The 144,179-nt window shown below is 43.5% G+C and overlaps 1 protein-coding gene across 1 annotated transcript; it reads right to left on the bottom strand.

Moving 5' to 3' along the window:
- Window positions 1-43,877: 43,877 nt before the first annotated feature.
- Window positions 43,878-110,380, bottom strand: TRAF4 (TNF receptor associated factor 4). Its single transcript, XM_033922499.1, has 7 exons — window positions 110,060-110,380; window positions 57,474-57,525; window positions 52,565-52,669; window positions 52,294-52,455; window positions 50,009-50,170; window positions 49,707-49,862; window positions 43,878-46,660 (listed from the first exon to the last, which is right to left on the bottom strand). The coding sequence occupies exons 1-7, from the start codon at window positions 110,200-110,202 to the stop codon at window positions 46,028-46,030; spliced, it is 1,413 nt and encodes a 470-aa protein (XP_033778390.1). The 5' UTR covers window positions 110,203-110,380; the 3' UTR covers window positions 43,878-46,027.
- Between the last annotated feature and the right edge of the window lie 33,799 nt (window positions 110,381-144,179).

Here is a 144,179-nt window from a genome sequence, read left to right as displayed (position 1 = left end):
AGGTTTTTTTTTTTGGGGGGGGGGGTTGCCAGTAGCCACGATTGGGAGCAAGGGAAGGACGGAACAAGGGAAGGGGGCTGGTGGACTCACAATAAGGAGGGAGGGAAGGGGGGGGAACAGATATTGTTCTGAGTGACAAGAGGCTACTTTTGGGCTTCCCCAAATCGGCTCTGCGCATGTGTGAGAGCCAGTTTCTAAGCAAGCAATTGGATGGGGTTACGACTGCCTTCCACAAAACTCATGGGCAGCCATTTGAACATTGATCACAGTTTAGAAATCGGGCCAAAAATTGACCCACAGCGACCCGCACAGTCTTAGCAACCATGTTTTGTGCATCTAGCCCCTAGAAACACACACAGAGGAGTAAGGAAGCTCTCTTTGGTATGATGCAAGTACTACAGTGAGTTCTAGTAGTAAATTTGAAATCGAGATCATACTCCACATACCATGACAATAGTGAACTTCACTCCTAAGCCAAGGGATGGCCTCCGTAACACACTGGTTCCAGGTCTTCTGGCCATTTGCCTTTTCTCTCATCCTGTATTCTTCCTGCCCTTTCCTAAATCAGTTTCTGAAGTCAAGATAGCTTGGATTTCTCTCTGGGGCAAAAAAAAGGGCTGCTTCTCCCTGCATGCAGTAGAACAAAAATAGGAATGTGTAGCGCAGTGGTTTGAGCTACAGCCTCAGCACCCTGAGGTTATGGGCTCAAATCCTGCACTGCTCCTTGTGACCCTGGGCAAGTCATTTAATACCCCAATGCCCCAGGTACATTAGGTAGAGTGTGCCCACCAGGACAGATAGGGAAAATGCTTGAGTACCTGAATGTAAACCACTTTAGACTATGTAAGTGGTATATAAATACTAAAAAAAAAAAAAAAAAAAATACTGATCATTCACTTTTAGCTTTCTTCCTCTCCATCACGCTCATCTGGTCCTAATTTATCCCTCTTTTTATAGCTTTTACCTGTGGCATCCCATCTCTCTCTCTAATCTCTTATCCCCAGTCTTTCATGAAACTTCCCCACCCCCCATTTCTAGCATCTCCCCCTCAACCACCACCATCCAGTATCTTCTCTCTTCCTTGTTTCTACCACAGCTATCTGTCGTGGTGCATCTTCCCAGGCCTACTGCCATATTAAATAAAAAATCAGTGCAGGGTCTTTGGAACCAGCATGCATGCTTAAGGCCTACCCATCCTAGGGTTGCCAGATTTTCCATTCGGAAAATCTGGACTCCCCCCTAGACCCGCCCAGTTCCCCCTATCCCCACCCTGTAATGCCCTAATCCCCCCCCCCCCCCGCCTGTTCTTGTCAGGCAAGAAGTCTACGCATGTACGGATGCCACGCGATGATGCCACGTGCACTTGACATCATTGCCTGGTGTCCATGCATGCACGGACTTCCTCCCTGCGCGATGCGATTTGAGGCGACTTTTCAAAACCCAAAGTGCCAGGTTTTGAAAAGCCATCCAGACCCCCAGACATGTCCGGGGAAATCCGGACATCTGGTAACCTTAACCCATCCCCCATCCCTCTAACATAAACTTCTTTGTTTCAGCCTCAGGTAGAGAGTCAGTACAGGACACTTGAGCCTATTCTAGTGCCGCCATATTTTTTGCAATGCTCGCACTCTTCCAGCAGCTACACCCTAATGCCAACCAGCAAAGGGTGGTGATCGTCATGGAGGGGAGGGCAGGAGGGGTAATTTTGGAAGTACTTGTTTCTGCTTTCAAAAATTGCTGCCTAAGGGGCAACTGCGTATTGCTTCATTCTGCATAATAAGAACCACCCTGTCCACCCACACAGTACAGGAGGAGACACACAAGTACAGACAGTTAGGGAGAGATGTAGAGATAGAGGCAGACAGAAAGACATAGGTGCCGGCACTGTGACTACTTGATTGCCCCCCAATTTTATGCAAAGTCCTTCAGTAGGGCCTGGGAACGGTAATTTGGGGGGTTGTGTTTAGCACCCCCAAGTGTTTTCAAAAATTTTGTTCATTAGGTATGAGCAACACTTAATTGAGCCAGCTTTGCAACTAGCAGGGACCGTCTATTGAATGTGACACGTACAAGCGCTGTGTACACCTTTCAGCGCTATAGAAATGGTAAATAGTAGTAGTGGCAACTGAGCAAAAGACTGTTTCCATCACCATTCTCCTTCTCTCTTCCTCCCTCTCTGTAATGAGCTCCTAGACCCAAGACTGCAAGAGACCTAGTTGCTAATTAGAAAATTCTGTTTAAATAAATCAAATTTCAAATGAGGTGTTAGGGATTTGAGGGCTTGATTCAGATCGTGTGCGATCAGATTTCCCTCCTGCACTATTCACTAACCTTTCCTGCGATCCGCTTCGAATCCGCTTCAATCCGCTTCAAATTTGCACCCAAGAATGCTCAGAGAATTGAGCGATGTCCTGGCGAAACCGTTGGCTGAGCTATTCAATCTCTCCCTAAGTAAGGGGAAAGTTCCCCTGGACTGGAAATTAGCTAATGTCGTTCCTCTGCATAAAAAGGGTTGCAGGGCAGAGGCTGCGAATTATAGACCGGTGAGTCTCACATCAATAGTGTGCAAACTCATGGAAACACTAATTAAAAGCAAATTGGACACGATCTTGAATGAAGGGAATCTTCGGGATCCCAGTCAGCATGGATTCACCAAGGGTAGGTCCTGCCAATCCAATCTCATCAGCTTCTTTGACTGGGTAACAAGAAAGTTGGACTTGGGAGAGTCTTTGGACGTCGTGTACCTGGACTTCAGGAAAGCTTTTGACTGTCCCACACCGCAGGCTGCTAAGCAAGATGGAATCGATGGGGTTAGGAGAGACACTAACTGCATGGGTCAATGATTGGCTGAGTGGCAGACTTCAGAGGGTGGTGGTTAATGGTACCCTCTCTAAAACATCGGAGGTGACCAGTGGAGTGCCGCAGGGCTCGGTCCTGGGTCCACTCCTTTTCAACATATTCATAGGGGATCTGACTCAAGGGCTTCAAGGTAAAATAACACTATTCGCCGATGACGCCAAACTATGTAATATAGTAAGTGAATGCAGTTTACAGAATTATATGGCGCAAGACCTGCTTACATTGGAAAGTTGGTCCTCAACCTGGCAGCTAGGCTTCAATGCTAAGAAATGTAAGGTCATGCACCTCGGAAGCGGAAATCCATGCAGGACGTACTTCTTGAACGGAGAAACTTTAACTAGGACTTCAGCAGAACGAGATTTAGGAGTAATCATCAGTGCAGACATGAAAACTGCCAATCAAGTGGAGAAGGCTTCATCTAAGGCAAGGCAGATATTGGGTTGTATCAATAGAAGTTTCGTCAGCCGAAAGCCTGAAGTCATAATGCCGTTGTATAGGGCCATGGTGAGACCTCATCTGGAGTACTGTGTGCAATTCTGGAGGCCACATTACAGTAAAGATGTGCGCAGAATTGAATCGGTTCAACGGACGGCCACCAGGATGATCTCGGGGCTCAAGGGTCTCTCGTACGAAGAGAGACTGAACAAATTGCAGCTCTACACTCTTGAGGAACGTAGGAAGAGGGGAGACATGATCGAAACATTTAAGTACCTCACGGGACGTGTCGAAGTGGAAGATGATATTTTCTTTCTCAAGGGACCCTCGGCCACAAGAGGGCACCCGCTCAAACTCAGGGGCGGAAAATTTCATGGCGACACCAGAAAGTATTTCTTCACAGAGAGAGTGGTTGATCATTGGAACAAGCTTCCAGTGCAGGTGATCGAGGCAGACAGCGTGCCAGACTTTAAGAATAAATGGGATACCCATGTGGGATCCCTACGAGGGTCAAAATAAGGAAATTGGGTCATTAGGGCATAGACAGGGGGTGGGTAAGCAGAGTGGGCAGACTTGATGGGCTGTAGCCCTTTTCTGCCGTCATCTTCTATGTTTCTATGTTTCTATGAATCTGTGCATGCAAATGAGGAGAAACGCAGGGACGCGATTCACCAACCAAATTTTTAAAACCGACTGGGCTGGCCGATCAACCCAAGAAGCGACTGCTGGGGACCAGTTGAAAACATCTTTCCGACTCTCCAGCTCCATAGAAGCCCTGCTCTCTGCACGCCCTGCTTTCTGCTGCCCTGCATCTCTCCTGCCTGCCGCCCCGATGCTCTTCCCCAGATCTCTCCTGCCTGCTCTGCCCTGAATCACCACATCGCTGCCCTGCCCCGAATCACTGGCCTGCTCTGCCCCGTATCACCGCTCTGCCTGCTCGCTCCGAATCACCGCCCTGCTCTGCCCCAGTCTCTCCTGCCTGCTCTGCCCCGAATCGCTGCCCTTCTCTGCCCCGATCTCTCCTGCCCACTAGCCCCGAATTGCTGCCCTACTCGTACCTGGGTTTTTCCTGCCTGCCGCCCCGAATCTCTCCTGCCCTTCCCCGTACTGCGAGCCCGTGGTTTTAACCCGTAGGTTTAAGCGGGTTAAAACTACGGGCTCGCTGGGCTAAAAAGTAAAAATAAAAGGTGAAAAAAAAGTCATGGCTCGGACAGGTCTAGATACAGACAGATGGTCTGCGCATGCATCGGGATCGCACATCAGCGTTCCTCCGATCGCTTCCATCTGCATATTAGGCTTTGAGGAATCCATCAGACCTGCCCGGGTCGGTCCCAATCAGGTAGGTTCATAAATCTAGCCCTAAGTCCCAGCTGCAAAGTGGTTTGCACTCTAAACTGGATAAGATCAACCAGATAAAGAAAGGGCAGTTTGATGCAGTCCAGTATGTCTGCTTAACTAGCTAAGTACCAACTCCACCTCTGGACCGCCCACTATATAGCTGGTTTAGGCTTAGGTGGTTAGAGGGGATATTCAAGGGCAGTGAAGCGTAGCAGAATATTGCCTGATAGCCTGCTTTAATGACTTTGAATATTAATCCCATTATCAGTCGCAAAGCCAGACCTCAGTTTCTGGATGGGCACAGCCCACAAATTTCCTTTTTACCCACTTCTCCTCTCTCAAGCTGTAAAAATTAATATGCTGGCAGGGGTCCTTAAGCAGTTGAATAGTCTTCTCTGGAGCAGCAGGGCTCTCTCAACCCTGACGCAGTTGGCTGCACATTTCCCCGTGCATGCTCAGTTCAACAGGCAGCCCCCATGCATGAATGCACAGGAGTGCTAGCTGAAATGAGCACGGAGTGGGGAGTGCCAACATTGGCAGCTGTGAAACCAGCCACCAACTGGTCAGGGGGGTTGAGGCAGCTTGGGAGAGGGCTCTATAGAGAACTCCTCCGCCCCTGGCGGTATTCATATCCAGACTAAGGGGCTGATCCTATAAACGGCGCCTAAATCAACCGGCCGCATGCCAATCACACTGAGGCGTCCTGTACAGAATCGTCGCTAGTAGTGCTTATGTAAAAACTTAGGCGCCTCAAACGTAGATTTAAAGGCCTACATGTCAGGCGCCTAAGTTTTGGGAGAATCGCGCTTAGGGGCACCTAAGTCACACTCCGCCCATACAAACACTCACGTAGGCATTAGGCGCTGCTAAGCAGCATGTGATAGGCGCCTATCTTTTATTTTTAAAAAATCGGATCAGTGCCTATCGCCCAATTAATTTTTTTTTGTTGTTGTTCTTATTGCAATTGAGGCTATTAAGGGTATTTTGCCAATTAAGTCAGATGCGGAAGAGGCACCCTTTATAAAATCAGCCCCTAATAGCCCATCTTTTCAAGACTGCTTTTAATGCCTAACCTTACCCATTTGTAAAGTATATAGACTCCAAGATATATTCACCCGAAGTGGTTCAAAACACACTATACAAAAATAATAACAAATACCACTTCCAGAGAGAATGCATCCAAAATATATTCACTTATAATTCTAGCTACTCAGGAAAAGGCCTCAGAATAGGAGCCTACGCGCAGTCCTATCACAGACTTAGGAACTTCAGCGTAGCTGCTCCTTGCTCCAATCATTGGCCAAAAAACCTGAGGATTTATTCAGTTCACTTTAAATATTTTTTAATAAATATATATAATTTTTTTTATAAACTTTTTTTCCAATTATTTATAAACTCATGCGAGCTTTTGGCAGCTAACAACGGAGAAATGCCTGAATGTCTCTGCCTCTGGCCCTGAAGCAGTGGACCGAGTGTTATGTCCACAAAACGCTGGCCACGTCAGCAACTTATTGGCAGTAAATAGGCAATACATGAATTAGCAATGACAACGCTGAGATAAGTATTCAGTTGTCAAATTCTTTCTCAAACCATTAGAGAGATGTACCCATGAGTTTATAAATAATTTGAAAAAAAGTTTATAAAAAAAATTATATATATTTATTAAAAAATATTTAAAGTGAACTGAATAAATCCTCAGGTTTTATGGCCTATGATTGGAGCAAGGAGCAGCTACGCTGAAGTTCCTAAGTCTGTGATAGGACTGCGCGTAGGCTCCTATTCTGAGGCCTTTTCCTGAGTAGCTAGAATTATAAGTGAATATATTTTGGATGCATTCTCTCTGGAAGTGGTATTTGTTACCACTTGTAAAGTAACCATGTCTAAGAAACTTCCTAACCCCCTACTTGCCCCGTTTGTCTGCTGATTAGAGAATAAGCTCTACTAAGCAGGGACCTTTCTCTTGAACGTTTTCAATGTACAGTGCTGCATATGTCTAACAGTGCTTTAGAAATGTTAAGTAGTAGAAGCAGGGAAGATGCCCTCATTTACTATATACACACAATCCACACAGTCCTACATTAACACTCACACTCATACCCGCCTACCTGCTTTCACCCTGCTCTTCCCTCTCACGTCTGGCATGCTGCAATGAACCAGACTTGCTATTTTAAGGTCATGATGCTATTTACAGTTTTCATGTGTGTGGTTAGATATACCCACAAAATGTATGTTCACTAAGCTTTCCCCTAGAAAAAACAGAAACCTCTGAGACTGAGCCACGTTGGCTACCCTGTCAGTCAGGATATTTTGCTTTTCAAATATTTCACATGTAGGCCAATTGGGCTTATACTCCCCTTCAAAGATAGCCCAAAGTATTTATGCTACCTTTAGTCCATACACGTCAGAAGAAGCTGCTCTTTTTTTTTGGAAGGGGGGGGGTTTGTTATGACAATGGGAACCTAACAGGTCATCCATAGGTCCCCCTAAAGGCAGATGTACACTTCTCCCTCTGTATTCGCTGTGCAAATACAGAAAAACTGTGAATAACTTTTTCATATGTTATTCGCTGTTTTCTATTAAAAACCATCGTGAATATGGTGAAACCGCAAGTAACATGGTGGGAGACCTGGCCTGCTCCTGAAGGAGAGGCAAAACACGGTGAAGAAAGTGCTGGGAATCGGCGATTTTCTCTGTAAACGCTTGGAATCAGCTGATGTCATTTGGGGGGAGGAGCCAGCAAGCTAAAAACCGTGAATAATCGAAACCGCGATTGCTGAAACCGTGAATACAGAGGGAAAAGTGAAATATATACAGCATAAATCACCAAATCAAAAATAGAGGAACTGGAGTAAATATAACTCCTACAAATCTAAAAAAAACCCTCCATTTAAGCATATGCTGGGTAATTTACCAATTGTTTCCCTAACCTTAAATGCCAGTGAAATAACTTGAGGTATTTTTTTTTTAACCAATTATAGAAGCATGGGGGAGAGTCATTGAGTACGCCTAGCTCTCTCTCTCATAGCTCTGGTGCATAAGTTTGCCCCATGGCTTCTGAGACTTTTTCTCTTTCTCTTTCTATAAAAGTTCTGAAAAAAAACCCCACCAACAAAACCCCCTCAAGTTATTGCACTGGCATTTAAGGTTATGGAAACACATAGAGGGGCATAATCGAAAGGGACGTCTAAGTTCGTTTACATCCATCTCGCAAGTCGTCCAAAGTTAAAAAGAGCTTAAGACACATTTTCGAAAGATACGTCCAACTTTTTTTTCGTTTCAAAAATCATCTAATTATACATCCTGCTGATCTGATCGTCCAAGCCACTAAATCGTCCATCTTTATACCACATTTCCGTCCAAGTCCAAAACGCCTAGAACAAGCCCTGTTGGACATGGGAGGGGTCTGCAAAGTGATGGACTGCACACCCAGACATGCCACCTAAACAGTGGGGTACCTTACAGGGCACTGCTGTGAACTTCACTAAAAGGGTGCCATGGCTTCTCCTCACTACAGCTCCCTTATAGGTTACGGTGAGCCCCCAAACCACTTCCAGAATCCCCCTAGACCCACTTATCTACCACCACAATAGCCCTTTTGGCTACAGGAGCCACTTATATGCCAGTACAAAAGGGTTTTGGGGGTGTATAGGGAAGTGCACATGTTTCAATATCAATGCAGTGATTACAGGGGCTTATGGGCATGGGGCATCCTCTCTATGGGTCTCTAACCCACCCCCAAGTCGACTTAAGCTGCCTCTGTCCTGGACAACTCGGCTTTCCTATGCCAAGCGGCCAGGTGATGATGGTCTGGAGGCTGAAATTTAAAGTTGTGAATAAAATTTTTAGGGGTTGGTGATCACTGGGGTAGTGTGTGGGGGGTCTGTGTTATGTGTTTGCAGTGCTTATCTGGTGAGTTTAGGTGGGTTTTTTGTGACTTAGACCAGTGTTTCCCAACCCAGTCCTGGAGGATCACCAAGCCAATCGGGTTTTCAGGCTAGCCCTAATGAATATGCATGAGAGAGATTTGCATATCATGGAAGTGACAGGCATGCAAATCTGTCCCATGCATATTCATTAGGGCTATCCAGAAAACCCAATTGGCCTGGTGGTCCTCCAGGACAGGGTTGGGGACCAGTGACTTAGACCTTGTTTTACATGGTCTAAGTCACAACGTCCAAGTTCCGTCTAGGCTCTGTTGTTAAACTTTCGGTTATACATGCTGTACGACTAAGTCTAAGCCGGCCCACGTCCCGCCCAACTCCCGCCCTCGACATGCCTCCTGAAATGCCACGTTTAGCTTTGGATGTTGAGCGGCACTATGAAGGCCTAGGTCATTTTTAAATACGTCCAAAACCCAGTTTTATTATCGGCGCTTGGATGTTTTTGAGAAATGTTCATCCAAGTGCCTACTTAGGCCGGTTTTTGGACGTTTTTCTCTTTTGATTATGAGCTCCATAGTATATTACCCAGCATATGCTTAACTGGAGTTTTTTTTTAGATTTGTAGATGTATACAGCATAATGCATGGTTGTAAGCAAGAGGCGGCACTCAAATGCTCAAGCACAGGTCTTGTGCTTATGCCCAGGTAAACCTGAAAGTGAAGCACACATCAGTGATGCGCTTCTACGCTTTTTAAAACTTTTCAAATTGCTTTCACTTAAAAGTTTTTTTTAAGCAAAGCAAACAGGCACCCAGTGTAGCCCCCAATTCTATAAATGGCAGCTAAAACATAGGCTCCTAAGACCATTTAGGTGCCTACCCACCCACGATCCTCCCTTAACTATGGCCCACTTTCTGGTAGTCAACTTGGACTAGGTGTCTAGCTGAAAGTGGTAGGCACCTACCAAGTTAGGTGCTCGGAAAACAATTCATTGTAATTTAAGGCAATTATGAGTTGCTAATTACTTGTTATTGGTAACTATTAAGCTTTTTAAATAATTAAGTTAGGCACCTAGATTGGCTAGGCATCTTTTATAGAATCCATAGGTTCTAGAATGTTGCCTGAGTAAGACCTGGGCATCAGTGTCTCTCTCATATTTTTATGTTTTTAGTTCTATTTAGTTTTATTTTGTTGGTTTCTACTTTATTTTGTTCCTTTCATCTACCTTATTCAATATTTGGTCTGGCTCCCACTTACCTGGTTTCCCACTTCAATCTGGCAAATTATCTTAGGCCCACCCGAAGAATTCATCTGCTCACCTATCCGACAATGAAAGCCTGCCACTACAAAAGATTCTTGGACAGAACTCTTGCATTCCAGGCAGGCAAATGGAATGACTGGCTTAGTAACATTTTCACGCACTCTTCATCCTACTTCAATTTTAAAAAACTATTAAAAACAAGTCTGTTCAATCGATTTGTTAACTAAGAATCTACTCACCACTTCTTATTCAATCCTGTAACCCTATGAACCTTTTAGCTTTCATATTCTTTATTATGTAAGATTGTATTGCTGACTTTGATTGTAACCTCTTCGCTGATTGTCCAACGCCTCTTGCTGTAAACCGCCTCGAACTTATATGGCTTTGGCGGTATATAAGAATAAAAAAATTATTATTATTATTCATAGTTTTACAGGGTTCTGTACTTTTTTTTCTTTTAATTTTCACTCGGGCGAGTCGGAAAACATCTTGGATAGGAGGAGTTTGACAGTTATAGGATCACAGCCTAACTGTCTACTAACCTAAAGGCCTGGAACGGTTCATTTTCAGCAGAGGCCATTCCTACCTCCGTGTGGTGACTAGAGATCGCTGCGGGGAGATCGTTGCTGGAGGCGGGACCAGTGGAGGCATGGTGGATCGCGGCTGGTGGTTGCCCAGGATGGGGCGGTGTCTGCTCTCTCATTGGGGAGGGGCTGATGGTGTCTCCGGATCCGTGAAGTGGGACTGTGCAGTGGACTCCTCCTCCCAGTTGTCCGATGGAGGCAGAGTGCTGTATTCTTCAGGAGCTGCCCATGAGCATCTGCCGCCCACCGAGAGCAGTGCGGTCCGGCGCTGAATTGTTCTATCTCTGTGCTTCTTCTGCCTGGAAGCAATGAGTCAGGGCTGCAGCAGCTGGAAAGCCCAAGCTGATATCTGTCCCATCTGGACTTTTGCTGTTGAGATTATTTAAAATATGCTGAGGCAGCAGCGCTGCTTCAGGAAATTTGACTTCTGCCAGACTTATTTGATTTTGTTTTAAAATTTTTTCTTCCAGTTTATAAATTATTTTACATTTTATTCCATTGTTTGTACCCCTATTCTTTTTATTTTATTAACTGAATTCTATTGTTTAACGGTTCCTCCCTTCTATTCCTTTTTACATATTCCTTTAATTCATTTAGATATCATTTACATAGAATGTGCTCCTAATGTAAAGTTAGGAAGTTCTATGAAATATTCTATATACTTCTCTTCTCTCCACTCCTTCCTGCCCTCCATAGTCCTCCCTACCCTCTTCTAACTCCTCTGTAATGTCGCCTAGCGCTTGTATAGATAGGTATGAGCAACGCACAAATGGAATAAATAAATAAATAAATCTGGGCCTTGGTGCTTTCACGTTTTGGTTTTGCTCAAACTCTCACACATTTATTACTACCATTGCTTAGAGGCTTGGACTTCCTTCCACTTCCAAAGAAAATTAAAACTGGAAGTTTAAAGTGAAAAATACAGAATAAATCCTCTCTTCTAACCCCACACTACCTCCAAGCTGGTGGTAAGTTTCCAGTGTTAAGGACACCGTTTGTTTGTGTGCCGTTCTCTGAGCATTTGGAGGAATATCAAATGACCACATTAAAATCCGATGACTACATTTAAATACAATTTGCAGCCATACAATTTTCGGACATTGTTGCTTGTGCTCATATGCCCTCTGAACATTCTGCCCATATTAATTAATTAATTAATTCCATTTTCTATACCGTTCTCCCAGGAGAGCTCAGTACGGTTTATATGAATTTATTCAGGTACTCAAGCATTTTTCCCTGTCTGTCTCGGTGGGCTCACAATCTATCGAATGTGCCTGGGGCAATGGGGGGATTAAGTGACTTGCCCAGGGTCACAAGGAGCAACGTGGGTTTGAACCCACAATCCCAGGGGGCTGAGGCTGTAGCTTTAACCATTGTGCCACACTCTAGCGCCAGTGTTAAATTCTGAGCATCGGGACCTCGATGCAAAAATAATTTTGCAAGCAAAAAAAAAACCCAACAACTAAAACTGTGCACACTTTAAGCACAGTCTCTTACTTTTATAATCATGGCAATTTAACTCTTGGTCCGAGGTGGAATTAAAACTAGCCTTAGCCTCAGTTAGAATGAATTTACTGGTGATGATGATTCTTACTCTTTAAGTCTAGAATTAGACAAGAGGAGGATCAGGCTAGAGAATAACACAGTGACAGAATTCATCACCATTCCTGTCCCCGCGAATAACCTCGGGAAACTATCTCCATTTCATTCTTTAACCCTTTCAGAACCATAAGGATCGTAGGCCAATTTTTGTGGTTTTGACGACATTTTTATGGTAAAAAGGGCTTGCAGATGCCAAAAAATTGATTTTTTTTAATGAAATATCATTATTTTTATTTAAAAAATCAAACTTCTGGCTTATGGACAGTGTGGCAAGTGAATCTTCTCGTCAATCTGGCAATGACGCTAATGAATGAATGTCGGAACCAGTTTGTTTACATAAAGGCAGTATCATATGGAATCCGTACATATCAAATTTAGAACTGTAGACTATCCCAATCAAAATTTATAGGATTTTAAAGTTATGGGACAAATATGTCCCTTGGTCCTGAAAGGGTTAAGGAGAGAGCGAAGAATCAGAGTATGAATGGGCACAACCACTGACCCTCAAAAGTCTTGCATTGAAGAATGCTGGTGTAGAAGGACTAAAGAATGACACAGGATGGTTAGAACATAAGACCATAAGCGTTGCCATACTGGGACAGACTAAAGGTCCATCAAGCCCAGTATCCTGTTTCCAGCAGTGGCCAACCCAGGTCATAAGTAACTGGCAGAAACCCAAAGAGTAGCAACATTCCAGAGCTGAGACTGTGATGTCATAATGTCTCATTCTACCAATGCTTAAAAGCCAACCTCATCAGTGATGTCACAATGGCTTCATTATACTATACTTGGCTCGCATAAGAATCAGAGTATGAATGGGCATGACCACTGACATTGAAGAATGCTGGTGTAGAAGGACTGCGGTTGAAATAAACACTAAAGAATGACACGGGATGGTTTCCCGCAGTTATTCGCAGGTACGGGAATGGTGATGAATTGTCACCGTGTCATTCTCTAAATCAGGCATCCTTTGCTGCAGCTATCAGGAGGCATATACAGTATGTTTAGTGCCATAGAATATTTATAGCAATAAGTATACACAGTGTAAAGTCATGCAAATAAATGGAAGGTTTGCATAGCAGCAAATGTTTTATGCACATAAAAATCTATAGTTGTGAACACAAATCTATGATTTTATACTCATTAAACATTTTGCAATGCTATAAGAAAGAGTGATATATCAAATGAAGGAAATGGAACAATTAAGTTTTGCACACAAAAAATAAAAATTTGGACTTTTTGCACCCACATCACAATACTACACACATGCACTCTGGGGCAAATTCTGTACATGATGTCTAACTTTAGGCGTCCACAATGTGGAAGTCCATCGACTTAGGTGTCCAAATAAAGTAGATAAGTCATCCAACTAATGACTTTAACAAGCATTAATTGGAACTCAGACTCCAAACGCTGGACGCAATTCTCAAAATAGACGTTCACAATTTTGTGGACACCCATCGGAAAAAGTCGCACCTAACGGGATAGGTGTGGGCGTGGCTTCAAAATAGATGTCCATTTACAGAATCACATGCAGCTGAGCATGCTAACACGTCTACCTAACGCCTACAATGTTGGCGCTGCAAAACCAGATCTACTTTTGAGCGTCAGTTAGACACGAGTTAGGTGGACATGACTTAGGTGTCAGGCATCCACATATAGGTGGACAGGGCTTTATTTATTGGGCCAAAGAGGTCTCCAGTTTGATATAAAGGTCAAAATATGTTTAATAATGCATTACTTAAACAAAGCACAAATATACAGTATATTGCATACTAAACCTCATTTCTAAAAGGTTAAGAAAAGAAAAAGAGATACATTACTCACAATGGCTGTGCTTCAGAGCAAGTGGACATATCTGATGCACAATCTTTACATCAGTGTGACATCATCAATATGCACCTAGATGGCAGAATGTCACTAAAAAAATAATAGGAACCCCTGCCTAAACAAAAGCACCTGTGGCTCAGTGGTTAAAGATACCGCTTCCATCTTCAAATCCCCACAACCTCCCCCCTTAGATCAGTGTTCTTCAACCTTTTGACACCTATGGACCGGCAGAAATAAAATAATTATTTTGTGGACCGGCACCAGTCCGCGGACCGGCAGTTGAAGAACACTGATCTAAGGTGTCATCTCATAAGAATCCTTGCCTAAAAGAAAGTGCCTATAGCTCAGTTAAAGGCACTGCTTCCATCTTCCAAAGGTCTTGGGTTCAACCAGCACATATTCCTATTTTTTTAGTGGCATTCTACCATCTAGATGCATATTGATGATGTCAAGATTGTGCATCAGACACGTCCACTTGCTCTGAACTACAGCCATTATGAGTAGGGTCTCTCTTTTTCTATTCTTAACCTTTTAGAAATGAGGTTTAGTATGCAATATATATATATTTTTATGTTCTTTGCTCGAATAATGTATTATTAAACATCTTTTTCTATCATTATCAAGTAGGAGTTCTCTTTACCCTAAAAATAGAAGTTTAGTATGCAATATACTGTATATATATTTTTGATGGACTTTGCTTAAGTAATGTATTATTACACATAAAAAAATAGAAGCCATGTTCACCTATATGCGGATGCTTCCAGCATGCCTAGGAGATGCCTAAGTCGAGTCCACCTAACTGAAGCCTATCTAGTGCCCAACTCATGCTCAAAAGTAGATCTGCTTTTGCAAGCAGTCCTCTTACCAAAAATAGAGGATTATATATATTTTTTTATTTTATTTTTTTCATGTACTTTGAGGAACATAGAGGCCAAAGAAGAATTGACCAAGTGTTAAAGGTACACGTTTGATATTTATCCTAGAGAAATGACTGCTTGTAAATCAAGAGGATTATAAGCTTGGCTTTAGAACTGACATGTGGTTTACCATCTGAGTCTGTGTGGTACAGTGGTTAGAGCAACAGTCTTAACACCCTGATGTTGTTGGTTCAAATCCCCACTGCTCCTTTTGACTCGGGGCAACCAGAACAGAAGATAAAGGAGCCAAATGTAAACACCACATAGGATATAAGTGGTATATAAATAATTAAAAGATAAATAAATAAGAATATAATAGTAGTGCCAGCCTTTTACTGCATACAATTTTAATGTTAAAAAAGCATAAAATCGCCATTTTAATGATGTCATAACGCTGCCTAATCACTTACGAATGGAATCGTCGATAAAGCAATTTAAAGCAAAACTCAAAACATTTTTATTTGAGGATGCTTTTGGATAAAACTCTCCTTTTCAGGACTAAATCAACTATTGTCTCTACCCTTACCTATTGTTTTACCCTTAAGTGTGCTTTCTTCAAATATTGTAGTTCAGTCCTTTTTCCCTAATTGTGTGCAGTTACTATATGTGTTTTGTTAATGTCTACTAATCCAACATTGGTTTGTATAATATTTTAACTCTAATTTGTCTTGTTTCTTTTAAAGATATCTTTTTATTATTGCTGTACACCGCCTAGAAATTGGAATAAGCGGTATAAAAAATGTTTTAATAAACTTGAAACTTTGCAACGCCTAAAAGGCGATTCTGTAAAGGACCTCTAAAAATATAGACGCACTTACATTCGCTCAGCGCTTCTGAATGCAATTCTCTATACTGTGTCTATATATTATAGAATTGCGCTCAGCATTCTGCTGCTGGACGTCAAAACGCCTAATTTTTAGACATCCTTTACAGAATCTGGCTCTGTGCGCACAATTTCTTGTGCATGCTCTTTTTATCACCGCTGTAATTCGTATGCTATAGGTTTACTGCATCAAAAGTAAAAAGGTTTTTTTGGGGTTTTTTTTGCATGTATTAAGAAACTGCTGGTTTATAGCACACATTGTTAAACATACAGCTTATTAGATTGCTAGGAAGGGAAAAAGCAACACTTGTGCCCCCCTCCTCCCCCTCCCCTTTCTATCCATTTGTATGCAGCTGGATTGCATTTACTCCTGAATGAATTCACTTACCTCATACTGGGCTTAAAGTAGGACTATTCAGGGATGGGATGATCTAGCCCCAGTGGGGGGGGGGGGGGGGAGGGGGAAGAGTGTGAGCATATATTGCCTTCTAACTCTCAAACACATAAGAAAGCCCTTATTTGTTCTGTTTGTCTGTTTTGATTAGATCGACTCGTAAGCTCTGTTGAGCAGGGATAGCCTCTTATGTATTTAATGTACAGCAATGTGTACATCTAGCAGCACTATAGAAATGATAGCATTAATGAAGATGTCCTTGAACCCAAGACTTGTTGAGACTAGCAAAATGACTTTCTGCTGTGCAGGGGTTAAGCTATGGAACTCCTTGGAGGGGCAAATACGTAAATGGTGTGAAAAGGGCAGCTTTAGAAAATTACTAAAGACGCAGCTATTTGTTGATGCCTTTTTTTTTTTAGGTACTTTTGACAAAGTTGATGAATTAACCATGATCTTTTTACTCACATTATGGTACCTTTTGAAGACTGATTTTATGTTTATTTTATCTTATGTTTTTAACTACCCATTTGTTTTTACTATGTGTTCATCTTAAATATTGTGTATGTAAACTTTGTAAACCGTTTAGCTTTAAACAGTATATAAAATTTTTAAATAAAAAATAAATAAATAGTGGTAATACAGGCTCAAAGTGGGAAAGCAGCATCATGTCCACCATGTTGCGTACCGGGTACCTGCTGGTTCACTGGGTTCCACTGGTGCAGTGCAACAGTGCTCAGGTTTAGGTGCCAGAACAAAATGCTTGCTAAACATTATTACACTTCTTCCTCCATATTCGCGGTTTCAGCATTCACGGTTTCGATTATTCACGTTTTTTAGCTTGCTGGCTGCTCCCCCCAAATTACATCAGCTTACATAGAGAAATCGCTGATTCCAAGCATTTACAGAGAAAATCGCTGATTCTCAGCACTTTTTTCACCGTGTTTTGCCTCTCCTTCAGGAACAGGCCAGGTCTCCCACCATGTTATTTGTGGTTTTCACCATATTCACGATGGTTTTTAATAGAAAACAGTGAATAACATATGAAAAAGTTATTCACGGTTTTTCTGTATTTGTGGTTCTGTTAATCCCCTATCACAGCGAATACGGAGGGAGAAGTGTATATAAAGAACAGTCCAGGCCAAGTGCTTTTTGTAAAACAGCACTTAAGAGCAGATTCCTGTACCTAACTAAGAAACGCATTTGGACTGCAAAACCCCGAGGGAACAGTACAGTTTGGGGGGGGGGGGGGGGGAAAGAACTTTTGTGCATGAAAGAGGAGCAGGACTTGGGAGTGATAGTATGTGATGATCTTAAGATGGCCAAATAGGTTGAAAAAGGTGACGGTGAAAGCTAGAAGGATGCTAGGGTGCAAAGAGAGAGGTATGGCTTACTTGGAATAAGGAGGCATTGATGCCCCTATACTGTATAAGACTCTAGTGAGACTTCATTTAGAATATTTTGTACAATTCTGGAGACCACACCTTCAAAAAGATATAAAAAGGATGGAGTTGGTCCAGAGGAAGGCTACTAAAAATGGTTGATGGTTTTTACGTCCTAAGGTGTATGGGACAGACTTAAAGATCTCAATATACAGTCAAACCTTGGTTTGAAAGTAATACAGTTTGAATACGAGTAATGCGGTTTGCGAGTGTTCTGCAAGACGAGCAAAACACTTTCGCAAATCTTGCCTCGCAAACCGAGCGTTGACTCGATTTGCGAGTAACGCGCCTTAAGAATCTGTACAAGCTCAAGGCCTTCTGGCTCCCACGCTCTCTGAGATTCTAATGAGATTCTCGGGTTTCTCCGAGAATCTCATTAGAATCTCAGAGAGAGCGGGAGCCAGAAGGCCTTGAGCATGTGCAGATGCTTAAGGCCCAGAAGAGATCACCGGCAGGCTTCTTCAGGATGTGGAACGACTCGTCTGAGCTTCCATTGTTTTCTATGGGGACATGTGCTTTGATATACGAGTACTTTGGTTTAGGATCATGCTTCTGGAACTAATTATGCTCGCAAACCAAGGTTCCATTGTATATACTTTGGAGGAAAGGAGGGAGTGGGGAGATGTGATACAAATGTTTAAATACCTATATGAGATAAATGCATATCTGACCACATCTCTCTTTACTATCTTAAACTTCATTGGCTGAAAACAGAAAACCAAGTTCTTTTAAAATTTGGCCGTCTCTTTTACAAAGCACTCAACAGATTACTACCCTCCTACCTTACTAACCAATTTTGCTTCTCCAGACCAGTTCAAACCACAAGACCTCACTCATTTTTTTTCCTTTCCACCAGTTAAAAGTATTACCCACCAAAGATTCGAGTCCAAACTCATTGCCTATCAAGCTGCTTCAAGAGACCCAGATTGAAGCCATTTAGTTTTCCTCAACCTCATATATGCATTTTAGAAAATCCTTAAAAACATCTTTCTCAAAATAAACAATCCTAATTGAAAATAACTTTTCTTGTTACTAAAAATTCTTCCATTCTTTACTCCTTATGTTACTAATTTTATTTGCTATATCCTTGTAAACCACTTAGAACTGTAAGGCTTATACAGTATATAAATAATTATGTTATGTTAAGTTATGAGATGAGTCTCATTTGAAAGGAAGCTCCGGAATGAGAGGGCATAGGATGAAGTTAAGAGGTGATAGGCTCAGGAGTAATCTAAGCAAATACTTTTTTTTAAAGAAAGGGTGGTAGATGTGTGGAATAGTCTCCCAGTAGAGGGTGATGGAGACAGGCATGAGACAGGCACATGAGCTCTCTCAGGGAGAGGAGGAGATAGTGGATGCTGCAGATGGGCAGACTGGATGGACCATTTGGCCTTTAATTGCTGCCATGTTTCTAATTTTGGGCACTAAGACTTATGCCAGCTGAAACCTGGTGTAAAGCCTGGGGCATATGTTGGGTACATAACCCCAGTATTCTGTTAACACTTTGCCTAAATATTTGGAACACCCCTGACCTGTTCATGCTCCTCCAATGGCCCTTTTGGGTTGCACCAAGACACTTTGAGCACACAGCATTACAGAATAGCGTGTAAACATGTGTGCATATGCTCAAATTAGTACCAAGTGCCAATCAACTCCAATAATTGGTTGCTAGCACCCGATTGACTAATTAGTTTATGCACACATCTGGGCTCCACGCCCAAATTCTACCTATATAGAACCCAAGGTCAGTGTCTATTTAAGTACAAGATTACTGAAGAATTAATCTGTAATCTATTCACCTGCCATCCATCCAGAAATAGGCACTTAAGCAAATTCCAATCTCAAATATGTGTGCATTGGATCCTGTGTAAGAAATGACATATCCTACCCCCACTCCCATCGAAGATACCCAATAGAAGGTTTAACACCTAGGCTACTTCTACCTCATCTCTGCATTAATGGGTTGTTTTTCAATTACCTTGGCTCTTAAGATGTCAATTTTAGGCAGAGAGAGGAGAAACAACTGCGTCATATCTGAGTAAGACTAGAAAGGGGGAATGGGATGATAGAGCAGTTTTCCATCCATCCCCTCTTCTGAAGGCACACCTGGCCAGTTGGATTTTCAGATTTACAATGAATAGATACGAGATGGATTTGCATACCCAGGGTCTTCAATGTATGCTAATCTCTCTCGTTCATACTCATAATCGTAATTCTGAAAACCTGACTATCCAGATGTGCCTCTAAGAGAGGATCTGGAAAATGGAAACAAAGGAAACAGTGGGGGAGTCTTTCTGCCTAGGGTTATTATTGATGCAGAATAGAGAATGACACGGGGACAAAATTTTCCCTGTCCCCACAGCTCATTTTCCCATCCCCACAAGTTCTTTTCCTGTCCTCATCTGCACAAGCCTCAAACACTTAAAATCATGTCATTCTCTAATGCAGAATTCAGAAGCAGATAAAAGGCAGAAAAGTCCAGAACCATCATCCTCTCATCATTCTAGAGAGAAGATAAAGACACCAGAGGTAACAGTGCTAGTATGGGCCAATAGAGGCATTAACCACAGGATATGATGGTGATGGTCTAAGGCAGGGGTAGGCAATTCCGGTCCTCAAGAGCCAGAGCCAGGTCAGCTTTTCAGGATATCCACAATAAATATGTATGAGATAGATTTGCATCTCAAGGAGGCAGTGCATGCAAATCCATCTCATACATATTCATTGTGGATATCCTGAAAACCTGATCTGGACCGGAATTGCCTACCCCTGGTCTAAGGCTAGCCATCCTGGCTGCTTCATGAGATGGAGTGTACAAGATTAGCCTGCCCTGGTTTCACCCAATCAAAGCTATGGGCTCATACTTCCTGTTTTAGATTTGCAGTAATGAAAAGTATAAATGAAAGTAGATTACAAAACAGGGCCGGCTCAGCTTAGCCAGGTGATGTGCAAGGAACATGGTTGACGCCCCAGCTAGCTCTGCAACATGATCTTTTTTTCTTTCCCTAAGGCACAGGTGGTGTCTTGACAGTAAATTCTGATCTCTAATCTCATCACTCTTCTCTCCCTACCTTAAACTGAGTCAGTCATCCTCAAGGGCAGTTTCGCTGCACTTCTATTGAGATGCATAACCCTGGACCAAGAGACACTTCATAGCTGCCCTAGAATTCCTCATCCTGAACTCATGTTCTGCACCAAGTAACTCAGCTATCGTAAAAACAACTCATTCCACCAATTAATCCTGATCCTTGCTGCCAAGTTATTAACCAGAAGCACAGTGGAAGAAGTGAACAGGAGAGCAATTCTAGTTATTAGATCTGCCTCCCTTTATCCTCTCTGACCTCTACAGCCAGCACTGAATAATCTTGGATCAGGCCAGCTAGGACCTGAAGTGTTGCCTCCCAGTTGTTGCGGAAGGAAACCTGGCTGCTGCCACTGCAGCCACCAGGACCACAAGAGATGTTTGAGACCTGGTCCTATGTTTGTAGCCTTTTGTATTATGACAGTTACTGATCCACGAGCTAAGGGAGACTGAGCCCCTCCTTTGCCACAGGAATTCTGGCACTAGATCTCTTGTTGCAGATGCACTGGGAGTAGTTACTTCAGGTGAGACATTCAATGAGGTGGGGGGAGGGGTTTAATAGTCCACATTTATGCCAACTTAATTGGGAGCCAGATCTGGAGGGTGTGTATTTCTTTTTAGCATGTAGCATCCCACTGCATTCACCCTGCGGCAATGCTGGCTTTCAACAGGAAGAGAGGAATTACAAGGACCCAGATGGAGGAATAAGTCAGTGACACTGGATGAACACAGGGGTTGATGCAGAAAGCCTTAGCTGCAATGCAAAATTATCATAGCAAAATGACCAACCGTGAAGTACTATAATGCAAATTACTGCCATGTTACCAATCAGGGTAGTAATCCATAGCTCATTGTAAAATGTTACCCTTTCTCTTGGTCCCTGAGCAATGATTGGCTCAGGTATTGACAGGCAGGATGACCTTTTAAAAACAAATGGGTACAAAGCCACCAACAGCTGCACCAGCTCCCACTTTGATCCCCGTCTTTTCCTGACTTAAAAAAAAATCATCATCATCCCTGGGGTCTAGTGGCACCCCCTTACTCATTGACCCATCCTGCAACATACCTCCAACTCCCCCAACTCAAAATAACCCCCATGCCCCAGTATCTAGTAACACCCTCCATTCCCTTCCTCCCCACTAAAAAAAATCCCTGGCATCTAGTGACAGCCCCCCCCCCCACTCCCTAGTGTCTAGCAACACCCTCTTTCGTTCTCCCCCAAATCAAAAAAATTCCGTGTCTAGTGATAACCTGCTCTCTCCCTGGGTCAGTCTGCCATTTAAGGGAAAAATTCCCTTATATGGCAAATTGGCCCCCACCAAGTGCATCCCAGGATGCATCGCACAAGATTGGGGGCTGCCATTTTTCAATATGGCAGGCTCCAAAGCTGTTAGGCCAGAACTTTTCTGGGCTGTTGTTGTTTTTTTATATATATATATTTTTAATTTTTGCATGCTGTGAATGGCTCAACACTACATTTGCATTACTTTTATGTAGTGTGCGATTAGGGTTTCCATGTTAAGTTAAACACCTTCGCTGAAACTCTTTCTGCATTGCTATTCTACAGTAAAACAGTGTTCAACCCACAGGAAGTGATCGGCGTTTGTCTTACAGAAAGCTGAAGCAATGTAGGACAGGACAGAGTAGAGCTTACAGTAAATACATAGAAACTAGGGCTGAGTCAGGATTAGAACCTATGAGATCTAATTCCCAGAGTCTGAAAATAATTCATTTACTTTTGATTGTAAACCACTTAGCAGCTATCAGTGGTATATCAAATATTGTTAAAGAAATCTAACCAGACTTGGGACAAATTGTGGAAGAAACCAACCAGCTTTCTGTTCTTGAGTGAAGTAACTCCACCCGAGTGCAAAGCATAAGAAAGCAGCATACACCAAAGTTCCTGCTCATTCCTGGATTGGTCCATCACTGCTGTTTCAGAGTTACAAGCAGAAATGAACGTGTTATAATTAGAGCTACACAGGAGAAACCATTCACAGGTTTAACCATGAAAATCCCTCGTTTGGAGGGAAAGCATTTTAATTAACCTGCAACCCGTTCTGAGCTCTTTGGGGAGCACGGTTAGAAAACAAACAAATAAATAAATCTAATCCAGCCAGGGCTGGTTTATAACCATTGGGCAGAGTAGATGGCCTCCTAGGCGGCAGCTTCTGGGGGCTCTACAGAGCAGCTGCAGTCGAAGCAAAACCATGAGTTCTGGCAGCCAGGCCAACTTAGACTATTGGAAAAGGTATTTGCTGATGGCCCTGTTTACCTGGGTAAATGGCTAGTGGAAATTGCTCTTACTATGTACATACAAAATAGTTCAAGTAAACACCAAAACCTACGGGTATAAAACAGTACAAAAGAAGTAGGAATGGACAATGAACACTCCACTGCAGATCACTGATGTAAAACCAACTTGCAGGGACTTTAGATCATTTATTATTCTATTGTCCATTTATTATGAATTTTTGGAAATCAATTTGGGACCAAATTAATTGTTTATTGGACAACCCAGTGGCATTGTCATACGATACTGTGCTATTTGGTATGGCAATGAGAGCAAAAAGCCAAATTTCTACAAATAACAACAAATTATTACTCATAATGACTGGTGTTGCCATTCAACAAATTACATATAATTGGAAAAACTGGAGTAAATTAAATTATAATTTCTGGTGGAATTCCTTATGTCATGTTTATAAAATGGAGAGTTATTGCAATACAGCAGGGATGTTTCAGGAAATCATGTGTGGGAGCCATTAACAAAGTATTGTACTGAATAGATGACATTGTTTCCCTTAAATTTACGAGTTCAATGGGGAGGGGGGTAGTTTTATAATCACATATTGTACATGATATTTGATTATATAATAGGAATGGGTGGGAGGGATGGGTGATAAGGATATATTATTTGTATCATTGATGATTATTAAGTGATATATTTATTGTTAATGTGTTTGGACATATTGTCACACTTATTGTAAGTCTGCAACTGAATAAAGAATATTAAGAAAAAACCAACTTGCTTTTTGAAAATGCTTTCATAGCTTTTCAGTGATTTTGGTTACTCTGGCATGTTAGTTGGACTGAGCTTTGTTTTATCCCAGACCTGTCAGCTGTGAACTTATATGCTACAGGTTTGGTTTCATTTTTAGTGACCCCTGATGCAGGCGTTCCTCAGATCCCGAAACACAGTGCTATGTCGGGTCCACAGCTTCTGCTTGTGTCCGCTTATGACATAAACAAGTTGGTTTTACATCAGTGATCTTCAGTAGGGTGTTCATTGTCCGTTCCCACTTCCTTTTGTACTATACAAAATAGTTCAACGTTTAAAAACTTGATGTCCAATTGTTACTTTTTAGAAGTTTGTTCTGAGAGGGGTGGTGTTACACGGGGTTTCAAGATGCATCTAGCCGTCAGGTTTTCAAGATATCCACAATGAATGTGAATGAGAGAATTTGCATGCATCAACTCCATTCTATGCAAATTTCTTTTTAAAAAAAAACAAAAAACAACTTTATTTAGTTTTTAATGCCAACAAAAAGTGCAATACAATTTACATACAAATAATAATAATCAAATAAGCACTTATAAACAATAAGAATTTATACAAATTTCTCTCATTGTGGATATTCTGAAACCTGACTAGCTGTTACAGTCATCATGATGGTTCAGTTTAATATTAGATTCTAGGGAGGGAAGCTAGGGTCTTGAAAGTTAATTGGAGGCACACAACTGAAAGCTTCCTAAGACACCGGATAGCCCTGGACTAGGTACAGCAGGATTCTGAACGAAAACCACACCATCAGAGCCATAAAAAAATCCAGGTGTTCAAGCAAGCTCAAAATAAAAAAAGTTTCAACTGCCTCCATTACTGAATCCTTTGCTAAATGAACTAATGTGCAGGACCAGCATTAAGAAAGCAGATGCAAATGGAAGAAAAAATAGCTGAAACGGTAAAATGGGGAGACAAGACTTTTTTTTTTAAAAAAAAGATATATTAGTGATAGGAAGAAGTGCAAAGTGGCATTGTGAGACTCGGAGGTGAAGGGGAGAAATATGTTGAAGCTGATAAAGAAAAGGCTAAATTGCTTAACAAATATTTATGTTCTGTGTTCACGGCTGAAGAACCAGAAGCAGGACCACAGAAGACAAACATGAATAGGGATGGAGGAGTGGTAGACCCTGATCGATTTTCAGAGGTAGACAAAGCGATGGGGCCGGATGGTGTACATCAGAGGGTGCTGAAGGAACTTAGGGATGTTGTGGAGCCTCCGCTGACTGACCTCTTCAATGAGTCCCTAGAGTCAGGAATGGTACCGGAGGACTGGAGAAGGGTGGATGTGGTCTCTCTCCACAAAAGTGGAAGGAAGAAGTCGGGAATGGAAACACTTTTAAAACAGAGAATGGTCAAGTTTCTGGAATTTCAAGAGGGAAAGTTTGGAGGGTGTGGGGGGAGTTCAGGGGGCATCCAGTGGCAGCAGGTAGTGGGCATCCCTCCTGCCATTTGTTTTATTTTTTTTTTAATGAAGTGGAGTTGGGAAAGGAAAGAAAGGGGAGGATTTGGTTGGGGGGGGGGCCTGGTGGTGGTGGGGTTTCAATGCAGCAGGAGGGAGTGGGTATCCCTTCTGCCTCTTTTGGTACCGAGGTCATCAGGGGTGAGGATGTGGGTGGGGGCGGCACAGCAGACCATTTTTTTTTATAGGCACAACATCTACAACCAGGCAGACCCGTCAGCTTTTCAGGGTTGACTTTTCCAATCTGATTTTGGCATGCAAAGTTAGGGCATGGTTTTAATATTAACCTTTTCCTATCGTAATAAATTTTACGTTACACTGGTTCCAATTGTAATTATTTTAGCAAAGTTTTGTATTATTCACCGTTATTTACGGCTATTGGGACATACGGATGACAACGACATTTTTTGGAATGTCCTGTCATCCGGGAAACATGATAGGAAAAGGTTAATGCCCTCATTTGCATGCCAGAATCAGAGAATGAGCGATCGTACAGAAAACCACGTGGTGAGCCAATTTGTGCGTCAGGTTGGTAAATGCAATCAGTCGCTAAACCAGTCAAACCGGTTTAGCGACAATTATTAGCTGATTGGAGACTTTAGTGCATCTAGCCCTCAGACCCCTTTTGCAGTACCTGCATTGTCTAACAACTATACGAGTTTCGGTGAAAACTAGAGTTTCTGTACACATGAGATTTTTACACAATAGGAATTTTCAAACATTGTGTGCCAGCTGCCAGGCTTACAGACCTCCATCTTTTGCTCCAATATCTGTGTGTTTGCACAATATACATTGAATTAGGCCTATTCAAATCCATAGAGAAAGTATTTACTAAACAGGGAGTCCCGTACAGGCAAAAACATGGGTGTAGCTGTCACCTTTCTAGAACAAAGGGACATGAACTCTGCTGATTGCAAAGTGTTGTGAAGGAGAGGATAAGTAGCAAGGAGACTTAGATGCACTAAAGTCAGTGATTGTTGCTAAACCTATTTTCACAGATTTAGTGACGATTGCTTTTACCAACCCGAGTCACAAAACAGCTCACCACATGTTTTTCGCCTTGATCGCCCATTTTCCGATCCTGCCATACAAACTAGTTAAAACCCCATGCAAATAAGCCACGCGAATAATGCACTATCATCACTTGGCTATGCAAAAAAAACAGGGATTTTAGCGATCGGAAAAAATACCGACAGGTCTAATGCCAGTTTTTTTTTTTCAATGGCACAGATATTTTGCATCTGTTACACACGCAAAATATCTGTCCCATTAAAAAATATATATATATATGAAAAAAGTCCCCCACTGCCAATGACAGCGACACCAGGAATCCCCCCTCCCCCGAAAGAAATTTGGCAGGAGGGATGCCCACTTCCTCCTGCCAACGGAGGCCCCCTGAACCATCCCCTCCCCTCTTCCTCCTGAAATAAAAAAGGCAAGAGGGATGCCCACTCCCTCTTGCCACTAGATGCTCCCCTGAACCCCACTCCTTGAACACCCCCTCCTGTACCTTTGGTTGATGTTGGAAGCTGGTGGGAAGCATGGTTCCTCCAGCTCCGAGGCCCACCCATCGAAAATGATGGGCCATCCCCTCCCTGATATATCATGTGATGCACAGGGAGGAGCCTAAGGCCCTGATTGGCTCAGATGCCTAAGGTCCTTCCCCTTAAGCTCCTCCCCATGCATCACATGGTGCACTGGGGAGGGGAAGGCCCGTCATTTTTGACAGGTGGGCCTCGGAGCTGGAGGTACCATGCTTCCCTCCAGCTCCCAATATCTGCCAAAGGTACGGGGGGGGGGGGACACCCTCCTGCTTTTTTTTTTTTCAGGAGGAAGGGGGGAGGATAGGGGATGGTTCAGGGAGGGGGCTCCGTTGCCAGAAGAGAGTGGGCATCCCGCCTGCTGTTTTCACTGTTGCTGGGGGAGGGGGGCATTGGTTGGTTCCCGGTGCTGGGATGTCAAGGAGGGTTTTTTTATGGGGCAGATATTGTGCGACTCACAACTGTCCATTCAAAAAAAGGAAAAAAAAGGTTCCTTGGCCCAAACAGCTGAATGGCAGGAGGCTGCTTTCGGGGCTTCCCCTGCCTCTCAGCTGCTCAGGCTTCCTTTTGCCAGCTTTGCATATGTGTAAGAGTAGCTCACACACTGATCAATTGGACGAGAGAGACAGATTATGACGAACCTCTAGGTCAGTGTTCTTCAACCTTTTTACACCTATGGACTGGCAGAAATAAAAGAATTACTTTGTGGACCGGCATCAGTCCGCAGACCGGCAATTGAACACTGGGCTAAGTTGTGGGCCAGACCCGCCCATCTCTATCCAATCTCCATCCCATACCCCGCCTCCATAATGAAAGGAAAGGATAGGTTTTCTGTCTCTGTCTATGAAAGGACACATTTTAATGGATAAGTTTTCTGTCTCTGTCCATGCTGGAAGTAATCAAATGTAGAATGTTTTTGTTTACTCTCTTAATGGTTTGAGAAGAGGTCATTTAATTTATGTTAACGAAGTTAGTTCTCAGACAATGAAGGCTCGACACCCCCCCCCCCCCCCCCACTGCTATGTACCGGTTGAGATAGATAAAAGAAGCTTTTTACACCTTTTAGCTTTAAACAATGAAGTACATATCCTGCTCCTTTTTGATTACTTCTTTCAAGCCTATGTATCCTGCCACTAGATATGGTCTGTACTTACATCATCTGCTAATACCACTGAAGATATATAATGAATGCAGACTAATAAAAAAACAGGCTATCCCTTTAGAACTCTGTCTGGTATCTTTCTTTCTAAGGGGAATTGCCTCCGGACGTCTGTAATAGATGATAGAATGTTTGCAGGACAATTTTGGGACCAAGAAATGGATCCTGCTCATTTCAATTTGGGGGCTACGTCCGTGATGGACTTGACATTACCAATATTTTGTGAGTATTTCTGAATTTTGAATTCTGTTCTTTAATACTCACAGGTATTGGAGTCATGTTCCAACCCTTTATTTATTGTAGGGTTTTTGGTAAACCCACCGCGGTTACTGTTCTTTTGGCAAGGACAAATATTAATGTGGAGTTTTCGGTAAATTCCTGCCGCGAAAATAAGCAGCTGCCATTCTTTCGGGAAGAATGAAATTAAGTGAAGACTTTTGGAAAGTCTCTATTGTGGATTTACGTCTGCTCATTCTATCATCTGTACCATTCTTTGCATGCGCTTTTCTCTTCTATCGCTTAGATAAGATTTTATAGAGTATAAGATTATATTGTATATTATTAATGTACCTCGCTTATAAGGTAAGGTAAGCGAAAATTTCTGCATTGTTATATTGTTTTTGTTATTGAAAAAATTCCTGCATTGTGATATTGTTTTCTAATGGGTCATAAAGGCACTTAGGATTCTCCACCTCCTAGACAGATGAGACTTTGTTCGCTTCAGTAATAATAATAATGGTAATAACTTTATTCTTCTATACTGCCACAATCTTGCGACTTCTAGGCGGTTTACATTTAAGAGAGCTGAACATTCAGCGATTTACAATATGTGGAGGGAGTACAGAGTACAGAGACTATTAGGACAGAGTACAGAGACCATTAGGAATCAAACTTACAAAATATAATGTTTGCTAAGAATTTCGGAGCTGACCTGTAAAGAAAAATCGCAGCTTTCCTGAAAAAAGGGAAAAAATTACAATGTAATTTGTTTAGAGATTCAGAAACAGCAAGAATTAGGATTTCAGAGAGCATTGTGAAAAGAAAGAGTACTTGGTGAGGTTCTTTTAGGTGATGTATCTGTCGAATAGGGTAGTTTTTATGAGTTTTCTATCTAAAGGCATTGTAGGTCAGTTCGGCTTTATTAATGTGACTGTCTAGCCAATGTTGTTGTTTATCTGCTTGGAGCATGAAAGTTCTGTCCAGAAAGGTTTTGTATTTACAATTGGTTATGCTTGGGTATGCAAAAAAAAGATAGCTGTTTCTGGTTTGTCTTGTTGGGTTGTGGAGTGCAAAGTGGGTTTGTAGATACATAGGTGCTAGTCCCCAAACTAGCTTGAAACATATGCAGGAGAACTTGAATAATATTCTTGCCTCGACTGACAGCCAGTGCAGTGGTTTGTGGTGGGGGTGACATGGTCATTCTTTTTTAATCCATATATCAAGCGGACAGCTGAGTTCTGAATGATACCCAAATAAACGATATTACAATAGTCCAGGGTAGAAAGCACTAGTGACTGCACTAGTAATCTAATCGATAGTGGGTCGAAGTATTTTTTGATGGTTTTTAATCTCCATAACATCGTGAAACATTTTGTTGCCACTATATTCGTGTGTTCAATCATAGTGAGGTGTGTGTGTCCAATGTGACTCCCAATATTTTTATTGTGTTGGTAATTGGGTAATCATGGTCTTTTATATGTAGCGTTGAATTGGCAATTTTATCCGTTGGGCTTGCAAGGAAGATTTTTGTTTTTTTCTGTGTTAAGTTTCAGTTTGAAGTTGCTTGTCCAATGTTCTATTTCGGTCATTATATGAGTAATGTATTTTGAGGTTTCATTTGTTATGCTATTCACTGGGATTAGGATGGAGATGTCGTCTGCATATATGTAATAGATCAGGTTTGGTTTTTGCAGTGGGTGTCCTAGAGAGGATATGTAAATGTTGAATAGGGTAGGGCTTAATATGAATTGAATGTGAGTGAACCAGGTTGTGGATGTGTGGTATGGGTGAAGTGGTTGAGTTGGAGTCGGAGATCTGATTCTGATTCTGTGGCAGTCTTTGGCGGGAAGAGGGGGAGGGCAGCCCCTCCTTCTCCTTTGTTGTAGTGACAAGCAGGCTGACTAATTTTCAGCACTGTTTGTAGGCCGGCTGAGAACTTTTCAGCAGCTTGTTTGATACATAGATAAATTGTCTGAAATAAGTTTTTAAGAATGATAAAAGAATATTGGAAATGTTATAAAATGTTAATGTATATTCAGTGGAAAGAACAAATATGGTTTCTAAAACTTTTAAACGTAGAAGAGCTCCCTGTAAGTAGGTTTCAGGTTTGTTTGGGGAACTTACCGAAACAAAATGAAAAAGGGTAGAAATACATTTGTGTAATTATTAAAACAGACAGTCAGAAAGGCATATATTTAAAAAACTAATTATAATGAAAAAGAAAGAGAGAAGGATCAAAACAAAAGGGAGGAAACAAAAAAAATAATAATAATAATCTAGCACTTTGTAGAAAAGATTAAAATGAATAAGAAAAGCAAGGAGCAAAGTCCCATTACAGTCCTTAAAAGGACTATTATACTTCAAATGCGTCTTTAAAAAGAAAGGCCTTCAAGCTAGTTTTAAATTTATCAAGTGATGAACTTTCTCTTATATAGTTTGGTGCTGAGTTCCAGATGGTATCACATAAAAGATATTAGTATGCATGGTGCCAATGTGTCTTAAAGAGGGAATGGATAACAGGTTTTTGATAAGAACGTAATGTGCGATGGAGGTTGTGGGGGATTAATAACCTGTTGATGAAATCAGGTAGACCGGAAGCTATGGTTTTATGTATCAGTAACATTATTTTATAAGTAAATCGATGATCTATGGGAAAGCCAATGGGAGTTAATCAAAAGTGGTGTGACATGATCAAATTTTCGAGCTTTTAAGTTGAAATGATTTTAATGGCAGTATTTTGAATAATTTGGAGGCATTATCTTTCTTTCTTACTGATGCCTTTATATAATGCATTGCAACAGGATCGAGATACAATGCAGATAGAATTGGAAAGAGTAAAAAGTGATTTGACAGCCAGGAAAAAACAAAACAAAACAGTGTTAGTGCATAGGGATGTCCTGACTTTCTGTATCTAAATACCAAGGTCACTCAAACCTTCACAGCCCTGCAGGACTCCTATCACTTTCCTGTGGACTCATTTTTGGAGACGCAGGATAAGGGAAAGAAGTCAGACTCTGAATTCAGCTTGAGGTATGTGGCACCTTTGATTTTGGGCACTTGCGGCCGCCCCAATGTTAATACTACCAAAGAAGGTCAGGATAAATTAACTTTAATTAATACAGGGGCCAGAATCAGTTTCACAGATAGAGTAAAAAAAAAAAAAATGGAAATTTGTGAGATTCAAGTTCAAGTTTATTTTTAACTTATTGAATAGCTTAATTTAATTTGCTAAGCGATTTACAAATAAAAAACAAAAGGTAATGTAATTTATTTCTTATATACCGCTATATCCTTTAGGTTCTAAGCGGTTTGAAGAAAATATACATTAAGATTATAAATGAGAAGTAAGAAGGTACTTAAAAAATTCCCTTACTGTCCCAAAGGCTCACAATCTAACTAAAGTACCTGGAAATTAATAAAGAAGAGAAAATAAAGATGGTTGAAAAAAGAAAAATTCTATGTGAACTTATAGGATGGAAATTAAACTGACAGTGAAGAACTGTATGAAAAATACATATGGAATGCAGTTAGAGAGGGTAGGTTACAATCTATTTATGGTATTTGTTTAATTGGAAGGTGTTAAGGTGGGTAATTTGGGGGAAGGTTATCTGAAGGTAGGTGAATCTTCTGGAGGTAAAAGAGGAGGGGTTAAGATATTTGGATGAATTTTTTGAAAAGCAGGGTTTTGATTTCTTTTCTGAATGTTTTGAGGTTGTCTGATATTGTCATAAGATTGGAGATGGAATGGTTGATTTTTGCTGCTTGTGTTGCCAGAAGGTTGTCAAACATTTTCTTGCGTTGTGTGCCTTTGAGTGGGGGGAAGGCGAAAGGGTTCGAGGTTCTTCTGTGTCTTGAGGTGGAGATTTGGTTTAAGCGGTTATTTAGATAGGAGGGGGAACAGCTGTGTAATGCTTTGAATATCAGGCAGTAGAATTTGAATTGGATTCGTGCTTGTATGGGTAGCCAGTGAGAGTCTAAGAAGGCAGTTGTTATGTGATCATATTTTTTGAGTGAGTAGATCAATCTGAGGGCGGTGTTTTGTATGGTCTGGAGTTGTTTTATCATAGTGGCTGGACAAGGAAGATATAGAGAGTTGCAATAATCCAGCAGACCTAAGACTAGGGATTGGACGATTAGTCTAAATTGTGCTTGGTCAAAGAATTTTCTGATTTTGCGGAGATTTCTCATGGTTAAAAAAGCTTTCTGGGTTGTTTTGTTGATCTGGGGCTGCATTGTGCAACATCTGTCTATCGTAACTCCTAGGAGTTTTAATTCGGGTTGTATTGGGTATTTGGTATTTTTGATTTTCAGTTCAGTGATGGTAGGAGTTTGGGCTTTTTCGAGCAAAAGGAATTTTGTTTTTTCAGAATTTAGTTTTAGTTTGTGATCCATCATCCATTTTTCTACTGTGTCTAAGGTTGTTTCTAGCTTTGTTGTGGTGGTGGTCTCTGATGGGTCGAATGGGAGGATTATGGTGATGTCATCAGCATAGCTGAAAGATGTGACATCTAGGGTATCTAAAGTGGCTCCTAGGGAGTAGATAAAGAGGTTGAAGAGCGTAGGTGAGAGAGGTGATCCTTGTGGAACTCCGCAGGGATTTGTCCATGGTTCTGATTTGATATCATTGTATTTTACCCTGTAGGTTCTAGATTTGAGAAACCCCTGAAACCATTTGTAGACCTTGCCTGAGATTCCTATGGCATCGAGAATTTGTAGTAATAAGGTGTGGTCAACTAGGTCAAATGCTGCGGAGAGGTCTAATTGTATTAATATCATTTTTTTTCCTTTACTGATGTGTTGTCGGGCTGTATCTAGTAATGTGATAAGTAGTGTTTCTGTACTATGGTTAGTTCGGAATCCTGATTGTGAGGGGTGGAGTAGGTTATGTTTTTCCAGATATTCGGTGAGGTATTGTGCCACTAGGCCTTCTATTATTTTAACGTACAATGGTATTGAAGCGATAGGTCTGTAGTTGGAGGGGCTATCTATTGGGCCTTTGTGATCCTTTATGATTGGAGTGATTAAGATCTCTCCTAGGTCCTGTGGGAATTGGCCTTCTGTCAATGTGGTTTGAATCCATAGCATGAAGTTGGTTTTGAATGTGGTGGAGGCGTTTGATAATATGTAGGTGGGGCAATTATTTAGGTCACTGAAAGCATGGCTGTATTTATTGTAGAGTCGGTTCATATCCGACCAGACTAGAATTGGGAAATCGGACCAGCTTCTGTCTGCTACGATGGCTTCGCTAGTTGATGGGTTTGTTGTTATCTTTTCTAGATGGGTGTGTGTGTTGATGAATGTAGATCTGATATTGGTGATCTTGTTTTTAAGAACATAAGAACATAAGCAGTGCCTCCGCCGGGTCAGACCATAGGTCCATCCTGCCCAGCAGTCCGCTCCCGCGGCGGCCCAAACAGGTCACGACCTGTCTGAATTACCAGAAGGGGCTCCCTTGCCACCTTGGTTCCTCATTGAAGTCCTATCTTCCCATCGGAGTCCTAACCCTCCGGTCTTGCACATGCACGACCTGATTTGGTTTCTATACTTATTTCCTGGTTAGCTTTCTATACTTGTGTTACATCCCAGCACCTCTCTCAGTATCCCACGATCCCTTTATCCCTCAGAAATCCGTCCAATCCCTGTTTGAATCCCTGTACCATACTCTGCCTGATCACTTCCTCCGGTAGCGCATTCCAAGTGTCCACGACCCTTTGTGTGAAAAAAAACTTCCTTGCATTTGTTTTGAACCTATCTCCCTTCAGTTTCTCCGAATGCCCCCTCGTACCTGTTGTCCCCTTCAGCCTGAAGAATCTGTCCCTATCCACCCTCTCTATGCCCCTCATGATCTTGAAGGTCTCTATCATATCTCCCCTGAGCCTCCTTTTTTCCAGAGAGAAGAGTCCCAGCCTATCCAACCTCTCAGCGTATGGGCAGTGTTCCAGTCCTCTTACCAGTTTCGTTGCTCTCCTTTGGACTCTCTCAAGTACTGCCATGTCCTTCTTGAGGTACGGCGACCAATATTGAACGCAGTATTCCAGATGTGGACGCACCATCGCTCGATACAATGGCATGAAGACTTCCCGCGTCCTGGTTGTTATGCCCCTCTTTACGATGCCCAGCATCCTGTTGGCTTTTTTCGAGGCTGCTGCGCACTGTGCAGATGGTTTCAGTGATGCATCCACCAGCACACCCAAGTCTCTCTCAAGACTGCTGTCTCCCAACAATGCCCCCCCCAATTTGTAGTTGAACAACGGGTTCTTTTTCCCTATATGCATGACCTTGCATTTTTCCACGTTAAAGCGCATTTGCCATTTGTTTGCCCAGTCTTCCAGTTTGTCCAGGTCCCTTTGTAGGTCCTCACACTCCTCCCTGGACCTAACTCTGCCGCACAGTTTGGTATCGTCTGCAAATTTTATAACCTCGCACTTTGCCTCCTTTTCCAGGTCATTGATAAATATGTTGAAGAGTAACGGCCCCAGCACTGATCCCTGTGGCACACCGCTCGTGACTCCCCGCCAGTCAGAGTATTGTCCCTTTACTCCGACCCTCTGCAGTCTACCCGACAACCAGTGCTCGATCCATCTGTGCACATCCCCTCCCACCCCGTGGTTCCACAGCTTCCTAAGCAGCCTTTCATGTGGCACCTTGTCGAAAGCCTTTTGAAAATCGAGGTAGATGATGTCTATAGGTTCCCCATTGTCCACCCGACTGCTTATTCCCTCAAAGAAGTACAGAAGGTTCGTTAAGCATGAAATGTTTTTGAAATGGTCTGCTAGGTGGATGGCTGTTGGTGGGTGGATACCTTGGGTGGAGAGGTACGGTTTGGTATCTGTGAGGTTCTTTACTAGATTAAATAGCTTTTTTGTGTCTGGGGTTTTTTTGCCTATCATATTGGAGTAGTAGGCTTTTCGTTTTTCCTTGAGTTTGGTTTTGTATTGATTAATTTGGTATCTCCATGCAGTTTTAGTGTGTTCTAAACTCTTGTTTTTTTTCCAGACTCTTTCTAGTTGTCTGCAGAGCTTTTTAGATTGGAGAAGTTCGGCGTCGAACCATTTATCAGAAGGTCTGCATATTTTGAATTTTAGTTTTTCTGGGGCTAGCTCATTTAGAATGGTTTCGCTTATGGATCTCCATTGGGATATAAATTCGTTGGGAACTATGTTGGTGGTGGCGTGGTCTGCTTTATCCCAGAATATGGAGGGTTCGATTTTTTGGCGTGTTTTGAAGGAGGTTTTTATTGGAGGTTGTTTGTTAATGCTTTGAGGCCAGTTGATGTCAAAGGTGTATTTATAGTGATCTGACCAAAGGGAGGGGTGCCATGCCCCATTAGAGATATTGATTTTGGGTTTGTGAAGATGTTGGGTCATATAAGCAGCAAGATCTAATTGGTGTCCTTTTTCGTGTGTGGATTGGGGATTGAGGATCTAGTAGTTTAGTGCATTGAGGTATGAGAGTAAATTTATTACTTGTTTTGAGGTGTGATCTTCTAGATGGAGGTTTATGTCTCCTAGGAGAAGGTTATGAGGTGATGTTAGGGAGTTCTGGTAAATAAATTCTTCAAGCGCTTGTTTGTTGTCATTCCATTTTCTTGGTGTTGAGTAACAGAGGATGCATGTTAGAGTTTCTATGAGAGAATCATCGGATAGTTGACAGGCTAGGAGATCTAGGTGGGGAGTGGAGTGTTTGTCTAGGGTCTTTATATTGATACTGTTTTTGAGTATGATGGCTACGCCTCCACCACGTTTTTTTTTTCTGCAGATTAATTCAATTTTATAACCCATTGGGCAGTTCTGTGATGGAGGGATCGGATTCTGAGGTTAACCAGGTTTCGGATAGGAATAAGCAGCTTAGTTGTTTTTTAATTATCCAGTCCTTAATAAGGTCTGCTTTTGTGCTTATTGATCTGATGTTCATATATGCACAGGATAATGTAGTGTTAAGTGTTTGGGGAGTGGGTGAGCAGTTTGGGTGGAGGAGATTTTCTTTGGTTAGTGGGTGATAGTTGTGGTTTACCGATTTTGGTTTTAGGGTTGGTCTATTTCTCCAGTTGGTTGGTATGCTGATATGGTTGAGTGAGGAGCAGTCTATCAAGTTTCTGGGCGAGTATAGTTTTCTGGTAGGTGGAGGGAATCTATGGGATTTTGTTAAGGTTGGGATAGAGGATGTATGATATCCTTCTGCTTTTCTGTTGGTTAGGAGTAGGAAGAATATTAAATGTAGGAGTGTGATTGTAGATAAATTGGGAGGCATAGTGATTTTTGTTTAGGGAGTCAGAGAGTCTGGAGTTAGGTACTTGGTGTGCGGCTATCAATATTATATAGGGTACTGCTGGTTCATGGGGAGCTAACAGTGTTAAGTAGGATTAAGGAGATCTATCAGTGGGATATAAGAGTATCGGCAGTAGCAATTTGTCTATGCTTGTCAGGTAGTTTTGGAGATAAACAGTACTATCAATTTAACAGGATCTATGAGGTAATGCAGAAATACAGTACTATCAGCTTGACAGGCTATATAAAGATATATGGTTATTTAGAGGATATCTAGTATTAATAGCTATCAGACTCTAAGAGTGTATGTAGGTTCTTTTGGAGGTAAATAGTATTATCATTTATCAATCTATATGTAGAATTATAGGTTATTAAACAGTATTATCACTTATCAATCTATATGTAGAAATACAAGTTAGTTAAGTAATACTATCACTTATCTAGTTATATGAAGAAATACATCTAGTAATTGTATGTCTCTAATGGAAATATATGCTTAACAGTTATTTATGCAGGTAGGCAGTTTTATTTTCAAGTCTATGGGCTCCTGGTAGTAGCGGCTGGACCCGCTGCTGCTTAGGTGTATAAGCAATTGATTTCCCACTGCTGCTGATGTTTAAAGGCAGGCAGATTGATCTCTCCAACGGATTGCATGGGGAGGAGCTCACATGCCTAGCTGTATCGTGGTAAAGGGCTCCCGGTAGTGGCGGCTGGTCTTGCTGCTGCTTAGGTGTAAAAGCAGTTGATCTTCTTAGCGGATTGCAGGGGGGGAAGAGTTCACACTCTTGGTAGGATCGGGTCTGTGGGCTCTCGGTGGTTGTGGCTGGTCCCGTTGCTGCTTAGGTGTAAAAGTAGTTGATCTCCACTGCTGCTGATATTTAAAAGCAGGTAGATTGATCTATCCAATGGACTGCTGGGGGAAGATCTTATATGTCTGGCTGGATCGTGGCTAAGGGTTCCCGGTAGTGGCGGCTGGTCCTATTGCTGCTTAGGTATAAAAACAGTTGATCTTCTTATCGGATTGTAGGGGGGGCGGATCTCACATTCCTGGCAGGTTCGGGTCTGTGGGTTCTTGGTGGTTGCGGATGGACCCGCTGCTGATATTTAAAAGCAGGCAGATTGATCTCTCCAACGAATTGTATGGTGAAGAGCACACACGTCTGGCTGGATTGGGACAAAAGCTCTCGATAATGGGGGCTGGTCTTGGTGCTGCTTAGGTGTAAAAGCAGTTGATCTCCTATTTCTGATGATATTTAAAAGCAAGCATATTGATTTTTCCAACGGAATGCTGGGGGAAGAGCTTACTTGTCTGGCTGGATCAGGGCAAAGGGCTCTCGGTAGTGGTGGCTGGTCCTGTTGCTGCTTAGGTGTAAAAAACAGTTGATCTTCCTAGTGGACTGCAGGGGGAGGTGGAGCTCACACTCTTGGCTGGATCGGGTCTGTGGGCTCTTAGTAGTTGCGGATAGTTCCGCTGCTGCTGAGGTGTAAAAGCAGTTGATTTCCCACTGTTGCTGATATTTAAAAGCAGGTAGATTGATCTCTTCAATGGATTGCAGAGGGAGGAGCTCACATGCCTGGCTGGATCGGGGCAAAGGGCTCTCGGTAGTGGTGGCTGGTCCTGCTGCTGCTTAGGTGTAAAAGCAGTTGATTTTCCTAGCGGACTGCAGGGAGGGTGGAGCTCATATTTTTGCAGGATCGGGACTGTGGGTTTTTGGTGGGTTGGTCCCGTTGCTGCTTAGGTGTAAAAGCAATTGATCTCCCACTGCTGCTGATATTTAAAAGCAGGCAGATTGTCCAGGGAGAGGAGCTCTGCACTCAAACTGCCATCCTCCTCGCCTCCAAGTTCCAAGGTGTACACATATGCTTATTTATAGTAAATTACATGAGTTTGACATATTGACATACAAACTAACAGATACATAAGGAAAAAAGGGCAGAACTACAATTGTATTAATAAAGCACAAAAGAAGACATGAATGGTGAAAACAATAGGAATAGGGAATAAATAAATTAAAGGCGTCTTTAAAAAGGAAGCTCTTCAGATTGCTTTTAAAATGGTTTAGGCCATTTTCTTCTCTTACATGCTGAGTTAAGGTGTTCCATAATTGTGGGGCCATTACAGAGAAGATATCATGATGATGAGTTCCGATAACTTTCAGTGATGGAATTGTTAAGAGTTTTTGATTAATGGATCTTAAATAATGTGATATACTATGGGGAATAAATAGTTATTAATGAATTGGGGTTCGTTCAAAGACAGTGTTTTAAAAAACTAAAAGTAGGATTTTAAAGGTAATGCGATAAGTAACAGGAATCCAATGTGATTTGATCAGGATTGCAGACAGAGCTTGATAGGTGTTGAAGAGGTTTAATGAAACCTGGACCCAAGAGGCAGGTCTTAGTGCCCATGCAAATATGGATTCCCTACTTATTCAGACTTTCCTTTCTAACCTCCATTCTCCTTTGCATCTGGTCAAACAAATGATTTCAGAATGGCCCACTAGTTCTCATGCATAATTTCAGATTGGAAAAAGGAGCAGTGCGGGGTTTGAACCCCCAAGCCTCAGGTTCCTTAGGCTGTAGCGCTAACCACTACACAACACTCTCCTACGCTTTGAGATCTCTAAGCCTCGGGAAATCCTGCATTATCAGGGCCAGCTACCTACCTGGGGACCGCGCCTGTCCGCTCCTCGCGGAAGAGGGGGTCATGGGTTTCGTAGGGGGTGGGCCCCTGTCTCCGATTGAGATGGTAATAATCCATCTAGAAGTACTGGATGTTTTAATTGCGGAGACCCTGGTCACTGGCTTAATCAATGCCCATCTGGCCGGTGCCCAAAGCCGCCCTTCGGACGGACTTTGGTGCAAAGAGGGGAAACCCTGTATACCAGCTGCCCTTGTTATTGTTGACTTGTTCTCCCGATAACCTGAAGTTTTTTCCCACTACAAATGAAACTGCTCAGACTATGGTGAACATTTTACTTCGCGAAATCATCCCTAGGTGGGGATGTCCCACACACATCAACTCAGATAATGGTCCTGCTTTCACTGCCAGAGTATGCAAAGATTTAGCTATCGCACTCCGCATTGAGTGGAAATTTCATCTCCCATATCACCCACAGAGTTCCGGTATTGTTGAACGCATGAACAGGACTATTAAAGATAAAATCTGGAAAGCCACAGCTGGCACATTTGTGATTTGGAAAAAAATTCCTTCCTATTGTTTTAGCTGAAATTAGGATGTTGCAAAATTAAAATGTGTTTTTCTTTTCTTTTTCTTAGCAGCGGTTCGGATATATGCATGCCCATCCCAGTTTTGGCACTAGGATATTTCTGGTGTTTTCCAGGGATCCTCTTTGTCACTGCAGAGATAAAGACAATCCAAAGAGACATTAGCTTTTCTAAATATGAGATGGTTATGCTATGCATTATTTGTCCATATACTTTACTCATGTGTTCATCTCTGTTTTGTTTTTCTATAACAATGTGTTTATTTCCAGAGATAAGTTCAGCTCTGAACACTTGACTGATGGAAGAATAGTTTGAAGCCTAGAGCTATGTGTTTTGTCTGTGCCATGTGGTCTGTGTTTTGTCTACTTGTTTTGGTTTGAGGGGTACCCCAGGATACATAATATTGGCCATTTCTAGAGCTAGCTGTTTTCCCACTTTTTACTAGCCCAAATGCGCAATGTTCTTTTTTCCCTATAATTTGCATATGCTAAATGTAGCTTAGTTAGGGGTTATATTTTTAAGAAAAGGTTTTATTCTATATCTATACATGTTTATTCTATGGTGCTCACTAGATATGAACCATTCAGTACACATTTCTGACATAATTTTTTAAATACATTCAGTACAGAATTATGGTCTCTCTGAATTGCCATAATAGTTATATGCAGCACACAAAAACATATCTTTTTGGAATGTCTGATTAAGAACCTTAAGTACTTGAATATTGTCTCTCTTTTGCCATAACTATAACAAGTAAATGTATTAATATTGTCACATGTTGCCACATTCAGTACAGGCAACCTGGTCTCTCTCGCTCTCTCCATTCAGTACAGGCAACATGGTTTCTCTCCCGTTTTCTATCTCTTATTTGGATCACACTGAAGTACAGCTGCTGAATGATATCGGGACTCTTTTCAAATCCCTCCCTGTATGCACAGACATCATTTCATCTCAAGGGTGAACACAGATCCTGTGCACATTTCATCCCAAGCGTGCATCTCACCAGTTTAAAGAGACTGTAATTCATCTTCCTGTACCCTGACTGCAAAGAATTTTACACAATGTTTCCTGTTCATCAGATATAGCCACCTTCCTAAGAACGTTTTGCTGTACAATTCCACCTATTTAACATTCCAGACTTTATTTCATATGCCGTACATCTACTACCTCTTGGTATGGGCAATGAGACATTTCATAAGCTGCTGAACTTTATTGAACAACTTAAGAAAACCTCCAAAAAAGTGAATCATACTATCACTTTTGAAAATGAACAGATTGCACAAAATTTGCTCCGAGATGCTCATGTCTCAAGTTTGGGAACTTTTCTTTGAGTATTCGCCCACTGCAGACCATGTATTTAATGTTTTAATTCACCCTATCTTAACTATTCTACAAATTTTGCTATGATTCTCCTTTGCTGTAGAGTGAAACACGTGTACATTTCTTTTCTCACAAGGTTCCTTCTAATTTTAAGGCAGTTATACATGAATTTCCAGTATCTTCTCTGACACTTGCTAATTTGGTTCTAATTTGGTTTTAATTTGGCATGGCCTATTGCATTACCATTACCAGGGTCAGAGATAATATTATTCCATATCCCATACTTACATACTCTCTTATGACATCTTTGTATCTTTTTGCCTGGGCCTCCTGAAAAAGTTTCCTGCATCCCTTATGCACCGTTCATTCGCTCAACGACAGGTAAGATATAGATACGACCTATGCAACCTAAGACAGAGGTTTGAACTCATAATGGGAACTGTTCATCTTCATAGCTTGGAGGACAGCTATGATATACTGTTAGAGATTGGCAAGGCATAAGCGAGGCAAGCTGGCTAAGGGTACCACAAGTTTGCTTTCATTTCAAAGAATATGGAAGATGTAAGCATAGCTGTTGCAGGCGTTCAGCATTTTGGTTGGCATAGCTGGTATCACTCAAGGCCTATGGGAAATTGTATCAATCTGACACTGACATGGGGATGCAGATAGACCCTGAGGGCAGGAAGACGGTTTCAAGTAGTCCTGATTAAATCATGATTAGCTAAAATGTGTTAATGTATTAATCAGAAACTATTGTCCGAGGCATACTGGAAATTTAACTACAGCCTAGTATTCTTTTTTGGAAATTATAGGTATGCTTCACTGTTGCCGCATTAGATTTTGCTTTAGGCGATATTTACTGGCTCTGTGGAGACCTCCGGCTCCGTGTTAAACTACTCAGCCAGTAGATAGGCCAGTGCGCTTTAGCTATACATAGATGAGATAACGGTCCCAAGAGGGGTCCCAGATGAATTCAAGGCCCGAGACCAGGTTAAGGCTAGGTTTGAGTCCCTTATTATTATCAATAAGAATGTTGATTGGATTAATTACATTTATTATAATCAGCAACGCTTTGTTGGGTGTCAAAAATACTTTATCCTGTTGCACCTTTATTCCTGACAATGCAGGTCCCACGGGTAAGGTTACTATGGCCATTAAAAAAATTAGAAGACCTCTCTGCTGAACTTAAACGTAATTCTGGTTTATCTAATCCTTGGAATCTGTATTTTATTTGGATGCAGGGGTGGGTGAAAGACCTTCTTATTGTTATAATCTTTATTATTATCTGCACTCTTGTTGCTTATGTAATTTTAGACTGTTCCTGCGCTGTTTGACTCATATTACAGCCCCTAAAACCCCTCCTCAAGAGACATCTCTCCCTCCACGCTCATGCTGTGCATTTATGACGTCATTTTCATGACGTAAGAGGGGATTGAAAGGAAAGGATAGGTTTTCTGTCTCTGTCTATGAAAGGACACATTTTAATGGATAAGTTTTCTGTCTCTGTCCATGCTGGAAGTAATCAAATGTAGAATGTTTTTGTTTACTCTCTTAATGGTTTGAGAAGAGGTCATTTAATTTATGTTAACGAAGTTAGCTCTCAGACAATGAAGGCTCGACCCCCCCACTGCCATGTACCAGTTGAGATAGATAAAGGAAGCTTTTTACACCTTTTGTGTTTACACCTTTAAACAATGAAGTACATATCCTGCTCCTTTTTGATTACTTCTTTCAAGCCTATGTATCCTGTCACTAGATATGGTCTGTACTTACGTCATCTGCTAATACCACTGAAGATATATAATGAATGCAGACTAATAAAAAAACAGGCTATCCCTTTAGAACTCTGTCTGGTATCTTTCTTTCTAAGGGGAATTGCCTCCGGACGTCTGTAATAGATGATAGAATGTTTGCAGGACGATTTTGGGACCAAGAAATGGATCCTGTTCGTTTCAATTAATAGTACTAATTGTAAACTATTTTTTCATTCAATTTTCATAGATACACACAATATAATCTTATTAACAACACATAATGGTTAACCACAAAATTAAACTACACAATGCACACTAACACTGACTGACAGCAGATGTAAATTCTCAAAATTGATATAATTCAATCACTAAATTTTAAAATAAAATCATTCCCCCCCTATCTTTGTTGTCTCCTTCCCTCCATGCTATGCCTTACCTTCTGGCCTGCTCCAGCCTGGCCATTTTATGCCGCCCCTGATGTTATCTTCAAGCCGGCTCCCTCTTCCTCACTGATGCAGTGCACAAAGCTGTGGGCAGTGGCTCCTTGCGCGTCCCGCGCCTCATCTGGAAACCAAGGCTTCCGGTCCAGGTGCAGGACGCGTGTAGGAGCCACTGCCCGTGGCTTTGTGCACTGAATCAGTGAAGAGGGAGCTGGCTCGAAGATAACGCCACATCGATCACACCGTGGACCGGCAGTTGAAGAACACTGTTTTGGGCCTGATGCACGTACCGGCCCTGTGGACCGGCACTGGTCCATGGACCGGTGGTTGAAGAACACTGCTCTAGGTGACTCATTTGCATGAAATCTTTTTGGTACATCGATCGCTCTTCCACAATTGGCCAGAGAATCGGTCAACAGCGATCCAGTTGGTATTAGCAATTATGTTTAGTGTATCTAGGCCTTAACATGAAGACAAAGAACAGAACTACAGTGCTGCCTAGTGACCTTGGTTCAGGAAAGAAACTTCAGGCCATGTCTGCTTTTCTTGACCAGCACCCTAATAGATCTGCAAGCTATGCTGTTATGATTTGAACTCAGTAGTATCGATTTATTTATAGATGCCAGTATGCACTGATGGGGTTTAAAAACCAGGACTGGCCTCAAATCTCCCATCTGGGAATGGAGTGACTGGATCGAATGCAATGATTCAAATCGTAATGAAGGTCAGCATTTCTCAAGGCAGTCCTGACTATTTTTTTCAGGATTTCCACAATGAATATGCATGATAGATATGTATAGAATGATTTGTATATAAAGAAGGATATTCATTGTGGCCATCGTGAAAACCAGACTGGCTAAGGCTTTGGTTTTCTCTCAGCTTTGGATAAAGGCAGATTACAAACGATAAACTTTAAGGGGTGCTTGAGAAATACTGGCATAGCTCGATTTCTGTCTATACACAAGGCAAACAGTGAAGGACAGCAAGGCTGGAGTTATTTAATAAATATAAGGAATGTTTTATTTTATATAAAAATGAAAAGACAAAATCACCTGATTTGATCCCAAAAGTCCAGCTGTACATTGTTTCATCCAACAGAAAATTCAATAAATAAAAACTATGGAAGATTGCAAAGAAATTTGTTTTCTGAATAAGAAGTATGCTTTGCAGACAAAGTGGAATGCAGGCCACGGGGGAGCCTACTTCATTGCATTTGAATACATGATAAACCATCAATTGGAAAATCTCTACCTAGAAAAGCTAACATATAACCTTTTCGAGATATGGCTGTATCCCAAGGCAGGTGTGGACCCTGCCCCAACTCTGTAGGGAGATTCTATGACCCCTCCCTGAGATTCCCAAAAGGCAGCAGATCCTGAAGGCCAGCTTTGGCTCACAGTGTTCCCACATGTGGGCTCCCCTAACGCAAAATCAGAGAACTCTAATCAATCAAGTCTAAGATTAGGCCAAGGTGTTTTCTAACTGCAGTCTCCCTCATCGCTAGGGACTGAGAGAAGGGGTCCTGTGCTGCTGCCCCTTCCTCCCCTCATAGTCAAAAGTCACACGAATCCTTATCGTTCTTTACATTTAGTCTTTCTCTTTGCATAACCTCTTCTTTCACCACACTGCTCTGTTGTTTCACTCCTCCCCTTCCCCTTTACATTCTCCTTGTGTCCATATTTCTCTCTTAATATGCTGTCTCTTCCATCTCCATCTTTCTATACCATCTCTTAGCCTCTTCCTAGACTGCTTGGGTTGTTTTTTGTTATAAATGAAATTTGTTTTAAAAAGTCTGTCAGGGTGTTAGCACCTGAAATCTATTGCTATAGATTTCTACCCTGAAAGAGGGTAACATACACCCCGAGAAAGATTATGATCCCTGGAGTTGGAGGAGAATGCAGACCATGCACTTGGTTTTAGGGATAGTCTGGATCTAGTTTTTGTGGCTAACGTGAACATTTTTAGGTTTGCAGGTCCATGTAGGAGTCCAACCCTAGTGTTTCCAATCACTGCTCCTTTAACCGTTCCCCACTGCATCCTGGAACCTGTAGTTTGCATCTTAGTAAAAAAAAACCCTGAATCTTCAAGAAGCAGAATGCACTGAGATAAGAGTACAAGAAGGCGCCCAAGTCATAAAATATATGGATTGACTGTCACTGCTGAAACTCTCCTCTCTACCCACCATTGGCCGTGATGCAGCCAGTCAAACAGAAGGGCCATATTTCTTTTCCCCACCCTGCACCATTCTCATGCATTGAAGACCCAATAGAAAGAGCACTTGTTTGATTTCAGCACCTAGTTTTTGTGATTCTTGTCAGCTATTCAAAATTTTTGTTTGTTCTGGCACATACATGGCCAGACCTGAGGAGTGAGTTATTGGGTCCTTTACCATCTGTTCACATTTATGTCAGTAGCAGTATGGCTCTTTGCAGTCAGTGTCTCTTTATACCAACATCCTTCATAATACCCCGGAACTCCTTTACTATTTAAAATAAGCAAAGAATTATAGGTTTAACAGTTTCTTTCCTTTGATTAGACAGATTCAGACAAGTATTAAAAAACCAAGAGTTCAAAAAGCAGTTGTATAAGGCTCCAGACTGAGGTTAGCAGTACAGTCGAAGCTCTGTTGTAGCACTCCTTCATAGGCAGAAAGATCCCAAAGTCCTGAGGAACAAGGAAGCCCATCTGTCCCATTCATTCAGGCACCGTGAACGCTGTTCCCTCTGTAAGACAATTAAGACCAGTGTTCCCAGAATGCATTAGGATAAATGCACCCTCAGACTGCTTCAATCATTCTTTGCTAGCAAAAGGAAACAGGACAAGTTTGTGTGTTAAGTCTGTTGAGGCTCTCAGGCCCTACTAGCTTCTTTCTTCCACTGGGCTAATCTTTGTATGTGGCTGGTTACATCTTGGCTCCAAACTATTACTGCAAAATGAGATCTATGCAAATTCCTATGGAAGGTGCAACTCCATGGAAATGTCTTCCTGGTTTCAGGCTGAAGCTTCTGAGAGACTCCATTAGAACAGAATCATAAGCATGTGATAAATGATCCCGATATGGGCCACACAGGAAACAGGCCCCAAAAAGACAATAAAAGCCCTTCACTAACAGAACACATCTTATTTCAATGTTCATGCAATTATTTTCTGTGGGACCTCCACGGAAGCTTTCAGGAAGACTGTATTGTCCTTAATGTAATTCCTCCTCTTGATGTCCTCATGAGAGATGAATTTGGGGTAGCCAAACCCCAGGCTGCTCTCATCCAGAGAGTTGCGGGAACTGCCAGGTTTCTGGAAGTTCTTCCAGTTGGGGTCAGGGCTGAAAGTTTCAGTGATATGCTGAGGTTTGGACAGTGATGGGTCGCTCTGATCCAACAGAGAAAAGGTAACATGATAGGAAAAAGGCCACTCAAGCAGGTTGTCAAACTCACCAGGCAGGACGCGGATATAGACAGAGAGGTGGCTCCCTTCACCACTGCCATTGCCGTTGAGAAACACTGACACCTGCAACTTATAGCCATACTTGTGCGTATAAAAGGCTGGACTAAAGAACTCGTGATTACTGCGGGTCTTGGCCTCTTGTAGTTTGCGGGAATAGTCAGAAATCTTCCAAATGAGGATCCCATCATTGCTGATCGACAGCTCCTCCACCGCTCGGTGCAGCTCCAGGATTTCCTGCCGCTGACGGCTCACCAGTGCACACATCATGCTCAGGTGTATTTTTACACTCTCATCCAGATGTCTGCTCATTCCAATTTTGGGACACTAAGTTAAGAACACAAACAGCCGTTAAAAAAATGAGCCTGCTAGGTGACATCTGATACTGCACCAGACAACAACAGGCAGCCAATCAGCAGATTTCTAATATTTCACACTGTACATAAATGCATTATGGTGACTTGTTAGCTACTGTGTTTCCCCGAAAATAAGACAGTGTCTTATATTAATTTTAGGCCCAAAAAAGGCACTAGGTCTTATTTTTGGGGTATGTACATGATCATCTCTCCCTTCCTTCTCCTTCACCCCAATTCTTCCTCTTTCCTTTCTCTCCCCCACATGTGCAGGATCTTTCCTCCCTCCCCTCCCATCCCTTCTGCAGCAGGACCCTTGCCCAGCTTCAATCCTCCCCTCCTTCCCATCCCTCGTGTAGCAAGACCCTTTGCCCAGCTTCCCTTCCCTCCTTCCCATCCCTTGTGCAGCAGGACTCTTGAGCGAGAACCCCCCTCCTCCTCTGAGCACCTGCACCCGCCACGCAGCAGAATTCCCATCCTTCCTTCCCTCCCATCAGAACCCTGCCGTGAACCCTACTTAGTTCCCTAAGCAGCATCGGGCCAGCAGCATTCTAACAGGTTGCGTCGGCACTTGCCCGCCTGTGAACTCTGCCGCATTACTGATGACATCATCGCAGCAGGGTTCACGGGTGGACAAGGTCGAAGCAGCCTGTTAAGAGTGCTGCCCGATGCTGCTTATGGAGCTAAGTAGGGCTCGTGTCCGGGTTCCAATGGGAGGAAGGGAAGGATGGGGATTCGGCTGCGTGGCGGGTGCTGGGAGGGGAGGGGGTACTCTCTCAAGGGTTCTGCTGCACAAGGGATGGGAGGGCGGGAAGAGAAACTGCCTGCGAACCCCGGAACTAGGACTTATTTTGGGGGTAAGGCTTATATTAAGACCTACCCCAAAATCATGCTAGGGCTTATTTTCAGGGTAGGTCTTATTTTGAGGGAAATATGGTAGATTTTGTAGCAGAATTCACCGAAGCCTGAAAACAGCACTAGCTAGTGGCACTAAAGATAACCGTTTCTAATGTGTCTCTAGTCTCAGAATTACAGCTGGACAGAGGAGAAACCTCAGCCACAAAGCTGGACATGTCAAACAGTCATTACAAGAGCCAAGAATTACCTCCCTTCAACAGCAGAAGGATAATAAACTGCAAGGTAACCCCCTTATAATTTCCAAAAGCTTGAAGATCATCACTCCAATAGGAGCATCAAACAGATAATGCCACAAAAGTCTGGGAAATTGAGAAAGAGGTTCAATACACCAGATAAGAGCTAGCTTTCAGAACGGGTGACAGAACTAAAAAGACTGTAGCTCCCCTCCTTTCTACTTCATTTTCTTTTTGCACTGGAGACAGTAGCAGATGGCAGTTTCCATCTCACAAAAAAATGAACACAACCTGTCATCTAAATTAAGAGTGAATTTCAAAAATTATATTAACAATCTAAATGCAATAGAGCAAAAAGATCTCCAAGAAGATCCAGACATGCATAATTTGAATGGCTTGCTGGCTTTTCCATCATGGGTCTAAGTTTCTTTAGAATATCAGTGTCAGGTTATAATGCCATTAGACACTCATCTTCAGCATGAGAGTGGCATATTACTGTATTTTCAAGGATTTACTTTTAATGTTGAAACTATTATGGCAATTAGTTTGTTTCTTTGTGAGATTACAGGTGTTATTACCCCTGAAGCAACTAGACATGAGGCCTCTCTCAAGTGTTCCACTTATTTTACCATAACAGCATCAAAATTTAATAAAATTAATAAAAAAAGGATACATTTCTAATTGAAATATTTTTGAAAAATTGTTAAAAACAATACCAAATCAAAATTGTGCCAACAAAATATTGGAGAGTTGGGTTTTTTTTTTTAACAACATGTGGTAGAGAAATCAGCCATATTTTATGTTTCAGTTTGTAATTATGTTTGTCTGCACTTGTATTCTTAAACCCTTGATATATGCAATTTGCTAAAACCCGGCCAGTTGGGACTTCTTTATGATAAAGTACTTTTGATGGTGATGGGACTAAATCGCGCGAGACAACGGCGCGCAGACAACTGAGCGCAAGGTTGACGGCGCGCCGAAGAAAAGCACTATTTTAAAGGGCTCCGACGGGGGGTGTGGGGGGGAACCCCCCCACTTTACTTAACAGACATTGCGCTGGCGTTGTGGTGGGTTTGGGGGGTTGTAACCCCCCACATTATACTTAAAACTGAACTTTTTCCCTAAAAAACAGGCAAAAAGTTCGGTTTCAAGTATAATGAGGAAACCCCCCCACAACGCTAGCGCGATGTCTGTTAAGTAAAATAGGGGGGTTCCCCACCAACACCCCCTGTCGGAACCCTTTAAAATAGTGCTTTTCTTCGGCGCGCCGTCAACCTTGTGCTCAGTTGTCGGCACGCCGTTGTCTCGCGCAATTTTGTCTATGAATCCTTTTGATGATCTACTTGGCTGCTGTTCCACTATTCCCTTAGCTACCTCTATTTTGTTGTTCTACTTGGGATTCGTCAACAACAGAGGCTCCTTCTTGCTGGTTTTCCTGGGGAAGTCAGCCAGCCATTCAACAGTTATTCATGGTTAGACAGTTTGTGAGTTTTCCTCTCATATATTTTACTTGTCAGTATATTTTTGAAATTCACTCTTAATTTTATATTCTGCTGTATTCTTCTTGGTCTTGTTATTGATAAAGTTTCCGTCTCAAAACAGCTTCTCTAATTTTGGTCCCCTTTTATTGCCGGCCGCTGCGGTAAAAGCTCAAACGCTCACAGAATTCCTATGAGCTTCAGAGCTTTTAGCACAAAAGGGGCCTTTCCGTTTTCTAAAATTGATTAGAACATCATTGCAGGTAGACTATTGTTTTCAAACAGCGCGATCACTGCTTCCTTCCAGTCTCAGTTTTGTTTCCAAAATGGGTCTGTATCTTAGTAAAAGACACATCACTTTATTTTACTGACAATATTTCCATTAGAAATTATCAATTCTAATTTTCAACTGCAACAGGTCAGAGGGCAAAGGTCATGCAGTAGCACTTACTCTGTGTTTGCAGCCAGCTTCCTTGAAGGGGCACAGGACCAGGGCTGTGCTGCAGTTCTCCTTCAGATGACCCGTGAGATCTTCCCTGGCAACGCCGGCAGTCCCGCACTGGTTAGGGCATGTGACAGGATAACGTGGGCACTGGTACTGGTGATTCTGCAAAATTACCATTCACAGCAAGTGAGTCTCTTGCAGCTGCCTTGTGGCACACCAGAGAGGAACCGGTGCAGATACGAGACACAAGTGGGGGCAGCACAGTCTGGTGAGGGAAGAGGGTCAGATAGACTAGGACAGCATCTCACCTGGATGGTGTCGTACACAAACTCCTTCCCACAGTAGCTGCATGGTTGGGTGCGCTTGGGACACTCAGTCAGGGAATGCGAAGATAGGAGGCGCCGCATCATTCGAGCGCCACATTTGTTTTCACAGTACACACTCTCCTGAGGACAGATTCCCTGGTGATTCTAACAGGGAGAGAGAAAAACGATGAATTAGATGGGGGCCAGAGCGATAGGGCTGAACTGCGCCCTATCCCCTCTGGAGAAAGCTGGGGAGGGAATGAGGATAGAAAAAGCTCCAGCATGCCCTTCCTTATGAAAGAACTGAGGAGGAGGAGGAGGAGAGGAGGGAGGGTCCTGTATCAGGTTTCCTCCCTATGGGTGAAAGCTGGAGAGAGGGTGTGAAAGGGGCTCCATGTTGTCAAGTTAGAAGGAATTACATCAAGCCCTCCTGACCCAAATTTCCCCCATGGGGAAGAGTACTCCATAGGATAGGCTGAAGGTCTCTATACCACAGGTGGGCAAACCTTTATACAGAGAGGGCCGCCTGAATGTCAGTATTAACCCTAGTGGGCTGCAACATTATATAATACAGGAACCAGAAATGCTCAGAATTCCACAGACCACCTGTGATAAATAATTCAACTTTTAACTAAAATTAACTGAAACAAACTGCTACAGTGGCTATTCTGAAAATATTTACCAAAACTCTGGTTAATGATAGTTTTCTATGTATACCTCCTATGGTCTCATAGGCCTCAAAATTCAATGTTGGGTTGCAGGTTGCCCATCCTTGGTCTATACTTTGCTTCTTCCCTAAGGAGGGGAGGGAGAATGAAACATACAAATATGAAGGCAGAAAAAGGCCAAATGGCCCATCCACTATCTCCTCCTCTCCCTAAGGAGATCCCACGCTTTTTTGAACTTTTCTCCACCACCTCTACCAGGAGATTATTTCACGCATCTTTCTGGGTAAAAAAAAAAAAAATTCCTTAGATTACTCCTGAGCTTATCACCTCTTAACTTCATCCTATGCCCTTTCATTCTGGAGCTTTCTTCCAACTGAAAGAGATTTGCCTCATGAGCATTTATGCCACATAGATATTGAAACATCTCTATCATATCTCCCCCTCTCCTGCCTTTCCTCCAAAGTATTCAGATTAATATCTTTAAGTCTTCCCCATACATCTTACGATGAAGACCACTGGCCATTTTAGTAGCCTTCCTCTGGACCAACTCCATCCTGTTTATATATTTTTGAAGGTACGGTCTCCAGAATTGTATACAATATTCTAAATGAGGTCTCACTAAAGTTTTATACAAGGACATCAATACCTCCTTTTTCCTACTGGCTATACCTTTCCCTATGCACCCTAACATCCTTCTAGCTTTTGCCATTACCTTTTCAACCTGCTTGGCCACCTTAAGATCATCATATACTATCACACCCAAGTCCCGCTCCTCCTTCATCTCCTAAACTGTACCATTCCCTCAGGTTTTTGCAGCCCAAATGCATGACCTTGCATTTCTTAGAATTAAATCTTAGCTGCCAAAATTCAGACCATTCTGCAAGCTTCGCTAGGTCCTTCCTCATATTATTCACACCATCAGGGGTGTCTACTCTATTGCTGATTTTGGTATCTTCCACAATGAGGCAAATCTTAAAAAGAACATGCCTAAAAACCAAACCTTGTGGCACACCACTGAAAACATCTCTTTCCTCACAGCGAACTTCATTGACCACTACCCTCTGTCGCCTTCAACTCAACCAGTTCTTAACCCAGTCCGTCACTTTGAGGTCCATCCTGAGAGCACTCAGTTTATTTATTAGACGCTTATGTGGACCACTGTCAAAGGGTTTGCTAAAATCTAAATACACCACATCTAGCACACTTCCCTAGTATATGCACACTGAACCCCTTGACCATGCAGGCAGATATCAGTTCTGACTTGCTGACTTTTCCTCTTGGGTTTTCTAAAGCTATTTATTTATTTACACAAATGAATCCAGTACAAATAAGACAGTTTCTTTTAAATGCCTTAAACTGTAAATAATCTCAATTTTTTTTTTTCCAAAGACCATTCAAAAACTTTGTTTTTCTCCACATTTTAATTAAATTCTCTGCATGTGCTAGAGCTTCATTGGTATTGGCAGGACATCAGAAGCTAAGTTTGGACCAAAAATGTCAACAGTAGTTCACAGCAATGCAACCCCGCACTGTATCCCACCATCCAGCACCCTTCCATAACCCTGTGCATCCCAGCTTTCAAACCCCACCAGCATCTTTAAACATCGCTACTCAAGTCACCTCATAGGCCTCGCCGCTGAAGTCACTCCCGCAGAATTCACATTTTACCCGACGTTTGGGGCAGTCATGCTGGAGGTGTTCAGGCAGGTCTCGTCGGCTCAGTTTCACACTGCAGCGATTGGGGCAAGGGACCACATTGAAGCCGCAGGTATTGAGATGAACCTAGGAATTGGAAAGTAGCAGCAAATTGTAAGGAAGCACCTGTATTTTCTTTTTTGTGTTCCTGTCCAGCTGTTTCTCCTGCCTGTCCTGTGTTGGTTCATGTTCTTACCTGCAGCTGTTTCACTTGCCCATTCCAACGACAGCCCTCCTCACTGTGGATGCAGCGAATGTTCAGACTCAGCACCTGAGACTCCAAGTCTGGGTCAGGGTAGATCTGGTGAAAAGAAGAAATTATTGGACTGGAAAGATCTGCAACCATTTGCTCTCCGACTGAGGGAAGAGGAGCATCTAGAAGTCACACAAAGCTCTTTTTGGCAAAGTGAAAGGCAAGAACCGCACAGTCTCCTATAACCCTTTCCTGTCACATTCAGGAGTAAGGAAGTGAGAGGCAGGAAATGTACAGTCTCCTGTAAACTTTTCCTGGGCCATTCAGGACCAGGGAAATGAAAGGCAGGAGCTGCACAGCTTCCTGTACCTTTTTCCTGTCATCTTCAAGAGGAGGGAGGTTAGAGGGAACCTTACTTCCTGGAAATGGCACAGAAAAAAGGAAAAAATTGATCTGATCACTTCTAATAGTTCGCTTGTTGTCTGCTACAAGTCCAAGTGCCGATAATCAAACTTATTTTTTTGGATGTATCCAGGGACTTTTTAGGCCTCTGAATGCTGCTGTATGCCCAGAGCTAAAAGGGGCATATCTGGAAGAGTGGTTAGGGCGGGATGTGGGCCGACCTAGACTTAGTCATCCTGCAAGGATAATTGAAGGTTTACAAGTGACTTAAGACAATATAAAAACAGGTATAAGTGCCCAAAAGGTATCCAATGTGACCAGATAACCACTGCAGAGACAAAGTAATGACCCCCCCCCCCAGTGTTCACTGAACCCTCAACACCCCACAAAGATCGGAATAAAAACATACGTCTCAAGAACATCAGCACCTAGTACAGGAAAGCCTAGTAGAGCTGCACATAGGTCTCTTAAAAAGCCTAGGGAGTGGGCTAGTGAACCATAGAGATGAGGACCCAAGCCCATAAGCCACTTTAACTACTACATTTATGGAGGAACATCTGCGCGCCCCCAACCCTACTGCACTGCTATATAGGTGCCACCTGCAGCAATAAGAGCTATTTGGGTTGTAGACAGGTGGGTATAGTGGGTTTTGGGGGGGTGTTCTGAATAACTTACAAGGGAGTTCTGGTAAGATGTTTAACTGGCACCTTTTTGTGAAGTTCACAGCAGTGCCCTATAATATAAATTATTAATAAAAAATTTTTTTTAAAAAGGTGTCCCACTACTCTGTTGCCATGTCTGGGTGGCCAGTCCATCATAATGCTGGCCCCTCCCACGACCAAGTAGTCTTACTCTGGGCTTATGCAACTTGGACAAAATTTTAGTTGAGAATGTAGTATAAAGATAGACGTACTAGCGGTCTGGACGAATAGCCTGGATGTCTATATAAATCTGCGCATGCTCAAGGCCTGCGAGTTCACGCTCTCTCAGAGATTCTCGGAGAGAACGTGAACTCGCAGGCCTTGAGCATGCGCAGATGCTCAAGGTCCAGCAAGAAGAGGAGGCTGATCTTCGGGCACCGGCACCAATGCACAGGACATGCCAGTGCCGATGCCCAGATGACAGTAAGAAGCGGCAGGGGGGTGCCCAATTGCGGGGAAGGGTGCCAGATCGTGGAGGGGGGGGCCTTCAGGAGGAGCAATGCCGGTTCTCGTGGGGGGGAGGGGATAGAGTAGCGCCGCTGGCCTCGGGGGTGGGAACGTATCGTAATCTAAGGTACCACTGTGTGTGTGTGTGTGTGTGTGTATATATATATATATATATATATATTTTTTTTTTAATCATTTATATATATATATATATATATATATACATACATACACACACACACACACAGTGGTACCTTAGATTACGATACGTTCCCACCCCCGAGGCCAGCGGCGCTACTCTATCCCCTCCCCCCCACGAGAACCGGCATTGCTCCTCCTGAAGGCCCCCCCCCCCCCCCCGATCCGGCACCCTTTCCCGCAATTGGGCACCCCCCCTGCCGCTTCTTACTGTCATCTGGGTATATATATATATATATATATTTTTTTTTTTTAAATCATTTATTTTAGACATGTTTTTCAAGAATGGGCATTTTCCCATTGTCAAGTTTGGGTGTCTAGCGCTATACGGCCCAATCGGACTTAGACGTATGTTTTGATTATCCCCCTCCACGTATATTGATATTAGATCCCTAGTATGTGTCAAGTTAGGATAAAAACTTGTATTTAAAAAAAACCAAAAAAAAAACCTTGTATTAAACCCCCCCCCCACAAAAACATGTACTGTAACTATGACAAATTGTAACCCGTTAACTGTATATTATGTATGTTAACCTGTAACCAGTTCTGAGCTCGCTGGGGAGATGAGGATAGAAAACTAAATAAATTAAAATCCAACATATGAACCCAAAGAAAAAGGCTTGAAAATGAACCTGTGCATAGTGAATCTCCCTCACATCCAGTATGAAATTCTAGTTCTGATCAGCAAACGACAGGGCTCTCTATCAAGCACACACACACATGCAAGTGCAAGTAATAATAATAATAATAATAATAACAACTTTATTTTTCTATACCGCCATAGTCAAACTGACTTCTAGGCGGTTCACATAGAAAGAAGGCTGGACAATCAGCAAAATATACAATGTAATAAGAAGGAAGTTACATAATAATTAGGGAAGCATAGGGAAGGAATACATGAGAGAAAGAAATTACATAATACATTGGTGTTATAAGGGGAAAGAATATCTGAGAGAGGTCATCTGATTAGGCAAGGAATTTGTCAAATAAAGCGGTTTTAATTGATTTTCGGAATGTGTTATAGGTCTGTCTGGCTTTATTTATGTGGTTTCCCAGCCAGGATTGCTGTCTGTTTGCTTGGAACATGAAGGTTCTGTCTAGGAAGGATTTGTATTTGCAGCCTGTGATTTTTGGGTATGCAAAGATGTTTTTGTTTCTGGTTGTACGTGTGGGGTTGCGCAGAGTGAAGTGTGTTTGCAGGTAGGAAGGTGCAAGGCCCCAGACTTGTTTGTAACAGATGCATTAAATTTGAACAGTATTCACGCCTCCATTGGTAGCCAGTGTAATTTTAGATCGGAGAGGGTCATAATGCCCTTTATAGAGCAATGGTCAGACCCCACTTGGAATACTGCGTCCAACATTGGTCTCCCAACATCAAGGATATAAACTTCTGGAGAGGGTGCAGAGACGAGCAACGAAACTGGTAAAAGGTATGGAGAAATTGGAATACGAGGATCGACTTAAGAGGCTGGGATTGTTCTCCCTTGAGAAAAGGAGACTGCGAGGGGATATGATCGAGACTTTCAAAATACTGAAAGGAATCGACAAAATAGAGCAGGAAAAAATATTTACATTGTCCAATTTGACACGGACAAGAGGACATGGAATGAAGCTAAGGGGGGGGGGACAAGTCCAGGACAAATATCAGGAAGTTCTGCTTCACGCAGAGAGTGGTTGACACCTGAAATGCTCTCCCAGAGGAGGTTATTGCGGAATTGACCGTCCTAGGATTCAAAAGCAAACTAGATGCACATCTCCTTACGAGAGGCATAGAAAGATATGGGTGACTAAAAATTACGCCAGGTGTACACCTGGCAGGGCCTCCGCGTGTGCGGATCGCCAGACTTGATGGACCGAAGGACTGATCCGGAGATGGCACTTCTTATGTCCTTTCTCTACTGTTATTTATTTTATTTTTAGTATTTATATATCACTTATAGCCTAAGTGGATTACATTCAGGTTATCAAGCATTTTTCCCAGTGGACTCACACTATATCTAATGTACCTTAGGCAATGTTTTTTTTAAAAATATATTCGTAACAGTTTGAAGGCTCATTTTTTTTTTTTTTAGAAATGCTTTTCAGGATTTGGGAGTGTTTTAGTTTATATATGGTTTTGCTTTATGGAGTTGCATCATGAATGTTATAAGTTGCAAGAATTATGTTGTCTGTTAATGTGGTACTGAATAATTGTACTGCTCTAATTTATAATGTTGGATGATGGCAGTGGTCTAAGTTTAGTGCTATAAGCAGTAAGGGATTATCGCCTTGAAAAAAACGTTTCAGGTGAAACATGTTGGCTTAAACATCCCGGTCACAATCCACTATCACAGCTCTAGAAAGTTTAAATTAGTCAATAGATAAATAAATAATGATAACTGTGTAAAGTGCTCAGACCCTACAGCCAACTTTGTTCAGTGTTTTCACTCAACTATGGTTGCCAGAGGGACCATCATCGCTTATTTTACAGTCTCTTGCCTCCCTAAGTTAACGATCATTAACCACATACAGCATCGTATACTAGTAACTTATTTGAAATTGTTGATAGGAGGCCCTTGTTGGATGACTCGGCAGCCATAGACTGAAACCATAAAAGTGCTTGTGTTTAAAACCAACTAAGTGCCATGCTGAGAAACCGAGCCCCTCGACTCGAGTTTCGTGTCCTTCAGGAGGGGTCTCTTTTCTGGGCTAATACAAACCCGGAGTGAAACCAGCCCGGGCCATGAGTGAGTCTTAAACATCCCTACATCTCGACCACAAAGCTAAGTACTTTTAAAGTATATATTAAAAATTACAATGGAGAGTTGACACATAAAGCCTTGGACTATGAAAGTTTACAGAGTCCCTGGTGGTGCCGCTGAGAACCAAAGCAATAATATGTTGACAGGTTTAATGAGGAACTTCAGAGTTGGCAACCGATCTCATACGATTGTTGATTAGTGAGTTATTGAAGATATACGTGCCTTGAAGAAATTGATTGTAAATGTTGTAACCAGCATAGATTTTGAATATGCGGGATATAAATGTTTAAATAAATGATTTACCCAGGGTCACAAGGAGCAGCATGGAATTTGAACCCACAACCTGTAGCTCTAACCACTGTGCCACACAGGCAAGAACCTCAGAGAAGTCCCTTAAAGAAAAGTTAAAAGAAAGCCTCTTACCTTTGCATAGTCAAGTGGAAGCTGATCCTCTGGGCACTTAAAGACACCTTCACTGCAAGAGAGACAATGACGTATGAGCTCCTGAACAGCAACAAGCACTCTGTATTCTCCAGACATCTATCCTTACCAGACTTAAAGGGTCTTCCTTTTACAAAGCTACAGTAGAAAGTGGCTTTAGTGTGCCCTTATGCAGGTCTTTCCTGTGAACTAAGGCCATTTCTACTGCAGCTGGAAAATGGCTAATTTTCCATTTCCCAAAATAATGACCACGTGCAAATTGTCAATAGCGCGCAACCATCAATATAAATTAGTAGGCGAGCCCTTTCTGCCTCTTATTTTGTAGGCGGTAAGCGCTCACACACTAATCTGCTGATTAACAAAGAAACTCTCACTCACTATCCTCCCCAGACAACCCCCCCCCCCCAGAACATTCAACATCCTGAAGAACTCATAATGGTAAAAACAGTGGCCATTGTGGGTGATGGTGAAGATTAAAGGTGCAGTCATTAATACGGAAAATATATTAAGATAAGTCTGATAATTTCGATTTTAAAAATTATAAAAAGCATAGAAAAAATATAAAATTTAGAATGAGATACTCTAACTTCTAGGGTCTTTTTTCCTCCCGACTAATCTTTGACTTCAAAGAATCAATACAGTAATTTTGGTTTGATAACTAGTTTGATTCTTAATTTCTGACTGCAAGTCTAAGAAGATACCCAGAAATCTTTATGCAATTACTGCATTTCAATCTACTGGGTACAGCTGGAGCTAGAGTTCTCTCTCAGGAGAGAAGCTGCTATTTCCTAGATATGTTTTACACAGAAACATATGATGATGCAAGACAAGGATCATTAAGCCCATCTAGTCTCTGCCCTTTCAGGTGCAATGCCACAGACTGCGGCTCATCTCTGGTTCTCCCGTCACACATCCACAGCCAGCAGATCATTGTGCTCATCTCTGACCCCAGCACTACAGAATGACACGGGGACAAATTTTCCCCCGTCCCATCCTGTCCCTGCCCCATTCCTGCAAGCTCTGTCCTCATCTGTACAAGCCTCAAACGCTTTAAAATCATAGTGTTCGAGATTTGTGTGGTTAAGGCTGAGCTTACAGGAATAGGGCAAGGACAGGGACAGCGACAAAACTCGCAGGGACAGGACGTGGAAAAATTTGTCTCCGTGTCATTCTCTACCCAGCACTTCCACTAGGAAAGCTATTCCCCATGTCCACTACCCTTTCTGTGCAGAAACATTTCCTAATGTTACCCAAATCTACCCCTTCTAGGTCCTACCATAATCCTTCCCACTAAAGCAAGGTTGCCCAATATCGGTCCTCGAGGGCTGCAATTCAGTCTAGTTTTCAGGATTTCCCCAATGAATCTGCAAAAGATCTATTTGCATGCACTGCTTCCATGGTATGCAGAAATATCTCATGCATAGTCATTTTGGAAATCCCGAAAACATGACCTGGAGAGGGCAGAGGTTGGACACCCCTGCATTAAAGTCTCCTTTCCACTCAAGGAAGCATTTTGAGGTACAGTGGTGCCTCGCCTAACGAATGCCTCGCACAGCGAACGCTGCGCACAACGAACTTCTTGTCTTGATTCGTACAACGGACTTCGTTTCACACAATGAAGTCGCCCGAGCTGCATCCTTCCGCGCAGGCACTGCGCTTAACTGCCCTCTCTCACTTGTTTCCCCCGATTATCCAGCATCTAGCCCTCCCCCCCAAACACTTCCTGTTTCCAGCGAGGCGGCCGCGTCAGAGGGGACGGGGTATCGAAGCGCGAGCGAGCTGCGGAAGTGGTGTTGGTGGTGGACGGCCTCAGGTATGAGTTAGGATGGTGGGGTGGGGAGGGGAGGCCTGAGAGCGAGCATGCGCGCACAGGGAGGAGACGGGGAGAGACGCGCTGGATTGGCAACGGTTGCTCTCTGTCGCCTCCCGGCTCCAGCGGCGTGACAGTTTTAAACAGGCGCGTGGTTCTTTCTAAGCAGAACCACCAGCTTTAACGGCGCTGACTCCCGACTACAGCCTCCAACAGATGACTGCTTCCCATTGCATCCGGCCGCTGGCAGGTCTCGCGCGCAGCAGCCAATGGGTGCCAGCCACGAGTCGGCCAGCACCAGAGGGGGGAATCAGGAGAGACGAGCATCAGAGGGTGGAGGAGAGGCAAGGTAGAAGAAGAAAATCAGAGAGGAGGAGAGAAGCAGAGAGAGAGAGATTGGACAAAGAGGAGGGGATGGTGAAGGAGGAAGAGAACAGAAAAGGAAAGCATAGGAGGAGCATTAGAGAGGGAGAGGAGAAGACAGTTTGCCAGCCTGAGAAACTCCCTAACCCCTTATGCTGCTGCACAGGGAAATGGGGAAAAATGACAGCATATTTTATGCTACAGAACGAATTATTTTTTTTTACATGTATTGTTATGGGAAAACACGTTTCACATAACGAACTTTTCGCATAACAAACTTGCTCCTGGAACCAATTAAGTTCGTTGTGTGAGGCACCACTGTACTTGTTAGTATTACTCTTTAAATAAAGTCCTGTTACAGCAGTGGTCTCAAACCCGCGGCCCATGGGTCGCATGTGGCCTGCCAGGTACTATTTTGAGGCCCTCAGTATATTACCATTGTTCTGGAATGTTGCCTGCCTCACTGCTGTAACCTCACCCAAGCGCTTTCCTGCATCTGTACGCGATTGTGAGGTGGAGTGGAGAGGACAATTGTGTGAAGTTACAGCAGCGAGGCAGGCAACCTTCCAGAACGTAAGGTAACCATTGGACACAGTGCAGCTTGTGCGTGTCTACGTAATCTCATGAAGTCTCGCAAAATTCGGCACCTCTCCTGGCGGCGACTGCTTGATGTAAGATGGCGGTTGTGTCCAGTGCTGGAGGAGGTGAGAGCTGATGGTGGTTGCGAACGCAACTGCCAGACACTTAAGGCACAAGTTTTCCAGGCACATATCAGATATTGATTCTACCCTCTACAAAAAAGCCTAGAGGACTGCACCAAAATTTTGTCTCTTACAGTTGAGACTTTAGAATCAAAATCACAATTTTGAATGAGGTAAAACTCTTTATAGTTTATAAATCTTACCTTAATTGCTTCTGATTTCAGCTATACACAGCTGAAAGCAGTACAACATGCAGAAAGTGAAAAACTATCTAAACTTCACTTTCTGCATGTTGCACTACTTTCAGCTGCGTATAGCTGAAATTATCAGAAGCAATTCAGGAAAGATTTATAAACTATAACGAGTTTTACCTCATGCAAAGTTGTCATTTCTTTAAAAAGACATTAACTATTTTTTTTCTGCAGCCCTCCATGTACCTACAAATTCAAAATGTGGCCCTGCAAAGTGTTTGAGACCGCTGTGTTACAGGATCAAAAACAATAAAACAATAAAACAATGTGGAAAAATGCAAGGTCATGCATATAGGGAAAAAGAACCCGTTGTTCAACTACAAAATGGGGGGGGGGGGGGGCATTGTTGGGAGACAGCAGACTTGAGAGAGACTTGGGTGTGCTGGTGGATGCATCACTGAAGCCATCTGCACAGTGCGCAGCAGCCTCGAAAAAAGCCAACAGGATGCTGGGCATCATAAAGAGGGGCATCACAACCAGGACGCGGGAAGTCATCATGCCATTGTATCGAGCGATGGTGCGTCCGCATCTGGAATACTGCGTTCAGTATTGGTCGCCATACCTCAAGAAGGACATGGCGGTGCTTGAGAGAGTCCAAAGGAGAGCGACGAAACTGGTAAGAGGGCTGGAACACTGCCCATACGCCGAGAGGTTGGATAGGCTGGGGCTCTTCTCCCTGGAAAAGAGGAGGCTCAGGGGAGATATGATAGAGACCTTCGAGATCATGAGGGGCATAGAGAGGGTGGATAGGGACAGATTCTTCAGACTGAAGGGGACAACAGGTATGAGGGGGCACTCGGAGAAACTGAAGGGAGATAGGTTCAAAACAAATGCAAGGAAGTTTTTTTTCACCCAGAGGGTCGTGGACACTTGGAATGCACTGCCGGAGGAAGTGGTCGGGCAGAGTACGGTACAGGGATTCAAACAGGGATTGGACGGATTCCTGAGGGATAAAGGGATCGTGGGATACTGAGAGAAGTATCCAGGAAATAAGTATAGAATCCCGACCAGGTCGTGCATGTGCAAAACCGGAAGGTTAGGACTTCGATGGGAAGATAGGACTTCAATGGGAAACCAGGGTGGCAAGGGGGCCCCTTCTGGTGATTCAGACAGGTGACCTGTTTGGGCCGCCGCGGGAGCGGACTGCTGGGCATGATGGACCTATGGTCTGACCCGGCGGAGGCACTGCTTATGTTCTTAAGACTCAGAAAGCCCCTATGAATAAACACACACAGGTAATTAAAAACACAGAACAACAATTTATTACAAGGCAGAAGAGCTGGAATATGACTTCCGCATTCAGCTGTCTGCACTTTACAATACTGTGAAATCTCCATATGCAAACAATATGATCTGATTATCAAACAGATACAGGAAAGAGTATTGAGATGCAAGCAGAGCTGGGTGCACTTGGGTGTAACAATTCCTCAGGGCAGCTGTAACTGGTGTACAACAAACACCACACACACATACAGAGCTTCCAGCTGTCTCGGAACAGGCTGAAAGGGACGTGCTGAAACTCGAGAGGTGAGAAATTACCACCTGCACTGGGCTTCCATCCCTCAAACAAAGTCCATCTTTTCAATACAGTACTACTACTATTAATAATTTCTATAGTGCTATTAGGCATACACAGCACTATACACATTATATGCAGGTACTATCTCTGTCCCTAGTGGGCTTACAATCTAAGTTTTGTACCTGGGGCAAAGGAGTGCAAGTGACCTTCCCAGGGTCACAAGGCAGTTACTGTGGGTGTTTTAGGACGAGGGGGTTAAGAGTTAAAAGCAACCTAAAAAAAAACCAACATAGGCTTTTAGTCTGGACTTGAATACTGCTGGGGATGGAGCTTGACGTATGACTCGGACAGTTCCAGGCATATGGCGCAGTAAGAAAGAAGGGATATAGTCTGGAGTCAGCAGTGGAAGAGTAAGGCACAGACAAGAGAGACTTGGCCGATGATCGGAGTTTCCAGGGAGGAGTACAGTGTTCCCCTGATCATTCACTGTATTCTCCGACCGGGACTTCCTGTGCTAAAGTCAGGCTTCACCAATCAGGAGCTGTATGTCAAAGCTACACTGTCCCCAAAATCTTGCTGGATACAGAGTTGCAATTATAGTGTTTTGTATGGTTGAATGCATAGAAAGCCAATTATATAACATAACATAAAACTCACTTGTATACCGCAAATACCATTAAGTTCTAAGACTAGTAATACAAATGAATAAACCTCCAATATCTAACTTCCGAAAGATTCCCTAAAAAGATGCATCTTTAAGGCACTTTGAAATTGTTGATACGAATTTGGGAATATGAATACGAGTTAAATCCCTAGTCCATAAGGCTGCCTGAAAAGAGAGCAATCGTTCCTGAAATTTCTTATATTTACATCCTTTTACAGAAGGAAATGAAAACAATGAATGAGATTTTCTAGAATGTTTAGAATTTGTAATAATGAAAGATTCCATAAGATACTCTGGAATTAAACCTGTTAGTGCCTTAAAACAAATACAGCCGAACTTAAATTTAACCCGTGCCTCAACCACAAAATACCACAGATTTGTCCCTGTTTCATGGGTCAGAGATATCTCAGTCTTAATTGGCTCCTTCAAGCCAATAAAAAAAAAAGTAGACCCCTAAAATCATCTCCAGGGAGATTTGCTTCTTTAACATTTCCAGGACATATCTACTACAGTGCAAAGAAATGACTGCAGATAAAGCCCATACCAACTGTTAATCTCTACCATACCTTCCTCTCCCTTAGAGATGCTATATACGCTTGCCTCATGCTTTCTTGAACTCAGATACAGTCCTTGTCTTCACCATCTCCACTGGGAGGCCATTCTATGCATCCACCACCCTTTTTGTACAAAAATATTTCCTTGGATTACTCCTGAACTTATCACTTTCATCCTATGCCTTCTTATTTCAGTACTTCACATTTATGTCATGGAGTTACTTAAATCTCTCTTTCCTATTTCCCTTCTTCCGCTTTAATTCCCAAAATATACATACTGAGATCTTTAAGTCAGTGTGTCTGATCATTTTAGTAGCCACTCTGGACTGACTCCATCCTGTTTATATATTTTTGAAGGTCTCCAGAACTATACACAGTATTCCAAATGAGATCTAGCCAGAGACTAAGAGGCCATCCTGTTGGCCATTCTTCTCCCTAGCATCCTTCTGGCTCTTGCTGTCACCTTTTCTACCTCTTTGGCTACCTTAAGTTCATTACCTTCAGGTCCCGCTCTTTTGTATGCAGTACTGCTTTCTTGGAGTTTTTAAAGCCCAAATGCATGACAGTACATTTTTTGGCATTAAATCTTAGATGTCAAATTCTAGACCATTCTGCAAGTTTCACTAGATCCCTATGTTATCCACACCTCCAGGATGTCTACCCTCTTGTGGATTTTGGTATCATCCACAAACAAGCAACCCTTATCAGACAGACAATAAAGGCATTTTTCAAAAATGGCATATAAGTCAATCTTGGACATTTCCCATGAACCATCCAAATTCGGAAGCACAGAAACGCCCATTTTCAAACAGGACGTCCATTAAAAAAAAAAAAAAAATCTCACCTACTTGGACGCCAAAACATTTGGACCGCCAGAACATCCAACTTAATTTGCCATTTTCAATCACAAAAATGTCCAAGTTAGAAACATCCAAATCAGTACCATTTAGACATAGGAGGGGCCACCATTCTAGTGGACTGGCCTTAGGAGACATGCCAACAGTAGTGGAGCACGTTAAGAGGGCCAGATATACATCTCACCATATACTCCCTTATAATTTATGGTAAGCCCTCAAAAACACCTCCCAAAAGTTGTAGTTAAGAGTGCTCCTCCTCTCTATGGTTCACTAGCCCATCCATCTAGCTACTTAAGACACCTGTGTGATGCTGTTCCAGACAGAGATATGTACTGTTTTATTCAGATTTTTGGGGAGTGGGTTAATAACCACTGGGGGAGTGTTGGAGAATCATTACTTAATCATTGGGTACCTTTTTGACACTTAAGACGTTTTGGGCTAGACCTTTTTGGAAGCATCTAAGTTCCACCCAGGACTTCTTGGGAAAGGTTTGGTTTATCTCTGCAAAGCGTCCAAGTCTGGCACACCCAAAGCACGCCCCCTTTAACTCTGGACGTACAGCGGATGAAACATCTCACTAGATGTCCAGGAAAATGGTTTCAATTATCAGTACTTTGATGTCCTGGTGATTAGAACATCCAAGTGCCAACTTTAGGCATTTTTTTTGGGACGTTTTAGTTTTTGATTATACCTGTGACTATCACTTCCAAAAATATTAAGAACCAGATCAAAGACCGATTCCTGTGGCACACTACTGGTAATAATTCCTATCCTTATATTGAACCCCATTTATCACTAACTGGTCGCCAAACTGTTTTTTGTCTTATGTTTGTTAAGTATTAATTTTTATTATTATTTTTTTTAATACTGTGTATGTATTTGCTGTGACCTGCTTTGTATAAAGCGGGATACAAATGAATAAACTCAAACTCATAAACTACCCTTTATCACCTCTCACTCATCCTGTTTCTAAAGTTATTCACTTATGGCCCATACTATGGGTACTCAATTTATTTGTAAGTTGCCTATGGGGAACCACATAAAGGTTTTGCTGAAATACAATATAAAATATATCTTATATAATGCTCTCCCTCAATCTGATTCTCTGGGCACCCAGTCAATAGAAAAAAAAAAACCAACAAAAAAAACAAAACATACTTGCCTGGCAAAACCTACCTACCTCTAATAAAATCATATTTCCACAGATCTTGCATCCACTGGATTCTAGAAACTATACTGTCATCTTTTAGCAACATTTTCATAAAGTTTACTCCTCACAGAGGTCAGACTACCAACCTGTAATACCCAACCTCCTCTATACGTCTGCTTTTTGTGGAGAGGTAAATCATATATTTTTATCTGTTCTTCTCCAGTCTTTGTACCCCTTGTACGACATACAATCCAGAGCTGTAAAAATTATAAAAACCCTAAAGTCACTTCTCCTAGAAGAAATAGTCCCTGCTCCACCAGCATTAATTTCCCAAAAACCTAATCTGAAGCAAAAATCTAGTAAAAAAGCAAGTTTCTGACAGAAGGGCAATATACCTTCTGTAAACTGTACCAGCACATATCACAGGACTCCATAGCCATCCACAAGGAAGTACTTCCTCTAAAGGTGTATAGCTTACTCAGGGGCCAATGCAGAAAAGCTTACGTTAAGAGCCCTGTGCTGATGGCCACAGACAAAGTTTTGCTCACTGACGCAGTAAACTAATCCTATGCAAATCTGATGTGTGAACTTGTGCACTAATCAGGAAGTATACAGTTACACATGCACACAAGGTTCTATGCTCAGAGTAGAGAATGACAGGGGGACAAATTTTTCCCCATCCCCGCGGGAACTCAGCTTCCCGTCCTGGCGAGTTCTTTTCCTGTCCCATTCCTGCAAGCTCTGTCCTCATCTGCAAAAGGTTCAAACACTTTAAAATAATTGTTTGATAAGGCTTGTGCGGTTAAGGCAGAGCTTACAGGGATGGGGCAGAGAGACGGGGACAGTGACAAAACTCATGGGGACGGGACAGAGAAATTGAGTTCCTGTGGGGACAGGGAAAAATTTGTCCCCCGTGTTATTCTCTAGCTCAGAGTAGCTAGTACTGTGCATGTCTGAGAAAAAAAAAAAAAAATCAGCATAGATACTGTAAAGTTATTCTGTACATAAATATTTGCATTATAAAAATGTGCCATGATATTTGCGATGTCAATATTTATACACAGATAGGGGTGGGTTTTCCCCCCCTGCTTTGACCTTTATGCAGAACCATCATCTGGTTTTACAAATGCTATTATTCTCTAAGTCAGGGCTAATCAATTCTGGTCCTCAAGGTCCAGTGCCTCCTTGGTATGCAAAGCTCTCTCACTCATATTCGTTGTGGATATCCTATAAACCTGGGCTGCCTGTGGACCTTGAGGACCAGAATTGAGTAGCCCTGCTCTAAGCAAAGAGAAAAACAGCAGGCACTAAACCCTCACAGACACTTTATTGCAAAAGAACAAGGAAACCCTTCTACACCTCCTCAGACCCGGCATTCAACTTCCTGCATTGAGTTTGCCTTAAAGCCTTCTGCGCACGTCTTTGCATAAGGACGGAATAACTAAGAGCCTCCCTTGATTTTAATAATGCTATACACTGGTGTCTAAACACAAGGTTTTGAGCTGGGTTAGTTTCTGCACAAACTCCACTTTGCACCATGCGCAAATGTCGTGCTAACAGTGCACTTCCATCTCCACTGGCTTTCTGCTTTGGTTCCTCAATGTAGAAAATGTAACAGATGCCACATCAAAAAAGACAAGTCAGACGTTAAAGCCAAGAATCAACTCGCATAGACTCAAGATCACAAATCAGGCCAGGGAGATAACTCCACTCTGTGGAACCAGACCACTAGATCAATAGCCTTATCAGGACACTTAAAGGAAAATTTAACACAATCCCTGAACATAAGCCCTTTGAAGTTAGGCCGATCAGACATTTTGGAACTGATAAGAAAGGACTGAACAGAGATCTAGGCCTTTAAACTTATTACAAGCCATAAAATTCTGCCTTTCACTTTTATATCATCAATCAATCTTCCATCCTCTTTCCTCCCAGCTTTATTCCTTTGGTTTATCTTTGGAATGCTTTTTATGATTACACTTACATATTTGTCTGATAAAATGTTATATTTTGCTCATATTGTTCTAAAGAAGGCCTTAGGTCCCAAAAGCTAATCAAGCATTATGTATAAAAAAAAAATAAGGCATGTAAGAATCAATATAAAATAATCACCTAAACTCATTGTTTGTATTTTTAACCTTTAAGAATGACTGATTGTGGCACACTCAGTCAGGAGCTGCACCTCAGACAACCTTACCACAGTCCTGTTCAGAAGCTTGGCTACCCTCTTTTGACCCTCAGTGTGGATTCCGCTCCATGGCCACTGACGACCCCTATCCCTCACCACGTGTTACTTACACCATGAACCACCCCTGAGCACATGGATCCTCATCCCCCAACCCTCACAAAAACTATGGATCCCCTTCCATTCTACTTCTCATAGCTCCAATGCTGGTCTCCATCCTTCCCCTCAACAGCAACAACAGATGCCCCTCTTCCACAAATGCTCCTGGCCAAACTCCATACGACACACACTAGAGAATGACACGGGGACCGTTTATCGTGGTAAACTGTGGTCACTGCAGTAAATCCGCAGTAATGGGGACATTTGCAACTGGTTTACTGCAGGAATGGGGACAAGACCTTTCACTCCCTTTGGAAGCGGTGAAAAGTCTTGCTCCTGTGGTAAAAAAAAAATTGTGCCCGTGTCAGCCTCGGCATCTCCTCCCCAGTTCCTCTTGCGCCTATTTTACCTTCAGGAGCCAGCCATGCCACGATAAAGACAGAAGGAACCCAAAACCAAAGCCTGAGACCAATGTGATTTGAAGAATAAAATTTCCAGACAACAAAAGGTAGAAAAACCCCCCACAAATTTATTTTATATTTTGTGATTAGAATATTTCAGATTTGAAATATGTATCCTGCTAGAGCTGGTATTAGGCATAACTGGGGACCGCAAAGCCTAGGCTGTGCTTCTTTAGCTTCCAGCTGGCTTAGGGCTCTCTCTCTGACCAGGGGGCAGTTGCCCTAGTTGTTCTCCCCTAACACTATTCCTGCCATGTGTGACTGAAATATTCTGTTAGCTTAATAGCTGTTAGCTATGTAGCATTCTGTAGAAATTTGGTTTGTTCAGTTTTCACAATAGTGGAGGGGATATTTGTGAAAGGGAGGGGAGACAGGAGTTTTGTTGATCCTTACTCGGTATTATTTGTGATTATAAAATGACAATTGTACAGAATAGTCTCTTTTTAGAGTTTAATAAAATAAATTCAGTATAAAATCATAACTATTCGAGGCTTTTGCGGATGGGATCTGACAGTTTGCAAGGGGACAGGGACTGAGCTTGCAGGACAGGGACTAGGCAGGGACTAAGCTCGCGGGGATGAAACGGTGATAAATATTTTCCCCGTGTCATTCTCTAATACACACAGCACAGGCCTTTTGCTTCTTTCTCCATACATAACACAAGCAGCATGGGTCTCCTCCTCCCCTCTCCTTCCCACCCACCCCCATTGCACACCTACACCACTGTGCATCCCTCATTAATAAAACCACAAAAACCCTTCCCTACTGTACTTGCACACTAGCTGGCAATTATGCCCCCTCCCCCCTAGTTATGTTTGGATTTATTAATTAAGTATCATTTGGCATACTGCTGTCCATAGTCATCATGGTAGTTTACAAAATTCAGAAGGTTGACCAAAACACTGCACAACAATTTTTTGGTTAAGTCTTGATTCCTGAAAAGTTTTTGGTGATTATGACAGGTACCAACTTGGTATGCTCAAATATGGTTTTGGTTTTACTGCATCACGTAAGAACTATGAGAAATAGACATTTTTATGTTTACTGACAATAAAATATATAGTCAAGTTTACGTTTCGCACAAGCGACTAAATGAAACAGAATTAAAAGTGTTTTGCTCCCGAGTTTCTTTTATATTCAGTGTCTGGTGCATCACGTTGTAGCATCCAACAATAGTCGGCAAGCATTGACGGATTCCAATTGCCCTGGTATCGTTTCTCCATCGTAGCTATGTCTTGATGAAACCTTTCACCGTGCTCGTCACTCACAGCACCGAGATTTGCGGGGAAGAAGTCCAAGTGTGAATGGAGGAAATGAATCTTGAGTGACATATTGCACTTCATTCTCTTGTATGCTTTGAGAAGTTTGTCTACCAGCTGAATGTAGTTTGGGGCTCTGTAATTGCCCAGAAAATTGTCAACAACGTCTTTCAAGGCTTTCCAGCCAATTTTTTCCGGCCCAACTAACAGATCTTCAAATCGCTTGTCACTCATAACATGTCTGATCTGGGGGCCAACAAAAATACCCTCTTTGATCTTGGCATCAGTTATTCTTGGGAACATCTGTCTTAAATAACGAAAACCTTCCCCTTCCTTGTTCATTGCTTTCACAAAATTCTTCATGAGTCCCAGTTTAATGTGAAGAGGAGGCAAAAATATCTTTGTCGGGTCAACAAGCGATTCATGTGCTACATTTTTCTGTCCTGGAACTAACTTTTTACGGAGTGGCCAGTTCTTTCTAGAATAGTGCGACTCTCTGTCTCGGCTGTCCCATTCGCAGATGAAACAGCAGTACTTTGTATAGCCAAGCTGCAGTCCTAGTAACAGAGCAACGACTTTGAGGTCTCCACAGATATTCCAGTTATACCTGGTATACTGGACATACTTTAGTAACATTTCCATATTCTCATATGTTTCTTTCATATGTGCTGCATAGCCAACAGGTACTGAAGGATAAACGTTGCCATTGTGCAACAGAACAGCTTTCAGGCTTAACATTGACGAATCAATGAAAAGACGCCATTCTTCCGGGTTGTGATCACAACCAAAGACCGAGAACAATCCTTCAATGTCACAACAGAAACAGAGACTGTCGACTTGTGCAAAAAATTTGGTTATATCATGATGCCGGTCTCGAAACACAGAAATTTTCGTACCTGGTGATAGCAAACACCATTCCTGCAGTCTCGAACCTAGCAGCTCAGCTTTTGCTTTTGACAGACCCAAATCTCTGACCAAATCGTTCAATTCGGACTGTGTTATCAGATGTGGATCGCCTGATGAGGATGGTTCAAAATCCGGGTCAATGTCACTGTTAGAACCCTGCACTGCAGTTTCTTCATCTGGTTCGTCTAAGGTCCAATCCTCTGGTGGTTTCGGAACTGGAAGACTGTCATCATGTGGCATGGGTCTCATTGCTGAAGGCAGATTAGGATATTCAATTGACTTCTTGTTTTTGGCAGAGAAACCAGACACATTAGTCAAACAGAAATAACAGTCCGTCACATGGTCTTTCTGTTCTCGCCATATCATCGGAACAGCAAATGGCATCGTCTTTCGAGTACCTCTGAGCCAGGCTCTCAGACTAACAGCACATGTCGCACAGCAAATGTGAGGCGCCCATTGCTTGTCTTGATCACCTATTTTGCAGCCAAAATACAGATGATAGGCTTTCTTTACAAGGGCAGTCATCGAACGTCTCTGAGGCGTAAGTGTATATTCCCCACAGATATAGCAGAATGTGTCGCGGCTGTTACGACACCGACGAGACATATTGCCCAACACCAAAACGTCTATAGCATCAAGCTTACTTACTGTTATATTGCTACAGCTACTATACTACTATACTTTACTATACTGATACTATATACACACACGGACTATCTATATTAACCAAATGAGCAGGATCGGTGTATGGAAGCCACCATTATAGCATGGTGAGACAGCGCAAGCTCGTTCAGACCTGCCCAGACATGCCCAGGATGTCATCTTCCATAAAACAGCTTCCAACCTGGCTAGATTTTATGCATGGACATACCCAGGCGGCACAAACCGTTGTTGATAAGACACTTATGGGAGAAAAAAATTGTTTGCATCCAAATATAAGAAAAAATCACGACAAAATTGAAGATTTCTCTGAAATGGTACGTGATGGGTAATTTTTGATGTAATATTCATGATCAGCACCCAAAATTCTATAAGAAACACCCAGCAGTGTTCAGGAAGCAAAAACTTTGTTGTGCAGTGAAATTAATGGTAGTACACGTAGGCAAATGTTAAATTTAAGACAAAGACAGAGACAAGAGGGAGGAGAAGTGAATAGGACAATCCTACCAATTATAAAACCTTCTAAAGCTGGAGACACAAGAAGGGGAGGAGAGCCGAGACACCAGAACAAACAAAGGAAACAGAATTAGAAAAAAAAAAAGGCTTTGGTGAAAAAACAGGTTTAAGGCAATCCTGAATTTCTTCTCAAAAGGCTCAAGTGGGAACTGAAGGGGCAAAATGTTCAAGAGAGTAAGCACAATGCAAGAAAAGGTGGATACTGCGATAGGAATCAAATCTCAATCTGGAGACTGATGGAATGATCAAAAGGTTAGCATTTGTGAAGCATAACATACTAGTCGATGTACATGGAAGGAGCAGAGAAAAGAGAGAGGATGGTTGGCCTAAGTAAAGAGTGTGAGAAGAATCTTGAAGCAAATTATATAGCTAATGGGAAGTCAGTGTTGCATGGAGAGCAGAGGAGTTATAGAATGGGATCCAAATGGATTACAGGCTGTGGGGGATTACAGGTTTCTTAAAGTCTCCGACTGTAGCTCCAACTTTGCGGTCTCAACCTATTCAACTCCTGAATACTATGAAGTACTTAGGCGTTTCCACTCAATTCCACTCACAATATTGCTTTTATTCTTTATGCAAGATCTGTTCAATATGTTCATATATTGATGCGCCCTGCTTTGAATCTTTTTTTTTTTTTTTTAATTCTTTATTGATTTTCCAAACTTCAATAGTGCAATATATAGATATAACATATGATAAGTCAATAAAAGTACATTCAACTTACAAATATACATAACCAACCATTTTCTCCCAACCATCCACCGATTATTCAATAAAACACAGAAACATAGATTTTCCCAATAATCTTACCCTTTTCGAATTAATAATACCCTCCCATCCTCCCACCCACCCTAAGTGTAAATACTCAAAGGTCAAATTAGGACAGAAATAGCCCCCCCCTCACCCTTCCCTAGATGTGTATGAAAATAAATAAACAAACAAAAACTGACTCATAATCAAAGACTTACTATAGTGAAGTAATATAAGATGTCAATGGGCCCCAAACCAATTTAAAATACATTACTGTGCCCCAAACTATCGGCATTCATTTTTTCATATCTATGGTTGGAGCACAGATTTGCCCACCAGAAAGGGAATCTCTTATATATGCATTGGTTACTTCAAAATTGGATTATTGCAACATCATGTATTCTGGACTTCCTCAGGTATCTCTTAAGAAATTACAGACTGTTCAAAATACTGCTATTAGAATTCTTACTAATGCCCAAAGATATGATCACATCTCTCTGATATTTAAAAAATATCATTGACTATCTATTAAATATCATTTAATGCATAAAGCTTTAAATTTTAGCATTGAAAGTATTACACAAAGGGCAACCTGACTATCTAGCAAAATTACTTGTTTTTATATAACGCTCATCAATCTTAAACCAATTAACCCTACCTTCAATTCATCTGGTTAGGCTAACGTCAACTCGTAACTCTGCCTTTTTTGCTTCTGTTCCAAATTTATGGAACTCTTCTTAATGGGTTTCATTGTGAGCTCTCATATTAAATTTAGGTCTTCATTGAAGACATCTTTTTAAATTGGCATTCCCTTAATTTTATTTTTATATTCAGTTTTTGGGAAATAGGTCCTGCAGCAACTGATAAACTAATAAACTTACAACCATCGTTTCTGTCTAACTTGGTGTTATTTTATGCCCCAAGGCATTTATTATGATCTTTGAATGACAATAGGGTAGTCGTTCTCCATATCTCAAAAGGCACACCTTGCTTCAACAAGAGACTGTGCGTTGTTCTATTTAGTTCCATGGCTATGGAATAATTTGCCTATAGAATTGAGAAAGGAAGAATCATATATAAATTTTTAAAGACATCTAAAGGCATATTTTTTCCAATTGGCCTTTCCAAATTGAAGAAATGAGTTTGGGACTGCAACCTGTATTTATGTAGTTATTGATTTTTTTTGTTAAGAAAATTTTCAGTTTGTATTAATTTCTTAATTTTTATTATTCATATTTTGATTGTCATAGAATTTTAAGGGAAAAAAACACTGTTTTCTTTTAATTATTTCCTTTTCTATTCTTGAATGGAGTTCTTTTCTTAATTGATGTGAAATATATATTGTAAACTGCTCAAATCCTTTTTTTGGCTGGTATGCGGTATATAAAGTTTTTAATAAACAAACTATTAGGAGTTTTTTTCATTTCTTCTATTCTGTTCTTTAATTATTGGCAATTTTTTCCTTATTTTTGTAAACCGCACTGATGCCATTGTGAAGAGCGGTATATAAATACTAAAACAAACATAATAAACAAACATGAGATGCCAAGACTGATGTAATTAGGGGCATTTTCTACTGAGGCTTCAGTAGAGCATAAGTGGTGAGAGGCAGCGCTTACTGTATAACAGTGGTCTCAAACTTTCGGCCTGGGGGCCACAGGCGGCCCGCCAGGTACTATTTTGAGGCCCTTGGTATGTTTATCATAATCACAAAAGTAAAATAAAACAGTTTCTTGATCATATGTCTCTTTAGCTATAAATTACAATATTATTATTAAGACTTAGCCAAAAGGAAAGAGTTATAAAGAATTTTTTACCTCATGCAAAATTGTCATTTCTTTAATAAGACATTAATTATTTTTTTCCACGAGGCCCTCCAAATCCAAAATGTGGCCCTGCAAAGGGTTTGAGTTTGAGACCACTGCTGTATAAGCATTAACTCGGAAAAGCCTGGGCAGGTGGATGGATAAACAGACGGAGAAGGGCCAGAGAGTTTGGACTTTTCTTTCTTCCTTTAAATAGTTCACTTGGGAGGCAGACTCCTGCTTTGCAGTCCAAACATTGCGTGTCCTCACCAAGGTCAGGTGGCAGGATGTTAACCCTTCATATTATACAAGTTCTCAATTCAGCCACAAAAGGTCTCTTCAGCTCATGGTTTTAAACCTTACACTTGGTCTTAGCCAAAAGGAACTTTAGCTTGTGGTATAGAACACAACCCCATGAACTTCACCCCCCCCCCCCCTTCCATCTTTTCCCTTTATTCTGGAACTTGTCTGCTACAGGGAACCAGCATAATTCTTTTCATATAGGTAAAAGCCCAGAGAAGAATAGTTAGTTCCATTGTCCCTGGAAATAAACTCTTGTAAATGGTTCCTCACATTAAGGCAGTGGATTTCAATGCAGTCCTCAAGAAACACCTGAGCAGTCAAGCTTTCAGGATACCGCAATAAATATGCATAAGTTAAGATTTGTCTAAAATGGAGGCAGTGCATGCAAATCCATTGTGAATATCCTGAAAACCTGACTAGCTGGAGGTATCACAAGGACTGGATTTAGAATTCTGTATTAAGGGCAGAGGAATAAGTGGCCAGGGTGGGGGTTGGGGTGGGTATCATCAACTTTATATGAGCAGTTACTGAAGGCATGTGTGTGTCTGTGTATGTTAGCAGGGGAAGGGCACCTTTGCATGGGTGTTTACCGAGGCCCTGTGTATACTAGGGACCAGGGACCTCCTGACACTGAGTAAATTTATCTTCCAGCCCCCTAAAAGAGTAAACAGAAATCAAGCACACAGCTTAAAGAGAACCCAGAAGACCCGAATCTTTAAAAGCAAAGTAAACACTCCCTCTCTTCAAGCGCAAATAGAATCAATCCAAGGTGAAATCCAGCTGCAACCACTGCCCAGCCGGTGTAGCGTTCATGTATTTTAGCGGCGGATTATCAAAACAGCTTACCGTGGTCTTTTCCGAGCTTCCTAGCAGTCTCGGACTCTGCCATGCAGATGTATTACAACAAGGTCATTAATATTTAAATGAGCACTCCGGGTGAAAACAAAGATGAAAATGTTATAAATGCCCTTGTTATCGCCCCATGGCTTTGTCCGCTTTTAGGTTTTCCCAGTTGTTCATAAACACTTTCTTCCGTGTCCTCTCGTGCATCACGTATGTGTTAATACCAGAATTAGCATTTTGCTTAGAGATTGTACCTCAAACATTGTATGTGCGTGTATCACAATGTGAACAGATAAAAATATGCACATTAATGCGTATCTGATCTGCCAAGTGCATATTCCTTACATAAATATTTGTTGTTTAGATTTGGCTCATGTCTTTTTAGTCTTAGCTCGAGGTGAGTTAGTTTCAGCTACAATAGATCCCAGAGGGTACTTGTGGCAGTGGACTTGCCCATAATCACAAGGAGGTCAAGAGGGATTTGAACCCTGGCTTCCAGCACACATATCTAAATCACTAGACTATTTCTGAATAAAGGTCGACCAAGTTTTGATTTCAGTGCTGGTGCTTCAATGAAACCAGTCTGAAATCTATACTCAGTCTTGTGTCGGTTTCAGCCAAAAATGCTGGGACATTTTCAGCTACTACCACCACCAGGACGTACACAGTGCTGTACCAAAACCTATAGCCTGCACTTCTCCCCACTGCCTTCCCCTAAACCCCTGCACAAAAGCGGGCTCAGCTCCTTCCTTCCTTCTCACTCCCTCTATCCTAAACAATAGTGGGTTCAACCCTACCCCCCCCCCCATCCTTGGCCTATCTTAGAGTCCCTGGTGGTCTAGTGGCTAGTCAGGGCAGGAGCAATCCCCAGTTGTTCCTGCCCCAACTAGCCCACCAGAGACTCCAAGGTAGATCCGGGGGATGGTGAGGGTAACTAGGGTTTGGCTTTGGCAAATTTCAGCTGTAGATTTGATTTAGACTGAAACTGGGAAAGGAAAAAAAAAAAAAAAGGAGTTTTGCTAGGCCTCTACTCCTGAACTCCAGTCACTGGAATGATGCCATGCAAAATTTCTGCAGCTGCACAAATTGCCTATCCAGTCACAACAGCTATGGCACCTCGCACTTCACATTCAGCAACACAATCACCTCCTCGCTTCCCACACCAGCTGTTCCTCCTCTCCCTATTTTATTCATAGATTGACCACCCATCCCCTTTTCTTAAACCAAAAGGTTATAGGTAGTTTAGGCTGGCACAAAGCCCTGGCATTAGAAAAAACAGTATCTGGGCGCAGTTCTTAGCTAATACTTTCATTACTACTGGATTTAAATGAGGATGTCTGAGCAATTCTTTGCGCACAATCTTCTTTTCGCTAACTCCTCTGTGGATAGGACAGCCATAAGAGCACCGAAAACTGCAGAGAACCTGTGCTAAACTTCTCACACTGTTATATCGGCCTCTCTGAGGTGAGGCGGTTCTTCCTTCTCTAGGATAAGAAAGCTTCTGTCACTTAGAACCGATGAGGGAAATTATTAAGCAACAATATGCTGTAATTAAACGTCAGAGCTCTCATAGGATTGGGGGTGGGAAGGGGGGGGGAGGCCACATGATGGACTTCGTTAAGCATAGAGCAGGGTAGTGAAGATTTGGAGGCAGGAAAGTAGGTGCTGATCTAGCCACTCTCTGGCACAGAGCCAAGACAGGAGGCACAAGACCATGCTAGGTGGGGGTATATAAACATTTTGTTTGAAGTGCAAAGTTCGGGCTGAGCTGCGTCATTGGTCTGTGTTGATCTGAAGATGAGTCACAGGTTGGGTATTAAAAAGTTTTTAAGTTACATGATAACAGTGACGAAGCAAAGGTGATCCTTGCACCCCTGTGGAACCAGGATGGGTGGCCAGGCAGGATTGAGGGCATTACACCCCACTGGACTAGAGATTCTCATATATAGACAGGAACAAACAGTGGTGAATCCCATAATTTCTAACCCGATAAAGTAATAAGAGATGCCCAACTACCAGGATTTGGGCCTTAGTTCAACAATCAAGCCCCTCCTCACCATACCCTAGTCAGGAGTAGGTAATTCTGGTCCTCGACAGCCGGAGCCAGGTCAGGTTTTCAGGATATTCACAATGAATATGTATGAGATGGATTTGCATGCACTGCTTCCTTGAGATACAAATCTATTTCATGATTATTTATTGTGGATATCCTGAAAACCTGACCTGGCTCCGGCTCTCTAGGACCAGAATTGCCTAACCCTGCGCCTAGCCTATGTGAACTAGCCCGTGAAAGGGCTGTGGAGGAGGTGGGGCCTGCCCTTTCTACACTCAAACTACAAAGGAAGTGTCACCCCTCTAAAACTCAAATATTTATCCCCCATATAACATAACTCCAAAATGCTTTGATGGTTAAAGGTATCTCTATTAAAGCATCTCAGGCACACTAAAAATTGGAGGAGACTCACCTTAGGAAGCCAGTCTTAGGCCAAAACTGCACCTTTTTTCTGTTAATGAACAATTAGAGAATGACACAAGGACATTTTTGTCCCCGTCCCTGCAAATTTTGTCGCTGTCCCTGTCCTATTCCTGTAAGCTCTGCCTTAACTGCACAAGCCTTGAACACTTATGATTTTAAAGTGTTTGAAGCTTGTGCAGATGAGGACAGGGCTTGCAGGAATGGGGCAGGGACAGGAAAAGAACTTGACGGGATGGGAAAATGAGTTCCTGCGGGTCGGGGAAAAATTTGTCTCCGTGTCATTCTCTATGAACAATTATTTTGTGGAGGGGAGGGGGGGGAAGAAGGTGAACCAGCAGACAGATGGTAAAAAGAGAGGCTGAGCTAGTAGAATACACCACAGTGGGAGTGGAGTCCTTGTGGGAGACTAAGACTGGCAAAGGAACTGGATTTAGTGACAGATTTACATAGATAAGAAATCAAATATCTACTGAGATTATTAGTAGCACTGTTAGGACTGATGGTAAAAAAAAAAAAAAAAGAAAGAAAAGGAAGGTTGATATCGTAGTCTACTTGGGAACAAATTACCTGGCCAGGAGCCAAGTTAAGTGTATTACGTAAAAGGAGGAGTTTAAGAGGTTAGGAACAAGGGAAAGACAGCAGTATTTTCAGAGATATTACTTATGGTAAGGAGAACAGTATGCTATGTTTTGGAGTTTTTAAATCAATGAAAACTGATATAACGGTGGTTATATATGGAGGAATAGAAGGACGTTTTGCACGTCAAGAGAAAAGAACCAGGATCCTATCTGGAACAGATAATGATACATTGATAAATGGAAACCGATTAGATCAGTTTGTCATTCTCGAGAAACCAAATGCTAGTGGTGAAAACCTCAAAAAAAGGAGTGTTTCATAGTGTCACCTTTCAATATAGGGACAAAAATTAGGTAGCTATGAGGATATGCAAAGAAGACAAAGGAAGGGAAAATAGCTGGAAGCCTCCAAGCCTAAATTGCCATAACCTAGGGAATAAAGAGGAACGGAATGTCCTTTTCTGGAATGAGAACTGGCTGAAAGACAGAAAACAGAGTTGGTTTAAATGGTCAATATTCTCAATGGGGGAAGGGTAAATAGTGGAGTCCCCCCAGGGGTCTATTTGTTTGTTTCCCATCAACCCTTATCCAGGGCGAGTTACATATTAACATACAAAATAAAAAATTTACATTCATCGTACAAAACACTTCAGAGACACACTGTAACAAATTACATACTTACATATCAAATCAAATTACATATAACATACACGTCGCATCAATGACAAATATCATTTAAGGACAAAAATCTAATCCTTAGGTTTGTATACCGCATCATCTCCACGTTCGTAGAGCTCGACGCGGTTTACAGTAGGAGAAATAGGAAGGAACTACAACAGAGGGTTAGAGGTAGAAGTGTGAAGAAAATTTAGAGGACTTGGGATGCCAAGATATAAGAGTTTCCTTGATTCCTAAGTTGGAGGGAGACTTACATTTTTTGAGAAAAGCCAGGTTTTCAGATGTTTGCGGAAAACTTGGAGAGAGCTCAAGTTCCGAAGAGGAGAGGTAAGGTTGTTCCAGAGCTCAGTGATTTTGAAGTGGAGGGAGGTCCCTAGCTTTCCTGTGTGGGAAATGCCTTTTAGCGAGGGGAAGGATAGTTTTAACATATTTATCAATGATCTAGAGATAGGAATAAGTAGTGAGATAATTACATTTGCTAATAACACAAAGTTATTCAAAGTTGTTAAATTGCAAGAGGATTGTGAAAAATTGCAAGAGGACCTTGTGAGACTGGGCATCTAAATAGCAGATGACTAACGTGAACAAGTGCAAAGTGATGCATGTGGGAAAAGAAGAACCCGAACTATAGATACATGATGTTGGGTTCTATGCCCAGGAAAAAGATCTAGGTGTCATCGTTGAGGATACGTTACAACCCTCATCTCAATGTATAGCAGCTAAGAAATCAAAGAGAATGTTAGGAATTATCAGGAAAGGAATGGAAAAGAAAGATGAAAATGTTATAATGTCCTTGTATCGCTCTATGGTATGGCCACAGCTTGAATACTGTGTGCAGTTCTGGTTGCCGTATCTCAAAAAAGATATAGTGGAATTTGAAAAGGTACAGAGAGGAGGGCTTCGTCAGCCGCAAACCTGAAGTCATAATGCCACTGTACAGAACCATGGTGAGACCTCATCTGGAATACTGTGTGCAATTCTGGAGGCCACATTACCGTAAGGACGTGCTTAGAGTAGAGTCTGTTCAGCGGATGGCCACTAGGATGATCTCTGGGCTCAAGGATCTCTCGTATGAAGAAAGACTAAACAAATTGCAGCTCTACACTCTAGAGGAACGCAGGGAAAGGGGGGACATGATTCAGACATTTAAATACATCACAGGACGTGTCAAAGGGGAAGACGACATCTTCTTTCTCAAAGGACCCTCGGTCACAAGGGGACATCCGCTCAAACTCAGAGGAGGGAAATTTAATGGTGACACCAGGAAGTATTTCTTCACAGAAAGAGTAGTAGACCACTGGAACAAGCTTCCAGTGCAGGTGATCAAGGCCACCAGCGTGCTTGACTTTAAGAATAAATGGGACATCCACGTGGGATCCTTACGAGGGTTGAGATAAGGAACTAGGACATTAGCACTCAGACTTAATGGGGGGGTCAGTAGAGTGGGCAGACTTGATGGGCTATAGCCCTTTTCTGCCGTCATCTTTCTATGTTTCTATGATAAAAGGTTTGGGATGCCTTCCCTATGAGGAAAGGCTAAAGCAGCTAAGGCTCTTCAGCTTGGAGAAGAGACAACTCAGGGGTGATATGATACAGGTCTATAAAATACTGACTGGAGTGGAAAGGGTAGATGTGAATCGCTGTTCACTCTTTCCAAAAATACTAGGACTAGGGAGCCTGCGATGAAGCTACTAAGTTGTAGATTTAAAACAAAACCAGAGAAAATATTTCTTCACACGTTTAATTAAACTCTGGAAATCATTGCTGGAGAATGTGGTGAAATTAGTTAAATGGTGAGGTTTTAAAAAGGCTTGGATGATTTCCTAAAAAAAGAAGTCCATAGGCCATTATTGAGATGGCTTGGGGGAAAACCACTGCTTAGTCCTAGGATAAGCAGCATAAAATCTGTTTTACTACTTGGGATCTAGCTAGGTACTAGGGACCTGGGTTGGCCACTGTTGGAAACAGGATACTGGGTAGAGAATGACACTGTGACAAAATTCATCACCGTCCTCGTCCCCGCGGATAACCGCGGGAAACCATCTTCATGTCATTCTTTAAGGAGAGAGGAAAGAATCAGAGTATAATTGGGCACAACCACTGACCCGCAAGCTTTGCTTTGAAGAATGCTGGTGTAGAAGGACCGAGGTTGAAATAGATACTAGAAATGTACATGGGATTATTTCCCGCGGTTATCCGCGGGGACGGGAACGGTGATGAATTTTGTCACCGTGTCATTCTCTAATACTGGGCTTGATGAACCTTCAATCTATTTCAGTATGGCAATTCTTTGTTCTTAATTATATCCTAGATCTGCCAAACCTTATGCTGAAAGCAAATGCAGAAGCAGAAACTGACTGTAAAGGTAAAGTCTTACCTAGCCCAGATCCACTGTGCTCCAGGATATTGGCTTCTATGTCTATACTCAGGATAAAATAGGGAAGTTCTTTGTGCAGTAGAACTGTAGAATTCACTTCATATTAGAGAAGTAAACAAAAGTAAGAGGAAATAAAGATCAGAGTCTATGTCTTTGTGCTGCTCATTTCTGGATCGATGACTATATCTGGGATATGCTGTAAGCCAGGGGTGCCCAATACGTCAATCGCGATCGACTGGTAGATCGCCAAGGCAAAGTGAGTCAATCGCGGAGCCCATCCCGGGCTCTGTGAGAGACTCGCATTGCCTTCACAATCTACCGGGCCGATCAGCGTTCCTCTCCCCGACATCAATTCTGCTGAGTTCCGGGCCAGCCAATCGCTGCCTAGATGGCCCGGAACTTCCTCTCCGATGGCAGAATTGATGTCGGGGAGAGGAATGCTGGTCGGCCCGCCGCAGGGAAGCAGGGAGAGCTTGGGGGCCTGTTCCCCGATGGTGGCGGCAGTAGCTTGGGGGAGGGCAGGGAGAAAGAAAGAAAGGGGGCATGAAGAGAAAAAAAAGAAAGGGAGGCAGGGAGAAAGAAAGGGCAGGGAGAGAGGAAGAAAAAGTTGGGGGAGGGAATGAGGTCTGGAGGAGAGGAAGCATACAGGCTGAAAGAAGGGAAGAAATATTGGATGCACAGTCAGAAGAAGAAAGTGCAACCAGAGACTCATGAAATCACCAGATAACAAAGGTAGAAAAAATGATTTTATTTTCAATTTAGTGATCAAAATGTGTCTGTTTTGAGAATTTATATCTGCTGGCTATATTTTGTACTATGGCCCCCTTTTTCTAAACCGCAATAGCGATTTTTAGCATAGGGAGCCTATGAGCATAGAGAGCAGCGCAGGGAATTCAGGCTAAAAATTGCTATCATGGTTTAGTAAAAAGGGAGGGGGATATATTTGTCTACTTTTGTATGGTTGTTACTGAGGTGGCAGTGCATAGAGTCATCTGCCTTGACCTCTTTGAAAAAACCCCAGAATATAAATAATTAACATTTTCTCTGCCTACAGTGTGCTTTGTGCTTTTTTAAAATTTTATTGTTGGTAGATCATTTTGACTTAGTCATTTTAAAAGTAGCTCTCAAGCCCAAAAAGTGTAAGCCTTACTTGGTCAAAATCTTTTCAAGTAAGAAAGGGCCAGGAACAGAACTTTACACAAACATGATTACAAGAGAAACGCAAGGGTATGAGAAAAGAGAGGCAGCATCCCAAAAAGAAGAATCAGATCTGACCAACATATATTAGATTACAATTAAGTAGGCAGAGCCACTTAAGGGGAATTTTACAGATAGGATGCCCAGTTAGAAGTAGAAACTCCTTTCAAGGGATTTTCCTCAGCTAAGTGGTCACAAACCACGAGGGAGGAGACAACACTAGACCTACTGCTTACAAATGGAGAAGTTCTAATGGTCAGGAAGTAGTCCACCAGCTCCAAAAGTCAGAGTTACATAAGAACATAAGAATAGCCTTACTGGGTCAGACCAATGGTCCCATCAAGCCCAGTAGCCCGTCCTCACGGTAGCCAATCCAGGTCCCTAGTACCTGGCCAAAACCCAAGGAGTAGCAACATTCCATTATCTCAAAGAATATCAAGATTCTGGAACTCCAAGGAGAGCAACATTCTAGAGCTGAGATTGTGATGTCATAATACCTTATTCCACAGTGCCGCAGAGCCAACCTCATCAGTGATGTTACAATGGCTTGATTGTCCTATACTTGGCACACATAAGAGCATAAAAACAAGCCATACCAGGTCAGACCAATGGTCCATCAAGCCCAGTAGCCCGTCCTCACAGTGGCAAATCCAGGTCCCTAATACCTGGCCAAAACCCAAGGAGTAGCAACATTCCATGCTACCGATCCAGGGCAAGCAGGGGCTTCCCCCATGTATTTCTCAATAGCAGACTATGGACTTTTCCTCTAGGAACTGTCCAAACCTTTTTTAAAACCAGCTACGCTATCCGCTCTTACCACAACCTCTGGCAACGTGTTCCAAAGCTTATCTATTCTCCGAGTGGGAAAAAAAATTTCCTCCTATTGGTTTGAAAAGTATTTCCCTGTAACTTATTGATCTATTTTATTTCAGTAGATATATAGCTTGTTAAGGACTCCTTTTACAAAGATGCGGTAGCGATGTTGCCATGGTAAATACAAGCCCCCATTAATTGAATCGGCTTCGGTGCATTTATCGCATCAGCATTACTACTGGGTCTTTGTAAAAAAAAAAAAAAAAAAAAAAAGCCTCTAATTCACAAAAATACATGTGAATTATCCACATAATTGTTATTCAAACAAATATACTACAACTAAAAAGTTATCCTCCCCCCGCCCCCCATTTTACAAAGCTCTGCGGCAATGGTACCGAAGCCTGTTAATTCTCAATGGGCTTCGGAATGATTACCATGGGCCACCACAGTAAATAGCTCTGTAGGGCCTGTATGTATTAAAATATATAAAACAACATGCATTACGATAAAATTATAATGTTATATTAGTATAAGATCTAAAGCAGAAAGGAGGGGGGGAGGGGGTCACACAAGAGTCAAAGTCCTAGACCTCAGAGTAAAAAATATTGTTAGAAGAATGGGGAAGTTCTTTGTGAAATAGAAATGTGACATTAGGTAAGTAAACAAAAGTAAGGGGAAATAAAGACTGTTTTGTTTTCCAAAGAGGTGAGGGTAAGAAGATTAACATTCAGAAATACAAAGGACCTTGTAGAGAGGAGTGCAGATGAAGCTGAAAAACAAGGCAGCAAAGCTAGCTAGGGCAGCAAAGCAAATGACTAGACTTTCAGTGAAAGGAGGGATTATAAAGCACAGGAGAAAGGGGGGCATGTGTGGAAGATAAGAGAGGATAACAGAAACACTAAACAAATGCTTTTGTTCCATGGTACTTGAGAGGAACTAGAGAAAGACCGCCATTATTGGCAGGGGTACATAAAGGCCTAGATTCGCTGTTGGGAGATCCATGCCGGGCGACCGATTCACAACAGACTCTGCATGCAAATGTTGCAATCAGACGCACACCCTACAAGGGCGATAGAGACACATGCGCAGACCATCCTCATTGGCTGTAGATGCGATCCATGCATGTGCTTGCTCTCCGCACAAGCGGAGATCAAAACAAAGGGGGAGGGGTGGCTGCAGTTTTAAGTGGACATTTCAATGGAACAGAATACGCTTTTAACCAGCGGGCTCACAGGGCAGCAGACAGCAGGAGAGTCGGCAGGGACAAACTGTGATTTCAGGACGGCAGACAGCAGGAGAGTCATAGAAACATAGAAGATGACGGCAGAAAAGGGCTACAGCCCATCAAGTCTGCCCACTCTGCTTACCCACCCCCTGTCTATGCCCTAATGACCCAATTTCCTTATCTTGACCCTCGTAGGGATCCCACATGGGTATCCCATTTATTCTTAAAGTCTGGCATGCTGTCTGCCTCGATCACCTGCACTGGAAGCTTGTTCCAATGATCAACCACTCTCTCTGTGAAGAAATACTTTCTGGTGTCGCCATGAAATTTTCCGCCCCTGAGTTTGAGCGGGTGCCCTCTTGTGGCCGAGGGTCCCTTGAGAAAGAAAATATCATCTTCCACTTCGACACGTCCCGTGAGGTACTTAAATGTTTCGATCATGTCTCCCCTCTTCCTATGTTCCTCAAGAGTGTAGAGCTGCAATTTGTTCAGTCGGCAGGGACATTAAGCGACTGGTCCTCGGCAGTCACTTCATTTTAGTTCGGCAAGCCCAATCGGTTTTCCTTCTTCTGTTTAGTGAAATCGCTGCCTTCCTACTTATGCATCCCACTTCCCCTCATTTGCATGTGCGGATCGAATCGAAGGTTAGTGAATCGGGTCAGGGTCGGAGAAGGCTCGCAAACTGGTCGGGACACGATCGGTGAACTTAGTGAATCTAGCCCATAGTAAAGGAGCAGATGCCACACTATTTACCAAAAAGAAGGTTACACAAAAAGCAAAGTTATTTGCATGTAAAGAGCAGAATCATGCCACCCCTTATAGTTGTGGATTGTTAAAGCTATTTTACTGATTCAGAACAGGATAAAGTTCTGTGAGCATGGGAAGCCCCATGCATGCTCAGGAATCCTTCTAGGTCTTTCCGAATTCTGGAAAGCCGCCAAATCTGTGCAAGTTCTGTCATAATGACATCACCAAGTGTGGCTAAGAGCATCAAGCTTATCTGGAGAACTAGCAGAGGGAACAAAGTCATGGAACTGGGTGGGATGTCAGAAAGGGTCTGACAGGTCCTCTGAAAGATCTGTTCAATAGATCTTAGGAGGCAGGAGTGGTCCATGGGGCTGGATGAGGGTGTGAGATACTCTACTGCATAAAAGAGGTAATAAAGAAGAGCTTGGACACTACAGGCTTACCTCAGTGATGGGAAATTTAATGGGTACATATAGAGCAGTGGTTCCCAAACCTGTCCTGGGGGGACCCCCAGCCAATCAGGTTTTCAAGATATCCCTAATGAATATGCATGAGAGAGATTTGCATATAATGGAAGTGACAGGTATGCAAATCTCTCTCATGCATATTCATTAGGGATATCTTGAAAACCTGACTGGCTGGGGGTCCCCCAGGACAGGTTTGGGAACCACCGATATAGAGGATAGTGAAGTATCTAGACTCCAGTGGGTTGCAGGTGCAAACAGAGACCATGTCAAACAAGTCTGATCAATTTTCTTTGAGTGGCTTAACAGAATTAAGGAATGGAGCATGCACGTGGCCTTCTTAGGATTTCAGCAAAGTTTAGGTAATATATCCCCACTTTTATAAAACCACGATGGTGTTTTCTTAGTGCAGGCTGGCAACGCTGAATGCTCTGTGCTTCTCCCGACGCTCATAGAGCACTGGACTGCACTAAAAACTGCTTTTGTGTTTTTGAAAAAAAACAACCAAAAAAAGGGGGGAGGGGGGATATAGAAATAAAGCAAAAAAACAAAGGATATAAGGCAAAATCTTTTTTATTGGACTAACTCAATGCATTTTATGGTTAACTTTTGAAGGTAACTTCTTCTTCAGATCAGAAATAAACAAAGCTTAGGATACTGTCAAGCACGTGAGGCTCATTAATAAGTTGAATGGGTCGAGAGTGGGCCCCATGGTGGGAGACTCGGTGTTTATTTTCTGCCAGGTCCCTGACCGGAAATCTTCTGAACTGTGGCAAATTGCTTCCTTTTCCCCACTGCAGCCAGTATAAAAAAAAAAAAAAGCAGAGAGATCAGCCGACATAGATCTGGGTTGTTTTTTTTCCCTTTTGATTAATAAAGAAAATCGCTGGTGGATTACATTAGAAATAGGTTGAAGGATACATGGAAAGCTGTCAAGAGGACAAAAAGGTGATTAGTGACAGGTCTCAAGAATCATTTTGTTCAGTATTTCGGACAGCAATATTGTGAAGTGGTTACTAGGAAATAATTGATTTTTTTTTTTTTTTACAGCTAACAATAAGATCCGTGAGAGAATAGACTTCCCTGAGGGTGTAAAGAGAACGAGATGTGAGCCCAGTGCTTGGTGGTTAAACTTCAGTGCATGAAAGCACAGTCAACCTCTATGAGATGCAAGGGAGGACACACGATTGGGGGAGTAGGGAGAAGCAGATATACACTAACCAGAGAAAAACCTTGAGATGAGTGTTTGGGACCTTGTGGTAGATGAATAAAAGTGGCGGCCAGAGCCAGCATGCTAGAGAGCACAGGGAGAGACAGAAAAAGAAGGTGTAATGCCTCTGTACAGTTCATTTGCAAAACCTTACCTCTGAAGGGATATAGACAGCCTGGAGCCTGCACAGAGAAAGGCACCAAAATGGTACAGTCGATATGAAGAGCAATATGAGGAGAGACTTCAAAACCTAAACATGAATATACCCCAGAGGAGCGATCAAGATACCTTTCTATCTTATGCCGCCTTTAGGTATAATTCCCAAGAAGCAGTGGCACAAACTCTGACCAAGCAGCCATTGACAGACACTCCCAGATCTTTCACAGTGAACTCTTATTCCAACAGGACCCCTAAAGTAATATCTTGCTTAGGGGGCCATTAATTTGAAATTCTGCAACCACCAGAGAAAAGGAGACGCTAAAAGAGTGGAATCAGTTGTCTCTCGTGCATATGCATAAGGTGTGTCCTGAAAATCTGATCCAAGTTTTCAACTTTTGAGCAGGGCTGGCCCCTACCATACCATAACATAGTGCTTATAGACCGCGTTACCAAAAAGTTTTACATGGTGAACTAAGCATCTGCCAAAGGTGGCAAAAGTTGAGGGATGGCAGCATGGCACCCATATGGCAGGAAAACAGCACTTTAATGCTGCTCTAAGTGTTGGAGGGGACTTTTAAGGAAAAGGAGGAGGTCAGGACTTAGCAGCACTGATATTTCTTTGAGCTGGTGTGGAAAGGAAATGGTGCCAGCAGCCATATTGAGTCGGCCATATTGAAACACTGTATTTAGCTTTTGGCAACAGATGTATTAATCCCCCAAAGCAGATCTTGTCGATCGAAATGCTCTAAGGATTTAGGTGGGCTTTGGGAAAGATGAGTTTTTGCCAGCGCTGGAATAAAGATGAGCCTATAAGCTCAGTGTTGCCTTAAAATATTCATATGTACCTCTTGGAACATAGTTTGGATTGATCAAAGAGACTGCAATATTGAGAATTTTAAATTGAGTAAATTACCGGTAGTTGTCTGTTAAGTTTGACTAATTTTATTGAAGATGAGGGGTGGACAGATGAACCACAAGATGGGGATCTGGAATAACTGCATGTTACAAGAGATCCTATGATCTGATACACTTTCATGTATGATGTTTTCCCCTCAGAAGATTTAATTGTTGAATATTTGTGTTGTTCATTTTTTATAAGGTTGTTGCTTTCACCCTTCATATTACCATTGTGTTGTAGCAGCAGGAACAATGGCAGGACCAACAGGAAGAAGGGAACAGGGGAGGGGGGTAAGAGGAGATGAGATGCTGGACAAAGGAGAGGACAGGATTTTGAGCAACCCTAGGGACAGGGGGCATGGCCAAAAGTTCACCTAGGACAGGGATCCTCAAAGTCAACAACCCATCCTGAATTTAGGATTTCCATAATGAATATGTATGAGATCTATTTACATACAATAGAAACATTGTATTTTATTGTAAATTGATTTAATGTTTGTACTGCCTGTAAAAGCGGTATAACAGGTTGATCAAGGTGGCTAGATTTGAAAATCTGCGCTCGCCAAAAGGCGGGCGTGTCGATTGCCTCTGTTATATAGATCTTTGGAAAGCCTTGTTGCTCCACGGTCAGGAAGAATCTTCCGAGGAGCTAAGTACTTCCTTAGGTATCCAGGGACTTGAAAGCCCACCAGAGGCAGGATGCACGAGTGTTTGGGTGTGGATGGATGGGTGCGTGGGGGAATGCCTGGTGAGCTTAGGCGGTGAAAATTGAGGTTGGAGAGCGATTGTTGAAAAGGGGGGGGGGGTTTGCTGCGAGTGTTTTTGGGGTTCCAACGGAAGATTGCAATGGGGATGTGGATAGGTTCCCATGAGCTGTTTCATTATTGTATTGGTTACTGCTGTTATATCTTTGTATTTCTTTGCACTGAGTATATTTGTATCGGTGGATAGTTATGCCACCGTATTGCACTTCACAATAAAGATATTAAAAAAAAAACAACAGAATATCAAGGTTAATAAACCATAAGCCATAAATAAAAAAAATTATGAAAACCAGGCTGGGTTGTGGATCTCAAGTAGGGTTACCATATGGCTCCAGAAAAAGAACAGTCTGAGACATCCGGGTTTTACTCCCATTAAAAGTAATGGAAGTAAGACCCAGATGTCTTAAAATATCCTCCTTTTCTGGAGCCATATGGTAACTCTAACCTCAAGGAAACCAGATACCGTTGAGCTAGTCCTGCCCTTGAGGATTGGGAGTGACTACCATGAGGGGGTACTGAAAAGAGAGAATGACCTGGATATGGTTCAATCAATGATCTGAAACAATGTCAAAATACAGAATTTTGTTTCCGCAAATTGGCGCTCTTTTCAGCTACAGTGGCAAAATAATGCTCAGAATTTAGGAAGTTGGTTGGTTGGACTGAGAACTTTTCAGCACCTCCTCATACTACTCTAGAACAGTAGTAGAGAATGACACTGGGACAATTTTTTTCACCATCCCCGCAGGAACTCAATTTCCCCATCTCTGTAAGCTCTGCCTTAACTGCACAAGCCTCAAACACTTATGATTTTAAAGTGTTTGAGGCTTGTGCAGGACGGAGCTTGCAGGAATGAGGCAGGGACAGGAAAAGAACTCACCGGGACGAGAAAATGAGCTCCCGCAGGGACGGGTAAAAAATTTGTGTCATTCTCTACTCCGTAATGAGGAAAGCAGAAGAGAACAGCATTAGAAAGTAATCCTTCACTGAAAAGGGTGGTAGAGGCATGGCATGTTTGAATAGCTTCCCAGAGGTGATGAGGAGAGAGAAACAGTGACCAGAATGCAAAGAAAATTCTGGGACAAGACTTGAGGATCCCTTGTGACAAAGCAGCAAAGAGAAAACCAGAAACCAACTGAAAATACCTGCAGCACAGCACATCAAGGAAGAAACTCAGCAAACCAGATAGAAGTTTTTGGTCCATGAACCGAAGTGAGCAAGAAATACTGTTTGGGTGGATAAGAACCATGAGGCCTAGCTGTCCCCTCCTTGAAAGTCACTGGGATGCGAAGACAAGACATCTTCTTGGTAATGGCGCAACAGCTCTGGAATGCTATGCCACAACATCTAAGAGAGGAAGTTAATCTGACTCGTTTTAAAAGCAATCTGAAAAGCTTCCTATTTAAGGATGCTTTAAACTTTAATCTTTTTTCTATTCTTACACAAAATATCTTTTTCTCAAATCAGATCATCCTTCATCTCCTATACTTTTTTTTCTTTTTATTCCTTTCGATTCTCAGACCTATCGTTTTTCCCATATATGTTTCTCCTCTGAAATTTGAAATACTAAATTGTCGTTCTACTCCCTCTACCCTTCTGTATCAGTTGGTCTGTATATTGAATTGTTTACCCTATTTTATGCTTAGTTTCTAAATTGTAAAAGTGCATGTTTTAATAACTTTTATTTTTGTATTTCACTTAGTAAAACAAAATAAATGATTATATCAAAATGTTAATAAAAACTTGAAACTTGCTCACACACAGAGAAGCAGCGGAAACATGTCTTCTCCGCTTGCCTACCCCAGGCCACAAGCGAACCTTCTATGCTGACACACCAGAAGGGATAAGTGTTTGCCTCTGTACAGTATCACCACCAATGCACACCAGCTTTGCAAATAAAGATGTCAGCAATGAACGTAGTTTAATCTGGATTTAGACCATTCGTCTCTCCAAATCCGAGTTCAGCACTCAGGTAGAGAAGATATTTCCCTGCACAGAGCGCTTACTATCTAAGGGGCCTATTTACTAAACTGCTCTATAACAAAGGCATGTGTTAATTGACAACAACATAGCTTAACACAGAGAGTTTTCACCACAACTCTAGTTAAATAATGAGCTATAAAACCGTAAAATGCATGCAGAATAGCTCGTCATTATGTAAAATAACAGCTTGCATTAAAAAGTCTACAATGGCATTAAAGAAAATTAACACCACTTCCAGAGGTGTTAACTTCCTCCATTTGTACTGGGACAATAAAACATCCACCCAATTCATTAAAAATGCTCAAAGTCCCACCACCTTCCTCCCCCAACTAGTATATTGATGGTAGGGATAGTTCCTGCTCCAGTGGCAGCCTCGAGATCCCTAGTAGAGAACATGGAAAGCAGCAAGTGTCTTCCAGGTGGAACAGATCTATGCTACCTAGCCTTTTAAGGGGGGGGGGGGGTGATGACTCTGCCCAGGGAAGAGGGGATGTCTGTTTTGGTCTTGGATTAAAAATGCAATAAAGAAAGTTAAAAAAAAAAAGATCATGTCACCTTCTGATCACAAAGCTCCGTCAGTCTGACCCTTAGTGACAGTACCGTACTACTACTAGGAGCTTATGGCTGCCATTTTGCAAGCAGGAGCTGCCAGGGCAGGAGCAACCAGGCAGGGATCATTCTTGCCCTCAGTACAAACTAGAGATACCATGCTGAGGGTGGGGTAAGACTTTGAAAATTTGGAATGGACTGAAGATGGGTGATTTTGTTTTAAGGAAGCAGGGGTGGGGCTTTTTTATTTTAATCTCCAGTCCAGTTCCCATGAAAATGATATCAGGCTTGATTTGGGGCCCGCTTAGGGTCATCATATTGTTCCAGAAAAAGGAGGATGGAGTAAGACATCCAAGTTTTATTTACTGTAGGATTCACTAATCTATGGTATAAAGGTACTGCAGGGGTTAGTGAAGCCCACTGTAAATCTTTGTGTGGTAAAAGCACAAACAGGCTACTTTTACTATATGTTAGTTAAATAACAGCCTAGGTTTATATATGAAGTAATGGGGGTGAAGTTACTTGCCCAGGTTCATAAGGTACCTCGGTCGGGGACGCTAGATTTAAGTCCAGGTTTCCCTGGTTTTGAGCCCACTTCTCTAACATTAGGTGGAAATCTTGAAGCAATAAAAAAAAAAGGTTTGTCTGTGTTGTTTGCAAAACAGAGGCATGTCATTTTTCATTTCATTTATTATTTATTAAAATTGGTATAAAGCACCTATTGTTCCATTTTAAGGCAGTTTAAAACATACAACTTACAGGCACATCAAATGAAAGGACCTCTTTGCTCCCCCTCCCCACTACGCCCGAGAGCAGAGAGGGGAGGGAGTCCTCGGGGACCTTTCTGGAAACTTAGAGCATAAACAGAAGAAGTGAAAAATGCAGATCAGAAACTGTAAGATTTTGGCCTTTCAGCTGCACCTGCAGGTCCTCTCCCTCCCTCGTGCCTCTGAGCTGCAAACAGGCTCTTATTAACCCTCAACAGCTGCTGAATTATCTTCCTGCAAGGTCCAGTTTTAGAAAAGGAACAGAGAGCAATTGATTTCTCTGTAAGTCAGGTTTTGGTGGTAGGTGACTGGACTGCTGCAGTTCCCAGAATTATCATGGTTTCTAAGAGGCCAAATGGCTAAACTGGATAAAGAATTCAGTTTACTATTGCATAAGGACCACCAAAAGGTTCCAGAATTGGAGACAGGCTATACTAGTCCCATAAATCCAAATGTATACATTTTAAATGCAGGACTACAAGTCCCTAGTTGCACAGGGGCAAATGCCAAAAGCAGACCTGTGAGGGGAGGGAGTGACACAACCTCCTTGTGATAGTCGTTCTAGTTACATTGGAAGGAGCAACTCCCCCATTCCAGCTGTTCTCCACAGACTGGATCCAGTGAGAGAATTCCTAACCAGTCTCAGATCCTACCCGAAATATTTTCCACATATCCAACTAATAGTTTAAAGGGCCAAAGGTTAACAAAGATGGGCCAGGGAGGTCCCTAAACCTGGCTTGCTTTCAACCTAGATTTCTCTTTTGGTCAAGGAAGAGTTAAGCTTCTGCTCAGCTGTTGACTTCACAGGGAGAATTAAAAAGCTGCCAGACTGAATGGGATCATGTGATCCTCCTGTCCCTGGAGGGGTGGGGGTGGGGGTAGGGGGAAGCCTGCTCCATTCTAAAGGAATTCTCTTATAAAGTACAGAAGGCTTCAGCTCCAGGGGATATTGGCATATCAAACCCATATGGAAGGTCACAAGTCCTCCCCGCCCCCCCCCCACCCACCCAGCCACTATTGGCTGCCGCATGCAAAACCCTACTGTGACCCTGGGTTGATCATAATCTCCCTCTTCACTGCAAGCCAGCCAATTATTATAATCTCTTTGCGCAGGGACTGCATTATTGTCTAGCTTGACAGCACTATTTATTTAGGGAACAAATATAGCGGCCAATAAATTCCTTATTATTTGACCTGGTACTTCCTCAGTCCTACTTTTTCCTACCATCACTGTTCTGGGGACCCCAAAGCCAGTTTTTGAATACCTGCAATGAACACGCATGAGATATTTATAGATTCTTGGGATTCTGCCTCACTAGTACAACCAAAGCAAATTTAAATATTACATACAGGTATCTTCTCTGTCCCTTGTTTTTGCATCTGGATCAGACGGAGGGTTAAATGTCTTGCACAGGATCACACTGAACCTCTGGCACATGAAAATTTATTTCATTCATATTTGTTATGGATATCCTGAAAGCTCTACTGTTTATGGGATCCTAGTTTATGCAGAATGGCAGGCAATAGGCAATTGCCTAGAGTAATGACAAGAGGATAAAATTTGTCCCCGTCCCCACGGTGTCTCTCTCCATCCCCGTCCCTGCAAGCTCTGCCCTCATCTGCATAAGCCTCAAATAGGCTTGTGCACATGAAGACAGAGCTCGCGGGGACGGGGCAGGGATGGAAACAGACCCCGCGGGAATGAAGACAAACTTTGTCCCCATGTCAACAATCTCCAGACACAAAATTCTGGCTGTTTTGTATTTCAGAATGTTTTCCTGCTTTTTTTTTTTAACAGATGGAAAGAGGGAAAAATGGACAGAGACCCTCATCCAGCTGACAGGAAGGCCAGGCATAGCTACACAGCACGGTTTTAGCTGTGCATTCAAAAGACCTAGTAACCTCTCCAGAAGCTCACAAAGCAGCCCTCATTTAACCATGTAACTTGAGACATCAGAGTTTCACCCTTTTCTCAAAACCAGATACCAAACATTCCACTTTGGGGATAAACAAAAGTCCAGAACAAAAGCCCAAAGCCACCTTCAACCCTAGCAGCTCTCTGATAAGCAAGGGACTTTTAATGCATTGGAAAGAAGAGGCAAGGGTAAATATGTATGACATCACAACAATGACATCACAACGGTTCTGTTAATAGAGCTAGGAAGCAGATTGAAGGTGAGAGGTGCCAGCTGTAGGCTAAGGGCTAGATTCACTAAAACTTCCGATCCTGTCCCGACGATCGCAAAACCTGATCATTCCCTGACCCGATTCACTAAACTGCTGCCCAATCAAATCTCCTACCCAATCTGATCCACCCATGCAAAGCCATCGATTCAATAAGCAGAAGAAGAAGAAACATCGATTGGGTTTGCCAATCCAAAATGAAGCAACTGCCGAGGACCAGTCACTTACTTGCCGACTCTCCTGCTCTCTGCCGCCCTGAAATCCCAGTATCTAGGTTACAACCATCAAAATAAAAAATAAAACTGTAAAATATCTATACATATGCATATAAATTCCCTTTTTATATATTCTGCAAAAAGCGCAGTGCGAGCCCGTGGTTTTAACCCGCGGGTTTAAAGCGTGTTCTGTTCCATAATCTGGCTGCACAAAAACTGAAATCATTCCTTTTAAAAATGTCCACTTGTAGGGCCAGCAAGTAAACTGCAGCCACCCCCCCCCCCCTTTATTTTGAGCTCACTTGTGTAAAGAGCAAGCGCAAATTGCATCTACAACAAACAAGGATAATCTGGGCATGCGTGCGATCAGATCATTTGCATGCAGAATCTGTTGCGAATCGGTCGCTCGGCAAAACACGGCCAACGATCCAGATCGGTGAGTTTAGTGAATCTAGCCCCAAGTCTTTTATAAGCAGAGGACTCTGTATGGGTCCTGCCACTGTGTGTGTCCATGTGGTTGTAAACTGGATACAGGACAATCAGCCCATCTTGGTCTGTCCAGTTGCAATCTTACTTTGAGCAGATAAGCATACAATACCCATATGGAAACTAACTGGAGCTCCCTCCCTCTACATCTGTTTCCCAACTGTTCAATCTCATTCCCACCATTGCCCTTTGTTATATCCCAATCATGTAAAAAATCTGTCACAGTACCGACTTCTACCAACTCTGCTGATCAAGGAAGAAGACAAAGGCCTGAAACGACCTTTCATTCTTACAAGACCAACACTTCATCCAGCACCGAGACATCCCCCCCCTCCCCCTTCATGTCATTACTGCGGCATGTTGGGTTACAGATACACAAGCAAGACTAGATACTTCTGTACGTTTATTTGGAGAAACAATTCCAGTGGCTGACGTGCTTTAAATACTTAGGAGTCTGGTTAGATTACCAGCTTGAGTTTACAGAACAGGTGAATTGGATTGTTAGTCGTGGTTTCATGATAGCTGCATAAACTGAGCGCTGTTCGAGGGCATGTGAACAAAAAGGCTTTTTTTGAATTTGATACACCTATTGTTTATGGCCCAACTAGAATATGCTACTGCAGTATTAGTCGGACTTCCACAAAATTGTGTTAAAAAAAAAAAAAACTCCAGGCGCTGCAAAATACAGCAATTCAGATATGCTTGTTGCTGGAATGAATGGTCTGAGATGATTGGACTTTACGATCACTTTATTGCGATTCTTTTTATTATATATGGATTATTGAAAACTGCTTTGATATTGATATTAGGTAAAGCAATATAACTAATTCAATAGACTAATTCACACAGCCACCACAATTCGTGAGCTAGTAGTTCTATATATCAGATCTCTCCATGTTCATTGATATTTGATCAGACTCTCCATGCAGGATACCCCTCTTTTCCTGAAAGCCCAAGGTAACTACACTACAGGTGTTTGGAGTTACAACCCTAATTCATGTACATTGTCCCAGTGTTTCCCTACCAACCCACATAGGGGAGTTTACAAGAGACCATGCACTACAGCACTCAGTCCCTCTTACCTCCTCCTGTCTTTTCACCAAGCCAAATACATACTAATCCAAACAGCTACCAAGTTATCAAGGTTGTTGTCCTAATATCTAGACACCTAGCACTTTAAGCCTTGCTGGATTGTACCCAGCCACACTGATTTGCCAACTGACCTGGTTGGTTTCCGAGAGGCACAGCCTGCTGATACAATGGACTGTGCGTTTCCATTTTTTTTCCTGTATTTGTTATCACCTCAACCCTTTGTTTCTGCTTTTAAGGGTGTGAAGGCTTCTACAACCTTCTACCCCAGCTACCTCTGGCTCTTCTCTAGAGAGTTGCATAGGGACAAACATTTCATCCAACCCTACTCATCCCCAATCTAACCCATATCTGCTAAGATCCATTCTATTCCCACCGATACCCATAGGACTTGACGCTATTATTTACTCGCTTGCAGTCCTCTGTTTCCTCTCAGCTCCTACAGCCTTCTCGTGTTCTCTTTTTTGGATGGTATTCACTATTCAATCAATGAGCGTTCCAAGCCTCAGTCTGTTGTTCCAGATGCCTCTCTGGGCATTTCAAGCCTCATTCTGGTGCTCCAATTGCCTCTGCGTTCCAAACCTCATTCTGAAGTCACCAGAAATTTTGATTATACAGTATTCCTGTGGAAATCCCACAACAAACTTCTTCCAATCCCATTGCTATTCTGTACTTACCCAAGGCTTTTTTTTTAAATTAATTCTTTTAGCATCTGTCTGTATCACTTACACTTAAGAGTCCATTCCACATGCCATCACCTTTTTCCGCAATGTAGTATTTTCAGATGCTTTTCCCGAGTCTACTATTCCCTCCCCTCCATTCATGTGAGCTTCATTTTGTGGCCCCTTTTCTGGAACATTCTTTCCTCTAACACAGGTTCGCTTTTTATGTTCGATTTAAGCAAAGTGGTATTACTTTTCCTCTCTCTCCCACCTAAATATTCCTGCCTGCAGTGCATTTCCATAGGGACATATGGAAAAGAACTTGATGTGTGTTCAAATGTTAGGTTATACAGAACAAGCAACTCAGTTTTGTTTGACATTCGTCGAAACTGAAAAATGGACAAAGCTTCTACATGGAAGGAATCTACCTGTCTGCGGCCCAACTTTCATCGAGCTGTCACCATTGCCTTGCTCTGTATCACCTTGAGCTGATGGATACCTGTTGGTTACCCTGACGTTTGTCTCCTGGTTGGTGCACATCTGTACCTCTTGCTCTGGCAAGTACTTCCCCCTTGAATTTTTGTACTCTAAGGTCCCAATTCTATAAAGGGCGCCTAAATCAGTGATTCCCAACCCTGTCCTGGAGAAACAGCAGGCCAATCGGGTTTTCAGGCTAGCCCTAATGAATATGCATGAGAGAGATTTGCATATGATGGAAGTGATAGGCATGCAAATTTGCTTCATGCATATTCATTAGGGCTAGCCTGAAAACCCGATTGGCCTGGTGTTCCTCCAGGACAGGGTTGGGAACCACTGGCCTAAATCATGCCCAACGCTGAGCGTGACTTATGCGCCCAAAGAAAGTGGATAATGAACCATTTAAGAGCCTTAACTTTAGACACACTTTGCAGAATCAGGGCATCAATGCTTGAACTTTGAATCTACCTTGATTTCTTCTTAAACTACCTTGAGTCACTCCTGGGTTTGCTGTTCTCCATCAGGACACAGGATTTATCCAATGACTGATGATTCTTATTCCTTAGAGTGAGCTAAAGTACTGTCTTTTGTTCTCTGTCCCTCAACCAGTTATTAACCTAATGTAGCCCATAACACTCAAGTTCTCGTTTGCATAATTTATGCAGGAAGTTCTGTCATTTTAAACACAGGCTTATCACCAGGAAAAAAAAAAAAAAAAAAGGCGGCAATGTCTCTGAGCAGGTAATTAAAGATACCTCGTCTAATGTGCTATGTTCAATTCTTGACCTTTAAAAACTTACATATTGCAAATACCAATACTGTATATTGTTTACTCAAAGCAGTTTAGAACAAACATTGAGAAAAGCCTGCAAACAAATTAACAAAGACTTAACTATTCTAGAGGCTTTACCTCCAAAAGGATACAGAGTTAAAAGAGAAGTAGCCCTGAGATAGGTTGCTAAAACACTGCAGAGGGTGTATTAAGCCTTATGAGATGAGAATTTAAGAAACTAAATACAGTGGTGCCTCGCATAAAGAACGCCTCGCACAGCGGACGCTGCACACAACGAACTTCATGTCATGATTCATACAACGAACTTCGTTTCACACAACGAAGTCGCCCGAGCTTCCACGATCGCTGCCGATGTATTGCATCCTTCCGCGCAGGCACTGCAGGCAGTCGTTAGTCACTGCGCTTAACGCGTTTCACATAACAAACTTTTCGCATAACAAACTTGCTCCTGGAACGAATTAAGTTCGTTGTGTGAGGCACCACTGTATGTATAACTTACAGGAGAGGAGAAGAGAAAATGACCAAGATGTTCAAACAAGCCACAAGGACAGTTTTCAGCAGAAAGTTCTACATCAAGAAATTACAGTTTGAGGCTCCAATAAGCAGCTGTGTTTTTAAGGAAAGGGTGGTGGATGCATGGAATGTGGCGCAGTGGTTAAAGCTACAGCCTCAGCACCCCGAGGTTGTGGGTTCAAACCAACGCTGCTCCTTGTGTCCCTGGGGAAGTCACTTAATCCCACCAGTGCCCCAGGTACTTTAGATAGATTGTGAGCCCACTGGGACAGATGGAGAAAAATGCTTGAGTACCTTAATAAATTCATGTATACCTTTCTGGGTGTCAGGTCAAAAGCACGCCGGGACAAAGGCGCGCGCAGACAATTGAGCGCAGACAATTGAGCGCAGCGCGGAGGCGCACACTGAAGAAAATTACTGTTTTTAGGGGCTCCGACGGGGGTGTGTGTGGGGGGAACCTCCCCACTTTACTTAATACAGATCGCGCGGCGTTGTGGGGGGTTTGGGGGGTTGTAATTGTAACCCCCCACATTTTACTGAAAACTTCACTTTTTCCCTGTTTTTAGGGAAAAAGTTAAGTTTCCAGTAAAATGTGGGGGGTTACAACCCCCCAAACCCCCCACAACGCCGCCACGATCTGTATTAAGTAAAGTGGGGGGGCTCCCCAACAAAACCCCCCCGTCGGAGCCCCTAAAAACAGTAATTTTCTTCGGCGCGCGCCTCCGTCTTGCGCTCAGTTGTCGGCGCGCGCCTTTGTCTTCCGCGATTATGTCTATGAACCCCTTTCTGAGCTCCCTTGGGAGAATGGTTTAGAAAATTGAATAAATAAATAAATAGATGTGATGGAGGTGGAGAGAGTAACAAAATACAAGAAGGCCTGCCACAGGCCGAGGGGATCCTTAGGTAGAAGGATACGAGGGCATCAAGAGTTAAATCTGGGTTCAGGTGGATTCTGGGATGCTGCAGCAGGAACGGACAGACTGGACAGGCTTTTCTTTATATGACAAACCTTTTCTTCCAGTTTAGAAGTTGTGATAACATCATGAAGCTGTGCTCACACCGATGCTTCTCAAGCTGCTTTGCCTTTAGCTGGTGCTCAACAAAAACCTGCAACATTTGTTTTTATCTCGCATGAAGCACTAATCCTCATAAGGTTGGCCGACGATTGTATTAAACCAATCATTTTGCTTGAAATCTCTAGGCATCTTGCAAATAAATTTGTATTTGTTTAAGTAGAGAAGAATACATACAGAACTAGTCCGTAATCATTAAAGGAGGAGTTAAGAAACCGTTTTAAGGTTCTAGAGTGGATGGTGAAGCAAGGGAGGGACGGGAATGGCACATTCTCACTCCAGCCCCTAGCAATGCTTACACAATTACTCCTGCTTGACTGGCCATGGAATTTGCTGAGTGAGCAGCTTTTACCCTCGAAAGTCTATGGATTTGACCTTCAGAGTGGGCTGGAGTATGCCGAAGGTCACACTGCTAGACTGATGGGGCTGGGGGTCGAGGAAGCAGAGAGCCTCAGCATGTTAAAGCAGCATTGACAGAAGCAAAGCACAGGCATAGCTAGGTAGGGTGCAAGGGGGGGGGGGAAACGGCTGCTCCCCCAAATGGATTTGGAATAAAAAGGCACCTACCTATGCAGATCAGCCCTCCAGCTTCACACCGACCGACGCCTGTTTTACAAAATGTCTGCTCCCCCTGATATCAAAACCTGGCTACATTCCTGAAGCAAAGAGGTTGGTTCTCTTCACATTGTGTAAGAGCCACCTGGACAGAGCTGCAAATACTATTGTTTCGGCAGCCGATTTGCCAAGAAGGTAGAGACTGGAATTCTGAATGTCTGTCAGGTTCCACAAACTTACACCAAAGAACCACCAAAACAAAATCATTAACATCTGACCCAAAAGCCGAGTTTTACCATAGGGACACAAAATCACAAATGTGGGAAATATATCGTTTGCAAATAACTGGAGAACTGCATTTTATTCTGCTATATTCTAATCTATTTATTTTTTATTTACTGTGTTAGAACATGATGACTGGTTACATGTTTAGCCAGCAGTTAAGGCTATATGGCCCTGATGCACGACGCTCCAACACCATGGTAAAAAAATAAATTAAATAAAATACTGTGGTGGGAGCAATTTTTCTTTATCAGGTAATGCTCAGCACGAATAGCATGCAAATTATATGTATGCTATTTAGTGGCTTAGTAAGGGGTGGGGGATGTGGTCCGCAACTGGCACTTAGGAAGTGACGTCAAAGAGTGAGCTATCACCGACGCGGGCGTGCTGCTTGCATCAGAAAAGTTAAAAAATACAGGGAAGGAGAAGGGGCACATGGCAGGGGAGCGGGCACTGCCCCAGGTGCTTCTCACCCTCGCTACTCCACCGATGCTATTCGTGCGAAGCAGCCCCAATAAAAGGGGGAGGAATTGTGCTTGGCATTTGTTCAGAAGCGCAATCGCTAGGCACAGCGCCTCCTGCCTGCCCAGCTCGTGGCGACTCCAGAGCCGCGATCAACGAGCTGGCAGAGCGGTGGCTGCTGGCTCAGCTGATTCACGGCTTCCCCTGCCGGCTCCAGAGCTGTGATCAGCTTTTTATTTTTAAAGAAGGGCACACTTACACCCCCCCCCCAGATGTGCCCATTAAAAAAGCAGCTGAACAGTGGCCCCTACTCTCCCAGCCGGCCCCAACAAATGCCTCATACAACACGCGCAGGACAGCTACAAGCAGGACTTCCCTATAAGAGAGGGGGGGGGGTGTTCCTTTTGTGCATCCATCTTGCCGGATTTTCATCTGACAGGTATGGGGTTGTGGGGGGAGGGGTGTTGGGGGTTCGCAGGGGGCCCCAGTGGCAGGAGGGAATGGGCATGTAACACGTGCACATATCTGTGCCCGTTTAAAAAAAAAGAAGAAAATGCTGGCTTTTTTTTTTTTTTTTTTTTTAAATATGCTACCAGCACCTTTAGAGATTTTGGAGCGTTAAAAAACGGCGCTTCATTTTGTGCATCATGTGGGTATCGACCGGAGTTGCTCATTTTAATACCGATGAGCTTGTTGTAATGTACATACAATTATCGGAGGCTGCTACAAACCACAGAACGGGCTGCGATTTGCTGTTTTGGACATTGATAGATGCAATACTTCGCCACTAAACTGGCTTAGTGATGCCTGCTAAACACACGGCGAGTTTTGTGTGTATGGGCCTAAGAGTCTTACTGCCACAGAAAGCTTTTATGCATCGGGACCTTGGTTTATTTAATGCATGAATGGCAGGCAGTCAAGCAAATAAAATCTAGCCTGCAGCAGAGCTATAATTTGCACCCCCCCCCTTTCAAAAAGGCTGGATCAGTCACACCTTACCCTCCCCCCACACTCTGCTCAGTCTACTCTACACCAAAAGGACCTAAAAGTCACATGCATTTCCTAAACCTCCTGAATGACAGTGGCCCTGAAAGTTACAAGTACCGAGGCTTTTATAGACTTCACCATGACCAGCCATCTGTCGATGAATGAAGAAAAGAGAGAAATTGTGATCTAACACAGAGTTTAGTCATTTATTCCTCCAGATTTAAGTTGATCTAACATCTTGACCACAATTCAAGAGACACTATAAGCTCCACAAAGGACCATCTTTCCAATGTGCTTGTAAAGTGCTATGTACACCTTGTAGCATTATATAAATATTTAGCAGTAATAAAATTAAACTATTATGTCCACAGGGGATCAGTATAGCTCTCTTAGATTAAAGGGAGGGGGGGACTTGACAGTATGTAAGAGGCCAGTGTTTTAAACACCCCAGAAGTCAGGGCAGCAAAAAGCTCAGGATGATCCTCAGCTCAGACTTGTTCATTACACTTCCCCCTCTGCATTTGCGATGATAGGGGAATAATAAGTCAGTGAATACAGAAAAACCGCAAATAACTTTTCATATGTTATTCACGGTTTTCTGTTAAAAACCCTAGAGCAGGGGTGTCCAACCTTTTGGCTTCACTGGGCCGCATTGGCCGAAAAAAATGTTTCTGGGGCTACGCAAACGTTGCAGCAAGACAGAGGAGGGAGCCGGCAAGACAGTAAACACCCGGGGGCAGCAGAGGAAAACACTGCATCACCCTCGACTGGGGCCGCACAAAATACTTCACGGGGCCGCATGTGGCCCTCGGGCCGCAGGTTGGACACCCCCGCCCTAGAGAATATGATAAAACAGAGAATAACCTGATCTGTTCCTGTGAAGAAAGTGAAGCGATTTTCTCTGTACAATGCTGGAAGCAGCAATTAGATTTTCTCTGATGTAAATTGGGGGGGGGGGGGCGAGCCTGCAAATTAAAAACTGCGATTGGTGAAGCCACAAATATGGAGGGGGAAGTGTAGTTGCAATAGGAATGATCTGGTTTTTACCAATTTCCTAACAAAGGGGCTCTTTCACTAAAAGGAACTAAGACATGGACTTAGCGCATCCTTATGTGGGCCTTTCCTGTATGCTAATGTTAGCAATAGCGTGTGGCCATTAAAAAAAAAAAGTGAACGCGGGAGCAGTAACCAGTTTATACAGCGTTAATGTCAGCACACTAGCCGATTAGCACTTCCATGGCCATTCTCCAACCCTGACATGCCCCTCCCAAAAAATTAATACCATGCACTTGGCATAGGCAGATGGCAAAACTAAGAACACTTTTGCATGTCCTGCATGTCCTAACACAGCTTCATAAGAGGGCCTCAAAGTTATGAATATTTGCTTTTAATGAATTGCACAGCGGCAAAAATCAGACTATTATAATCCTGTGTTCTATTCTGATCAAAGACCTAGGACACACTCCGCTGTCACCTCTCCTGAGCTCAGCTCCGAGTGCATGCCAGAGGTCAATCCCAGCCCATGAAAAGGGAAAGAGGAATGGGATTTTTGATATGCCACCTGTCTGTGATTACAATCAAAGTGGTTTACATATTACGAGAGCGAATCAAAAATTAAAGGCAATTGTAAAATTACGCGATAACTGGAACATAGCTCACGAAATGCAACATATGTACTCGTACATTGCCTGTTGGATAGTTCATCCACACACGTGCAGTGCTTGGACTTTAGCCCTGTGGCAGCCACGAGGTCAGAAACATGGACGCGCCATTGTGAGATTGCACCAATTGAAGAACAACGGGCAGTAGTGCGCTTTCTTTGGGATATTGACTCATTCTGGTCGCCCATCAACATCGTGTGGATGCCTTGATTAGAGAAGGCTGACGGATAACAATGTCTCAATTGGCTGCAAATTAGGATATCAGCTATGGATCTGCATTTGCCATAAGGCATGATGACTTGGGACACAGGAAAGTCTGCACACGATGGGTTCTGATATGCGCAGGTAACAGCGTGTGGAGGTTGACACCCAGTTCCTGAGACAGTACGAAGATCTGAACATTCTGGATAGAATTGTCACCGGCAACGAGACGTGGGTGCGTCACTGTGACCAAGAGAGCAAAAGCAAAGCACGATGAAGTAAAGAAGTGGTGCGCACCTGGCTTTGGGAACAGCCTAAAAACTTCTCTCTGCAGGAATGCCGAAGCTAGTTGAACGATACAACAAATGCGTGGAAAAAAATAATATGTAATTTATTTATTTGGATTTATATCCCGTCCTCCCAGAAGAGTTCAGAATGGGTTACAAGTTTACATACATAAGACATGATTTAGTATAGTAATGTAGAGCTTGACGGTACATTTTAAATGATGTCATGATAGATAGAGGACCATGCGCTTCCAGAGAGCGTAATAGGGCAGAGTACAGTACTAGGGTTCAAGAAAGGATGGAACAATTTCCTGCTGGAAAAGGGGATAGAGGGGTATAGGTAGAGGATTACTGCACAGGTCCTGGACCTGTTGGGCCGCCGCGTGAGCAGACTGCTGGGCACGATGGACCTCAGATCTGACCCAGCAGAGGCACTGCTTGTGTTCTTATGATAGCATTCAAAAAGCATGGTAATACTTAATAGGATATAGCAGGTCAGTATGGACAAAGACTTTAATTTCTACTTTACAACTCTTAACTCACTACATAGTGTGGCAAATTATGGGGAGAGAAAGAGCGAGCGAGAGTTGCTGGTTGCTTTGTTTGTATTTCACTGCATGGTATTGTGCATGTTGCCTTATTTTGGCTCTTATTGTCGTATTGTAAGCCATTCTGGACTCTTACTGGAAGAAAGCAGCACATAAATCAACTCGTATATCAGTGTGGCATACTGTTCTTGAAAGAATAGCTGTCTGAAGTGTGTTATCTTATGCAATTAAAACCTATTTCTTTATTACTTTGAAGGACAGGTCTTGGCGACTGTTCGCATTCCATAATTAGTCCAATCATGTTAGTAGCTCTCATTACAAAACAGATAAAAATGCATGAAAAATGTTAGCACAGAAATACCATTAAGAGGCTATTTTTCCCAGTCCAGGCCTACATTTTTATTTTGGGCCAGCCCATTGACCCAGTAGGCTCCGTGTGAGATCCAGGTCATTTCCTAACAGTTTCCTCTTTTCCTCAGGCTGGCAGGGCAGGACAGTCAGGAGGACCATCAAGCCCCAGTATCCCACCCCCAACAGTGGCCAACCCAAGTCACATGCACCTGGCAAGATCCCACGGAGCAAAACAGATCCCATACTGCTCATCCTAGGATTTCCCCAAACCATTTCAACAATGGCCCATGAATCTCTGCTCCAGGAAACCATCCAACCCCCTCTTATGTTCAGTTGCTCACAGTTACTTCTATTAAAGCTGTTAAGTGTATTTTGCATTTACTTTTTTGATTTACCCTCATATATACAGGGCACATATTTTGGGTTCATGACAACGGCGCGAAAGACAAAAGCGCGCGCCGACAATTGAGCGCAGCGCGGAGGCGCACGCCGCACAAAATTACAGTTTGGGGGGGGTTTTGTTGGGGAACCCCCCCCCAGTTTACTTAATAGACATCGCGCCGGCGTTATGGGGGGTTGTATCCCTCCACATTTTACTGTAAACTGAACTTTTTCCCTAAAAACAGGGAAAAAGTTAAGTTTTCAGTAAAATGTGGGGGGTTACAACCCCCCACAACGCGGCGCGATGTCTATTAAGTAAAGTGGGGGGGTTCCCCCCCATGCCCCCCCATTGGAGCCCTAAAAACAGTAATTTAGAGCGGCGCGCGCCTCCGCGCTGCGCTCAATTGTCTGGGCGCGCCTTTGTCGCAGCGCGCTTTTGATCCGACACCCATATTTTGCACCTGGGGCAATGGAGGGTTAAGCATCTTGCCCATTGCCACAAGGAGCAGCTGTGGGAATCCAAGTTGAGCATTACCAGTCTAACACTACAGTTTAGAAAAAATGAATGTGCTTGGAGTCTGGATTTGGAGGCATTAATAGTCTTATTAACATAGAAATAGTAGATGACGGCAGATAATGACCCGAATGGTCCATCCAGTCTGCCCTACCTGATTCAATCTAAAATTTTGTTGTTTTTTTTTCTTCTTCTTATCTATTTCTGGGCAAGAATCCAAAGCTCTGCCTGGTACTGTTCTTAGGTTCCAACTACTGAAGTCTCCGTCACTCCAGTCCATCTACATCAGCGATCTCAAACTCGCGGCCCAGGGGCCACATGCGGCCCACCAGATCGTATTTTGAGGCCCTCGATATGTTTATCGTAATCACAAAAGTAAAATAAAACAATTTCTTGATCATATGTTTCTTTAGCTATAAATGACAATATTATTATTAAGACTTAGCCGAAAAAAAAAGATTTATAAACTATAAAGAGTTTTACCTCATGCAAAAATTGTCGTTTCTTTAATAAGACATTAACTATTTTTTCTGCGGCCCTCCAAGTACCTACAAATTCCAAAATGTGGCGCTGCAAAGGGTTTGAGTTGGAGACCACTGCTCTACACCCTCCCAGCCATTGAATCCCTCCCCAGCCCATCCGCCACCAAACGGCCATATACAGACACAGACCGTGCAAGTCTGCCCAGTACTGGCCTTAGTGCTTCAATATTTACTTTTCATCCCACGCTTCTTTGAACTCTGTCACCATTTTCATCTCCACCAACTATCTCCTTTCATGGGGGGGAGGGATTCTAATGACCATCAGCACAGTAATACCTCAACTTACTTTATTTCATAATGTTGGGTGTTGCTAAAGAGATGGAGCTATCTAAAGCCCTGAACACCAATATCACCTCAGGAGATCTGAATAATTCAAGATAGCCGCTTGGACTTTTCACTAATGCCCCTACTTTAAAAGCCAAGAGCCTCAGGTATGTTTTGCTAAATTCCATTTGCACAATGGCTCAACTCAGGACTGACCTCTGTGTGAATGTACACATCTTTCTCTCCTTGTGGCTTTTGAAGTTTAAATATAAAACTTTTTGTTAGCCTGCAAGTTTCAACTCGCACCATTCATGTGCTGTGTCCACCCTGCTCTGTTTTCCAGAATATAAACCAAAGACCGGATGATAAACTGCTTTCTAACAAATCCCAACAGTAGGAAAAGGACTAAACGGAGAAAGTAAACGGAATGTTCCTGTTCTGACAAGACCAGACACGCTCACAAAGGAGGTTCAACCAGCACATACCGCGCAGGAAGGGTAGGGGGAGAAATCCCACTTCACAACAGACTATGCGCCCACCTTTTACTGGGTCACGGAAAGGGGGGGAAGACTGCAATCTTGCACAGACTTGGCAGAGACAGACCACAGCTCTGTCCTCCTACGACATTGTAATGTGGTCACATCCAAACCTGTGGCTCTAAGTCCAACTTGGTGTCAGGTCAAAAGCGTGCCGGGACAAAGGCGCGCCCAGACAATTGAGCGCAGCGCGCGCCGCTGCGCCGCTCTAAATTACTGTTTTTAGCGTTCCGACGGGGGGGTTTGGGGGGGAACTCCCCCACTTTACTTAATAGACATCGTGCTGCGTTGTGGGGGGTTGTAACCCCCCACATTTACTGAAAACTTCACTTTTTCCCTGTTTTTAGGGAAAAAGTTCAGTTTACAGTAAAATGTGGAGGGTTACAACCCCCCAAAACACCGGCGTGATGTCTATTACGTAAACTGGGGGGTTCCCCAACAAAACCCCCGTCGGAGCCCCTAAAAACTGTAATTTAGAGCGGTGCGGTGGCACGCACTGCGCTCAGTTGTCGGCGCGCACTTTTGTCTTTCGCGCCGTTGTCTATGAACCGTCCAACTTCAATGTTAGTGCCAGCCCCTCCCCACCCCCCATTTATAAAAATCTTCAGGTTACAGCAGGGGTCTCAAAGTCCCTCCTTGAGGGCCGCAATCCAGTCGGGTTTTCAGGATTTCCCCAATGAATATGCATGAGATCTATGGGCATGCACTGCTTTCAATGCATATTCATTGGGGAAATCCTGAAAACCCGACTGGATTGCGGCCCTCAAGGAGGGACTTTGAGACTCCTGGGTTACAGCCTGCAGCAGAGGGGCTTTATATGAGCTGTGCATTAATGCTTAGTGCAGGGCTTCCAAACACACTGGTAGCAGCAAAGATTTGCTCCCCAATACACTGAGCAAATAATTTGCAAATAGACCCAATGCAGAAACAGTGTGTGCACACATTGCTAGCAACAGTTAAACCTTGTGTGCATAAGAACTGTATCAGCACCCAGAATTGTATATATAGTACATATACCTGTGCATGTGCTAGAATGCTATTCTGTGCTCAAAATTTTTATAGTTAATATTTAAGTGTAGTTGCATTCTCATGCAACTCTCAACAAGGTAGCACTTCTGCTCTTTGCTTCCCCCTTAGTTTGTTTGTTGCTTTTTTTTTTTTTTTTAACATGACCTTTATGGAAGCCAGAAAAAGATTATGGGTCTTGGGCAAGGTTTTGCATGCAAAACCTACACTTTTGCATAGAGCATCTACAAAAACCTGCGATAAAGCAGAACTAACCGTCGCGTTATGGGATCCAGAACTGGTAGTCAACATTGTCTTTTAACTATTCAAGAGAACATTTAAGCCAGTGGTCTCAAACTCAAACCCTTTGCAGGGCCACATTTTGGATTTGTAGGTCCTTGGAGGGCCTCAGAAAAAAAGAGTTAATGTCTTATTAAAGAAATGACAATTTTGCATGAGGTAAAACTGTTTATAGTTTATAAATCTTTCCTTTTGGCTAAGTCTTAATAATAATATTGTAATTTATAGCTAAAGAGACATATGATCAAGAAACTGTTTTATTTTACTTTTGTGATTATGATAAACATACCGAGGGCCTCAAAATAGTACCTGGAGGGCCGCATGTGGCCCCCGGGCCGCAAGTTTGAGACCACTGATTTAAGCCATATTCCACTTTGAAGGAGGAAAGTTAGGACAGGTGTGAGGATTTATATCCTCTGCTCCCACACTGCCCCAGGAAAGGAAAAGTGCAGTACTTAATTTCTTTTTGTGCACTATAAAGCGGTCTTCTCATAAAGCCTTACAGATATATAGAGCTGTTTTCACAATGCTACACACGACCCCTGGCACAAATAGAGAGCCCCCATTTCTACCAACCTGGTAGAAAGCCACGGATGTGCCATATTTCTCACTTTCAAAGTGCCAAGGAGGCCCCCCCCCAAGAGGCAGCAGATGCTCCCCCGCCCCATCACATCCTGTCAGGCCCCAGAGCTCTTTGTCCTTCAGGCATTTGAAAGTTAATGAACAGCAAATAGCGTCGGAACGTGTTCATCACCCGAGCCATTAATGCGAGGAGGGGAGGGGGGGGGGGAAGCAATGGCCCGGGCGGACTGCGGGAGGCGCCGCCACGGAGCCAAACCCGGAACCAGCGACAGAAATCGAGGTGGTTTTTTTGAATGGACCAAACGGACAGCGACTGCGATTCAAAAAGTTTAGCTTCTCTACAGCCTCCAGTCTAAGGCAGGGGAGTCGGTGGCATCTGTCTACCGGAGATTCGGGGGGGGGGGGGGGAGCTCTGCTCTTTAACTTTCTAAACAACCTAACAAAGGGACCTCCCTGATCCTTCCAACTTTTCCCCCAAATAATTGGGTGCTAAAGCAATACAAACCACCTGGACGCAGCAAAGAGCTTGCATGATATTGGGGTGATCGGCAGCACCCCCCAGAGTTTGCACCTATATTACAGGTTGCCAAGTTTATTGTAAATTTGATTGAACGCTTATCAAATACTACGCGTTTGTTTGTTTTTTACAAAATTAAAAACAATGATAAACAGACCAATTTTACGCAAACACAAAACACAGAATAAACATACTAAGAACGAGCAGGAGAGGGGGGAGGAGAACTACATAGTAGATGACGGCAGAGAAAGACCCGAATGGTCCATCCAGTTTGCCCAGCCTGATTCGATTTAAACTTTGTGGGTTTGGTTGTTTTTTTTAGCTATTTCTGGGCAAGAATCTAAAGCTCTCCCCGGGCTACAGTAATGAAAAGCCGAGCAAAAAGTCAGGTATCTTAGCCGGGCAGTGCCTCCTCCTTTCGGGGCCACCTGTACCCTCCCCCCCCCCAGGACCAAACCCACTCCTCCCCCCCCCCCCCATGGCCACAGACTCTACCTCTGTGCCACCCCTTGACGGGTAATTCACGTTTTAACCCCCCGAGCCGCCTGCACCGCGATGCCTTCTTACCTGAGAAACTCCTGGAGGCAGGTGTCGCAGAAACGGTGGCCGCAGGTGGACACCTGCACCGGCTCTCGCATGGCCTTCTTGCACAGCGGGCACAGCAAGCGGCGCTTGGGCTTGTCCAGAAACTTGTAGTCGAAGCCCGGCATCTTTGCCACCGGGCAGCCGAGGAGCTAGACGGCGAAGCCCGGGACAGGCGCGGGAGCCTCCAGAACCTGGGGCCGGGAGGAGGCGCTCGTCTGCTGGCTTCCCCCCACCCCACCTCCCCTTCTCTCCCGCCGCTACTCCCGTCCGCTTCCCTTCCTCGGTCCTTGTGCAGGCTCTTTTCTTCCGCTCGCACAGCTCCAAGCACTGCCAGCCCCGGCTCCTCCCACCCACCCCACCCCCCGATCCCAGGAGAAGGAGCGCCGCCCGGCCGGTCCTAGCGTCCGCCCGTCTGATCTATAACATACACCTCCCGGGAAAAGCGGTTTGCATGGATTCGGTTACGGCTACCAGGGGAAGACCGAAACTGTTCTTCTGTAGCTCCTCCTACCACAGAAGGGGGCAAGCACGACGAACTCCTTCTTTCCTTCTGATTCCTTAATCACAGCCGTCCTCCTCTCCTTTCTGAGCTGTGAGCAGGACAGTCTGAATCACTTCTGCTCCCCCACTAATGATGAGACAAAGCGAGGGGGTAGATCCTGCCTGAAATGGACCTCGTATACCTGGGGGGTTGGGGGGGGAACAGGGCCGTTTAGCAGGAACTTCATTGCTTTATGTGCTTTAAAGACATGGACACAACATTTAATTGTCCACTGAATCTGTCCTTAATTACAAACAAATTTGCATTGCATAAAAAAAAATCCGCCTCAACTGTTTCTATAATCTCCCACCCCTCCCCCCATTCCCCCCATCCCAATAAAAATAAGAAGTTCCAGCACGCTGGAATTTCTCCATTTGCACTGGTCTGGACCTCTGTGATGCTCTGGAAATCCCTGCTGCAATCACTTAGGTAGCAAGGTGTGAGAAAACTTTTGACTTTCCAGAAGGTTATTTCCAGACTGACACAAAGACTTTGCGTTATGACTGGACAGTGCTTGGTGGTTCACTAGTGTGAGGTGATTCTTGAATAATATACGTGGTGCGGTGTCTGGTCTTTATAACTACCAAGCAGTCAAGGAACGACTTACTGACCAGAGTGATATGGGAGGATTGCATGTTAGGGATTCTAGATAAGCCTTGGGAGGGGGGGGGGGGGCAACAATATCTCCAAATAGATTAGTTTTGCTGCATACTATGACACTGATGAACTTTGCTCCTAAACCAGGGTATCTGAACCTCAGTCTCTCAAATGTACTCCTAATGCTTGGAATAAATTACCCGAGTTTAAAAGCAGACTGAAACCCCACCTTTTTGAAATAGCTTTCAATCCTTAACCCTACTCCTCTGCTCTCCAACCCTTAACTGTATCCATGACATACTGCTTGCCTTTGGGAAGCAGAACTGAGATTGTGATGTCATAATGCCTCATTCCACCAATAAGAGCCAACCGCATCAGTGATGTCACAATGACTTGATTGTTCTGCACTCCCCTCTGCCCTCCAACCCAGCCAGCTGATTAACTGTTCCCCTTAACTGTATCCATGACACCCTGTTTGTCTGTCTTGCCTGTTTAGATTGTAAGCTCTTACAAGCAGGGACTGTTTTTGTGACTCTGTACAGCGCTGCCTGCACCTGGTAGCACTACAGAAAATTAATAGTCGTAGTAGTTTCAAGTTTCAAGTTTCAAGTTTATTTAAATTTAATGGTTCGCTTAAAAATTCTAAGCGAATAACATTACAATAAATATAAGGGTAAAAACAATTAAGATCATTTTTGTGAATTAACAAACATATTCGTGAACACTTAACAAAACAGACACTACTGGAGAGGTTGGGAAAAACATGTGGGGTAAAAAGTTACAATGTTGTTGTGTCCACATAGGTAGACGAAGAAAATTGGATAGGGTAGGATAGAACATTGGGATGGGGGTACCTAAAAGTAGTAATTCTCACTGTGGTACTTGGTCCTGAGTTCATAAGTTATTACATGTACAAACCGCTTATCCAAGTGTACTTAACAAATTCCTTTTAATCAGGTCAAGAGCACCTGAATGAGAAATATTTCTGTATCTTTCTGCCACATTTTCTTTGTCTCGGACTACATTTCTTCCGTGGAACTAATGCCTCCATGATTAATGCTGTTCTGGTGTTTTTCTCTTTTACCACTATGTTCATTTTCCTCCCATCTTGCTTTTTATCAGTCAAAATGGAAATGGTTTAGAACAGTGGTTCCCAACCCTGTCCTGGAGGCCAATCGGGTTTTCAGGCTAGCCCTAATGAAGATACATGGAGCAGATTTGCATGCCTGTCACTTCCATTATATGCAAATTTCTCTCTTGCATATTCATTAGGGCTAGCCTGAAAACCCGATTGGCCTAGTGGTCCTCCAGGACAGGGTTAAGTTTAAAAATTATTTCACAATTTGAAGACACAGCAAAAACCTTTCTACTAACAAAAGATGGTGCAATGATAGACTCTTGAAAGCACATTTAGGGGCTTGTCCCCGTTTGTGATTTTCTTATCATCTCTATGGTTCTGAGCACCCATGTCGGTTTACTACTACTATTTATTATATCTATAGTGCTGAAAGGCGTCCCAGCGCTGAACATTTTAACATACAAAAGACAGTCCCTGCTCAGAAGAGCTTACAATCTAATTTAGACAGGACATTTCAGGGAGGTTATAGTGGGTATAGGTATCTGACAGCATTGAGGGGGGAGCTAAGAGTTGAAAGTAGTTACATAAAAGTGGACCTTTAGTTTGGATTTGAACACTGCCAGGGACGGAGCACGACGTGCTGATTCAGGCAACCTGTTCCAGGCATACGGCGCCAAAAGAAAGAAGGGACGGAGTCTGGAGTTGGCAGTGGAAGAGAAGGGGGCAGATAAGAGGGGCTTGCCCGACGAACGGAGATCACAGGGGGGGGAGCATAGGAGGAGATAAGTGAGGAGAGATATCGGGGCAGGGGAGGGGGCTTCAGAGGTCAGCAAGAGGAGTTTAAATTGTGTTAGGAAACGGACGGGGAGCCGTTGAATGAAGCGACTTGAGGAGAGGGGTAATGTGAGAATAGCGGCTCTCACGGAATATGAGTCGCGCAGCAGCATTTTGAACAGATTGAAGAGGCGAGAGACAGGCACGCAGGAGGCTCGAGATGCTTTAGCAAGGGCAGTTTCTGTAGAGTGGAGAAGGCGAAAGCCCGATTGAAGCGGGTCAAGTTTAAGGGATTTATAATCACGAGTGTCCTTTTTTTTTTTTTTTCGTTTTGATGAGTTGATCATTTCTTTAGGACACATTTAGTTTGAAAACGTCACCCAGTGGTGCAATGGGTACATCATTCATTACCTGTCAGTTTGAATTTGTACTATTTGATTGGCCCCATCTGGAGCAAATACTTGAAGGCCAAAGTATACTGCTCGCAGCTCCAGGAAGTGGAAGTGGCAAGTCCACGGAGAACCTACGTTACAGGTAAGTAACTACACTTTTTTGTGCTCAAGCAAAGTCCCCGAGACCTGTAATGCAGAGGCTGTGCTCCCCACCCTGTCTGGGAGGCATCTGTTGTAAGTGGGGTCTGCACTTTGGGAAGATGAAAAAGTTATCGCCACAACAGGTTGTCTGTATGCAGCCACCATTGCAACGCCTGTTTTGTTGCTGGAGAGAGATTCACTAAACCCCCCCCTTATCGTGTCCAATCCGTGTCCGGCCACCCGACTCACAACATGTCCTCGTGCAAATGATGCTGATCGGAGGCATGCCCCAAAACGACCATACGGATCGCTGAAGTGCGATTTGACGCATGCGCAGACTGTCTTCTTTGCCTGTAGGTGGTTTGTGCATGCGCTTGCTCTCCATAACAAAACTTTTAAGAACATAAGCATGGCCTCTGCCGAGTCAGACCATAGGTCCATCATCCCAGCAGTCCGCTCCCGCGGCGGCCCCCCAGGTCAAGGACCTGTAGTGATCTATTACTCAAGGGCGTTTTGTATTGTATAGTAACCCTCTAATTATACCCCTGGATCCCCTTTCCCTTCAGGAACTCGTCCAATCCCTTTTTGAACCCCAAAATCGTACTCTGCTCAACCACCTCCTCTGGAAGCGCATTCCAGGTGTCCACCACCCTCTGGGTGAAGAAGAACTTCCTAGCATTTCTTCTAAATCTATCTCCCCTCAATTTTTTTGAGTGCCCTCTAGTTTTTGTTGCCCCCGCCAGCCTTTTTTAATTTTTAGCAATTTTTGTGCTTTTACTTGCCAGCCATCCCGGTTCCCTTCAAGCCCACGCTGGCAGCCGTGCCAGCCCTCTCGGGTCTCCTGGCCCCGATACCGGCCATTTTGCCCAATCTGCCCCGTCCCTCAGCCCCATCTCCGTATTGTAGACAGCCCTCCAGGTAGTAAAAATTGTGAATACATGCGTTACTGGTGAGAAGTGAAGAGTGTCTTAACCAAAATTCAATATCTACAGAAGTGTATAATATTGGCTGAATATACAAAATCACTTCCTTATACACATTAGTACTGCAGTCCTGCAGAGTTCTTTATGCCATGCCTCAGAGACCACGTATTTCAGCAACTTGTGCTAAATGTTTGTGGTGGTCAAAGTCTCAATCATTGGCAGAAATGGCAGTTATAAGTACAGTTTTAAGTTCAATTTAATTTATATCAAAGAGGAATTTACTCTTTAAACTAAATTTAGGTTGTCTCTTAATATGCATGTAATAACATCTTTTTAAGCCACAAATATCATGAGAATTGTGAAAATAGTGCCTATACTTTAAATTAAAGCACTTATCTTAGATCAGTCTGTGCACTGCTTTAGTCCCTACGGGGGCCACCGTTTCACCTGGAGTGGCTTCTTCAGGGGAAAACGTGGGCAGTGCCTGTAACAGAAAATAAAGGCTTGAAAAATGCATTTTAACATTATTCAGACATTTGTGAGAACATTTAGTTGTTAAATTTTAAGTCTATGTGTTTGTGTGTGTCAGCAAACTTACGAGAATGAAATTGCTCACAGCGTACAATTCTCCAAAAATGGCGTCGGTAACTAACTAAATTGAGCCATTTAAATAACCAGCTGGGTACATGCTGGTACCGCGTCAAAAATGGACCTCTTTCAGCTGTGTTGACGTCATGACGTATCCGACGTTTTTGACGCGGTACCGGCATGTACCCAGCTGGTTATTTAAATGGCTCAATTTAGTTAGTTACCGACGCCATTTTTGGAGAATTGTACGCTGTGAGCAATTTCATTCTCGTAAGTTTGCTGACACACACAAACACATAGACTTAAAATTTAACAACTAAATGTTCTCACAAATGTCTGAATAATGTTAAAATGCATTTTTCAAGCCTTTATTTTCTGTTACAGGCACTGCCCACGTTTTCCCCTGAAGAAGCCACTCCAGGTGAAACGGTGGCCCCCGTAGGGACTAAAGCAGTGCACAGACTGATCTAAGATAAGTGCTTTAATTTAAAGTATAGGCACTATTTTCACAATTCTCATGATATTTGTGGCTTAAAAAGATGTTATTACATGCATATTAAGAGACAACCTAAATTTAGTTTAAAGAGTAAATTCCTCTTTGATATAAATTAAATTGAACTTAAAACTGTACTTATAACTGCCATTTCTGCCAATGATTGAGACTTTGACCACCACAAGAGTGTCTTAACCCCAGTGGCTGCTGTGTTGATCTCACCTCGCTCTCCTGCTTGACAATAGATCAGGCTGAATTACAGTAAGGTACAGAGGAGAGGGAGGGCATTGGGACTGACCCAGCTTTTCTGTACTGTACCAGAGCAGACCGAAATGAAGTCCATGCTGCCCTGACTCTCCTGCTCTCTGCCGCCCTTCTCCGCAGTGCAACCCCGCTTTAAACTCGTGGGTTAAAACCACGGGCTCACACTGCGGGGAAGGGCGGCAGAGAGCAGGAGATGCGACTCAGCTGGTTGCTTACTTTTCAGGGGACAGAGAGTCGTCAGTAAGGCTAGTCTTATGTTCTTATGACAGAGGGATCATAAGCAGATCCTAAACATTTTAAGCAGATGTCATGCAGATCCGTTATGGACATCATTGCGGAACATGAACCACATTTTTTTTTTAACCCATTTTTAAAATCCATATTCAAACTAGACAACGATAAAGAAAAGACAAGGGCGATTCTAGCATCCAACTGCTGTGGCAGTTGACAAATAACTGAAGGGTACATTAGGGTGGGAAGCTACCACACATGCTCAGAGACCTTTTCTGGTGACCCGCCAAAGCGCGCCAGCCATTGGCGTGCCAACAATCACGCCCTGACATTTGCACACAGGAGAAATGTGTGCCGCCTATCACACCTTCCCGTTTGTGCTCTGAGGGGGTGTGGGGGGGAAAAACCCACTTCACTTAGAACTGCTCACGCTCCCATTGAGGGGGAGTTTAGGGGGGGAACCCCCAGTACTCTTTAAACATACACATATTTGGAGAATGCGAGTTTTAAGTGTACTGGGGGTATTCCCCCCAGACCCCCCCTTAGCGGGAGCGCAATCAGTTCTAAGTGAAGTGGGGGGGGAGGGTTCCCCCCTCACAGCACAAATGGGTCACAGTGGCGGCATGCATTTCGCCTGCGTGCAAATGTCGACGTGTGATTATCAGCGTGCCAATGTCCGGCATGCTTTGATGGCGTACCCCTTTTCTAAAAGGTTAATCTAAGCTATTTGACAAGGGCCACTTGGCGCCGTCAGTTGTGACTTCACCATATGTACAGCTGTTGCCTATCCTGCTTGTCTATGAAGAAATACTAAAAAGTCAATGGCGTAGCAAGGGAGGTTAGCAGCGGGGGCAGTGGAAACCAGGAAGTGACATCAGAAAGGTGCCAAGACCGGCACAAGCAGCAAATGGAAGATGTTGCTCATGCTGCGGGGGAGGCGGAGAGGTACCGGTGCCCCCCACGAAGACAGTGCCCAGGGCGGTCTGCTTCCTTGCTAAACCACTGTTAAAAATCACCCCTCATGATCGTCGTTGCTGTCTCAAAGAAGTGAACTGTGTCTAATTTACAGGAAGTTGCTGATTTGATTTAAGATCCGTGATAAGATAAGTCCATTGTTTTTGCCAGCACGTCTTGTTTGAAAGATTTTTGGGGACTGAGATGAGTTATAAGAGCAATTGATGTGATGATCAAAAAGGGGTGCCTTTCACACTTGTTGGGAAAATAGGCACAGGCTGCTGAGGATGTAGACATTTTCTGAGCACTAAAAATATAAAATATAAGTTGTTGGTTGGTTGGGTTTTTTTTTAGCAAATTTGATGATATAGTAATTATTTATGTTCCAGTTATTGGTGGATGTAATTAAAGATTGGGAATTCAGAGGCAGCTATGAGATGGGTGATTGCTTCCAGCTCCTTCTTACTGAATCTACAGCTGTCTGTTCTACCCAGTAGCGTATCAAGGGTGGGGTAGTGGGGGCAGTCCACCCGGGGGCAGGGAGTTTATTGTAGCAATTGCAGGGCTGCAGTCATAGGGGACCGACAGAGCTGATGGCCGTGAACAGGCAGACAGTGGCCTTGTGACTACTCCCAGCATCCTATACTGCCTGAAGGAGGGGGTGCTGTGGCCTGGGTTCCTGCCCTGTCAGGTATGCCACGAATTCTACCAATTTTTTTCTCTGTTTGCTGTGGACCATCTTATCTCTAATGTACTATCCTGGGCTGCAGCTATCAATTGCTCATTCATGGATTTCAATTCACTTCTTAATCATTCATGTATTTGGTTTTGATCAAAGAATGGTTCCTGGAGTAACACTGTATTTTGCGCTGCACTTATGCATTTGATGATCTAATTCCAGCTCCCAGTCTCTCCTCTGTCTCCCAAGCCTCATGCCACCATTCTCACCTGCAGCAGTCATGGACCCCAGCACATCTTCCTCCTACCTGGCCTCAGGTAGAGCAGCAATCAGACTGCAGCAGTACCTAATGAACTGCCTATGTGACTCTTGAAGTCTCTGTAACCGCACCATATGGAAACCTTGCAGGCGGCATGTCCCATCCATGAGGTCATGTGGGACTTGCCACTTGAAAGGTTGTAATGAGGCATGATTACCAGACGTCCGAGAAAACCCAGACATGTCCTCTTTTTAGTGTACTGAATGGACTTTCCAAATCCTGGCATTTGTCCGGGTTTTGGAAAGTTCCGAGGAGCTTCAGCTACATCTGGAGGGCCTGCGCGGATCATGTCGCACACATCTGCGCATGCTCCAGGCCCTCCAGATGTGGCCGGAGCTCCTCGGGGATGGGGTGGGGCAGGGCAGGATAGGATCATGTGCCCGGGGTTTTGCAGCCAGAAATCTGGTAACCCTAGTTATAGAGTCTACACTACAGAGCTTCATGGGCTGTGTAGTGGGTGTCCACTGTTCTCTGATTGCTGCTGCAGCTCTGACCAGAGAGGAGAAGATCGCTCTAAGTGGAGGTACCTCTGGCTGGCAGGGATTAGAATCCCCATAAGCACAAGGATTCTGTCTGGGAATGTTGGAGAGGCTCGAGTCAAAGGTTGAGGAGCCTGTGCCCCTCCAGGCCCCCACCCCCATGGCAGCACCCTGGTAAAAGTGCATGCTCATGGTTCTTTTAGTTAATGTGACTGCTAATGTGCTTTGTTTTAATTTCAGCTGCCTCCTCCCCCCAAAGTCCCACCCTAGGTGAACTTAAATCTGCCATAAGGTTATGCCTGCCCTGCTTAGATTTTAGACCTGAATGCTACTTCTGAATTTCCATTGCTTTGAGATAAGGTTTTCTGTACACTAACACAGTCATAGACCAAGGTACAAGGCCAATGGAGATAAACATTATTATTCCTGTTGTGTGATTCCTTTTACCTGCTCATACCTTTTAGGCAGAAGAGAGGGATGAATTGGCACACATTTGGAACTCATCAGCAATTGTGCTAATCATCCAAACCTCTGCCCTGTAGTGAGGGTAGGTGGCACTTCCCCTCCCCGCCCTCTTCTCCACCTCCTGCTCCATCCCCACCATGCGCACAATCCCTTTCCTTCCCCTATACCTCTTTATAACTTTGCCGGCGTGAGCAGCATCTCCAACCTGCTGACCATACCAGCCTCTCCTTCTGATGTCACTTCCTGGTCCCATGACCAGGAAGGGAAAGGGATTTGTATACAGCCTTTTTGTAGTTTTACAACCATACAAAGTGGTTTACATACAGGCACTTCAAACATTTTCCCTGTCTGTTCTGGTGGGCTCTGGTGGGCTTACAATCTATCTAATGTACCTGGGGCAGTGGAGGATTAAGTGACTTGCCAAGGGTCACAAGGAGCAGCATGGGATTTGAGCCCTCAATGTGTTGAGGCTGTAACTGATTTCAGAAGGAGGGCTGATGCTGCTCACATCAGCGAAAAGTTAGAGGTACAGAGGGGGGGAGGGGAAGGGAAGGCATACATGCAGTGGAGAAGGAAGGGGGGGGCAAAGAGGAGGAAAGGTATCGGCACCCCCACCAAGAGGGTGCCCGGGGCAGTCCAATCCCCCTTACTACACCACTGGCCTTGTTAAAGATGGCCTCACTTTTGGTTCAGCATCATTCTTGCTACCAGAAGAGGCTCTGCAAGCTTATTGTAACTGAAAGAGAGACACCTAGTGGAGAAATCTGGTATTATACACAGTGAAACCTAAGGCAGAGTCTGAAATGGTGAGCTGGGGGTCCTGGAGGACCAGCAGGTCAGTCTCAAGAGGAAATTCCAGCATAAAAATAAGAACTGGAGGACAGTAACTCTCAGGTTTCAAACATTTCTAAAATAATTTGCTTTGCAGAATGATCAAATTTTGTTGCAATCCTCAAGTAGTTCCAAACAGAAAAGCTTGGGAGGTAGTATCCCGACAGTTCTTTAGCAGTTTCCCATTTCCTGGTACTCCAAGCTTCTGTAATCACTATTTTGTACAGGTATGTGCACTCTAGTGTACAGAGCCCCAACAATTGTAACAGAAACTGAAGGAATAATAAAACAGCGAGATCATGCTTTTAGTAATACATCTTGGTCACAGCAGTCACAAAAGACCATAAGAGCAAACTTTTCAAAATGATTGGAGTGCTAAACTCAACAAAACTTGCCCCTCCTTGGAGAAAAAGTATTTTGCTTAATAGTGGGGGGTGCTCAAGCTCGAACTGACAAATACATATGAAATTGCTGACCTGCTGTAACCTGTCGCTAAAATCGTCTGTAGTACCTGAAGATTGGAGGATGGCCAATGTTATGCCAATTTTTAAAAAGGTTTCCAGGGGAGATCCAGGAAATTACAGACCGGTAAGTCTGACTTCAGTGCCGGGCAAAATGGTGGAAACAATTATAAAAAATAAAATCGTGGAACACATAGACAAACATGATGTAATGAGACAGAGTCAGCATGGGTTCAGCCGAGGGAGATCTTGCTTCACCAATTTGCTTGACTTGAATAAACATATGGATAAAGGTGAGCCAGTTGATGTAGTGTATCTAGATTTTCAGAAAGCTTTTGACAAAGTTCCTCACGAAAGGCTCCTGAGAAAATTGAAGAGTCATGAGATAGGTTGTAAAGTTCAGTTGTGGATTAGGAATTGGTTATCGGATAGAAAACAGAAGGTAGAGTTAAATGGTAATTTCTCTCAGTGGAGTGCCGCAGGGATCTGTAGTGGGACCGGTGCTATTTAACTTATTTATAAATGATCTGGAAATTGGAACGACGAGTGAGGTGATTACATTTACAGATGACACTAAACTGTTCAAAGTTGTTAAAACATATGCGGATTGTGAAAAATTGCAGGCAGACCTTAGGAAATTGGAAGACTGGGTGTCCAAATGGCAGATGAAATTTAATGTGGACAAATGCAAAGTGATGCACATTGGGAAGAATAACCCAAATCACAGTTACTGAATGCTAGGGTCCACCTTGGGGGATAGCGCCCAAGAGAAGGTGTCATTGTAGACATTATGATGAAACCTTCCATCTAATGTGCAGCAGCGACCAAAAAAGCAAACAAAATGCTAGGAATTTTGTTTTTTAAAGGGATGGTTAACAAGACTAAGAATGTTATAATACCTTTGTATCGCTCCATGGTGTTACCTCATCTGAAGTATTGTGTTCAGTACTGGTCTCTTAATCTCAAGAAAGATAAAGCGGCACTAGAAAAGGTTCAAAGAAGAGCGACCAAGATAATAAAGGGGATGGAACTCTTCTCGTATAAGGAAAGACTGAAAAGGTTAGGGTTCTTCAGCTTGAAAAAGAGACAGCTGAGGGGAGATATGACTGAAATCTACAAAATCCTGAGTGGAGTAGAATGGGTACAAGTGGATTGATTTTTCACTCTCAAAATTACAAAGACTGGGGGACACTCAAAGTTACAAGGAAGTACTTTTAAAACCAATAGGAGGAAATATTTTTTCACTCAGAGAATAATTAACCTCTGCAATGCGTTGCCAGAGGTTGTGGTAAGAGCGGATAGAGTAGCTGGTTTAAAGAAGGGTTTGGACAATTTCCTGGAGGAAAAGTCCATAATCTGTTATTGAGAAAGACATGGGAGAAGCCACTGCTTGCTTTGGTTTAGTAGCATGGAATGTTGCTACTCCTTGGGTTTGGCCAGGTACTAGGGACCTGGATTGGCCACCGTGAGAACGGACTACTGGGCTTGATGGACCATTGGTCATACCCAGTAAGGTGATTCTTATGTTCTTATGTGAGCCAAGTATAGGACAATTAAGCTACTGTAACATCACTGATGAGGTTGGCTCTGAGGCACTGTGGATTGAGGCATTATGACATCACAATCTCAGCTCTAGAATGTTGCTCTCATTGGGGTTCCAGAATTTTGCTATTCTTTGAGATACTGGAATGTTGCTACTTCTCGGGTTTGGCCAGGTACTAGGGACCTGGATTGGCTACCGTGAGAACGGGCTACTGGGCTTGATGGACCATTGGTCTGACCCAGTAAGACTGTTCTTATGTTCTTAACCAGCACAGAATACCAGAAACATCTCTGGATATTTGGCTGGGCAGACTGGATAGACCATGCAGGTCTTTATCTGGTGACATTTACTATGCTAGTATACACTGTGGTGCATAGGGTCTCTAGAAGGAGAGAGATAACGGTAAAAGGGAAGTTTGTATCTGTAGAGAAATTACTACATGGGTGGTACCTATGAGGTCAGATGCTTCCACCAGGGCCAGTTTATTACAGGTGAGGCTCTGTCCCAGGGCACTGGTGATAAAGGATGCCAAAATCTCAGTCTGGTAGCTCTCCCTTTCCCTTACCTCCCTCTGTGGGCAGGGAGGGAAAGCTGTCAGATTGGGATTTAAGTACCCATTATCACCCGCATTGGGGGGAGACTTGAGAGAGCTACTGGATCACGGAGGGGGTTCCAGTGCAAAAGTTGGCCCTGACTGCCACAGTGATATGAGAACGGGCATGCTGCTTTCTGTTATGTGTAGACAGTAGAAAGATTCTCAGAAGTAAAGAAACTGGAGCTTGGACAAAATAGCAGGGATGGAAGAGGGACAAAATCTGGTTTAAACCAAGTGAAACAGAAAGCGTAACATCATATGTGTATTTTCACATGGTTCTGCTAAACAGCCTTTGTTTTCTGTTGAACTTAGAGTTTTTACTAGTATAAACAAGTTACTGGCTGCCAGCCTAGGCTACAATGCTGATGCAAGAGTATAAGGTGCCTCTCTTTCAATTATTTTTCAGGTTCTAGGCCCCCAAACCTCTGAGATTTTGATACTTAAACAAAAACAATCATGATTACCTCAACTTTGATCTTCCAAGAACAATGCCATGAAAACATACACTGGAACATATTAACCTGGCCTACCTGTGGTCCTCAAGGACTAGAATTTAGCAGCCCTGGGCTACTTCAAAGTTGCTCGCACTCGCTAGAGCAGTGGTTCTTAACCCAGCCCTTGGGGTACATCTAGTGAATCAGGTTTTCAGGTATCCACTGTAGCAGACTAGCCTGGTGTGGCAGGCTGGCCCAGACTTCCAGGAAAGATTAGTAAATGTATTCAGGACACAATTTCATGAACAAAAAATCTTTCTTTATATTATGTTTGTCTCACACAAAAATACAAAAGGTGTTGGCTTACCTCAGCCAAGCTGCTTCGCTCATAGACACCCTTCTAGTTCCCCAAGCTCTGCTTAACCTAGCTCTAGGGAACCTGGGAGCTTCTCCAGACTGCTGCTTATGCTGGCATTGGCATTCCCTCTGATGTCACTTCCTGGCCCTGCAACCAGGAAATGATTTGAGAGGGGAGCCAGGCTGGCACGAGCAGCAAGCCAGAGAAGTTGCTTACGTTATCGAAGATTTAGAGAGCTACAGGGGGCACAAGCGTGGCATGGGGGGGGTGGAAAGTTGCCGACGCCCCCACCAAGATGGTGCCTGGGGCGGTCTGCCCCCCCCCAACACACACACACACCACGCCATTGCTCCCTCTTTGCTAAATCCTGTACTGTCTATTAAAATGTTATCACGCATTGTATTGATATTGCAATGTAACATACTTTAAGCAAAACAAAAGAAAGGCAAAGTTCCTATGGGAAGTCCCAACTAGTTACGGCAGAACACTGCCTTCCTCAGGGGACATATCAAACTAAAATAAACACAATGTATCATACTATGCCATATTTTGTATTGTAATCTGATTTTTTTCTGCTGTAATTGTCTATTGCTTATGTCTGACTTATTCTTGCTTTGAGTGAATGCCTTCAACAAGGTGGTAAATAAATAAATAATTGACAGCAATTAGGAGTTATAGACTAGGATCTGCCCTAGTCTATAAAATGCACACTTAAGTTTTATAATGTGCAACTCCAGAGGGGCATTGGCCATGGCTGGGGCATAGCTGGGTTAGGGGCAATCCCAGAAACTGGGTATGATGTTCTAGAACGCCTGCCTTTGCACACCTACCATCAGTTGGGTGTGAACATTTACGCCATCTTTGGCAGGCAAAGTTAGGTGCAAAATGCATGCAGAACCAGTGTTCTGTAAAAGTCATTCCACACAGAATACTAGCTTGGCACCGTTTATTGTATTTCGCCCAAGGTGACTTGCCTAAATTTTCCACAAGAAGAGTCCATGAAAGAAGCAGATTTGCACTCTAGTTTCTGTGGTTCTCTGCACATTGCTGTAATCCCAAAGCTGCTCCTTCAAGACAGAATTGGCACCAGATGTAAAGAAAATCATGGACAGAGGACAGAACACTTCCTGAGATCTGCATTTTATTTTCACACTGAAGTAACTGTGTGAGTAAAACAAAGTTTTAACCCGTGGCCCATACAGATGCATGCCGGACATCAGTAGTTTCACACAACACCCAAAAATCTCAATTTTGCTCAGCGACTTTGATCATCAGCATTAAAAAGAAAACAAAGTTTGGCAGGGGGAGATTTTGTTACATCTGCTGCCAATCCCGAGAGCTGGAACATCTGTCCGGAAACTGCTTCTTCCTCCAAGTGTCCATGAGGACGACTTGCGTGAATGTTTCTGAAACACAGTCTTTGTCCATTCCCCAAGCCTGTTCTTGCAGCAGTGAGAAATACAAACGCGTTCATAAACAGAAGAAACTCCTCGGCTAAAGAAAAGTTGGCTCCTTTTCCTTCAAAAGACAAGTAGTGCCAGTAGTATTCAAATATTACTGTTGCTAGAGCAAATGTAAGCTGGAGAGAAAGCAAAAAGGACAAAGAGGGCACGATTCTTTTCTCTTGTGTTAGACCAGTGGTCTCAAACTTGTGGCCCAGGGGGCCACATGCGGCCCGCCAGGTACTATTGTGCGGCCCGCGGTTTGCACTAGTGCTGTCTGAACTAGTGCTGCCCGCTCTTTTCAGCGTCCTCCGGCTTCCCCCCTGGCCTCCCGTTCTTACCTTCAGATAATTACCACAGCCTGCAGAGAGGATTGCCGGTGCTGTAGCGATCCTTGCAGGCTGCCGCAATCTTGCCCCTGACATCAGAGGAAGGGGCGGGACCACAGCAGAGGGAACATGCTGCAGAGGCCGATAGTAGCCTGCAATGAATGCTACAGCACCAGCAATCAATCCTCTCTGCAGGCTGTGGTAATTAGCTGAAACTAAGACCGTGAGGCCTGGGGGAAGCTGGAAGACGCTGCAAAGAAGGGGGTAACATGCAGGCCTTCGGGGGGGGGGGGGGGTTAAGATTTATAAACTAAAAAGAGTTTTATCTCATGCAAAATTGTCATTTCTTTAATAAGACATTAACTATTTTTTCTGCGGCCCTCCAAGTACTTACACATCCAAAATGTGGCCCTGCAAAGGATTTGAGTTTGAGACCCCTGTGTTAGACATTTTCTACAATAAAATAGATACAGTAAAACCTTGGATTGCAAGTAACTTGGTTTACAAGTGTTTTGCAAGACAAGCAAAAACATTTGATTAAATTTTAACTTGATATACAAGCAATACAAGTACATACAGTATACACAGATCACAACTGAGTCGATGGTCCTTCTCTCTCTGACACTGCAGGAGTGTAGTGACTGTTCTAAATGAGCAAAGTCTTACAATACAAATACATATAGTATTTTGTATTAAAGTTTTTGGGTTGTGGAACAAATTGTCTGAGTTTCCATTATTTCTTATGGGGAAATTCACTTTGACATACGAGTGCTTTGCTTCTGGAACGAATTATGCTTGCAAACCAAGGTTTTACTGTATATGTGGGACTTCATGGGATCCTTATCTTCTGATCAGCATGGTATCCCTTCCCTCTTCTTAGCTTATGGGACAAGGTGTGATCTCTAGCAGAATCTGTGCTAATATACAAGCATAATTCTTCTTATAGTTTTGTGAATTTGGCTTCCCTCCACATCTTAGCTTCCTACTTTATAATTAAAGACTTGGGCTATTCCTCAAATCCCAGTTCCTCTTCCTACACAATCACTTTCTCCAGTAAATTTTTTTATTAGGTTCTTGACATGTGGAGGGGCATTTTCGATAGAACGCCTAAGTCTGGAGGTTGGATGTTTTGGGAAAGATGTCCAAAAAATTCAGAAGAGAAAATGTCCCTTTTCAAAACCACAAGATGTCTATCATTTTTGTTCAAAAACGACCTGCAAGATAGACATCCTGAGCTAGCAAGATGTCTCTCATTTTTGGCCACTTTTGAAAACTAAGTTCAAAACAAGCCATTTGCATATAGGAAGGGCCAGCCTTTTTAATGGACTGGCCAGCAGAGCAGTGGGGTACCTTAGAGGGGACGCTGCTGTGAACTTCATATAAAGGGTACCAGGTACGTATCTCATCATAATCCCCTTATAATGTATAGTGAGCCCTCCAAAACTTCCCCAAAACCTACTATACCCACCTGTCTACCACTCCAATAGGCCTTATGGCTGCAGGTGTCACCTGTATGGCAGTACAGTAGGATTTTGGTGGGCTTACACTTTCCACCATAAAGTACTGGTTAAAGTGGGATATGGGCCTGGGTCTCCCTCTCTATGGTTCCACCAGGCTACTCCAGATGCTTGTTTCTCTACTAGGATTTCTCATACCATGTGCTGCTGTTATAGAGACAGGTATGTACTCTTTCATTCTGATTTGGGGGTCAGTGACCACTGGGGGAGTATGGAGGGTCATGTCTTCATCCCTCTACTTGTCATCTGGTCAGTTTGGATACCTTTTTGGCCCTTATTACCACTCGCTTCCCAAATACGTCTTGTCCATATTTCCTCTGACTTTGCTATGTATATAACCTGTTCTGGGCTTTTTTGGGAGGATGGGCTATACAAGTGAATCAATAAATAAATATTCACTTTTAAAACAGGTCTAGCTCTGAATGTCTAAATGGTGTTCTGGATGTCTTGGTAAATGTTTGATTACGGCTGCAAGACATCCAAGTGCTAAGGGCTAGATTCACCAAGGCCATGGATCGGATCCGATCCATGGCTGGGGGGCTGATTCATGAACTACCCTCATGAAAATGAAGGCATTTGGAATCATGCCCCCAGCTGACCACCCGGATCACTCTCCAGCGATCTGTAGATGGTCTGCGCATGCGCTGGCCCTCCATGCCCGGCAGAGAAAGAAAACTTTTTTTGGTTTGTTTTTTTACTTTTTGGCGAGCCTGTGTTTTTAACCCGCTTTAAACCTCCTCGGGTTAAAACCATGGGCTCGCACTGGGGGGAAGGCAAGGAGAGTCGGGGCAGAAACAGGGCAGTGATCGGGGCAGAGAGCTGGAAAGTTGGAGGGGGGGAGAGAGCAGGAGAGTCGGGGCAGAGAGCAGGAGATGCAGTCAGAAAGACATGAGCGACTGCTCCCCCCCCCCAGTCTGTGTCCCTCATTTTTTTTTTTTTAGTGAATTGCTGCCTGCCTATATTTGCATGCCGTTCCCCCTCATTTGCATGCACAGATCGGATTGGATCAGAGGATGATCGGGCCAGAGGAAAATCGGCTCGCTAAGTGACCGGGACTTGATCGGTGGGCTTAGTGAATCTAGCCCAAAGTGTATACTAAGCCTACCTATAACACATCTCCAAAATGTCCTCTTGAACTCTGGATGCACTGCAGACAAAAAGCCTGGCAATACCTCTAGAAAGTTGGTTTCAATTATTACTTGAATGTCTTGTGCAGTAAGACATCTAAGCACAGTGGCAGGAGGCTGTTTCAGGGCTTCCCCAGGCACTCAGCTGTTCGGGCTTCCTGTGCTGGCTCTGCACATGTGTGTGTGTCACTTTCTCAACAATTAATGGGATGGGATTGCGGGGAACCTCTATGAAACTCATTTGCATGCAAACTTGTTGGAACATCGATCGCCGTTTTAAAATCGGACAAAAAAAAAAAAAATCGGACCACAGGGTCTTAACAACCATTTTTAAAGCATCTCAGCCCTGGAACCTACATTGTTTTTATCTTACATTTTAACTTTCAAGTTTATTTGGTTTTCAATAAAGTAACAATGAACAGCAGCCAAACATTAAACAATCAAAGCGGTCTAAACCAATTTAACAACAGACATCAATTCAACCCCCTACCACCACTAGTTAACATCTTTGCAAATAATCCTGGAATAAACCATGGCACATTCACAGTTTACTGAGTAATTAAACCTGGACTAGCACAAAAAGAACTAATAAGGATCATGTTGTACAAAGGGATTGTTATTCAAAGTTTCACACAACTGGCAGAAGAGAAACCTAATACTTCAATGAGACCCTGCCTAAATACTACCAATCCAGGGGTGTCAAAAAGTTCCTCCTTGAGGGATGCAATCCAGTCGGGTTTTCAGGATTTCTCCAATGAATATGCATGAGATCTTTTTGCATGCACTGCTTTCATTGTATGCTAATAGATCTCATGCATATTCATTGGGGAAATCCTGAAAACCCGACTGGATTGCGGTCCTCGAGGAGGGACTTTGACACCCCTGCAATAAACCATAAGAAATGTGGTGCAGTGGTTAAAGCAGGGGTGAGCAACTCTGGTCCTCGAGGGCCGGAATCCAGTTGGGGGTTTCAGGATTTCCCCAATAAATATGCATGAGATCTATTTGCATGCACTGCTTTCAATGCATATTCATGGAAGAAATCCTGAAAACCCAACTGGATTCCGGCCCTTGAGGACTGGAATTGCCCACCCCTGGGTTAAAGCTACAGCCTCAGCACCCTGGTGTTGTGGGTTCAAACCCACGCTGCTCCTTGTGACCCTGGGCAAGTCACTTAATCCCCCATTGCCCCAGGCACATTAGATAAATTGTGAGCCCACTGGGACAGACAGGGAAAAATGCTTGAGGACCTGAATAAACTCATGTAAACCGTTCTGAGCTCTCCTGGGAGAACGGTATAGAAAACTGAATAAATAATGAAAAAAAATGAAGTTGAACTGGGCTCAGTGCTTAAAACAATTCAAAGGCAAAAGAAAGACTTATAGGCAGCATCCAGTTTCACTTTTCTATAAGATAATAGGCAGAATAAACAGATGCCTGTCTGCCAGATAAATGGATCCCTGTGATGGGAGTAGAAGTTCACGAAGACACTACAGACAAGATCAGCGATAATGTAGTCTTCACACAACAATTCTTATTGTACTTAAAGGAATACCATGAGCAAATGACATCAAAGATCTTTTGTGGTCTTGGCAGGATCTGGCAGCGCCAGCTCAGCTGTTCGTGGCTCTGCTCTCCCTGGGCTGGCTCAGCTGACTGTAGCCCTGATCAGATGAGCCGGCAGGAAAAAGCAGGGTTGCCGGCTCAGCTGTAGCTTGGTTTTCTTTTTAGCTGCTGTAGTGTGTGTGTTGTGTGACTGTTCCATGAAGGTGCAGAACAAACACTCATACAACACACGCACACCAGCCACCAGCAGCTCCAGATCTGCCGTAAAAATTTCCCCGGTAAGAGGTGGGCATTCCCTTCTTTTCCCTTTAGTTTTTAAATGTACATTCCTTGTAATAGTTTCAAGTTTAATAAGATTTGTTATCTACGCAGTATCATATATTTCAATGCGTATAAATTTTCCAATGCATAAAAATAAAAGAAAGGGTGGACAAAATATGACATTACATACAAATCATATAAGTTCAAATACAAACTGATACAAAAAGGGTAAATAGGATGGACTATAGTATTTAATTTAAAAACAAAGAAATATTTAGGGAGGAACATATAGGATGGGATCACATAAAATCCATTAGGATCTGAAGATTTTATATTTGGGAGGTTAAGCTGTCTATGTATTGAATGCATCCTTATACAGAAAGCTTTATAAGGAACACTTGAATTTTTCTAAGGATGGTTCATTACGTAGGTACAGTGGTAAGTTGTTCCATAGCTGAGGAGCTATGACTGAGAAAATGGTAGATCTCCTGGTCCCTATTATTTTTAAAGAAGGAATAGTTAGTAAATTTTGTTGTATTGATCTGAGAGCCCTAAATGGAGAGTACGGTATCAAAAGTCGATCCAAAAATATCGGCGCGTGTGATTGTTGAATTTTAAAGGTAAGCAATATGATTTTAAAAGTTATTCTATGTGTAATTGGTAGCCAATGTGCAGCTTGTAAAAGTGGTGTAAGGTGGTCATATTTTTTTGATCTTGTAATAATTTTTATTGCTGTATTTTGTATTATCTGTAACCTTCTTATTTCTTTATTGGTTATGCCATGGTATAAAGTATTGCAATAATCTAACCTGGAAATGATTAATGAATGAATAAGAGTATTGAGAGCTTCAGGTTTTAGAACTTTTGATAATGATCTGATGAGACGTAATTTATAAAAACAATTTTTAACTACTGAACTAATTTGATTATGATAAGAGAGTTACTGGTCCAATGTTACTCCCAATATTTTTGTTGTTACTATTTTGAGAGGGATGTTATTTAGGAATATCTGAGATGAAAATTTTTTTAGATCCTTTTTCCATGGGAAAAACATTATGGAAGATTTTGATGCGTTCAAGGCCAACATATTGTCCTTAAGTCATTGGCTTATTTGTTTTAACTTGTTATTAATAGATATTATCTCCTTTGGGTCTTCTGAATTTAGAGGGTACAGAAGTTGGATATCGTCTGCGTTTGCAAATGAGGAAAATCCAATAGACTGACTGAGGGTTAAAAGAGGTGATAAAAAGATATTAAATAAAAGCGGGGAAAGAATTGAACCTTGTGGAATCCCAAAGGAATTGGTGAAGTTGTTAGATATTGAGTTATTGAAAATGACCTTGGCTGATCGATCTTGAAAGTATGCTTTAAACCAATTTAGTACTTGGTCGGAAATGCCAATTGAAGATAATCTTTTGATAAGTAGATGATGATCTGTAGTATCAAATGCCACAGATAAATCAAGTGAAATCAGAAGAACAGATTTATGATGATCTAAGTGATACTGTATAGAATGTTCAGTTGAGTGATTTGATCTAAAACCTGTCTGATTGGGATGAAGGGCGTGAGTTTTTTCAATAAAGTTTGTTATCTGAATAAAAATAACTTTTTCTATTAATTTGGCAAGCAATGGAAGATTGGCTATGGGTCGGTAATTTGATTCAATTGCAGTTGTTTCTTTTGAGTTTTTATGATTGGTCAGATGATAGCTTCTTTCCATTCTTTTGGTATGTGTCCTGTTAATACCCAAATGAACTCCTTGTAATATGTTTGTATAGTGTTTTGGTGGCTGCTACCACTATTGGTAGAAGCACCAGAGAACCCTTCAGTTCAGAGCATCAGAAGTGGAGCTTCTGTGCAAGTAAGACTGGCTTTAACCACTCTTATTTGCACAGAAAACTTTTGAGCATCTGAGCCTGAGGCTTGGGACGCTCATTGGTTGGATAGTGAATACCCATTAAAAAAACTATGGGAAATAGTTGGGGTTTGGAAGAAACAGAGAGCTACAAGCCAGTAAATAAATAAATAGCATCAACTCCTGCAGATATGGGTGGGGATGGAGGAATGGAATAGATCTTAGCAGGAACAGATGGGTATGAGTTAGATTCCATTGGGGGTGGGTGAAATTTCTATCCTCCATGCAACACTCTTATTATCTGGACTTAATTGCAATTCTGGACTTAATTCTAAATGGACTACGAGGACTGGCACAACAAGTAGAAGTAGAAGTAGAAGGGACGCTGGGAAGCAGCGATCACAATATGATCCGCTGCGACCTGGATGCAGATGTGAAACATTGGTCCAAAACGATGGCCACGGCACTGAACTTCTGAAAAAGGAATTACGAAGGGATGAGACTCATGGTGGGGAAGAAAATTAAGAAAAGGATAAGCACTGTAAAAACACTAGAGCAAGCTTGGTCCCTTTTTAAGGACAGTCACCGAGGCGCAAAATCTATATACCGGATATCAACAAAGGATCCAAGAGAAAGAGGAACAAAGAACTGGCATGGCTCACTGTAGAGGTGAAGGAAGCGATCAGAGACATGAAAACTTCATTTAATGAATGGAAAAGGTCAAAAACGGATGAAAACTGGAATAAGCACAAACAACATCAACACAGGTGCCATAAGGCGGTAAAAGGGGCCAAAAGAGACTACGAGGAAAAAATAGCCAAGGAGGCGAAAACCTCAAGCCGTTCTTTTTATATATTAAGGGGAAATGACCCGCGAGGGAAGCGGTGGGGCTGTTGGATGACCGTGGAATAAAGGGAGTGCTAAAGGAAGACAAAGAAATCGCTGACAAACTGAACACATTTTTTTGCGTCTGTATTTACCGAAGAAGATCTTCACAGCATACCGGAACCCATCAGGCTATATGCTGGAAATGAAGACGGGAAACTGATAGGGTTGACAGTCAGTCTAGAAGAGGTATGCAGGCAGATCGATAGGCTTAAGAGCGATAAATCCCTGGGACCGGATGGCATCCATCCGAGAGTCATCAAGGAGCTGAAAGGGACCATAACTGAACTGCTTCAGCTAATAGCCAATCTGTTGATCAAATTGGGAAAGATTCCGGAAGACTGGAAGGTGGCAAATGTTACACCGATCTTCAAGAAAGGTTCGAGGGGAGATCCGAGAAACTACAGACCGATGAGTCTGACCTCGGTACTGGGAAAGATGGTAGAGGCGCTGATAAAGGACTGCATCATTGATCACCTTGACGGACACAATCTGATGAGGACCAGCCAGCACGGTTTCAGTATAGGCAGATCTTGCCTGACGAACTTGCTACACTTCTTCGAGGGAGTAAACAGGCGGATAAGCAAGGGCGACCTGGTCGACATTGTTTATCTGGATTTTCAGAAGGCGTTCGACAAGGTTCCACATGAACGATTACTTTGGAAAATTGAGAGCCATGGAATCGAGGGTTAAAAACTGGCTGGAGCATAGGAAACAGAGAGTGGGGGTAAATGGACAATTCTCAGACTAGAAGAGCATCATCAGCAGGGTGCCGCAGGGCTCAGTGCTTGGACCCGTGCTCTTCAACATCTTTATAAATGATCTGGACATTGGTACGACGAGCGAGGTGATTAAATTTGCGGACGATACGAAGTTCTACAGAGTAGTGAAGACACAGGGGGATTGCTAAGATCTGCAACATGACATAATCAAGCTCGAGAAATGGACAGCGACATGACAAATGAGGTTAAATGTGGATAAGTGCAAAGTGATGCATGTCGAAAACAAAAATCTCATGCACGAATACAGGATGTCCGGAGCGGTACTTGGAGAGACCTCCCAGGAAAGGGTTTTGGGAGTTCTGATCGACAAGTCCATGAAGCCATCTGCACAATGTGCTACGGCGGCGAAAAGGGCGAACAGAATGCTAGGAATGATCAAGAAGGGGATCACGAACAGAACCAAGAAGGTTATCATGCTGCTGTACCGGGCCATGGTGCGCCCTCACCTGGAGTATTGCGCCCAGCACTGGTCGCCATACATGAAGAAGGACACGGTACTACTCGAAAGGCTCCAGAGAAGAGCGACTAAAATGGTTAAGGGGCTGGAGGAGTTGCCGTACAGCAAGAGATTAGAGAAACTGGGCTAGAGAATGACACGGGGAAAAATTCTGTCCCTGTCACCGTCCCGTCCCCGGACCACCATCCTCTGCACCGCCCCGTCCCCGCTGGTCCTTTCACCACCCCGTTCCTGTCTCTGCTGTCCCCTTCACCGCCCTGTCACCATCCCCACTGTCTCTTTCACTGCCCCATCACCGCCCCCGTTTTCAGCGTCTTCTCCTCTCCATCCCCCCATCCCCAGCACCCTTCACACAGTCCAGCAGCTCCCTCCCGCCAGCCAGTCGTGCATTTCCCTCCCTCCCTCCTTTTCCCTTACCTTTTCTTCTTGAAACTGGCGATTTCTATAAGGCTACGAGATGTATTACAGCCGGAGCCTTGAAGTCGCGTCGGGTTGCCTGCTAGAAAAGTCTCCTCTGATGCAACCGGAAACAGGAAGTTGCATCAGAGGAGACTTTTTCCAGCAGGCAACGCAACGCAACTTCAAGCCTCTGGCTGTAATACAGCTCGTAGCCTTATAGAAATCACCAGTTTCAAGAAGAAAAGGTAAGGGAAAAGGAGGGAGGGAGATGCATGGACGGCCGGCGGGAGAGAGTGGGCTGCCGGATCGAACGCTTGTTCACCGTGCGTTCACTACTTGTTCACCGCCCCGTGCTACCATTCACTGCTCCATGGGGTGGTGAATGGCCTTGTCCCCGAACTCACGGTGACCTTTTTTTTGGTCATTGTTTTGGCGGGTTACCCACGACTAGCCGTGGGTAACAACCACCGTGTCATTTTCTAAACTGGGCCTCTTCTCCCTTGAGAAGAGGAGACTGCAAGGGGACATGATCGAAACATTCAAAATACTGAAGGAAATAGAATCAGTAAAGAAAGACAGACTGTTCATCCTCTCCAAGGTAGGGAGAATGAGAGGGCACTCTCTAAAGTTAAAAGGGGATAGATTCCGCACAAACATAAGGAAATTTTTTTTCACCCAAAGAGTGGTAGAAAACTGGAACACTCTTCCGGAGTCTGTTATAGGGGAAGACACCCTCCAGGGTTTCAAGACAAAGTTGGACAAGTTCATGCTAAACTGGTGAGACTGGATTCATTTGGAGTGGACTGCTGGGCAGGATGGACCACTGGTCAGGATGGACCACTGGTCTGATCCAGCAGCGGCAATTCTTATGATCTTATCAATTCAGTTTTTGAAAAAAATCTAGCCTCTCTGGTTTTCAAGATATCTACAATGATTGTGTATGAGATAGGCTTGCATACTATGAAGTTAGTGCATGCAAATTTATCTCATGCATAGTCATTGTCGGTATCCTGAAATTCTGACTGGGTGAGTGTGTCCCAAGGATGGGTTTGAGAATTTTTCCCTAGAGCAAGGGTGGGGAACGAGGGCTTCAATCCAGTTGGGTTTTCAGGATTTCCCTAATGAATATGCATAAGATCTATTTGCATGTACTGCCTTCATTGTAAGCAAATAGATCCCATGTACATTTATTGGGGAAATCCTGAAGCCCCCACTGGACTGCAGCCCTCATTCTCCACCCCTGCCCTAGAGGAGCCCTCCTCAACTCTCTCCTGAAGGCACACCTAGCCAGTCAGGTTTTTAGGATTACCATAAAGGTTATGCATGAGATAGATGTGCATACAAAGGATTTTCAAATGCAAATGTATTTCATGCCAAGTCACTGTGGTCATTCTGAAAACACACCTGGCTAGGTGTGCCTCCACAAGTGGGTTGAGAAGCACCATCCTAGAGTTTAAATAATACTATAATTTGATGCCTTAAACTGACAGATTTATCAGAATTTCAACTAAGCTTAATACAGTTCTCTGAAATTTAAACAATCCGCTATAAATGGCAGAGCACAAATTCAACCAAACAATATCTAGATAGAAAACCAGAAAACTCAGGCCCTGATCTACAAAGTGCGTCCCGATTTTAGGCAGCTGTAGGGGTCCTGTCCAGTCTAAGGCCTGAGGATCGGTAGTGTCTGGGGGGGGGCATCTTCTGGCAGGAGGGTTTGGGCACCCTCCTGCCAGCGATCGGTAGTGTCGGGGGGGAGCATCTTCTGACAGGAGGGTTTGGACACCCTCCTGCCAGCAATCGGTAGTGTCGGGGGGGGGGGGGGTCGGTAGTGTCGGGGGGGGGGGCATCTTCTGGCAGGAGGATTTGGGCACCCTCCTGCCAGCGAACGGTAGTGTCGGGGGGGGGATCGGTAATGTCGGGAGGGCGGTCGGTAATGTCGGGGGGGGAGGCATCTTCTGTCAGGAGGGTTTGGGCACCCTCCTGCCGGCAAATGGACAGGCGGCCGCGGCCCGCTATACTTATAGCGGCAGAGAGATCCCTTGCTGCGATAAGTGTAGCGGGCTGTGTCTAATCTAACCCGATTCTCTAACCAGTGTCTGTAACATGGACGCCGGTTACAGAATTGGGGTTTAGTGTAGGCCTGATTCTGAATAGGACACCTCTCCCGGGCGTCCTATACAGAATCAGGGCCTCAGTGTTGCTAAATCTAACAGGATTAATCTAGGGGGACATTTTTAGCTGGAGATTTTAGGCATGCTATATCTGCCACAGACCTAAATAACTTTAGTTGGATAAAGGGCATTTCTAAAATAGTGTGCCTACATAGAATCACCCAGAGGATGCCTGATTGGAGTCTGCTTTCCTTTACAAAATAGTAGTGCAAGAGCTTATTATTTAGGCAAGAACACTTACACAAGCCATCATATGTTTCCACATATAGTACATGCCAGAGATACTCATGTAACCAGAGCAGGTCTCAACAAAGTTTTTTTTTTTTCAAATAAAAGCTTTTATTGAGATATTCACCAAATACAGGATATACATATAATATGCAGCAAAAACAAAACAAGGAGCAGCACACCGCAATCAAGAAAACACCAGATGTGCTGCCAACAAGAGATAACATGTGCAATCCCCATATACGAACAATAACAAACTACAATACCCACCAAAACTCAGCCAAATTCCCCCCTCCCTCCCCCCAGGGACGAAACACAGTACCTACAACACCCGATAAGGTTAAGGATCTTCCAACCCCATGAAAAGAAAGGAATGGGAATAGGGTCCCCCCAGTCCAAAGTCCCCCCCAGTCCAGCCTCAGACGCACCTCAAAGCCCCGCTCCACCCCTACCACGAACCCCCACAGAAGCCCGAAATCGACGCCAAATACGAGCATAGCCATGTTGTTTGCCATGCCGTAAAGCCGTCAAGTGGTAAAGAAGTTGCCAAGTAAGCAAGCGCTGCTCCACCATGGTCCACGTGGGAGGGTGCGCTTGATTCCATAAGGAGGCTAAAGCCAACCTGGCAACAGTGAATACCAACTTGCAAAACATAGAATCTCCCCAGGCTAGATCTAATTGATGCCAATACAGTAAGGCATGCCGCCAGTCAACCGGAATCTGGAAATCAAGGATCCGGGACACTCGAGAGAAAACCCCAGTCCAGAACCCATGCACCCGCCCACACTGCCACCACATATGAAGGTAGGTACCCACCTCCCCACAGCCCCTCCAGCAAAGAGCACTCGCAACCCCCCCCCCCCCCGCCAACGAGCCATGGCCTGAGGAGTATAATACCAACGAAAAAGAACCTTATATCCGTTCTCAATCAACAAAGCAGCAATACCCGCCGAGGAAACTTCTTTCCAGATGTCCCCCCAGATGTCCCAAGAAATAGCAGACCCCCAATCACCCTCCCAAGCCAACATATAGGGATGCGGGGCCCCCCGACAAGTAAGGCACCTATATAGGGCAGACAGAGCTCCCTTCCGAAGTACAGGACCCAACAACAGCTCAAAGGGAGTCTTGCCACCCCTCAAGTCCCCCAGGAGGCCCGAGGTCCGGATATAATGAACAACCTGTAGGTAAGGAAACAGATCCCGGACTCCAAAGCCAAATCTGCCCCGGATCTCTGCAAAGGGTCGAATACGACCCAAAACCGGATCCCACAATTGCCCCGCACAAACCAAGCCACTAGACTCCCAAGTAGCAAACACTCCCTCACCCCTCCCCGGTAGAAAATCAGGATTATGTCTCAACGGGGTATACCAAGAATGGCGCCTGCCCAACAATAAACCATCTCGGGTCTGATTCCAAACCCTTAGAGAAGTGCCAACCGAAGACAACTCACCCACAAGCCACACCCTGCCAGGCAACCATGGCTGATGTAACAATGGCACCCCGTCAGTAAGACTTTGCTCTATCTCCACCCACGGTTTCGGGTCCTGCGTCTGCCACTCCAAAAGGGCCCGCAACTGAGCAGCCTGATAATATTTTACCACATTGGGAACCCCCAGCCCCCCGTCACTCCTCCCCATACATAAGACTTTCCTGCTCACTCGAGGTCTCTGGCCAGCCCAAATAAAATCAAAGACATGCCGTTGAACCCCCTCCAACGTGCTCCTGCTCACCCAGAGCGGCAACACCTGAAATAAAAACAAGAGACGAGGTAATATCATCATCTTCACAATTTCCACCCTACCCAACCAAGAAAAATACTGATCTTTCCAACTAAACAAATCCTGGCGAATGCGACGAAAGAGTGGAGGGAAATTAAGATCATAAAGATCTACTCCCGGCGGTCCGAAATAAACCCCGAGGTATCGCAGAGAATGCTGAACCCACCGAAACAAGAACCAGTCCCGGAGGTAAGTCACTCTGTCTAGGGACAAATTAACATTAAGGAGCTCAGATTTCCCAACATTAACGCGAAACCCCGACACCGTACCAAAAACATCCAACTCCCGCAATATAGCCAGCAAAGAATTCTCAGGGTCCTCCACCGTAAACAAGAGATCATCCGCAAACAGAGACAACTTATAGTCCCCTCCCGGCACAGTAACCCCCCTAATATCCCGATTCATCCGCACCCGCTGCGCCAGGGGTTCCACCGTCAAGGCAAAGAGGAGCGGGGAGAGAGGGCATCCCTGACGTGTTCCCCGTGCTAGAGAAAAAGTCTCAGAATATCCCCCATTCACCTTTATACAACCGACAGGACAAGTATACAAGACACGAATCCAGTCCCGCATGCGCGGACCCAAACCCACAGAATCCAATACCCGAAACAAAAAAGGCCAGGAGACCCTATCAAATGCCTTCTCAGCGTCGATAGATAGAAACACAATCTCCCGCCCACCCCCCCTGGCCCTTTCAAACAAGTTATAGACCCGATGAGTATTATCACCCACCTGTCTACCCACTACAAAGCCCGACTGATCTGGAATCCAGCTCATCAATCTGTCCGCCAAAATCCGCGTGAAGATCTTGGTATCTACCCCCAACAGAGAGATCGGTCTATAGCAGGGGTGTCCAATGTCGGTCCTCGAGGGCCGCAATCCAGTCGGGTTTTCAGGATTTCCCCAATGAATATGCATTGAAAGCAGTGCATGCACATAGATCTCATGCATATTCATTGGGGAAATCCTGAAAACCCGACTGGATTGCGGCCCTCGAGGACCGACATTGGACACCCCTGGTCTATAGGAAGCACACTGAAGGGGATCCTTCCCCTCCTTAGCTAACACCGTAACGCCCGCCAATCGCATGAAGAATGGAAGGGCACTATTCTCTTGCAAAGAATTAAGAAAGCGTAACAAAGGAGGCAGCAGAAGATCCTGAAAGCGCTTATAGTACCGAACAGTAAAGCCATCTAGCCCAGGCGATTTACCAAGTTTCATAGAGCGCAGCGCTACACGAGCCTCAACCAACGTGAGAGGACGGTCCAACCGCGCCACATCGTCTTGCGCAATCTTGGGCAACGCCGCCAAATTTAAATAGGCATCCAGGTCCTGCAAGGACCCAGTAGCTTCCGGAGTATAGAGGTGGGAGTAAAACTCCACAAAACGTGCACGAATAGCATCCTCTTTCCGCAACAATTCTCCAGAAGCCGCCCGAATCGATAGAATCTGATTGCGCGTCTGCCGCACTTTCAAACGATGGGCAACCAGTCTACTAGCCTTGGAAAACTCAAAATATCTCTGATGTAGGAGCTGCAAATTAAGTTGTAAACGCTCCAAGTCTAAAGCCTGGAGATCACGAAGAGCTTGGAACAATCGTCCACGCAGCTCTATATCTCAAGGACTACGCTTATGTAAGCTCTCCAGCCTACCTATCAAAATCAACAAAGCTGCCGCATCTTCCCTTCGTTTACGCTGCCGGACAGAGGCCAGAGCAATCAATCTGCCCCTAAGGGTAGCCTTTAACCCCTCCCAATCCGCTTCCACCGATGCCCCACACTCCACATTCATGTCCAAATATTCCTGCAGCCACCCCTCTATCTGTGCTCCCACCTCCGGGTCATCTAGAACAGTGGTTCCCAACCCTGTCCTGGAGGAACACCAGGCCAATTGGGTTTTCAGGCTAGCCCTAATGAATATGCATGAAGCAAATTTGCATGCCTATCACTTCCATCATATGCAAATCTCTCTCATGCATATTCATTAGGGCTAGCCTGAAAACCCGATTGGCCTGGTGTTCCTCCAGGACAGGGTTGGGAATCACTGATCTAGAAGACTATCATTGAAACGCCAGAATTTCTGTCCCGAACCACCCCCCTCCCCCAAGAACCGTAACCACACAGGAGCATGATCCGACCATGTAAGTGATTCAATCCCCGCTGACTCCACCCTACGAAGCAATCCCCGCTCTACAAATACATAATCAATTCTGGAGTAAGAGGAATGCATCCCCGAAAAGTAAGTATAGTCTCGAACCGAGGGATGCAACCACCGCCAACAATCCACCACATTAAGGGTAGTCAGCGCCTCCCGCAACAGTTTACGATCCTTTCTCCTATACTGATCCGCCCTCCCCGAATTATCCAGATGAGGGATCACCGTAAGATTAAAATCCCCACCCAAAACCAGGGCGCCCCCCTTAAACCGGAGAATTTGAGGCACCAACTCACGAAAGAAGGCCCCCTGACCTTCATTAGGGGCATAGATATTAACCAGGGAGTACAAGACCCCCTCGATCAAAGCCTCCAACATAATATATCTTCCCTGAGGGTCTTGCACCACCCTATGCACTTCACAACGAATCCCCTTACGAATAAGAATTCCCACCCCTCCCCGCTTGGAAGTACCTACCCGGGAGGCCCAAAAGGCCTGGGGGAATCTAGAATCTTTGACCAGGGATTCATGGGACTGAAGTAGATGAGTTTCCTGGACAAAACAGATATCTGCCCGCAGGCGAAGCAGCTCCCTATAAAAAGCCCGTCTCTTATTGGGGGAATTAAGACCCCGGATATTATAAGAGACCAACCTAAACCCCTCCATAATCCAAATGAAGCAAGAAAAATGCAGACCCAACCCCACCATATGCGTCCCCATATCCCCCCCTCCCCCCCTCCCCCACAGTGAGAGTCCACAGATCTCCCACCAACATACAAGGAAGTGAACCATCCCCAAGGCCCCTTACGCAAATCTCACAACCAAATGCAAACTATCAATACTGCACCCACAACAATCCCCACAGGCAACCACACCAACCCAACCCAACAATCCCCCCGAACAACAATTCCCACTCCCCTCCCCCACCCTTCACTGCACCCCCATATAACACAGTTACAACCCCCAGCCCCCCCTCCCACTACACACCAGAACCAGTCCATGGGCATCCCCCACAAAACTCCCACCCAAAACTCAGGACCCAGGAACACATCCACAAGGGGTGAGTGCAAGAACACCCCACACAGGTGCGAAGGGAACAAAAGAAACAGCAATCAATACAAACACAGCCAGTCAACCCTCAAGGGGGGCCACTCGAGGAAGAGGCAGTAGCTCGAAGAAGGGGTCCTCCCCCTCGGCCTCCCCGCCCGCTCCGGGATCCACTCTCCACTCTCTGCCATCGGGGGGTGGCGGGATTCCCCACACGGTGGGACACCGCTTCCACTGCAGGAACAGCCTCCTCCGGGATCTCAATACCCGCTTGTTGCAGCAAACCACGGGCCTCCCGAACGGTGGTAACTTTAGTGTGTACTCCATTGATGGAAATGACTACCCCAAAAGGATAAGTCCAGCGGTAGCGCAAATTGCTGTGCTGCAAAGCTTTAGTCACTTCCCTGAATGCCCTGCGTTTCTGGAGCGTGCCAGCAGCCAGGTCCTGATAGAACTCCAACTGATGGCCTTCCCAAGTAACCGTGCCCAACTCCCGGGCTCTGCGGAAGATCTGCTCCTTAAGCACAAAGCTCTGAAGGCATAGCACAATATCTTTGGGTTGGTCTGTGGTCCGGGGTCCCAGAGCTCGATGTGCACGCTCAAGACCCGGCTCCAGAGTGTCATCCTGTAGAAGCCAGCGAATCAGCTTGATAGTGGTAGCACGAACATCTTTGTACTCTGGCAAATCAGGGAGGCCCCGCACCCTCAAGTTATTACGCCGGGTGCGGTTCTCCAGGTCCTCGACCTTATCCAGGAGGAATTGGTAATCAGCAGAAGCAGTCTCCAAAGATCTTTGCACTCCAGTCACATTTTCCTCACAGCTATCTAGCCGCATCTCCACCACTTCCACCCTCGTGCCCACCTCCACCAGGTCAGTGCGCAGCTCCTGCACCGCTTCCCGGACTTGTACAGCCACAGCCGATATTTCAGATTTTACCTCCGTGATCCAGCGCTGCATGTCCGCTTTTGTGAGCGGTTCCGGCGAGGCACATTCCTGCATGGGCTCTGCCACCATATCGGCAACTGCCGCAATTGCGCCGCTCAATCTCGCTGCCTCCCCGCTACTGGTATCTGGGCCCACGCCACCACGTGCAGCCCGGCCCAGCGCCTGCTCCATCGTGCAATTTTTTGTGCGTTGCCATGGGGTTCTCCGTTCCCTCACACGCCTCACCACCACCCGGGAAGAGAAAAATCGCGCCGTTTACACAACTAAAAGATAGTTAGAACGCCGGGCCCGAACGGAGCTCTCAGCTCAAGCTCCCATCTGCGGCGATGACATCACTTCCTCCCGTCTCAACAAAGTTTCATTAAATCTAGAAGCCGGTCCAAAAACTTAGGAGCCACATCTAAGATTTTTCTCGCTTCTCCTTTCCCACCCTTCCAACATTGTCCCCAGTGAAGTTTGGGGGGTTTGGAATCCTCTGTCCAGATTAGCCCAATCACTGTGCAAAGCAGAGAGAAGCAGTTTGAGGCAGCACTGCGACAGGAAAAAATCTTTTGGGGTTATGAAATCCTTGGAGCCAGGATACAACTTCTAGGTACCATGGTGTCCTGGTGCCCCAAATTTGTTGAGCCCTGACTTAGAGTATTCCACATGCTGCACACACAAAGAATCCTGCCCAGGCTCTGCCCATGTGTACACCTACTTGTAAAGTCTGTGCTATGCACTATATACCCGTATCTGCATATTTTATTTTAAAAATTTACATTCTGCACATCCTACAATTCTATGAGGATTACAATAAAACATCCAAAATCATAAAAATACAGGTAGCAAAATATAACCTTACAGTAATAACATATGAAAAACATAAAACCTAAAAAAAGAGAAAAATAAAATAAAATGTCCCAACAGCATGACTCACTGCTATAAGTACGCACAAATAGAAAAGTTTTAAGTTGCCAGTATTCTAATCATTTATGAAAGTAACTGGCATGTGGATGTCATCACCCACTTTATAGAATTAACCCCAAAGAGGCTTAATATTCCACCTGCCATGCCACTTACTCCTCCTCCCTTTAATTGGTCCAGCCAACAGTTACCTATTGAAGGGTCCAGGAGATTTAACAACATATCTGATAAACTCCTAAAGTTAATCAGATAAATTATTTTCGCTATTAGCCCTAGTATGATTAGCTGGAGGTTGTCAGAACAAGGACCATTGAAACTAATTTTGGAGGACTCTGAAAAAAAAAAAAAAAAAAAGCAAGGCTACTTACCTTGGGGATGGGGGAGAGCTCTAAAACAGTTTGTGCAGAGGTCAGAGAAGCTGGGTAGAGAGCAGGGACAGCAAGAGCTTTTAAAAAAAAACCCAACAAATACACTATAAAAAGTTTGCCTCTTCCAGTATTTCCATACAACCAGCCCACCTAGATGTGCAGTTTGAAGGGACCTTGAACACCTGAAAAGCATAAAGCTGGTTAAACTATATATGACCCCCCCCCCCCCAGAATAGGTTTACCAGATTTGTTCATGCAAAAAAAGAGGACACGTGGCCCCGCCTTGCCCAGTCTCCAGCCCCACCCCTACACAAACCTCATGTCTTCTTCTCTGAGTCCAGGCCATGTCTGGAGGGTCTCCGAGCATGCATGGATGCAATGCGATGATGTCACATGCATGCACACATGCGTTTGACATCATCATATTGCATCCACACATGCTCAGTGGCTCTCCAGACACAGCCCTGAGTGTATATATGTGTGTGTATGAGTGTGGAGTTAAATCCAGCCCCAGCCTGCCCAATTTGAAAACTGAACTTTGTTTTGTAGATCTTGGTCACAGGCACTTGACCCAAAGAGCTAGCTGGTGTCCAAAGAGTCCAAGACCAGGGTTATATATATATATATGACAACTTCCCTTACAATACTATGATTCTAAACATTTCTTCAGTTCCCATATAGCATTCAGGCCTGCACTTTAAATTTAAATTTTATAGGTGTAGATTGTGTTTAATATGGTGTATA

The sequence above is a fragment of the Geotrypetes seraphini genome, chromosome 15 (genome assembly GCF_902459505.1).
Source record: "Geotrypetes seraphini chromosome 15, aGeoSer1.1, whole genome shotgun sequence".
NCBI lineage: Eukaryota > Metazoa > Chordata > Amphibia > Gymnophiona > Dermophiidae > Geotrypetes > Geotrypetes seraphini.
The sequence above is the reverse complement of the archived record's forward strand: the minus strand, read 5'-3'. Positions and strand labels throughout refer to the sequence as shown.

Bases quoted from the DNA above. Each gene is read 5' to 3' on its own strand.
- TRAF4 (XM_033922499.1), bottom strand. From the start codon at position 110,202: ATGCCGGGCTTCGACTACAAGTTTCTGGACAAGCCCAAGCGCCGCTTG. The intron at 49,863-50,008 runs GTGAGATGCTGT...GTAATTTTGCAG, and splicing joins TTGTGTACGACACCATCCAG to AATCACCAGTACCAGTGCCC. The intron at 46,661-49,706 runs GTAAGTGCTACT...TTCTTAACTTAG, and splicing joins AAGCTGGCTGCAAACACAGA to TGTCCCAAAATTGGAATGAG.